The following is a 115,421-nucleotide window of genomic DNA, read 5'->3' as shown; positions in this document are numbered from 1 at the left end:
TTCGTATAAAAAAGAGACATGCTACGTTTGGTATAGCTGTGATTCCGAATCGGATGCGTTTTTTTCCCCGGACAGGGCTTCGTCTGTCAGTATACACGGCAGTGACGGCGTATAGATCGGACCCAAACGCCGCGGTGCAACCCTATTTCTAAAACGGTAAAAGTGAAGAGAGTGTATGATTTATGTACACCTGCCCGTGAAACCTGACGGAAAAACTAAATAAATTCTTTGATTTCGACCAAACAAAGTACCTCCAAAAGGACTTGGACTTGTTATGATACATTTTCCGATGTCGTGTAATACTTCCATCTACTCTAAAACAATGAAATACAACTGTCTCTTGTTATTTAAAACATTGATTTACCTTGAAAAACTACTTACGAAATCAACATAAAAATTGAACACACTAATACGTGTATTTCAGTGTGTTGCAGTACAAGATAGTTGATTAAAAAATAAAACTGCCTTAAAATTTGGCTATCATGGTTTACCGTTTCAGTATACCATTAATTGGTAACAATTTGTACAACCTTAAATTGTTCGATCACAAGAAATAAACTAGATCGCTCCAATTATGAATATTGTACTTGTAGCTTGAAATAATCGCAGAAGTGAAATCAAACAAAGAAACATTGTTTGCTGTCCTTGCCATGTGTATCTGCTTACATATTCTATTGTGGGGGACTATAAGTCTGCATAATATATTACATCAATTTTCCTTCTAATTACCAGATTCGTATATGCATCTACAAATATAATCGTTTAATTTAAATATGGCACTAGGGATGACCGTTTTATATTTGGTATTTCAATTTTCGTTTTTTCAGCCACAGTCGTAAGCATGTATACGATGGTGTTTCTTTCTAATGCCTTTAATATAATATATATATGTTTACGTATCTGTGATGAAATTTGCAATACATTTGAAAATCATGCACAGTGTAGAAGGTGACAGTATCATATTTAACAGTTCACTCCATTCTGCTACAATGTAGAGTCACCGTAGCCCTACACGTGGGAATAAATAAGTTTCTATTCCCTGTTCACAGATATTGGTGGCGGTCCATTTTCCCCGAACATCACGTTTTTTTTTTCAAAATTAAGATTTAAACATTTTGAAACTTATTGAAGTTTCATTTAAACTAAAAAATACAGCTTATCGGCAAATGCCGATTTGGGGGGGGTATTTGTAATTGACATTAACGTTTCTAGTTTTAGTTTATAACATGATAGATACATCTTTCGAACGTAAAATATAAAATAACATTCACATTTTGCATAACTGTGCGTTCTATATTACAACTTCTTTCACAATGCTATGACGCATTGAATAAAAGTTGAGCCAGAGTTACAGCACGTTGGCAATACGCTGTCAAATTTGGATTTGACAAAGCAGATTTGATCAACACAACATATTGTGCATACTCTTCAGTCATATAAAACCTCATCAACGATTTTTTTTTCAAAGATGACTAGTATTATGGTGACAGAATCAAGGGCAATATTCATATTGTATGCCATCTGTTTTTAATAGTCCAACCTGACGGAAAAACTAAATAAATTCTTTGATTACGACCAAACAAAATGGCCGCCAATTCATCAGCAACTATTTTTCATATAGATTTAATATTTGGTGATTGAATTCTTTTTTAGAGGATTATTCTATTTCGATATAGAAGATATAAAATGAAAATTATTGTAATCACTGATTCTGAACTATTGTTTTCGATAATTAATTATCTTGAGATTAATATTTAACACAATACTAAATAATATATATTTGAGTTTTATATTTTTTTCAGACTGTCGTGAAACAACAGTCACGACTGTATTTGTAGGTTTATAGTTGGCGCATTATTTAATACTAGCCTAGAATATTCCCCCTTATATTTCCCCTATATTATAACAATGTATTGGGATGTAAAATGTAAAAAATGTATTTTACATACATGTACTTTTAATGTCCTATTCTATAACAAAGCTGTATACGGTAAAAATGATTTGACCATAATTAGTTTAGGTAAGTGTTGCAGGTATGAGAGATGTATTGCGTAGAAAAGGATAAAGGATATATATATATATATAGGGCTTACTCGGGATTAAAATATAAACTAAAAATAACGCTTGGTGTAATTCGAACAAAGCAGAATATTGGAGCAGCAAAAACAGTAGGGTAAATAAATAAATAAATTAAACATATTTGTGCTTGCCAATGTTCACAAAATATTATTTTATTTTCTGCTGTCAATTATACAAAATAAATACAAGAATCATTCACTGGGAATACAAGTTATGCATGTGTGCATTTTGCGCTTATGAAAATGGACAATTTATCTTGTTCGGTATCATCCAGTTTCACTACCCCCCCCCCCCCCAATGCTTACTCTGTTTCCCCGCCTCACTACTGAAAATAAACTCCAGTACATTTGCTATGCGATTCGTATGTGCTCCGAACGAACAGTTTCAATGAGTAAAGTATTCATGTCAATCAAGTTATTTTGAAATGTGTATTTCTGCTACGCTTTCATAATTGCAATGCAATATATTATCAGCTGTACCGCACACTAAATCCGTTCTCCTCCCGATGAGAAAACATGCTAATAAAGGTGTCAATGAATGATATTTTACTTAAACAACGAAAATACTCTGGTTTTGATGTGTTTATTTTTAATCTACCGACACAACAATTTCAACACACCTACAGTAATTTACATTGACAACAACAACAAATGCCTACATGATTATGCGGCGTTGGATTCACCCACCAGTTGACAAATATGGGCATGTGATTCATTAATTATTCAAGTAGGTGACCTTTGGTGCTGACATCAAAGGGTAAAGATATGTAAATTTATAGTGGGCGGACCAGGAATCGAATAGCAAATATACTGTTTTCGGTAGCCAAGCGGGGAAACAGACGGAGGAAGCTGGGGTATAATATCACTTTGGAGTCGCTGATTTTAGAGGAAGTGTGGAAGTTTTGGTGAGACGATCGACATTTCCAAATATATATGATCTAACAAGCACTCGGTAGTAGGTCGTACTGAAAATAAATTTTTAAAGGTAGGTTTTCAAAATTAAAAAAAAAACAAAAAAACATGGTTCTTTTTTGTTCCACCATGTGTGATTCGTAGAGTATCGAAACCATGGTGAGCCAGACTTTCGTAGATTTTGGTCAAAAATAACAAATAAGTGTTACACGGTCATGATATGTATTTTTTAGTATCCCGTAATTTCACGGTCTCCAATATAGGTGCATATTGTAGAGTGAGACATTAAATGTAACTATATATAACCGCTACTGTTTGTTTTCAACCCAACAGCCACGCACAAATCGTCGAGCCTCTGTGAATAGAAGTGAAAAATCACAATGAATACCACCGACCACCAGCATCGGATAATACTATGGGCTTATCCTCGTTCGATGTCAACTGTTACTGAGCTCTCTATAGCAGCATTAGGCAACCTGGAAATATTCCACGAACCCTATGTATCAGCATATTACAATGGAAAACTACCACTTGATTTGTTTAAAAAATATACATATGCTGATGTGAAGGACATGTTAGAGAAACCCTACCCTGGTAAAGATGCAATCTTCGCCAAAGACCTCGCTTACACAGTGGATGGGGATTACAGTCGGCTTCCACGTGAGTATCAACACACCTTTCTAATCAGAGATCCGAGACAATCAATCCCAAGCTTTCACAAAGCAGCTATTGAAAGCGGATCCACGTTTACAGACAAATGGTTGCCTTTTAGTGGCGGGGTCAAACAACTGTATGATCTGTTCGTGTACGTAACTGAAATACTCGGACAGGAAGCCACCATTATTGATGCATACGATCTGTGCAATAATCCGCGACAAATACTACAAGAATACTGCAAGAGGGTTGGATTACAGTTTCATGAAAAGATGTTGAAATGGGAACCAGGCAACAATGGTCATTGGCAAAAATTCGGCAAGCAATCTGTAATCACAGACGGACTCGCGAGACAAGCTCTTAGGAGTACCGAGTTTTTACCAATTTCGAATACAAGTGTTGATATGGAGAATATTCCTGATTATGCAGTGGAACAAATCAAGTTGGCAGTGCCTTACTATAAACTATTACATGACAAAAGAATCAGACCAACTTAAAGAAAACTTAGAAAACAATTGTGTCTTCATTCTGTTTACTGTTTGCACATTTACTACATGAAAACTTGGCAGTCGTTAGCGACTGGTTTGAATATTCAATCTTAGTCAGTTTTTAGATTATTACCCTAATAGAATAGAACATGCTTTATATTGATACGTTTGTCATATATATTGTTTCAAATAATGTTCAGGATTTGATTTTAAAATCGGTTGTATAACTGGGATTATGTAGTTATATTTGTTAAAATCAAAATACTCTTGGTTTAGTTGGTGGAGAAGGATTCAACAATTGCGTCAATAGTGTATACATTTGATAAAGATGTATTTAATTCATTCATCATATTCGGGGTTTGTATAATAAATACGAGGTTATTCCATAAATTAAATTCAACAGCATTGTTATGCTAGATATACTGTCATATTTTAAGAATCTCACATAATTATAGATGTTTGCACATGATATATAAGCATAGTTTAAAGTTAGTTGATAATCAGCAACTTTTAGGATAAGCATTTTGGACAAAATGTTCCATTCATAGGTTCTGTGAACACATTTTTGTTCATATCATGAATATGCACTAGCAATCCTATTGCATAATTACTTGTGTTTCTGTTTTATCATGTTATATTTGTATTAAATCAAACGTACACGCAGGTACAAGTATTGCCAGAAAAGTGCATTATTGATAATATTTACGCCATAGATGATTATTTTAATCCTTAAGGAAACATTTAATTTAAGTCAATATAAGATATTGGTGGTGGTGTATGTCATATTGCAAAGCGAATAGAAAAAATATCTTGGTATTGTATTTGTATTTTATTCTCATTTTAGTTCAGAATACATTACACGCTCTGTTATTAATATTATAAATAAAGTATAATTAGTTGTCTATTATATAGTACCCCAGACCATTCGTCCCGGTGTTATCGCTATCGCCACACGAGACTCCAGCTTGTCTCCTATACAATTTTCCTTCCGCCCACTTAATTTTAATATTCATATGACCTTTGCACTGACATCGATAGCCAATCGCATTCGACCGCGGACGTCACTCTAAATAAACAACTGAATAAATTAATATACCATATTTGGAAGATAGCGGGTAAATTCAACGTTGTTGGTGTGTTCCTTCGGGTTCCGAAGTCGCACGAAACGAGTTCATGTTCCGTTATCTTTCGCAAGTAAAACAGGTCGATATGTATTAAACATGGCATTTGTTTTCTTGTTTTAACCTCCTTATTACGCAAGCTTCCGTCGAAGTGGTGTTTTTTTCGACGATTTGTGGCATGTTGCAAAACGAACGAAACATTGCGGCATTCTTAGCGGTGGATAAGGGATCGACTATGTCGTCACATTTATGTCTCGTTTGAAAGAGAATAAACAACCGCTCAGAAAAATATGTTGCTAATATTTAAGTGCGGTGCCTTGAAATCGCCTGCCCGACGTCCAAATTTCAAAAGGATGTTCGATTTGCAATGACGACCGTTCATATGTACTAGGCGACGTTACTAATTACTACTAGGGTCGGTGTTTGCATTAAGAATTATAGAACAAAAGATCAGCAAAGCGGTGCTTTTGTCGGCGATTTTGTCAAAGGGAATATTGATAAAATGTTGCAAAACAGAATCGCGAGTTGGGTGAAAAATTGCGCCGGCGGCATTCTCAGCGATGGCGACACCCGAGAAACACCGTGTCACGGTGCATTCGTGCATCAGTACACCGAAGAAATACATACATATTGTTGCGGACGACTATTGTAGACTGTGTTCGTGTAGTCTTCGAGTTTGTGGACAGTTAAAGTCGTGTGTGAATTTATTCAAGCCAGGAAAAGCAGGAGGGATAACTTATGGAAATCGTCTTTCCAATTTGATCCAGTGCGACGTTGGGAAAGGAACGACTCTGTCGTCTCATCTAAGTCTAGTTTGTAAGAGAAAGATTGATAGCGCAGAAAAATCCGCCAATAATGTAAAACAGTGGCGTGAAATTGTCAGTCATTCTAATATCTCCCAACCTGTGAACGAAAGTGTTAAGCGTGCTGCCTTGAAATCGCCTGCCAAAACTAAAATGGCGCGTGTCACGTGACTTTGTTTACTAAAGATAGCGTGGGCGTTTGATTGACACTCAACTCATTAGTATTCCACCAATCACAGCTACATCTACTTTCTGGATGTGCGCAGTCAAATTGTATAGGAGACAAGCTGGAGTCTCGTGTGGCGATAGCGATAACACCGGGACGAATGGTCTGGGGTAATTATATAGAAAATATGTCATCGGCCATTCATGTCCGATGTATATGTTATTATTGGCGTGTAATGCAGTTTAGCCCCACCATAACAAGACAAAAAAGGCTAGATCGGAGTTTGTGTGTCATTCCTATATATCTATCGCTAAATGCATGTGTGTTGCTCCCATCCTGTCAATGGGAATTTATGATTCGTACAGAGAAAGGAAATAATTTAATTAGCAGGCCTGTTTAGAGCTGTTATATATTCGTTTTAAGACTGATGGTTGAGATGACTGACAAGCAATTGTTTCCAGGCAGACACCGTGGGTAATAGGAAAGTACTTGCAATGGTGGTAGCTAGATATACCCCAAAACGTTCTTGGAAAGTGTCAAATAGCACAGTGTCCAGTTTTAGTATTACAATCAGGAAACTGTTATGCAGGCCAGTGAGATAAATTAGGCGTTAAAACGGAGATCCCATATCTCCAGGAGCACCTTTAGAAATGGACAGAAAAAGGATCTTGTGGGGTTGTAAATGGAAAAATCTTGACATGGCTCATTATAAGTCGATCATACATTTACAAAAAAACTCGTTATGAACGTCTTTAGCTAGGACAAGGGGGTTATAGGCCACAGACTGAGCCAGCAGTCAGGCGACCTCTCAGGGATCAATCTAATGCTTATCGAAGATTGGTCAGGTAAGTTTGCATGCGAAGGAAGTCTAGGATACTTTTGTAATCCAAAGCCTGGAAGGCTACCATGATCTCTACAATCGTACAGGTGTTCTCCTCCATAAGACATGTATAAAGCATTATGACCTGGACCTGAGTCTCCTTATCAAAGAGGGCATTTATGGTGGTATCTCCATAGTCTTGAAGCACCATGATAAGGATAAAAACCCTGAAATCATAGACAAGGACTCTTCCAATCCAAACATCTATGTACTCTACCTAGATACCAATAATCTGTATGGATGGTCAATGAGCCATCCACTGCCTGCTGGTGGATTTCACTGGGTGGAATACTGTGAAAAGCTCTTAGAAGTTGTATTCGACCTTCCAGCCAGAGGGCTTGAAGTGGACCTGGAGTACTACCCCATAGCGCCAGAGCATATGCTTGTTAAGAATGAGTGAATGTCCACAAGCAAGTCGATGTTATGCTGATACATGTTGCTCTGTTTATGTATGGTGATCTGGCCACAATCCAATTTTACAAGCAGTGTTTGATACTCATTCGCCCTGTCTATGTCGAGATGAGAATTCTGAAATGTTCAGAGGACTTCCTGTATGACTATTGCTACAACCAAATGAAGAGTAGATATGGGATGCACCTCCAACTACTCTACACGGATTCCTTGCTTCCTGAGATCCTGTGCTCCGTGCGGCAGCCCAACTATGGACGACATCTGATAGGTCTTTCTTTGACTCTAAGCACTGGATTACAAAGAATGGCATGGACACCTTGGTGTGCGACTACAGAGATTAATTAGTACAGCAACGATCGGTTTTAAACGATAGTATCTGCTGCAACAGTAAGTTTTAATAACACCACAGTCTGTTTTATATGTTTCAGAACATACAATAGGAGTTGTTGATGAGTTTTAATGGGTGAATCCCCCCCCCCCGTCTACTAGACTACTTGGTAAGGTTTTAGAAATTATGGAGATTTTGGTTGTATGCTACCTTCTATCAGTGTCCATGAGTGTACTTTCCTTTTTCATCCTGTGGGCCACGCCTAATATAAGAAACACCTTAGTTCGGCTATTTAAATAGTTTCCCCTTTGATAATCTCTAGGTGTACTAGGGGTCATCTAAAAATGTCAGATTTTCAAAGACTAGAAAGACATAAACCTGTCAAACGAGTTCAGAATGGCAAAAATGTTCTGTCATTTTTAATTCCTGTCACTCTAATTAGGCATTTGAATATATAGATGGTCTTTTATCTTTCACACCCATTATCCTATTACATACTGACAAGGGAGAAGATGGGGAATCCACCATGGTGGAAATTATTCGTACCGTAAGTTTACACCGAGGTCTAATTTTTAAGAGAGTGAATTTTGAAAGTGGCGATTAATACTATAATCATAATAGGCCAAAGCAAAGTTACAATAATATGAGTTACATTTCTGAAAAAAAATTAACACAAAGATGTTAGGACAAATGTTGGCCAAGTTAATTGTCCATTTTTCAGGTTGTATCTGAAGTGGAACTAACACAATTCTTGCATGTTGTTTACCTTATCTGCATTCGATATTTAATATTTAAGATATTTAAGAGTATTTAATGAAATCAGTTGGATAACAGTCCAGTTTCTCTACTTCAGAAATTACAGATTCCTACAAATCAGCAAAAAAATACCAATCTTTCGCAGCCATCCGTTGGTGTATTATTATGCCAACCGCTAACAAGATTCGGCCGAATTAATCGTTTTTGTCTTGAAAAATATCTTGCATACAAGCATCTAATTACACGAAGAACATAGAACACTTTCCCGGGTATTTGAAACCGAAATTGTCATCTTACTGTAAGGCCTTCGCTGATTGGTGGCTGAGTTTGAAAAACAATTTTTGGTTTCAAATACCCCGGGAAAGTGTTCTATTTTCTGAAAAACGCATTTCACAACTTTTCTCTTTATTAAGTTTTATGCAGTTTCATTAAATATGACGCCCCCATATAGTAAATATCGCATTCATTTTATTATCACTTGTGCACCAGCTGACTTAGTACCACTGCCACCAACTGGCGAGGAATTTGTAAGACAAGTGATACCAAAAACATTATGGCTTGCTACCCCAGTCATCAACTTTATCAAAGCGGAGAGAGTAATGTGTGGCGGTAAATGGAACCCACATTACAGCGCCGATTCTCCCAAAGGTTCTGACTAATACCGTTTCACTTTGGAATACTGCATATAGGTAGGAACACCATTACTGTATTTACAACACTAAGTCAGGTGGAACAAGCAATTTCGAACCACATGAATCAGTCATTTTTTCAGTGCCATTGATGGATCAAGGTGTTTTCAGCAAAGGAGACTGGTGGTACGTATATTGTTTGATACCCATTGTAGGTTATGGATATGGCTACTGCATTGGAGACCAGTTATTCTGATTTAATCATTGACAACCGAGAGGCTGCGCTTAATATTTTTGCTGAGCGACAGCTACCACTTTTTGCAGAGCCTTCTACGGCTGATATTACCCAGAATGTGTAACCTTACTTTTAGTAAAGTATGATTCTGTTAATAAGACTTGTATTTAGGGATAGAGGCCATGATCATGAGCCTAAGAAACTCAGATCTTGTGGCTGGATGGGACAGAATTTATTTGGACTACCTTGCCAAGGCAGTTTACCACGCTGAGAGCTTCAATGGAGACAGCTGTTACCCACAATGTTTGACAGAATCAGGGGAATCAACACTATTGAAAAAAATCATTAATGAGTGAAATTAAATCCTTCATGAAGCAATGCTTTGTAACCACTCTACTTCAAGGAACATGAAAGATTCTTCCTCGTGGTATTAAGCCTGTTAACTTTCAAATAATAACGTACATACAGCACAGTTGAAAAGGGACAGCATTAATTTGCTCAGAAATAACATGTCAAATATCTGGCTGCTATATGCAAGGCCTGTAGCCCACAAAGTTGACAGAGGGCGCTATAATTACAATCACATCATTCCTGTTCATTTATGACAAGTTTTACATGTAAGAATCATAGAAACAGACTAATAAGTGCAGGCATATTACTGATCAAATGAAAATTATGCTTAATAAGCCCAACTTAAAAATTAGCCTCACTAACAATAAGACCAACATAATTGGTAAAGGATAGTTCAGAATTTGCTAATCACACGATGGCGACACAATCCAGAAATATATCACAACTATGATAAAACACAATATTTTTTTTTTAAATGTTTTTTGTGCCCGGCATTTTGCCACAGAAACCGTATTCATGCCTTGAGACTACGGTACACACAACAGGGCTGCGCGGCTATCTATCAAATTTAATGTGCTATCCTGGCAAGCACTTGCTGACCTTAACCAAGGTTCCCCCTAAGTTGCATTCGTCAGTGAATGAATCTCAACCAGTGGAATTGGCCTTCCCATCGAGTCTGTGGCCCACTCACCCAGGGTAGGGGTCAACCCTTTATGTGTTCAGCCTGAGGTAGGATTTGAACTTGGGTCATGAACTTGGATCACGAGTCTGATGCAACAGCCACGATGCTACCAGTGATTAGTTTACATTCAAACTTGTATTAAGGTAGCGAGAAGGTAAATTTTCACTTTTTTCTTGATTTTTCAAAAATTGATAAAACGGTTACTTTAGACCTTGATACATCACCCCAGGTTTACAAAAGATCGAAAATTGTGAAATAACGTCGCTCAAATTAGTGTTTTAAAACACTAGCAGAAAAGACTGCAACTGGCGTTTCGTGGATATTTGCATAATGTTTATCTTTGGGAGGGATTAAATGATAACATCTTATCTGTATACTCTGTTGTTGACGATTCTGATATAACGGGTGATAAGCTTCCCGTCGCAAACAATGCGTGTTTATCTAACGTCTATTGTCAGCATTATTGTCAGTCGAGACTTCGTCGGAGAAACATGGTCATACAGTACTCATTTCGCCCAACCTTCCGCTTTTACATCGACCGCTTGTCGCTTAATTTCCGACCACGCGGTCTTGTCCGACCTGAAACCGACCGCATTTTAATCGCGTTTTGTTTTCGCTCGCTCGCTCGTTGAAAACATTGACCGCTCGCCCAAACACTGAAAACTGGCATATGGGTGGTCGAAATGGTGGTTTTGATAGTAAAGTGTGAACATACAACTAGTATTAACTATTATTAAATTCTGTACGACACTTCAAATCTAGTAGTTGTATGACACTTGTATCGTGAAAGCAACTGAACTGGGACCTCTTGTTACGTGTTTTGGGTGCTTGTTCTAGATGTAATATTTTTTTTTTATTTTAATGAGACAGTTACATGAAAAAAGCCTAGATAACTCCTTTTTGACAGAGCAGAGAAACGAGGAAATGTTAGTGATTAATTCCAAAAATAACGATATCGAATCCACATCGGTCCACGTCTGGTAAAATCTGACATTAAATTTTTAAAATTAAGTCACGATCATTGAATGAGCTCGGTCTATACCGTGAACGTACCGCAAAAGTGTTCCCACAAAAAATATTTTCGACTAAAAAAGGCCGCATGCCCTGAAAAAATCGAACAGAGCTTGACATGTATGAATAATTTATTGGGCTTAAAAGAAAAACGTGTCAAATTTAGTTATAGCCATAACTATTTGGTGGCCAGTCGATGAACAATTCAAAACTCAGGATTCAAACGGAAGTCCTTCAGGGCTGAAAATCATCGACGCTACTCTGGTTTACTTTATTTCAAAACTTGCAGAGAAAACTGATTCGCGTGAACTCTAATGTATCTTAGCCTAGTATTTTCTTTTTGAACTAAGGTCAAATTCCATCAGTTTGTCAAAATATATGTTTTTCAGCGAATAATTTTGAAGCCTGTCACAGCACAAAAAACTATGTGAATCGACGCCGGTGATTGGATTGTACGACGACCCTTCAATTAGCGTCAAATATGCTTTGTTACAACATCATTGATTGGCTGAGAGTCACCTGATCGGAGCACGACCTGGGTCACAGAACCATATTTGTCCGTATTATCAACAGGACTTTGCAAAATAACCACACCCACATTTTCAATCTTTTTTAGCGCGGAAGTTGCCAACAATGTTAAAAAAATCGTGAATTTCATGGATTCGAATAAAATAAAGAAAGCGATTGATAAGGATGATTATTAATATCCCCGATGCTCTTCGAATTTTTATTTTTTTTTATTTCAAGAAATGGCTAGTTGAAGTTGCATCGTCTTCAATGCGGTTGTTTCACCGCGAACAACTCTAGCTCTGTTTTGGGCATGGTTTAGTTTTGCGATGTAAAATAAAATATATATTAAAATAATAATACTTGATTAATTATTTGGGGTTTCAGCCCACAAATTACGGACATGATCCCCATGAATTACGGTCAATGTTTGTCTTCTCTCGGCTGATTGTCACGGTGTTGGTCGACGCCCTTCCTGAACTCAGTATGGAGAAACCAACGGGGATCGACATTCCAAACAAACAATCGAAATTATCAACGAAAGACGAGATTTTTCTAGATATTTACAAACATACTGTCATGACAAACATATGTAAAATTAACAAATACACAAAGAGGTGTAATATTAGGTTTTATTTTAGGCTTAGAAATATTTTCTTTCACTCAGCTCATGCATGTAACTGCCATTTAGCTTTACGGTCCTTCAGCATCAGGGGAAAACAACAATAATTATACAAAACACATTGCGAAGACTCAACAATCAGGAAAGAAACCCCAGACAACCATGTCGTACTTGTGTTGAAATACATTTTGTATTTCACGTCAGAATATTGTTTAAAATAAAATATTCAGTCCAAGCCAAATTGAGGTCAAAGGGTCAGGTTGCGTGCATATAATTATATATAGTTAAAACAAAAAGTATTTGAACTTTTGTCAGCTGTTCAACATCTATAAAAACCAGAAAGACAATTATAAGACAATGTGAACCTCGGAGATTATTCTGTTAGTCCGAATTTTAAATGCGCGCGAGCGAGCAGGTGGGCGGTGATATTTCGGGGTTTGCGCGGTCGAAAATAAAGCGGAAATTGTCCGGTCGAATTCAACAAGCGGTCGCAAAAGCGAGAGAAAAAGGTGATTAGAAAGCGGAAGCGAGCGGGAGGTTGTGCGAAAGGAGTACTGTAACTTTGCACAACTTTCATTTAAATCGTTTTATTTTCCAAGTCAATATTCTATTTTATTAATACATTTTTTTTCTAACGCTATGGCGAAGAAAAGAAAAAGCGTTGACAGACGAGGCAAAGAAAAATCTGCCACTCAATGTCGCACTCTGACACAGCAATTTTTTTTCAAACATCGGCCATTTTGTTTCACCATGAAAACCGTTTTTAGATGTCGTATCAGAGACACTTGAAGGATTAGCTTGTTTGTAAACTGTCAGCGTGTACAGTGGGACAGTAGTGTTTGTCATAGGATTATCCCTCGTTGTTCGTTTGCATAACAATGGAAAACCCGAACGTTCCTGGAGTACGGACTCAAATGCCAGCAGTTTTCTTCATTTTTCACGCTCGAGCTTGAAATTATTCATTATCTGACACTCTGTACGAGTTCTATGATATCAGTGGTTAATATGTTTGGCCATTTTTAGTGTATATTTATAATAATGCAGCAAATCTACAGTGTTTTATTAACCAAAACTGTTTTTCGTGTTTTTCTCGAGTTGAAGTTTTGATCGAGTACAACTCATTGGGACCACCGCCAAATCAAGTGCGTTCGGACTAGGACATTCAAACTCGCAGTTATCGTTCAATAGATAATGATGGTGCGAAATATGTCTGGGTTTTTAAAGAGAATGCTTTGTCACAGAATATTAGTCTGTTAAAGGTGTCAAGTATGAAATAATTTGGGGACAAAAAAACAAACCTGCATAAAAATCGGAATAGGTCTTTTGATTATCGGAGACGCATTTAAACGGACTTTATTACGGACAATGCATGACGTAAATTTCACTAGGAAATTCCGCAGTGTGCTCTCGCAATCGCGTACTTAGTCATTTTTACAAGGTTCGCCATTTTTGATGTCACGTGATAATTATGTAAACAATGTCTGTCCAGTTTGTGCGAACTTGCACCTCTATACTTAGTCTGTTGACCTATACAACCTAAAATACTGTTCTGAACGAGACAACAGACAGAATGTTTTATTTAAAAAACGTCACAAAACCTTCTTGCTACCTTAAGTACAAAACCTTTGTAAGATGAATATATTTGGGTCATGCTAGATGTTGCTATGCTCCATGGAGAAGTGTCATAGAGTTTTTTGAAAGAAAGCAATAAAGTTAAAATAAATTGCGAGCAAGTAGGACAGAGGAAATAAGCAACTTCTTAAGGGGCTAAGCAGCCGCCCTTACAAGCGAGGCACTTTGAGGCTATGAGTGGATTCATGTCATACAGCTAGGGGTTACCCCTGGACATGGACAACAACCACTCCTACAGCAAGCTCTGCTTAAAAAGGTTGACAATTAAAAAAAAATCTTCCGACATATTCCTTGGCATTAAATCGCCCTTATACATGTTGAGGCCTTCAGCTCATGATCGGAGAGGTAAAGTGGTCATTTCAGCCATGCTGAACAGTTCAACCAAAAGTTAAAGTTTCTCTTTTTTGACAGTGTTCGACAAAGTCATCTGTGAAAGAAAAATGAGACTGATACATGCTTGCATACATGGCATACAAATGATACAAGTATAGTAATAAGTATAATGTAATGTCTTTAATAAATCCATAAACAGAAGATATTTATAATTTACATCAGTAATTAATTAAAGAAACTCGTTCTTAAAGGAATGGAGCCAAGTGGTCACTCAAAATCTATAATCTAGATAGTACCCAGGGGCAATGAAAATAAATTCCTAGTCATCAGAAAGCAAACTTAAAAATAACTTGCACATGTAAAAAAAAAAAATGATACATTGAATTTTAATTCTTTTCATGATCTGTAGTAATATTTAAAACTTTTCTTGAAACTAATAAAAACTAATTTATCTTGACAATTCATTCCAAATTCAGACAGGTTTACAATTTAGAAATAAAATAAATTGTCTTCAATTTTACATAATTTGAATATGTACTTGACAGGATTGAATGTTTTACTTCACACTAAGCAGAATCCATCTTTCAACATAATCGAGTTGAAATTAAGTCCATTGGTGCGACCATAAATGGGAGAGCTCTTCACCAAAGTATCGATGAATGTCTTAGGCTGGATAGCACAGGAAGGAGGAACTCACAGTAGGTATCCAGGAACAGCTCTATGATTTACAACACAGCGGTTAACAGTTTGTTCCTGTGGGACTTTGGGTTGGTAACGATAGCAGCGGTCAGGGAAAGCAGTTTACAAAATCAGTTCTGAAACTAGTCGTCAAATTTCATCTTCTTACCCTCATAGGATTGGATGCCATCCCTTTTACGACCTATGAACAGAATTAAAAAATACAACTTCAATATCCAAGTGTGTTTGCAATTTCCACTTCCATTTAGGACCATGTGCACGAAGGCCCCCCACGGGTTTGCATCTGCTAGCATTGGTGGTACAGTAAAATCTCCAAATTAAAAGCAGCTGCTTCTATTAAAATGGTACAATGCAATAGAGGGGGGGTTGCGGCTTTTATTAGAGCATCTACACGCCTAACGAAATGGTGAATTTGTGGCTCTCAAGTGTTCAAAAAGAATGGGTGAGAATTCCATTAGAGATGAGACTTCTAATACAGATTTTACAGTAATCTTCCTACCTTGTACACACAAGTATCCAATTAAAAAATTTTATAATTCACTTAGACAAACATGGGAAAAAAAAAAAATCATACACTACTTGAAGAATTATTGTCACAATACAGCATTAATATTGACTATTGATAAAGCTAATACTTTGATAAATGCCACATTTGTATATTAATTTATGCAGTTGTGAACGCCTAGACTAACATTGATGTGTCAGTCTGGCTGCCTTAGATACTGCAACGACTTTACATATAGCCCCTTAACTCAAGCAGCAAAAGTCTGAGCGACTATTAAGTCACTGAGGTAAACTAGCATGTTCATAACTCACCAAATCCACCACCGCCACCTCTGCCGCCAAATCCACGACCTCCTCCTCTGCCGCCGCCAAATCCACGACCGCCTCCTCTGCCGCCGCCAAATCCTCGGCCACCACCTCTACCACCGCCAAATCCTCGGCCTGCAAAGTAAAAGTTTTAAAAGTGATTATGAACTAAATATAAAATTAGATATACAGGAAGATAATTTTAATGGATTTCAAAGAACAAAATCTATAAATCAATATTTGATTTGATCTAGAACACTGCACACTACTTAAATCATCTAAATTGAGAAGCATTTCAAATTGACCTACCTCCACCGCCACCAGGACTGAATGAACGCCTATCTTCGGCAAAGTCGAGAATAACACAGCGACCATCAATATCTTCATTTTGATGAGAATTCAAAGCTTTCTGTGCAGCCTCCGTGCTCTCAAAGTCAACATACCCAATTCTGAAATACAAATATTACATTCAACAATTTTTGATTCAAAAGCAAATGCCCAAAAGCTTGAGTGAGATGAAGTTCTCAGACAAATGCCTCGATTGACATCAGGAATATAGTGTTCTAATGGATATGGAGAACACTAATCAGGCTCGTCATCGACTCATCACTGAACATCAATATTATTAATCATGAAATCATACTTCCAGTGTACATGACATTGCAACAGCAACACAATGCTATACAAGTTCACATGCATGCCTTCGTGATGCATCATGGGAAGAGACCATCCTCTTACATGCACAAGGGTGTTCATAAAAAAAAATGCAATTTAGCAAAATCAGTTAGCATGGACTCACCCTTTGGGTCTACCAGACTCCCTATCTGTGGGTATTCTGGCATCTACACCCCCTAGTGTATCCAATAATGTGTCTACAGTAGTGTCATAGTTCAAACCTTTTACAAATATGGTCTTTGATGGTCCTGCAATATGAATACAAAGGATTGTTAAACAAAGAGGCAATGAGTTTGAATCAATGCTCTGCTCGACTACTGTAGAATACTTTATTTTCGCTGAAGGGATGATTCCGTGAAAATAAAATCCAGCGAATATACTTTTTTCCCTATATTTCACATCAAACTCATGAAAAATCTGTGAAAATAAATTCCAAGCAAAACGCCCAAAAAGCCTTTTCAGCGAAAATTAATTCCAACGAAAATAAAGTATTCCACAGTATTTTAAAGCAGAGGATACAGCGGCCCTGCTTTAAGATGCAGCTTCGCAGGTGAAAATATTTGATAAACGCTCAAAACATTAGAAATCTGGCAGACCTTGCAAAACAAATCTGAAGTTAGATGTTGTCTACAACATATTCCACATGTTCTTGTATTCCAGGGAATTTTAGCTTGGCAAGATATTTGCATGCATGCGCAACTCTAAAACACTGCAAACCTGTTTAAATTCATTCAATGTTTGTGGACTGTCCAACTATATTTTTAATGTGCATAATTAACTGATGCGAGATGGAAGTGTGCATTACTTTGGTATTATTTTTAACAATTGGTTGATAATTTTGATAAAGTTTCAGAAGTAGCTATTTTTCTAGGTTTTTTCGTACTTTTTAACACTGGCTTGAAATGATAAATGAATTTTGTATACTGTAAAAATGACTAATTTTCACTGGGTTTAAATTTTGCCGATTTACTATTTCAGGCATATTCAGTGGGTTTTAATTTAGCACATTTTGCAGTCAGCGAAATGAGCGAAATTAAAACCCAATGAATAATTATTCCTTTTATAGTAATTGTAAATCACATACCTGAGCTTCTCCTTCCTCTACCACCATCTCTACCACCACGGCGGTCACCACCACCACCGCCGCCACGGTTTCGCTGGCTTTTCTTTCCAATGAAATCTAAAATCAGTTCCCTTCCCTCAAGTTCCATTCCTTGATTTTCTTTAAGGGCAGCATCAACTGAAGCCTCATCACTGAACTCCACAAAACCAAAACTGTGAAAGGATTTAGTCAAAAAATGAGCAACACAGTTCAACTAAATCTTTTCCACACAACAAGTAAAAATATTTTTTGATATTAGCTAATTTAACCCCTACTTTCAAAACAAATTCCAAGTGAAAAGTATTTACTATACTTTGACCAGTAGAAAATTGGTAATATAATTTAAAAAGGCAAGAAGAAAAGATGAACCTTACAGTGAAGATGTTAAACACAAATAACAATGACACGAAGTTCTCAGACAAATGCCTCGATTGACATCAGGAATATAGTGTTCTAATGGATATGGAGAACGCTAATCAGGCTCGTCATCGACTCATCACCGAACTTCAGAATTGTGAGGTTGAAAAAGTTTACACATTCAGCACATTGCTACAAAAATTTCTAGAAGTTAGCTCCATGCCTCTTCATTGACTCAATATACCATAGTTTAAATGCCATTTTAAATATTGCAAGTAAATTACGAGCATTGCCATGTGCATGCTGGTGTTGCACACATCTTTGAAAATAATTATTTTGGTTGATTTAGTTTTTAAAACTTACCCTCTGGAATTGCCATCAGGATCAGATGCAATTCTAGCAGACGTGCAGCCTTCGAAAGCACCCTCTAGCGTTTCAACTGTGGTTTCATAATTAAGCCCTTTGACGAAAAGAGTTTTAGCATCACGTTGCTCTGAAATAGAAAGCAGCAATTAGGGATTTGCACATAATTGAGCAAGTTTATAGCAGCGCACACTGGTACCTAAATTGTGAGACTTTTAAAACAGCCGAGAACAGACGAGCCTTTCTGGATGTGTAGTTATTGCACCACAGGATGAGGTCTCCAACAACTTTATCACTTGAAGAATGCAAGATGTGCAGGCAATGACACTATCCTTAGACAGCCGTTTGCACTATTGCTAGGACATAGAAATAAATGATCAGTGCTTCCAGACTGGATTTTATCTCAAGTTTTCCCAGGCTAGGACGAAAACTAAGTTGCGCTATTATCTCGCTGAATATAAACTGCTCAATTTCGAGAATTTGGCAGTGTAAATGCTTTCAAAAAATCTTGCAGAACTTGATCTGCAATTTTGTTGCAATTTTCCACGACGGAGGCATTGAAAATATTGACTTGCCTCGTTCAGGATTAACGTTATTATCTCTATCCTTTTTAGATACAGCCTTTTCCAATCTAATTTGACTACCATCCAGGTGGGTCTGGTTGAACTGCATCGCTTTGGTAAACTGGTCTTCATCAGGGAGATCAATGTAACCAAATCTGGGGAAAATTAATCTTAATTAGGTTTGTTGATCAGGGGGATTCTCCCCCAAGATCTACCACATACATCATTATACAGCTTTTTATATTAAATTAACGAGACCGGTTTATCTTCTTTGTATACAAGTACCATAAATGCAATAGATATTATGGATGTTTTTCAGGTACTACCAATCAGATTTAAGCATTTTACAGAGATCAAGTACAAAGCCGTTCATATGAATTGCACACAGCTTTGTATGGGAGGTACATTTACATCAAGTTTGTAAAACAGTGCAATTTGAACGTTGCAGAAAAGTAAATTTGTTTTCACTATAAAATCTTAATTTGATGATCAAAAGGAACTTTTAAAACTGGACAACCTATACCTTCTGTTTGAAACTACTCTGGCACCGGCAATTTCAACTCCTCCCGATCGAAAGTGTTCTGCAAGGTCTTCTTCAGTCGTATCTCGGCTAAGGTTTCCGACAAAGACGCTGATCAATTCTAAAGTAAAGAAAGGATGAAATCAGTGAGACCAAAGTGCTGATGCATTGTGAATTTTAGCTCAGTGCAGTGAATCTCTCCACCTCTGATGGTAGACCTGTTAATTTCCTTCATTCAAGTTTTGTAAGTAGTAGTGCACAATTGCGGTATGCACCTTAAAAAGAGTTGTAGGATACTGTAAAACGCATTGAAATAGCTAAATGCCATTCCAGCAAATTCAACTCAATGCAAGAATTAACAACCTTAATTTAGATTACCATAAGTGCCAACAATCAACATTCTGAAAGTAATTTTAATTAGCAAAATCGAATTACCCACATGTTTTACAGTATCACAATAGCAGAACCATACTGCTAAGAAAAATATCTTGTGTCATGTGCCGTCATCAGCATGGTTTTGCCATTTCAACAATAAAGAATGCAGTAAAGATAAGGGAAGAAAGTTAATTAAAAATATCTGCAGACTGCCGTTACCTAAACCATATCTGAAAGATTAGAGAAATAAAAAGGACAGGGCACATGCTGAACACTACAGTACCAAACCAAATGCAACTTTCTTACCACCAGTGGGTTTAGCCGGTTTTGTGTCTGCTTCGGTTTCTTGTTTCCTCTTCTTGGCTTTTTTCCCTTTCTTACCTGCAAGGCCAATTACTGATAACTGAACACTGAACTAATAGGTGGTTTCACAGCTTTAGTCTCAAATTTTGCAAATCTTTTCAAGCCCTCATGAAGTGTACCAAAAGACTCAATGAGCAAACTGGGAAGCCGATAGGCCAAGGCAACACTAACAATTTAACAGTTAAAGTGGTGGGATCATCACAAAAACAATGAGTGATGAAAACATGCTAAAAAAACACTAAGGTTCAGGGGTAGACATTTGTAATCAACGAGGCATGTGACAACTCCTTTTGCTTTAAAGTTGATTCCCACTTTTCAAATCTGCGAAAACCCGCCTTTCTTTTATACCCAACTTTGTACACGCGATATTTTTTGGAAACATTTGATAAGCAAATAAGGGAATTTGTAGCCCTTAGAATCTGCTTTGATACTGTCAGCACATAACAGAAGTATTGCATCCCAAGGAATCAATTACTTGGAGGGGGGTGATGTTCCTTTGATATCAAAGACTAAAAAAATTGCGCGATTACGTACCATCATCACTTTTTGATTTCTTGGCAGCAACTGGAGCTTCCTCTTGCTGTTTTCGTTTCTTTGATTTCTCTGCAAAGAGAACGTCAAGTGATTATTGCTTGGATACAACCTGAAGCTTCTACCCCAAACATACATGCATATCAGCAACAACATTTAGCTGTGCATGCAACTTTTTAATTCAAAGCTATACTTCGTAAGTATGCTGATTTTAAATTATTATAAGATTATGCCGAGTCTTTCACATACAAGAGAATTTAAAAACCTACTTAATATCCCTTTTAAATCTATGACTAATCAGTATTCTGTATTTGTGCAGTTACTACGTGCAATTTAACGCCTCAAGCGAGTCGCAGATGTAATGAATGCTAACACTGATACAATTTAACTCACTTTTGTCATCCCCAGATGATTCGTCTTCATCGTCTGAATCTGATTCTTCACTTCCAGCAGCATTATTTGTGTTATTTGCAGCAGCTGAACGAATAAAAAAACAAATTACTATTTTAAACAAGCCAATAACATCTGGTAGTAACTAGTCTGATTGAAACCTGAAAGCACTTTTTATTCAACTCTTCAATGAATTTAATCAGATGCCTAGCACATCTTAGTCGCAAAACCACAATAAAATAAAGCTAACAAATTTGCATGTGATAATTGAATCTCATGAAATGCTGTCCACTCATCTCAGGGCTCAGTAATCAATTTAAGATACAAGGAAAGTTCTGTAATGTTACTCCCCTCCCCCCCCCCCCCCCACCACCACCACCACTGAGATATGGATAGTTTGGTTCCATTGCTTAGCAGTGCTATAGTAACATAAAGTAGTAATTCCAATTCTCTTTTGCTGCATTACCAGTGTTTTTAACAGGCATGTATGAACCTGCTTTAATGTTACAGAATGCAATTCAATTTTATACGCACTTGTAATGAAAAAAAGTAATGCGCTTCAATTTCACACCAGTCTCGACATCCAAGTCGAATTACATTTAGAACAAGCACAAGTTCAGGAGTGATTTTAACATGGCAATAGAATTTTGGTAACAAAAGAAATGTATGCAAGACAAACAGACACAATCTACAAAGTTGTTAATTCTAAGCAAGCAAACCAGCAAAGAAAAGAATGAGAAGCAACAAAAGGAAAACCAAGCATTTTTGAACATTCTACCTTTTGCTTTTAAAGGTACTTCCTCCTCAGATTCAGACTCTGAATCAGAATCTGACTCTGAATTCTCCGATGATGAATCTTCTGAATCACTTTCAGCCTTATTGGTAACCTTGACAATTTTACCTTTTGGCTGATCCTCCTCTTCAGAGGAATCGTCATCTTCACTCTCAGATTCTTTTGTGGCACCTTTTTTTGTTTCTTTGGCTTTCTTAACCGCTTTAGGCTGCGTTTTGGGTTTAGGTTTCTCTTCTTCCGACTCGTCTGAGGAATCATCTTCGCTTTCCGACTCCTCTTTCGGAGGAGGGGCAGCTTTCTTCGATTTACTGGCTTTCTTAGCTGGCTTTGATTTCGGTTTCACCTCCTCTTCCGAAGATTCATCACTGTCAGCAACTGGTGCCACATTTGTTTCCATCTCTTCATCACTGCTATCATCACTGTCCTTGGCTACAACCTGCATTGATAGACAAGGACCTCAACAAATTTGCCTTCATCATAAACTCTTGTATTTGCAGAAAATGATATTTCCTAACAAGAACCATGCAGTAACGGGGGAACTCAAATTAATGTACATTTGCATTTGTTTAACTGAACTGTCACTTTGCTGTTAGGAATTAGCTATAAAAATAGGGCAATGATAATAGATCAGACACCTAAGAAGTTAGCAAAGGCACACATCTGTATTACTGCATTTTTAGTATTACCAAGGTAGTAAAATTATTTCTCTCCAACAAACCAAGAAAATCAAAATAGATTATCCATAGAACACAATTAACAATCCGTACCTTAGGAGGTGGTTTCTTCCCCTTTTTACCCTTTGCTTTCTCAGGCCTACAAAGAAAAAAATTCATCAAAATATGCAGATACAAGATACATCACAAAGTTTCTGCATGCTCAAGAAATTAACCACAATCTGCACTCAACACTTCATGTAGTTGCGATCAGCAACCAAACATCGAATAGCACGACAGTTAACGATGGGTGCCAAACTTTATGTAGACTTGTTAAGAGGTACTTGTGTTCTCTTAGAAATTTTTCATAGAGTCGCGGCTAATTTGCATAAATTAACATATTGTTTGCAGGGATCTCGCCAGCCCAACATGAGTGCCGGTCGGTCATGAATATTAATGAGCTAAATGAATATTAATTAGCAATGAATATTAATGAGTTTGGTCGCAGCAAATATTTTTATTATGTTTCACAATTTAGAAGAGTTTGAATTTAAAAAATTAAATGTATTCGAAATGCAAATGCTGCAGACTAAAAAACAAACAAACAAATTATTGTTGCAATATTAATGTTTAGTGTAAAAAGTTAAATAAAACGCATTTGAAACGTTTTAGCGAGGAATATTTTCACAATCTTATTTACTCTAAATACATTCTCCTTCAAAAAAATCGACCACGTAATTATTTGGAGTATTGTTTTAATTTATTATTCGTATCATCAATTTCTAAAACTTATATATTCACAGTAATGAACGAACAAATAAAACTTCCGAACTTTCAACGTTGCGACGTGACACAACTTACTTAGCGATGTTATACACTGATTATACCAACAATTCCTCTTAGTCATGATGCCAAGCAAAAAATGTTACTTCGTTTTTTTGATAAGAAATAAATTTGACTTAATTTTATCGGGAGTGGATATTTTTGATCACTCGATCGCTTCGGTAAAAAACATAGCCCGCCATGATGTTTGTGACGTATTAGTTGATCGGCATGTGTCCTTTGACCCGATGGGTCAATAATTCCATTAACCAATCAGAATGCCGCATGGTGATGCCGGTAGAATCCGAAGTTTTCCGAATGGTAGTGATCGTAAAAATTACATTGTGGAAGTAAAGCGATGTCGCACGACGTGCTGACATCGATTTCAGTTGAAAAAAACTGCACGACGGTGATCGAAAGAGTTGATTAGCAATTTTTAAAAGGTAAAATAGGTCTTGGAAGAGTTTTTATATGAATCGCGATGATAACAGTTCAAATGTATTTTAACAAATCACGCAATAAACACGTTGATTTTTTTTCTTGAGTAGCGTAAACTGTCAGATCGTGAACTCCGCTTTGACCATGTTATATCGGGGTGAAATTGATTTTGAAAGAATTTTACCTTTCAATCTAAAGACTGACACAGTTGGAGACACTATCGCAGAAAGTATTTACTTACAAACAGGTTCTAATTTCACAAAATTGACTAGCCGCTACGTATCGTGCGACTAGGTCTATTGTTTACAAATTATAATCCACGACTGGCAGGATGCGTGTCGGTCGGTACATAATTATAACAATCTGACAATAGTCCTGGTCGGAAGCCATTCCGTGGTGGTCGCTAATTTTAAGTGCCGGTCGGGGCCAACCACCGCCGACCAGCATGGTGAGATCCCTGTGTTTGTCATATGGGGAAATAAAACAAAACCATTTTTTTCTATTTATTTTATGAACAATCTGTATACAATTATTGCACTGCATGTTTAGTATTGCAAATGTCCTGCAGAAATACTGAGTTTTCTGTTTCTTTGCTTGGCCCAGCAATCCGCAACTTTATAAAACCCTGTTCAGTCCCGGTAAATTAAACATTGGGTTGATTATTCTCATTGCTCGTCTTCCGTTTCTGTTGTTTTCCCGGTTAAGTACAACAACTGTTACGAGTCACGATACTTGCTACATGACTACATTTCTAAAAATAATGAAAATACGTTTCGTACACACAAGAAACGTGGCTTTTGACCCCAAGTGTGACTATATCATTTGCATATGAATATACATTTAGCAAAGAGCATTTGACACCGGGGCTTACGGCATTGTCTTTATAGAATGGTTAGATAAGTTTTAAAAAAACAAAACCGATGTGAAACAGGGGATTATCCCGGGAAATTGGCATCAATACAATGCATTTGTAGATTTAACTGGTTAGCCAGGAAAGTTTACAGTCTGCGAGAGACTGAAGAAATCAGATCACGGGATAAATAATAGCATCGCGGAGGAAACGCATAGCGTCGCGGGCAAATCCGATCGCGAGAACACTGGTACTTGGTTGTAACACATGTGCTTCAACAGATATCCAACATCTTGCAGTACGATTCATGGAAATTAGAGAAGGGTGCCTTCTCCAAGACCAGATATGCTAGCTTAAATACAATGCACATACTAAAACACTTTATTTTAGTAGGCATTAATTTTAGCCGATTTTTACCAAGTTGAATGTAAAATGTATGAAAGAAAGCATCTTCGCTTGATTCTATTTTCACTGAATCATTCCATTAGCGAAAATTAATTCCAAGCGAAAATAAAGTATCCTGTTCTTACACAATGTGAATACTTACTTGGTGACTATAACTGGTACTTCTTCATCTGAGCTCTGAAATACATAGATAAATTGGTTAAGTTTAGTAAATTAAGCTAAACTAACATCTCCTGGTGTTTATTAAGGCAATACTAATCAATTACTAAATCAATGTGAAATTAAATCCTAGAAACATTAGATCCAGTTGTGTAAGGAACACAAGTATCTAGGGCGTCTGATACAGCTAGAATGCATGTAGTGAGTCACTATCTGTTTAGGAACTAGTTTACGAAACAAAGCTCACCCAACTTTACGATGTTCAGTTTCAATGTAGTTTTCAAATCAGTTGTAGATTTGACAATAAATCCATGCAAGTACTGAGAAACTACTTGTGAATTATGAATTTCAGAAAATCTAGAATTGTGGTAATATAAATTGTACTAATTTAGTGTACAACTTGATATGATTTAGATTGAAATTATTTACCTCATCAGAATCTTCTTCTGACTCATCCACTGGCTTAGGAGGGGGAGCTTTCTTCACTGGTTTGCCTTTTTTCTAATTAAAATTAAATAAAAAAATGTTCAGACTAATAAAAAGATTGAATTCAATCTGATGTGAACAGTTCACAGATGGATATTTACAGACTAGTAGTACTATGCTAGACACTAACATGCATCCAAGGATTACAATACTGGGACTGAAATTTGGCCAAACTTCACAATTGTCTTCTGGAACAAATTTATATTTTCACAACTTGAATTCATGCAGAAATATTAAAAGCACAAAATGCACCAACATGCATGTATTACTCCACAGGAAAAACAAAAGAACTTCAAAATTTATAATTTTGCTCATTTTTCTGTTTATTAATTAAAATCTACATGTAAAATTTATAAAACATTTCACTGAAAAACTGAATATGCAGAATAATGAATTTGAATACAAATTTGCATACATTGAACACAGGCTGATATCAAACTACTTAATTGATGCCATTTCCATATATGGATAAGAGATGAACCATTTCAAAATCTGAGGGGTTTTTAAAATTCATGGTGAATACAATTTTTTCACTGATCTTCATAGGGAAAAATGTATCAAGCCACAAGAAGCTCTGCATTTATATTCAGTTAAGACTGGACTGGAATCAAAAATCACAACTTTTTCATGCAGACCCACTTCTTCGTTTTAAAATGTTCCACCCTTTAAATTAATGAGACTGCTAACTATCCTGTATACTGAAGACTAATTTATTTTGTTGCAACACACCGACAAGTTGGCAATACTTTACCTGATTTACGATTGTATTTACTCTGTTTGGTTATGATCAGGTGACTGGTGAGTTGATTTCATCTTCAGTCAGTGAACTCCAATACAGTGTGACCTCCATCACAATGTCAAGTCATTCATGTGAGGATGGGAAACCCCACACAAAGCTTACGTACTACAATCGTTTCATTGAAAGGCCACGCTAGACCCTTCATTGCACAACTTTAGCCAGGCCAGGCGAGGCAACGCCAAGCATGCTTCAATACCCACATCGCTACAGAATTAATCGTTTCGTGACTCCGTCAGGCCACGCCAGACCCGACCAACTCTTCAATAAATAATCAAGCCACGCAAGACTTGATAAAATAAGGCTACGCCAAGCCCCGTTTCTAGACCAACATTTTGCCAGGCGAGGCAACACCTAGCAAAGACTAACTGAACGCCTACAGTTTTAAATAATTTTGCGAGATTAATTTCGTGAGACTCGACTGCTGGCCACGCAAGACCAGAAAATGCCACCTCATTGAACGACGAGCCACGCAAGACTCGACTCAACACAATTTCGCAACGACCATGATATTACGAGACCCGAAACTATTCGCACAGCAATTGATAACTCATTATATTGTTGAAAAATCCAATTTCCATGGTAAACTTTCCAGTATAAATACAATCATTACTTTTGGCATATTTCAGACAACACGTCATGCACGTGGACGACCATCCAACACGTGGTGAACTAGACAACGGACACTGCATGGAATTACTAAATCTTTCCCTGAAGAGCTGGTAAAAAATCAAAAAGCAAACACTTTTATAAAAAAAAATATACAAGGATGCTGCGTGGAAATTCACACCCATACATGTAAATGTACAAATTAACTCTTCCAAGAAGCCATGTTGGAATTTAAAAGGCTTGGCGTGATCGCGTCGGTCTGTTCACATTCAACAAAGAAAACGCATAATATTGCGTGTAGTTGCGCTTTATACTCCAAACAGTGAATGGTTACAATTGGTAATTTACCTGTGTCTTTGACTTTGTTTTCCGTGCCATGGTTAAAGTCGTTAGCGGTGGTTTTTTTCTTTGCAGAGAAATGAAACAGATGCACTCAGTTGGGCTGCAAGCTTGATTGTGAAATTAACATGCGGTGCATGCGCACGCATATATATAGACTCATTTGGACGCAGAGGGCGTTAGCTGCCAAAGCGCATGCGCAGTAAAACTAAAGTCCAACTTGTATTTCTTTCTTAAAATATTGGAAATTGTTCGCGTCAGCGCGGGAGACTCGACAAACTCGTTCGGCTAGCTTAGTATTTGCGTATAAATGGATACATGCCACTAATAAGCGTTTGGGTGTATTTCTTCAAAAACAGGTTACAGAAATCAAACTATTGTTTTAATTTGCTGAAACCACGTGTATGTCATAATTCTGGCCAGACAAACTTATGATCACCTGCTCACATTCCTAACAAATGGATTCACATGTAACAAACACACACAGATTTGTCAAGTTTTTTGCTCTACCTTCAATATTCCCAAAACGCAGCCAGTTTTGAAGTGTATAATCGAGAGTTGCTCGGATACGCAGGTTATCGTAGACTGTACAGTCTCTTGTTTGTTAAAAAACAAAATATTATGTAAGATTTGTTTTGCGGTAGCACGGCTTCCGCTATTTATACACTCACATAATATTTTATTGAAAAAAAACTTTAAAATACAAACAGGAGACTGTACTTGCCATAAACTTCACTCACCTCGTCAGCTGGCGTAATTGAAGTACGCCCTCATACATTGCATTTCTGACATTGAAAGAAAACAACATTGTTCACAGGGCCTCACAGCAACAATAAGATTTGGACGACGAACGCCAACTGGCTAATTTTTGAAGATTACAATTATCAAATGTCATAAATATAAGTAAATAAATAAATACAAAAATGCTGAATGAAGTCTCCCATATATTTCAATCGAGAATAGCGTTTTCTGCCTACGAGTAGAAGTTGATTCGCGCTCACGAGGAATGGGCATTTTTTAATTGCAGTATAGACTATGATTGCAGGGAGTGCCAAACGTACTGATTAAAGGGCGGTAGCCGTCGCGCCGCGCATGTGCGGCATTTGTGTTGATAAACATTGATTTTCCCACAATCCAATGCGCTCTTCTAATGGAAATTCCAAGTATGAGGTTTGACCTGGGCGCGACTTGCACTGATTACCGCCGGTGACTCCTTCGATACCTTCCAATCACCTAAAACATACCTAATTAAAGCTTAGTTACTTCTCAGTTTGTATTCGTTAACAGCAAAATTCACCATCTTTGTTTATATGAGACCCATATATCTCGCGCATGCGTGGAGCGACGATTACGCCTTTTAAATATTAAGTTCTGATTCAAGCACTCTAATAAACACTGATATATGCAATGATATATCTGAGCTTTCGTATGATGTGTAATTTATTATAGTAGTATGCTTTGTACCTTAGAGAGTTTCTAAATCACAAATAATTCATTAAGTTAAACTCATTTCCCCGCTTATTGCTACCTTAAAGGGCGGCGGTTGTCCAGCAGCGCGTGTTCGATTTTTATGTAAATAAGCAATGTACATGTATTTTACACGCGTTGAATACGTTGTTATGAGTCCCATATCGGATAGGACGCGGCGTGACGTCCAACGCCCTTTAATTTTATTCTGCAAAATTATGTTCGATCCTGGCAAGATGAAAGCCTTTCGACACGAAGACAAAAGTGGCGCGCGTATGATGTAAAATTCACGAATCAACAAATTACGATTCAAGAAATCCCATACAAAATAGATAATACCTAATTAAGTATAAACATTAATAATAATAATCATATAGTATTGGCGTTAAATAAGTTTGTAACAGTCTCACCATATAGGAACGTAATTTTTAATCACGCAAGACAGAGGTGTAATCAGGCAATACTCGGGTAGAAGCTTACTCATAATATTTTGAAAAAAAATGCCATAAATCGAATGGCAATGCTCAATGCTATTGGTTTATCATGAAGTTATTGTCTCATGGCGTCATGAAATGGAATTCCTTTGACTGTTATTAGTAACTATTTTGAGAAATTTGTCCTAGTATTTTTCAAAAAGCACTATTTTAGAACAATTCCATAGAGCACAGTGTTAAAGAAAAATTACATTATTTGGCACTTTTCAAAACCCAGATTTTTGAAATAACTGAAGACAACAAAAAATAGCCACCAATTCACAATATATAATTTGTTTCAGTCTATGACACCAGACTACAGTTTGAGATATGGCATAATATCTATACTTATGGTAAAAGTGTTATAATAAGTTGAGTCATCATCCTAACCAGTGTTTCACTGATACTCAGAACTGAAGTACACGTACGTGTCACCAACATCCATACACTCTGTCCAAGAAAACACGCTACAGTAACATCCCACGATATGACTGGGTGAATTTTTGTCGAAACAAAATTTTTCAATTTTATAAGTTTGCAAAAGTGAACAACTAATTTAATTTAGTCGAGTAGAAAATATTAAAATATATGGATTTTCTAATAAAATAGGTTTTAAACATACAACTGCTGTTCACAGAATTTTCTTTGAAGAATGTAAACAGTTGTTCTTTGTGAAATGAAATGATACCTACAGTCTGGAATACACTCAAGAATGGTAAGGTTGATCGCGATGTAACTATGTGGTCGGCACGTAATTCTGTGTCGTCACTGATTTACTGTGTTCACGACTTCAGTATAACATAGAAACACGTAGTTGCAGACTGGTGTACGTAAGACTCATCCACAAAATTACAGACCGATTCACAAGTCTATTCAACACCTCACGACCATAAACGGCATCTACATGTAGTTTACAGGCGTTTTAATAATTTTGAGAGAATTTCACAACAGTATGCTCTGCTTTCGTTCTGTAAATCATAGTTATATATGGATTTCTTGTATTATTTATATTCAGTTATGCGAGGCATCAACTTTTGGTGACAATTATGGCCCGAGCCAAATTCGTCAAAAATCCCCTTCTTGAAACTAATTTTCAAGGAATGTCAAAAAGAGACCCCATTTCAGAAGTAGTTTAACCCCTCGCATACATGTCGGGGCGTTTTTACGAGGGACTCCCAGTGCAAATAGAAACCAAATATATAACCATATAAATCAAAAATCACATTTCCTGTATACCGAATCATTGAAATATTACCTATAATGATATTGACTACCGAAACACTCCTGTAATTGACGTAAGTGCGTGAACAGGCGCTTGTCCATTTTTCCCCCATTTGAAGTGCGCCCTCAATGATTCAACTGAGTTCACCTTTCGATCTTTATGTGCGAAAGTTTTATTCAAAAATGTGTAATCATAGAGCTCTAAAACTTATACAGTCTATGATGTAATCAACTGAAATTCAAAATAGCTTAAAATTACGATTGAATCGTGTGGACGATAGTTCATGAAGCAATTCGGAAATAAATGGAGGGAATGACAAGCACAAAGGCAAACTTGGGCAATATGCTATACACTTATTTCTTTTACAAGGGCATTTCCTGCATAGTAAACACAAGGCTTACTGATGCTGCTCTCCCTCATACTTATTTCGGCTGTCTGTGGATTCTTTCATTCGGTTTTGTGTTAACTCTTGTTGGCACCAGTGATTTACTCGGTTCATGGTCTATTAGGCAATGCAGATCATCTTTAAACACATTTAAACATAAAACATCACAAAATATGTTGTATTTGTTCCATTTACCACATCTGCATTTTTCTTTTATGTCCAAGAAGCTTTCAGGGCAATGTGTACAACATACACACATGTACAAGGAAATGACAGGCGTGTCAAAGTTCAAAATAAGTTGTGACTTAATTGTTCATATTAATAGTGTGTTAAATAGCAGCTCATGTCCCTGCATCTGTAGTCATTTTTGTACACATCTATTGCAGATAAGCAATTAACACTTCACCTATTAAACCTCCCAGGTATGCAAACACAGGCAATGCACCACATGAACAAATACAAATCACATTCTGGGAAAACTTATTTCAAAGAAATTTAATCAGTTTCTTTTAGAAAGTAACATTGATACATAAAAAAAATATTGCACCTCAACATTTTACCTGATTTACAAACTTGAAACAAAGTTTATAAACTTCAGAATGACAATTTTAGGTTAAAGTATAAATTCAAATTTTATGCAAATATGACACATGTTGTATACGTCACATGCACATGACGTATCAAACAGGATTCCTGCAGCAATAAGGGCCTATATAAGGCTTTTAAATACAATGAACAACCAATTTAAGACTTGATAACTGCCGATGAGGGCGATTTATTATAATGAGAATACAAGCCAAATAAAGGATAAGAGCTTCATTTGGTCAAGTCGACAGTAGATAGCATCTCCATCCCTAAATTGTCCTCAAATTATTCAAGTACGTTGAGTGAAGTTTGGTGCGATAAAACTATACTTCAACATATATTGCTACAGATATGAACACCTGCCAGCAAGACTGAATACAGAATTCAGAAATGACGCATTTTCAACAAAAATAATTGTGAGTTGGACTGCATGCCTACTGTTTACTAAAAGAAAAATATATTCATAATAATAATATTCATCTTAACCTTTTCACTACCAGTTCCTCTTTTTATCCCAAATTCGCAAAATGGACCAGTTTATATTCTGCACTTTCCTTCAGAAAATTGGGACAAAAACAGCCAATTTTTTTTTTTAAAGGAAAAACAGAAAATTTACTCAAATCTAGTGTTTCCGGAAATATTGAAATATAAAAAAAAAGTGGGCGAGAAAGTCTGGTGGTGAAAGGTTAAGATTCTCAAATGCACAGAGAAAATTTTCAAAAATATCAGGTAAAAAAGCTTTAGTGTAATTAGCACATGATCCCTGACTGGCCAGGTTGTGAAATAAGGATAGGCAGTCGAATAGGGCAGGCAGTATGAAGTCACTACAAACTAACGTCTGAGTTTATTAATAGAAATCAACGAGTCAATAAATACATGAATTTTATAATAAGACATAATTACATCATAAATGCGAATTTAAAGAGATGACTAAAATTTCTCTGACCCCCCCCACCCCCACCCCCGGGGGATATCACAAAATAAGAATTACCTTTCCTATGACAGTTCTAATCCATAAGAAAATAAAATATACAATCAAAAATTACTCTCAGAAATACATCAACATGATTATCGTACAAAGAAAAAGATACTTTGCATATACATTTATTTGGACAGCACAAATCAGAATTGTCATGGTTATTTACATTAGTTTTCATGTTAATATCCTCTCCCCTTTCCATTTTTTTCATCAGTATATTAAGATTTAGTAATGTGATACTGTTATTTAATAATTAAAATGATAAATTTCTGTAATATTCTCAGCAGTTTTTTTATTTCAGGCCGAGATTTTTCTACGAGTGAATAGACTTCATTATGCAGAAAGCTCTGTGCATGAGGGACTGAATCGAGCACTGGGTCTCTGATGGTACCAGTTTGATACCTCTGCCATGGGTACATGTACATGAATGGCCGACAAAGCTACCCTGAAAATGTGGACTAAATCTGAAATTGATGTCCATGTTTAAGAACATAGCTGCTCACAATGTAATAACTTTCATCAAAGAATTGTTTCTTCTTCCTTGTGCAAGCAAGCAAGCAACAATGGATGTTACATATGTACACGTATTATTCCTTTGGGGTAAAAGATAGAACACTTTTTGATGGCTACACTCTGCATTTTAAATTTGAAAGAGTATACGATTTTGTGGAACCTTTCTCCTTCCAACTAAAATTTCAATATTACTGCATATGTATCAGGTAACACCAGAGGGTTAACTAATCAGAATATGCTTTTAAAGGACGCAATGACGATCAATGGATACATCCATCATCAGGGTGCAATCGATTCTTACACTTGTGATTAGTTTGATATCATTATTTTATGAAATGACAAAAATACAAGTTAGAAATCACGAAAATAACAGAAACTATTTTATCCGAATATTGTTGCATGAAGTTAGCTAAAAAAAAAAGGCTAATTTTTTGAGGGTGTTTGAATATGTTAATAACTCCACTCTGATCGCTGCTATCTGCCTACCATCTTTAATCATATCAATCACGTTCACTAGAGTACTGATCAAGAATGTAATTAAGCGAAATGAAATGCACAATCACATCCATGATTGGACAAAAAACAAACGAACTCCAGATGTTACACAGCTTTGTCAGTCCCAAACACTAGAGGGCATAGTTCAAATATTATCTCCAGGCTTTCTTCAACGTTTTCATCGACGCCAGCTTCTGCGTTATAACGGACGCTGCCAGCAGACCAATCACAACAGTGATGATTAAGTAGTAGTCAAAATCATCTTTCAAAACATCAAACATTTTGGAAGGGAATACCCTCGTGTAAAATAAATCTGTTGATAAGTATGAAAGTAAATAATCAAGTTAGATTTTGATTTTCTTATAGTGCTATAGCCGGATTATGCATAAACATACAACGTGTTTTACACGTGTTACATATGTCACTATGGGTTACATATAAAGTACTTTAAATACGGTGATCACGATTTTTTTCCCGAACAATGGTTCACATAACGTATGGTGCATCCTGTCACAAAAACCATATTCAATATGCGATCATTTTCTTTATCATAATCGTAATTTAATGCACTATCACGTTGACAATCAGACCTGGACAAACACCAAGGTTACCCCAAGGTGCATCAAATAGTGAATTCATAGTGAATTTCTGTTTTGGTATGACCATTGAGTTTGTGGTACACCCAGGAAAGGGGTCACCCCGTATTTGGTGTTCAGTCTCAGAATCACTGATCATTAGTTCAGTGCAACAACTACCATTGGTGAAGGTTCAACCACCTCCAGTTGATGCAGGGCATCACCATCATCAATATGTCATTACACGAATGATTTTGTATATTGTAAACAGCTTTAATTCTAATTTAGGTAGTCACAGAAAACTACAACATTTCACCAAAGATGTTTTTTTAGAAAGAAACTGCTTTTGTGAAATTAAACTGCTTTTGTGAAATTCAATACTCCAAAATGAGTTTCATCACAAACCTTTGTAGGAGGACAGATTTGAATGTATACAGTCTATCCTGGCAATGAGGACATCTATATATAGATCAAATATATTTTAAGATTCAAATCACAAACTCAGAAAATATGCAATTATTACATACCCAGGCCATATACAAGTACCAATGAAGTGGATTCCAATCCAGCTGGTGCCGTCTGAACACCTCTCACCCCAAGTACCTGATAAAAGAAGAATAAATGAATATTAAATGTTGCCCTCTATGGGTAATCTGGTTACAACCTGTTGCCGCTGTTCATTTGGTGGTTGCATCCATAGGGGAGAAGCTCAGCAGAGCCACATACCATTCAGGCATACAATCAAATTGGAAACACAGCAATGGCAACTCGCATAGATAGAGAAAAGCTTGTTGCAGAAATAAAGTGGCACTAAACTCAGGAGGTTGGCATAGATCTCTCAGCTCAGTTCAGTTTATACAAGCTGAGCAATCATTAACAAAGTAGCAAAATGGTTGTCGTATCAGACTCATGATCGGTAGATCCAAGTTCAAATACTACCTCAGGCTGAACACCAAAAAGGGTCAACTCCTACTCTGGGTGAGTGTGCCACAGACACAGACACTAACAAATGCGACTTTGGGGGAACCTTGGTTAAGGTGCTTGTGTTGGACCGAGCCTGGTTGATGCCAGGATAGCGCATTAAATTGCCATTTGATAGGGAGATGGTCGCACAGCCCTGTCATGTAGTCCCAAACATGAATATAACTTCCGTTGCAAAAATGCACTGTGCACTATGTGTCAGCACTAGCACTTCAGTCTTGCAATTTGCACTTACAAAAAAGTCAGGAGAGACAACAGTGATATTCAATGATTAGAACTGTCGCCTGGCACAATAACATTTAAAAAACAAAAAAACAACATTTTCCTCAAGGTCTAACTTTTTGTCTCATAAAAATTAAAGAAAACAAAAGTGACAAATTATAAGTGTAGAATTCAAACACAATAAACATTTGAGTACACTGTCTCAACTATAAGGGGAACCATATACTTAATTTCTGTTTCCAGTTCCACATGGATCGGGTAAATGTCTCATACTTTCTAAAGTAAGTACCCACATGAATCTGAAAAATACTATGATCTCTAAAAATCTTCTCATGATCGTTATTTGGTTCAGAAAGAAAAATGTGGTATTAGTCACGGTGGCTGAAACTATTTTGATCTTACCAGAAACCTGTGTAAGCTTGGTAACCCTTTGAATCTTTTGAATGCCTGATATATTTCCAACCAAAAACCTGATATTTTAACAATAAATTTTATCCTCATTTTGGAACATACAGACAGTTTCAGATATTGCCTTTTGTTTTTAATAAAAAGGTCTGTCAATTTTTATCAACATTTCACATGCAAGGAGGAGCGGACTATACAAAATGATATTGTGGATGGTGCCCTAAGTTGACAAAGACAATTCTCATGGTTTATCTAGCAATGACAGGCATTGCAAGTTTTTTGAAGGGTTAGGTGATACTTGCAGTTTTATTGTAGTTGATGTAAGCCTCAGTGGAGATAGGTAATTCTGGTAAGTATGGAATGATGCCTTCTTCTTTGTGTAATGTTGTTGGTACAAGTGGTCTTCTTGGATCTAAGTAAGCTTTAGGAAAATGTACCACTCCACCAGATTGCAAACAAACTATGAAAAATGAAAATGTATGTTATCAAGTGAAATAATACAACATTGTAATCTTTCTAGTGTGTCCATGTGTACAGTCAAACAGTGAATGAGGACCACTGAGGAGTTTGTCTGGTTTACAGAGATGCTTGTTTTATAAAGAGCCTGTATGGAGGAAGTATGTAGATACTAGTTTGCAAAAGGCGAGAACTCCATTAGAAAGAAGAATGCCTGTTGATTAATGCCAATCACTACTTTGAATACAAAACAAGCAGCCTATCGGCTGAGATAGCTCCGCTGTTAGCAATGCACATTTCAATTAAAGAAGTGAAGACATCATTAGAAAATGAACAATATGAATAGTATCAAAGCAATCGGACTTACAGTTTTTAACAAGAAGTCGAAAATATCACTTTTTACCAAAAATTACAAAAATATTCACCAAAATAAATTAATTAGAGAATTGAAGATATCATCACAAAACGAACAAATCTGAGAGAGGTCCACATGTAGTACCTATATATGTAATATCAAAGCAATCGGACTTACAGTTTTCAACAAGAAGTCGAAAATATCACTTTTTACGAAAAATGACAAAAATATTCACCAAAATTAGAGAATTGAAGATATCATCACAAAATCAACAAATCTGAGAGAGGTCCACATGTAGTACCTATATATGTAATATCAAAGCAATGGGACTTGCGGTTTTTAACAAGAAGTCAAAAATATCACTTTTTACCAAAAATGACAAAAATATTCACCAAAATTAGAGAATTAAAGATATCATCACGAAATAAACAAATCTGAGAGAGGTCCACATGTAGTACCTATATATGTAGTATCAAAGCAATTGGACTTGCGGTTTTTAACAAGAAGTCGAAAATATCACTTTTCACCAAAAAATGACAAAAATATTCACCAAAATTAGAGAATTAAAGATATCATTACAAAATGAACAAATCAGAGAGAGGTCCACATGTAGTACCTATATATGTAATATCAAAGCAATGGGACTTGCGGTTTTTAACAAGAAGTCAAAAATATCACTTTTTACCAAAAATGACAAAAATATTCACCAAAATTAGAGAATTAAAGATATCATCACGAAATAAACAAATCTGAGAGAGGTCCACATGTAGTACCTATATATGTAGTATCAAAGCAATTGGACTTGCGGTTTTTAACAAGAAGTCGAAAATATCACTTTCACCAAAAAATGACAAAAATATTCACCAAAATTAGAGAATTAAAGATATCATTACAAAATGAACAAATCTGAGAGAGGTCCACATGTAGTACCTATATATGTAATATCAAAGCAATTGCACTTGCGGTTTTTAACAAAAAGTCGAAAATATCAGTTTTTACCAAATATGACAAAAATATTCACCAAAATTAGAGAATTGAAGATATCATCACGAAATGAACAAATCTGAGAGAGGTCCACATGTAGTACCTATATATGTAGTATCAAACAATTGGACTTGCGGTTTTTAACAAGAAGTCGAAAATATCAGTTTTTACCAAAAATGACAAAAATATTCACCAAAATTAAAGAATTAAAGATATCATTACAAAATTAACAAATCTGAGAGAGGTCCACATGTAGAACCTATAGATGTAATATCAAAGCAATTGCACTTGCGGTTTTTAACAAGAAGTCGAAAATATCAGTTTTTACCAAAAATGACAAAAATATTCATCAAAATTAGAGAATTAAAGATATCAACATGAAATGAACAAACCTAAAAGAGGTCTACCCAAGGTACATATACACCAAGTATCAAAGCATTTAGGCTTGTAGTTTTCAAGAAGAAGTCGAAAAAGTAAAACATTGACACGGACGACGACGACGACGGACAATCACTCATATGATAAGCTCCGCTCGACAAAGTCGACAGCGGAGCTAAAGATGATTCTAACGATCATCAATCAATAGTCAATATTTGGTAGAAGATACTAACTAAAGACTACGAGTTTATTGTATAATTGTATATGTTCATATGGATTTAATTTAGCGAATTACCCGAATTACATCAACGAAAATTACAACACAGTCAATAAGTAATGCTTTACAGTTACAAGAAGTCATCTTTTTCTGACTAAACACGTCGTCTGCTTTCGTAATCTTTTTTCATTCATTTCAACATTTTGTGGAGGCTTTTCAGCGGGGAAAATGAACATTCAATTTCGGCATAACGAGTACTTACATATCAACGCTTTATTTGTGATGCCTTTCTCGGTGGATGTTACACCTATATCCTGCAGTGCGTATGGCAATATGTAAGACTGTCTCATCACGATTGGGGGTTCTGGGGGATCCAATGATGAAAACACAGTACTGAAAACATAAAGACAAGTATATTGAGACCATTTCCGTTAAAAAAAAAAAAAACTGACCAGAAAAAAAATGCTTCAATAGCATGGAATGGATTATAGTGCCTACCTGTTTCTATCTTTAGTTCCTTCATATAATTCTAAAACGGTGACTTCATGGCGTCTATGTCTGCTATTCCAATATTCATACTATAAAGAAGACGTAATACAGTGAAGATAGCAATACATTCTGTAACTCTGATTGCATATTCTACAAATCACAACGGGTGATGTAATTTGTAAGTAAATCAGCAAACCAGGTACTGTGGAATACTTTATTTTCGCTGGATTAAATTTTCGCTGAAAAGGCTTTTTGGGCGTTTTGCTTGGAATTTATTTTCACTGATTTTTGATGAGTTTAATGTGAAATATAGGAAAAAAAGTATATTCGCTGGATTTTATTTTCACGGAATCATCCCTTCAGCGAAAATAACGAAAATAAATTCTAAGCGAAAATAAAGTATTCTACAGTACTTTGTTTTTGTTTTGTTATTGACATACATGTATATAAAAAAAATCTACGGAAAAGTAGGTGGGTAGCACGAACATTTGAGGTCAGATCTCTCACAACTAAAACCCCTTTGTTGGATACAGTGAAGCCACTGGTAGCCTGCATTTGTAACTACCGGTATGTGCCATCTGACATGATGTTATTATTTGAATATTACCCTACCACAATCCAGTTTTCTGACTGCACCATATGAACGGGACCAGTAGATTTCTTGTGATTAGCTGTGAAGACTAAACTTCCCGTAACAGTATCCACTAAATACATATTCAAGAATTCTGTTGACAAATAAAATAAATATCTTACATGAGTAAAGGTAGAAGCCTGTTGCAGGGATTGCAACTGGCAGTTAGAAATCACACTACTATAGACCAATGTGGTAATATCATAGTATCTGTACCTCAGTACATCATTTTTGTTGAAAGAATCAATATGCATTGAAAAAAACAGTTTCTCAGAGTGGTATAATGCCAGGTACTTTTTTCTAATTCATAAATTTGCATAATTTAACAAGAAGAAATAGTTTATTTTTAAAAGCCTATTTTCTCCATGTTTAATACATAGCAGAAAAAAGTACACATCAGGTTTTCCATCATGTAAATACAAGGCACAGCATCGTACATAAAAGTCTTTTAATACTTACGCTTGCCTGCTGTGTCAATGCCTTCAGCAGCAATAGCTACAAGGTTAGGATTTAAATATCGATAAAGTACACTTCTATCACCAAGTACTCTACCTTGTGAGTGGACATGCTCTGAAATAAAATGAATGTTACATATTTACCTATAGACATAGCATGGACAAATCCAGTCACCTTTTGGGTTCGTCCTCACATTTGTGGGGTGTGTTTATGGTAATTATTTTATGGTAAGTATCCTGCTGCCATATTTTCATCTTAAATTAAAGAATTGAAACACTCTTGCATCATGTCATATTCATATAATATTTGATATAAATCGTATTTCATGTGCACAAAGGGATGTAATATACATCTTTTGTGAAATGAAATATGCGTACTACGTGTTGACGGTGGTCTGTCAGGTATACGATGTTGATCCCTAAATCAACCAGCCAATCATTGCTGACTGACGCATTTTTTTTCTCAATTAATTTCGGTTATTTGCAGAGGGTGTCTGCAGGCAATGTGGTAATATCACATTTCCTGTCTTTTTACAGCATATATCCTTCTAGACAATGAAATGAATAAAAATTAAAAACCAACCTGTTGGTCTCTTAGCTGCTATGCTAATGATTCTTTGATCATCAGGAAGTTGTACATTCCAAACCATTTCACTGTGCAAGTGTTCATTGCCAACATCTACCAGGGCATATCCAGCTAGACTCCCATCTGAAGCATTTGCAGTAAACAGAAACAGGGATGACAGTTTTTCTTGTAGAAGAGATTTTGCTTCTGCTGGAATCACATGTATCTATGTAATATACAATATAAATCAAAGAAGTAAGATGTCAGTTTCTCTGAACTAGCACAAATACTATGGATCAGATAATAAGTTACATGAAAAGTGATAAGGGTATGCAAGCACTGAAAATTCCACTAATAGTGAGAAAATTGCCTGAAATTATAGGTAAATGCAAGTACAGTACAATGTACCATTAAAAACCTTATTATTAACCACATCCACACAGTGTTCAGTTAGTAATCAGATTCTGAACAGTTCCAATTCACAAAGAGTAACTGCTGATAGTATTCAAATTTGCTAATTGATGACAAGTATCAGTACATGTATTGATATATTTTTTGACATGTCTGAAAATCTATTGTACAAACAAATCTATTGTAAAATGCTCCCAGTGCAACCAGTGTCAATACAAGCACCTGTAAACCTTAATCAGATTCCCTGAAATTTACATTCATGAAAAAATGAATGAATGAATTTTGGTTTTAACTTCCCAGGGTAGGGGTCAATCCCATTTTTGGTGTTCAACCCCCGGTAGGATTTGAACTCAAGCTAACCAATTGTCAGACCAGCCCAACTTTTGAACAGGGTCAATTTTAACATACAAACACGATCTGACAAATCCATTATACTGGTATATATTGAAAAGTTTTTTGAGAATTACCTTATATTCTGTGTCCATCAGAATCATAATCTTAAGAAATTCCTGGTCCATCAAAGGAAGCAATGTGACTTGTTGTAACTGATAGTTAAGTACTTTTCCCAATGGATTCTTGACATCACTTGGTTTACCAGTAATTGGGTTGAATGAATACATCAATGTCTGGCCAGAAATCTGAGATGAAAACATAGATGGTTATCATGAAGTAGAAACACAGCACTATGAATTACTTTAAGCAATGAGAAATAACACAAAGGATGTATATAGATGTACACATATTACCAATACAACACAAATCCTTTAAACAATTGCTGTGTACCTTGTCTCTGCAAACAATTGTTGTTGTGTCCAAATCAGAGAAGCCTTCTTCTCCTAGAATGCATGCAATTTGCTTATCCCCGACTCCAAATCCTCAAAATTCCTATTTGAATCACTCCACATCCTCATTTATCTTTCCTTGTCGTGTGCTCCTAAAGAGAGTTTTGAATATCTTCTTCAAATTTCTGGGCTCATTTTTTCGTTGACATATTCTTTGACTATATTTGTGTAGCTACATGTAGAAGTTCCCCTGATTGCTACGTACCTTGTCTCTGCCAACAATTGCTGCTTGTGGTGGGTGAGGAAAGTGAGCAGTGGTTCTCTGTATAAACAGTGGCAATGTTTTGCTCCTTTCAAAATACTGCAAATTCGGAATAAACTGCCTCCATATAATCGACCCATCTTCACTGTCCAAACCATATAGCTACAGAAACGTTTAGAAAAATACTAAAAATACAAGCAAGGTGTCACAGTAAAACACAATACACTTGTAGGTATCAAACCAGTAAATGACGGTTTCTATTCCAAAGACATACCTTTCCAGACTCACAGACAGCGATTATCATTTTATGCAAATTAAACTGATCTCTTCTTAGATATTCGTCATCATCATCATCATCATCGTCATTTGCATTGTTAGTTCTATCTGGTTTAGAGTCTTCTGCAGTTAGATGTTCATGGTGATGTCCATGTCGCATTCTTCTTTTCAAGGACATGATGTAGGTCTGCAATAAAATAACGATCAGTCATTAGGAAAACTTCAGCATTTACCCATTTTTTACAATTATTAGTTCATAAAATAAATGTTATCGGGACTCAACATTAGCAGTAGCATAAGGCATACACATAACACCAATTCTGGCCCTTGGACTTCCATTTTTCAAATGCAGTAGTTTCCTCCTTGAAATTTATGACAAATATTTCACTTTTTCATGGAAAAAACTATAAAGTTGAATTTTTATTACAACTTTTAGCAAGGCTTTCATAATGGCAGGTTCACTCTTTATACATCAGCTATTTTATGTATAAGTTGACACAATGAGAATTTAAAACACAATTTAATTTAGGTATGTATCTGTATTACCTGTATCTGAGCAAACTGAGTTGTCAATCTTCTTAAAAACATGCTTATGACATCATCTGGAAACAGATAAAAGGACCTTCAATTATCACCGATCTATTATATTTGGGTTGCATGTTTTGTAAAACTGTACACTGTATGGCTCAATTGGTCATTAATTTTTTCATTCGCACTGCACCACAGTAGGGTTGTGCATTTACTGTAAAATACTTTATATTTGCTTGGAATTTATTTTCACTAAAGCGATTATACTTTAAAAATAAACATCCAGCAAATATACCTTTTTTTCTATGTTTTACATTCAACTCAAAATTAATTCCAAAAAAATCACGAAAAGTCTTTTCAGCGAAAATTAATTCAAGCTACAATAAAGTACTAGTATTTTATAGTATTGCATTTTCGTTGCCTATTGATTTATTCCGGTCATGTGTTTATTGCTTTTCCATCACACATTTTAGCCAATGCAAGGTACATACATGTAGTATCATTGATACAGGCAACTTGTGCTGTCAGACTGTTTTGAGAATATTTAATAAAATGCATAAGGCAGAGAGACGCTAATTGACAAAATTCTCAGTCATTGACAATAATGATGAACTGGTTGATCCCACTAGATATTCCAAAGAATTGTGCCATAACATAAACATATGGTATAGTAACACAGGAATGAACCAAGTTATTATACTGTGTGTGAGATTTAATAGTGCTAGAAAGCGATGCACAACCCAAGTCAAAGTTTCACCATCAACTCAATAGAAGATAGCCCACAGGGTTCACTACTCCAAAATTTGGCTGTTTTTTAAAAAATTCAGAATTTTGGGTTTCTCACACTCTATTACTGTGATACCAATCAACAGTATTGAAATATACTGTAAAATACTTTATTTTAGCAGGAATTAATTTTCGCTGAAAAGACTTTTTGGGTTGAAGTTGAATGTAAAATATCGGAAAAAAGGTATATTTGCTGCATTTTATTTTCACTGAATCATTTCTTCAGTGAAAATAGCAAAAATGTATTGCAAGCAAAAATAAAGTATTTTACAATAGCTCACTGTTTTACAGAATAGTAATATTGCTAGTTGAAATGGAACAGTTTGTAATAGTAAGATGGTATTAATATTACTATTTTGTTAGCAAAACAGTGAACTACACAATACTGCTGATTGGGTTGTTTTTCCATTAACAGTAAAATCCTATATTTCTACATTTTTGGAATTTTTGGAATTTTTATTAATTACCTCCTTGATGACCAAATTCATCTTCAAATTTTGCCTCTGTATCTGTCACTGGAAGGTCAACCATCTCAACTGATAGAATTCTTGATAGAGCTTCTTCTCTGCTCCAAACAATCTTACCTGAGAGTGTTAGTAAGAAATGATGATGCAGTCAGTGGAGAAGAACTGTGGACACTAAAAGCTAATATTTTCAGTGGCAGTGTACATACCATTGTTAAAGTATATTGTAGGGAACTCTGATGGAACTCAGTGGGAACTCTTAGCTACTCGAATTGTTTGTTGTCAGCTTATAGGCAACTACATAGCCCCAATCAGATACACTTGTATATATTAGTGATTTGCAATGGTTATTGTAACCACAATGTTCAAAATCACAGCCACAGAAGTTAGTATGGTTGTTGCTATGGCAATTGCAATTGTTATCAACCTGTCACAAACCATACCAAGTATCAAAGTAATTGAGTCAGTATTGAAGTTGAAAATAGCATTTTTTACTAAAAATAACAAAATCATTTGCTAAAAATAGAGAATAAGATATCATTACAAAATGAATAAATCTGACAGTGGTCCACTCAAGGTACTTGCATACAAAGTATCAAAGCAACTGAGCTGGCAGTTTTCAAGAAGATATCACCATGAAATGAACAAATCTGACATGCAATATGGATTTGTTTCAAAATGGGTGTGACTCACCATAGTTATCACATTTAATCTAAGTTGTCATCAAGATAGATGGGTAATTGCTTACCTGGCTGCTGTATCAATGACAGAGAGTAGTCTTGTGTCTGCAATAGAATTCTATATCCAAACTGAGATTCTTTTTTACTGAACAAAAATTCTTTCATCTAATGGAACAAAAAAAATGATAAAAATAACAAGATGTACTTGACTTGTCTATGATTGCGAGAATACAAATAACAAATTATTAATATGTGCTGTGCTATGGTGTGGTGTGGTGTGGGCAGGCCTTACAAGTGATCACTGAGCACATGTATGTGTACATGTGCCAATTGTTACATACTGTGGAATATTTTTTGGATATTTTGTATGGAATTTATTTTCCCTGATTTTTGAAGTTCAATGTAAAATATAGGTAAAAAGGTATATTCGCTGGATTTAATTTTCACTGAATTATTCCTTCAGCGAAAATTGGGAAAATTAATTTCAAGCAAAAATAAAGTATTTTAGAGTACCGATAGTACAATTTGATTTGGTAATGAATATTCACAAAAATGTAATGTGACGATGTCACCCCAGGGTGTTACCTATCTGATGTATAGAGGTTTGTGCCAACTATGAATATAAACTTAATTTTCAATATATAGTTTAATTTCATTGCTAGGAAATTTCATCATTTGTTTTTATTGCATTTATGAAGAAAACAAAATGCAAAAGTTGGTGACACTCTGTATCACAGGACCCTAAACAATTTACACTACAAAATGTTCACAATTTTCAAAGATGCATGAAATTCGCAAATATTTGTTTTCTCATGAAATTTAAATGGTTTACAGTAGTGATTTAGCAGACTATTCTTCCATATGCATAATAGTCCAGACTATAACAGGGTATAACTGCTGAAGGATTGAACCCTGCTCATGGATATTTCAACCATTTATAAGTTTTAGGAGATTCACAACAGCTGCTTACAATCTTCATATGCATAAAATTATAATTGTGGTTTCCAATAGATCTAATGATAGAGAGTGGTATAATAGAAAATTGCAAATCATTTAATGTTATGTATTGGTATACAACTTTAATTAAATACCTGTGTGGGGGAGCCGTTATGTAGCGGTAAAGCAACCAACTGTTTAGTGTCTTTGATCTTTACTCCAGTTTTAGCATCAAAACAGCTGATTACATACACCTACAATTTGTAAAAAAAAAAACAGATTTTTAGTAAAATATCTGGGAAACAAGATTTCAATTTTGAGAAGCGATGCATTTTTTCAGTTGGCCTAACACTGAGGTTTTTTTTGTTTCAATTGCTGTGGTTCCTCATTTCAGGCAGATTGTTTGATGTCGGTTATTCCCTGTACTGAATGCTGTCTAAGTACTTACCAACTGTGTTTTGGGTTCCAATGTCAGGATAACTTCCTGTGATCCAAATGTAGCAGCTCCAGTTAAAATAACCTACAAAAACATAATATTTACTGTTATATTTTGCATCACTTCACAAACAGTGTTGAGGATAGATACACATCATAGGAAATTTTGGCAAATATTTTTTATTTATTATTGCCTGTTTGATAACAGAAAAAAAAAATCATTTATCCTGTGATTTTGTGTGAAGTCATAGCATACATGTATCTTACAAAGATGCCAGTCACAATGTGCGGTGGTCAGTATTGTAAACAATTTTTTGTGTGAAACCAGAGTGCAGAAAAAAAAAACAAGGCATCAAATAACAGAACAGGACAATTAACAGAATGCATTGCCTTGTTTAAACATCCCATGAAAAAACAAAGTTACTGCTAATTCAAATAATTTTTTCAGGAAAGGGATTGTTGGTTACCTGTCACCCAAATATTAGCAAGTATTCCGTCAATTTGAAGGGTGATGTTCAAAAGCAGTGAACTTTTTTTTCATCGTAGCTCAATGAATCATGGCAGTGAAAATACAGAATGATCACATGTCTGTTAATTCACACAGAATTGTATATTCAACACTACACACCAAGGAAACTTTAAATAATATATTCTGACCAGTTTCTCAGGTAATTCCATGAAAAATATCACCAATTTTGTATTTTAAGTCCTATGCCAAAATAACAAGCATCTAAATATCGGTAACTCACTTTCGGCAAGTCTAGCACCACCTTAATACTGTTACCCTCCTGTCTCATCAAAGCTGTATGAGTTGGTGTGAGATGTAGCGTGAACTCTGCCCGCACTGGGTTAAGTGCTGTTAGTTTCGGAGTTTCAGTTTCAGCTTCTGGTAATCCTAATGCCTGTAAGAATAAGCGCAAGCATCAATGAGCATTTCAATGTTCATAAGTAGAGTGTTATATAGTCAGGGATTGGGGAGAGGGGCATTGATAATAAAAACACAGCAAACGGGAAACGCAAGTCATTCGTAACTGATGATGAATCACATTGTTGTACACTTTCTTACATTCATGTACATTTCATTTCCACTTCATATGTAGAACGTTTTATGTTCCCTGACACTTATGCTTGTTTCTAGCCTGTGTTGTTGTTTTTTTATTTTTTTTGCAATTTTGAAATACACTTTACAATATCAACTTTTACACACACACACCCCAATCGAACAACTTATGATACAGTTTTTATGATCAGTGCCCCCCTCAAATCATTTTTCAGTGGCTGAATTAAAAAACAGATTTTACCATATGCTTAAATTACTGTATTTGGGGTACTCGTATATAACAAATATGGATGATAATATGCAACAGAAAAATGTGGTACTCAATACATTCTGACGAAAAAAAAGAGCTATTTCACAAAGTACTCTGACTGGATGAGTTACCGGTAACATCATGTACAATTAACATACACAAATATGGTTGCCATCTTTCCTTTCATACACCTGCCACCTGATTGACCTCATCACTCGCCATCTATCAAGGAAATTACATATCTATCAAGGAAATTACATATCACGAATATAGTTTAATAATCCATTTTTACGTATTCAACTTACTATGACAGGACTACTGATGAAAGAAGCTCCTTCTTTCAACACAACTGAATGCAGTGAGTTTGTTAAAGACTCCACGCATACTAGATTACTGTTACCAACCACTATACAGGACACACCTGTCACCGATGCCCAGGCAGCTGGCAAGGAACGCTAAAAACAAACAAAGAACATTACACAATTTATATTGTTTTATTATTGACCAATCCGTTTATTTTATGGTTTATTTTCAGCCAATCAAATGGCTTATAGTATTAACACAAAATCATCTTGACTGGCCAAGTCCATTGGGACCTCAGAGACAGACACGCCAATATTCCAGTAAGTAAAGTAAGTCAAGTTTTGTACCTAGAATGGACACTAACAAAATCTTCAATCAATTTTTGTATCTGTATCAAAATTTAAAAAGATGACTTCCCTGCAGTTATGATAGAATCCAATTAGATTCTGCACTTTGACTACTGTATTTCAGCTGGAATTAATTTTCGCTGAAAAGACTTTCTGGGTGTTTTGTATAGAATTTATTTTCACTGATTTTTGATGAGTTGAAGGTAAAATTTAGGAAAAAAGGTATATTCGCTGGATTTTATTTTCACTAAATCAATTCTTCAGCGAAAATAGTGAAAATTAATTCCCAGCGAAAATAAAGTATTCTACAGTATCAAATTTCCTCTATTAAAGTGCATCACCAGTAAACAATACAGCACAATACCAACAAAATTCACATTGCTATCCTTCATGAGTGGTAAATTAACTGTAAACTTCAGGATGAATTTAATAAATTTAAATAAAAATTACATGTATATCGGAACTGTCTGCTATTTCTTGTTTTCTTAGATTAAACAATAATTTTCACACTAAAAGAATTGGCATGATTTTGGTTTCATGATCACTCAACCAACTTTGTGAAAGTGTTATTTTTGTTTTTAATTTTTGGAAACGAATAATACCCCTGACAGAAGCCAGTCTAAGCAGGAAATTTTCTCTAGTAGACAATGTTGAAAATGTTTAGTTAATGGTTTTGTATTACCTGTGGATTCGGCTCCCCATCATTATTGAGCTGATAACTGACAATACTAATGTGAGAGTTCTCCACCAATCCAATAACATAGATGACATCACCACCACAATGTATCCACTGATAATTCACAGATTCACTACAAAGATAAAAGCAAGACACTGTGGGTACACATTTCATGGCGTCTAATATAAATTTGTTAACCAAGAAGGGCAGGATTATCAAGACATTGCTTGTATGTGAAAGTAACTTGGTTGATTTACAAGTGACCTTCAGTTTCTTTCTCTGCTCTTGAATTTGACTGGATGTTCAAGGAAATCTTGCAATATGCAAATGTATTCATTAGAAATTTAGTATACAATCAGTGACATACTATGTAGTCATAATAAGTGTTTAAAGCGAGAGCGTCCTCACCTGCGCACGTGCGGAAATTGAATCCAAAGTGACGATAACAACACACTCTAAAAACACAAAGACTCATGGGTAGACTCTTGTTTGTAAACAATGACACGCTACATGTGCAGGTGACGACTCCCTCGCTTTAACTCTTATCCTGCCAGCACCGTATACTTTCAAACTGACCTGACCAGATGGGAATTAACCCTTTAAATGTTAAAGGGGAACTAAATAGAGCCTATTTTGGTGTTTGTATTTATCAAGTTATGTATATTGATTATAAATTTGAAAAAAAAAAATAAAAAAAATAGTTATCTTCAGAGTTATGATGATTTAAATATGATAAATCATAAACCTGCGAAGGACTTCCGTTTGCGCCATCTTGCCATAAAAAAACGCCCTCATGAGGTATAAACAGGTAAGGTAACAAAGCATGATGATGAAATAGTATCTGATTAAATATAAGCAACTTAGGGAGCCATAGTTGGCTGGACTGGTGAATTGACTTCTAGTCTAGGTTGTTTCGACTTTTACGTTAATGTTATTTACAAGCATATCAACATACAAACATTATGGATGTGCGATTGATCGAGACAGGCATTCTGTTTTATTTTTTGTCTAACTGTCTAATAAATGCTGTTTCCAGTACTGCACTGTGCGGCGTGGAAATTATTCAAAGTATAGATGCTGGAGTGTGCAATCTTGAGTTCGTAGGGTGGTGGTGGAAACATTTTCGTCCATGTATTCACGGGGCTGCACTGGCAAATCATGGGACAAGTGTCACAGGAACACCAAGCAAATTGTTCACAGACTTCCGTGTAATTTGAAATAAAACTTTCATCCGAACAAGGGGCATCGTCGACGATATATTCTCATCACTCACACTGGACTGATCTGAATCGTCACAGTATACCGTACTTCCCTGATTATAAGCCCGGAGGCATGAACACGTAAAGGAAAAGTAAGGGATGAGCTTGTACTCGAGGACCAACTCAGAAAAAATGATTTTGTTTTGGGGTTAAGCACTGTAATCATCTTGCAAACAACGAAAAATTATCCAAAAAAAATATTTGTTCACCACGCCGGGCTCGGGAAAATAATACTTATTTTTGGAAAAAAATGCGTCATTGATTTGAACGATACTTACAATGAAGAAACAAACATGTTCATAAAAAACACACACATTTTATTACAATACGATTTACATACCGTCTGAATTTACGGTGAAATAATGGGTAGGGTCTGTAAGGAAACAGTGGACGAAGGCATTTATCATTATCTTCGTTTTGGTATGTTTTCGATCGTACGCAAACTCTCGACGCAAAACAATTTTCCACCATGAGGTTTTTCAGCACGATTTGACCTGGAACAACTTCCTTTGACATAACAGGTCATCTCTTTCATTAACCAATCAAAAGGATGTGTCGTAATGATGAAATTTTCCGATTATTGACGATGATTTTTTAGTGCAATGCGGAAGTGAATTACCGCAATGTTAAAATGCGATCTGTAGCATTGATTGCAACGAAAAAACGATGATTTTTTTCCCTAAAAACTGGCGATTCGCAATTTCCGAAATATAAACGACGGTTAATAGTAAACTGAGTGTGGAGGAAGAATTTAAACACCTTTCTCGGTCGCCAACATGTCTCATCGTTCAAACCCTAGGTTTTTCATGATAGTCTCAAAGTAAACCATGCCCAATAACCAGGTACACGCCTCGACGATCACATTTTTGGCTTTTCGAAGGCTACTACTCAAAGAAATATGGATTACTCCAGAATTGCAACATCGATGTTCATCCTGAGTAAATGACAGAATAGAAACGATGCGAATCACGTTGTGTACGTTCGCCATGCACTCTGAACTTGAAATTAATGCAAGTTTTCTCATAAAACTAAAAGCATGAACCAAACTAACATGGCAATCACGATTATTATGAAATGAAACACACCTTTTACAGGCATGTTTTAAAGAATATCGTCGATGCCCAGTAAAAACACTCTGGGCTTATAATCGTGAATGCTCTCAACTCGATAAATACCAAGTAAAAACATAGGGATGGGCTTCATACTCGAGAGGGGCTTACGATCGGGGAAGTACGGTACTTTAACGCAATTGGGCTTTCACTCTCAGAATACTGTGGTTCAAACGCACAAGGCTCTAACCCAAGTTTTAAAAAGCACATTGTGCATATAAAAGTTGAGTTTATACTAATAGTACACAATGCTTGGCAGCATGAACGGCTATGTACAATGGCGTATACGAATGCGATCAGATACTAAAACGTCATAGCTTTGAAAAGTACCCGGATGTTAAATATGTTCGTTCGTTAATTATTCCCCTCCATGAATGGCCTCCATGGCAAGCACTTCAAATGCCTATCCAAGCTACAGTTATAATTAAAACAAAATTAAACCACTGCAATATTATTTCGAATACAGTTTAGAATATACACAACTATAAATTAAGGCCGCATTTAGGTTCGCTTTAAAGTAAACTTTTGTCACTATCACTTAAATAAACCCACATAATTTTTCCTTTTTTATTTTAAATAAAATGGCAAAATCATTGGGGTGTGTTAAGTAGGAAAAATGTTTTCGAAACTTTAAACCATTTTGTTGTTTTTTTAAAACCATTTTTGTTGTTTTTTAAACCATTTTTTAAAAACATTTTTGTTGTTTTTAAACCATTTTTGTTGTTTTTTTAAACCATTTTGGTCATACTTTACCTGTTGGGTAGTTCTTTACTCCAAAGAGAAGTGCCATCTTTCAAAGAATGCACATAAACATTACTAGATGTTAAAACAGCCATCATATCTTGACCTGCGAACACTGCTTGAGCATGGCTACAATATGAAGAATAACAATAAGATTATGTAACAAAAGAATTTGACCAGAAAATATTCTTACCCTTTTTCTAGTGAGTACCAGTAATAAATTCAGGAATGTTACTGTCATATTGTTCCGTACAGCAATATTACCAGCTAAGTTGCTGACTGGTTTGTTATGCTCGTCTCAAGATTGTACATGCACCAGACACACCACTGATTGTGTGCTGCCATTTCATACTGTATCAGTACAGGGTCCATTGCACCAAGAACCAAATAATTTCCATGACTTTTCCAGACCTTTTCCCAAACTTTCTTGCATTTTCCCCCAAGACATTTTAACACTTAATTCAGGCCAACATCACCAAAGCTCATCAAAGTTCTGACTGAGGATATTGTAGTTCCCTGGAGAAAACAAGCCTTTCTAAAAATGAATTAATAACTATGAAGAAATTTAACGATTTCCAGACCTTTCAAAGGATTTTCCCAACGCTATGGACCTTGCAGTACATAAATTTTGTTTTGTTAACTTGGCCAATTATTATATATAAATTTCTACAATTGAATATAATAAATTGAAAGTCAATTACATCATGATATTCTATTTATATTCAACATGACCGAGTCCCTCACTATTTGACGTCTCCTTGTTGAAGTTGGTTTGACCCAACTTGTTCTAATCATGGAAGAATCTCTAGGCGCACATAGCAAACCAGTCAGCAACTTTGCTGGCAATGTTGCTGTTTTGAACAATATGGCGGTGACAGTAAGTACATGTTTGTATCAGAAATTATACACCATTGTTATAAATATGAAGAAAAGAAAACTAGCTACTGTGAAGGAATTAATTATTCACTGGGTTTCAATTTTCGCTGAAAGGTGCAACTTTCTAATTTAATATCATATGAACATGTACAATTACAACTCATTGTCTCACTGGAAAATCTATGAATTTATATATAAATAAATATGAATTGCCAGTACAAAAATTAGTACTTTTACAGTATCCATAAAAAGCTGTTATGAGATGGTGCTGAATGAGATGTTCCATTTCAGTTTAGAGTGATTCTAATGTGAATTCACTGAAAATAGATACTGTGATTTTATACAAAAAGGCTGCAGAAATTCATCACAATTTGAACCCACAGTCCATTCTGAACCGTGAAATTTGCAATTTACCTGGGTTTTGATGTAGATTCAGTTACTGCGGCAACCTCTTCCCACACCAGGCTACCAGTACCAGCGTCCCATGAACGTAGAATTTTACCATTTCCAGAAACAGTGATAAGATCTATAATATTTGGAGAAGTAAAGTTACAGAATAAGTTTAAGCTGAATTATAAAATTATATATAATTATATATCATGGACTCAGGATAACAAGAATGAAAGAAAAAATTGCGTGCAAAATGACATGGAAAATTGGCATTTTTAAACTGGTTTTTATAGTGAGATTTCAAAATTTTGCTCGATGACATGGGATGAATAAGTGCAAAATTTATATTTGCTCTAACTTTTCTCATGGGAGTAGTTGCACATACTGTACTCGACCAGCTCAGCACCCATGCTTGGCTAAGCCCCCCCCCCCCCCATTTTTGGAATATTTCTATTTCGGTTCCACGTTCAGTGCAGCACCCATCCCCTTCACTGACTGACTGTCCAATCATAAAACTTAGTCTGTAATTATTGTTCAGCACCAGCTGAGTTTTAATGGATGCTAATTCGGACTAGCACAGTATATAGAGAACAAGCAGCCTATCGGCTGAGATAGCTCCGCTGTTAGCAATGCACATTTCAATTAAAGAACTGAAGACATCATTAGAAAATGAACAATATGAATAGTATCAAAGCAATCGGACTTACAGTTTTTAACAAGAAGTCGAAAATATCACTTTTTACCAAAAATTACAAAAATATTCACCAAAATAAATTAATTAGAGAATTGAAGATATCATCACAAAATTAACAAATCTGAGAGAGTTCCACATGTAGTACCTATATATGTAATATCAAAGCAATCGGACTTACAGTTTTCAACAAGAAGTCGAAAATATCACTTTTTACCAAAAATGGCAAAAATATTCACCAAAATTAGAGAACTGAAGATATCATCACAAAATGAACAAATCTGAGAAAGGTCTACATGTAGTATCTATATATGTAATATCAAAGCAATTGAACTATTGATTTTTAACAAGAAGTCGAAAATATCACTTTTTACCAAAAATTACAAAAATATTCACCAAAATTAGAGAATTAAAGATATCATTACAAAATGAACAAATCTGAGAGAGGTCCACATGTAGTACCTATATATGTAATATCAAAGTAATTGCACTTGCAGTTTTTAACAAAAAGTCGAAAATATCACTTTTTACCAAAAATGACAAAAATATTCACCAAAATTAGGGAATTGAAGATATCAACATGAAATGAACAAACCTAAAAGAGGTCTACCCAAGGTACATATACACCAAGTATCAAAGCATTCAGGCTTGTAGTTTTCAAGAAGAAGTCGAAAAAGTAAAACATTGACACGGACGACGACGGACAATCACTCATATGATAAGCTCCGCTCGACAAAGTCGACAGCGGAGCTAAAAAAGATGAACTTTTAACACCACACAAACATTTAACATAATTACCGGTAGCTATAAATCAGCCATAGTCATTAATTCGTACCATAGCAGGTGGTAGCAGTAGTTGGGCACTTAAATAATTATAATTTCGACTTTTGACAAAAGGTAGACCCATCCCAAGTCTCCATAATTGTTATTTCTTGAAAAATACCTAGAATTCACCTTTAATACTTACAGCTTTCATTGTGCAACATAGCATCAATTTTACCACCAGCACCACTCCTGAATACTTGTCTCCAGGCTATTTCTCCAGTTCTTGCATGCAGCGACGCCAAGACATTTGATTCAGTAGCTACAAGTACACGACGACCAGCTGATGTTTGGTCAAAAGCCATAAACTGTGTTTTGCCTACATACTGCTTTCTCCTATCAAATGAAAAAAAAACTATGTCAGTTTAGTGAAATGAATACCAACCACAACAATTAGTACTGGCATTTGAGGTAAGCCTATGTGTACGTGTGAAATCACCCACCAGGTACAAGTAAAACAATAAGTTGTAAAGCTCCCCCTTTTTTTGAATGCGGAATCGTTATGACAGAAGTGTCCAACAAGGTGGACCTCAATGTGTTTCGCCTCAGTGTTTTTTTGTTTTGTTTTTGTATTTACGTAGCCAAACTCTAGAAAAAAATAAAGAAGCAAGACCTTTTCTATTGAACACCTACAGAAGTCTTAACTTTCTTTTTATCTGTACTGTTGTTTGCTCTATTTCAATATCAGGCTGGCCTAACTTGGGAATTAAAATTAGGGCCTGTCCTCGGCACCCTTCCCAGGCTTGAATATTTAAGTCTGTGATCACACATCAAGATTAGTCAAGCCTAAAATTTGGGTAAGCCTTGGCCTGCTTTATTTTCCAATGTGAAACCACCTAATATAAGATGAGTTGTGTGTGTTTGTCCACTCCTTGGTATCTCAAAGAGTAATTTATTGACCATCATTGTAATGTAACAGTGATGGAGAGGGCGATGGCAGAATTAAATCCAAGAAAAAAAGTCATGGAAGAGATCAAACAGGGGATCAATAACACAACGAAAAACTGAACACTCTCAAGCTGGGGGCGCACATGCGCTCCCCTGAGATGTCATACCGGTATCGTCCACGTTCAAAACAATTGTTATTTATGACCAATACTGGACAAACATCTATGTCTCTTTTGTTTTGTTAGATTGAAATTGATTCAAAACGTCAAGCATCCGTGGATCTGTGGGCGACGATCTACGAAGTTATGAAAGCATTGCCATTTGGATCTCATTCAAAGATTCACAGTCAGTTCGCCCCAATGCACATTCGCCCCAGACCAGTTCGCCCCACAGTCAGTTCGCCCCACAGTCAGTTCGCCCCAAGTTTACTGGTGTTCGTTTTCGCGGTTATGCGTGCAAGGAAATGTGGTTTTGAAATATTTTAAAAATTATACTAAAGTAAAGCCACATCGAAGGACGCTGATCGCCGCGATTCACGATTGTAGCATATCGCCCGAACCCGTGCTGTGCCGTGTGCTATGATCGCAGACTCGTTTGACCTAATAGTCCGTACGACACTCTCCGACCCGATAGATTTTATAATTGGCGTTCACAGGTCAAAGCAGCCAGCAATCTTTCCGTTCAGGCTTCGATGAAAGTACGAGAATACATAACATCGAAGTTCTTAAGTGTACGATAATGTAACGATTATAAAATACATAACATCGAAGTTCTTACAATAACGAACAGGGAGCGACTATAAAATACATAACATCGAAGTTCTTAAAATAACGAACAGGTAACGACTATAAAATACATAACATCGAAGTTCTTTAAATTTACGATAATACATAACATCGAAGTTCTTATTGTAACGATTATAAAATACATAACATCGAAGTTCTTAAAATAACGAACAGGTAACGACTATAAAATACATAACATCGAAGTTCTTAAAATAACGAACAGGTAACGACTTTAAAATAGGGCAAAAAATCGCTATCACAGCGCATGGCAAAAAAGAGGCAAAGTATCGCTATCACGACGCATATGGCACGACACCGGTTCGACTCTTCGGGCGATATGCTACAATCGCGGCGACCAGCCTCCTTCGATGTGGTTTTTACTTAAGTATAATTTTTAAAATATTTCAAAACCACATTTCCTTGCACGCATAACCGCGAAAACGAACACCAGTAAACTTGGGGCGAACCGACTTTGGGGCGAACTGACTTTGGGGCGAACTGGTCTGGGGCGAATGTGCATTGGGGCGAACTGACTGACCACCCATTCAAAATGTACAAATGTACCGGTAGTCTGCGCAGAAACGCTCACATTTCATTGTATCGACAGATCTCATAGAACTGAAAACGTTATTTAAAATCGTAAATATACCTACCAGTCGAATTTTCCAGCCTGATCTGCGAACAGAGCAGTAGTTGGAATAATAAGTAAGAGAACCAGAAAATAAACGACAAACAAAGCTTGAGGCATGGTCGTCGCCATTTTCTACGAGTCTCGCATTTTTAGAACAAAGTTCGATTCAGTCATAAATTTCATTTCAAGTAATATCATCATTACAATTCATTATTATTTATTTTTTGAATATGTAATTCTAATATATATTATAACATCTTCACCACATTTATTCATGCGTAGTGTGCTTAATTACATATATTGTATAATTGTAAATTCATCAACCGTGTTCCTTTCAGACGCCACCAGCGGCAAACAATGTGCATTTTGAGCAGATAAAAACGTGATTCCGAAGGCGTCCTTTGCCAAAAATAAGGCACATTAAAACGTGATTTAGTTAAACTTCCCAACGTTTTATTTGTTTTAATTGCATTTTTCATGTTTTCTTTTCTTTATTTACAAAAAGTGGAGAAATTGTGAGTAACAAAATTCGTTTATAACAACATTTTCTAAACTCGGGTAAAATTGTTATCTACTCCGTCTTACGTCAAACTGTGACCAAGGGGAGTTGGAATAACACTTAATAAATATAATTTGTCGTTGTTTTTCTGAACCCACCTCCACTCATATCACAAAACCCTTTGTTCCCATGAAACATAGGCTCGTTATCAACAGTTTATCTGGTGTAGACTTGCATGTAGTCTCCTGTTTATATATTTATTTATTTTTTTGTATTTTTTTAGACAAACTGAAATATTATTAGAGAGTAGAAATGGCGGAAGTCGGTCCATCGCGAAATAATGCAGCTTTCGCCTTTTGTTCACTCCCATATTACCGGTACCGGTAACACGAGACTGTATGTAAGTCTAGTTAAAAACAAATTAAACTCTTGACTTCCTGCAAATATTAATTCTCGATTACACACAGTGAATGACTATTAAATGACTATTACTATTAAAACGACGGAGAGGATTGAAACGCAGTCAGACAATTTCGTTATATCACTACTTTATCAGAGCATATCACGAATTGAGTGAAATGAGTCTGTATTGCATATATTTGTGATAATAACCTGCACATCGCTGGAAATTCAATTTGGTGGACAAGGAATTTATCAGCTGTCCTGAGTGCTGCTTCATGGAAATTTCGACAGTTGTGTTTCGATTTGGTGTTACATTACATTTCTCAAAACATCTGTAACTATACAACACAATATTGCATTATATATTTATCCTTGCTCGAAATTAACAGCGTGTGTTGCTTTTGGTGCGTTATTTTCAGTTTATGTTAAAAAACAAAACAAAACATGCCCAACTTTCGACTGAACGCGCTGAATGACTCTAGACTCCAAATCCCGCCACCAACGGCAGTAATCAGTCGGGTTTGGGGGATGCGAGGAGAGGCTGGGAAACGGCCAATCCCGAGGGAATTTATATTTGTCAGAGATTCACGGGACCTTCTGAAAAGTAAAATTATAAGCAAATATTCACACGAAAATTGTATGACAATATATTATCTTCTCTCTCTGCTTCCTGAAAACCTTGCTTATCAACTGACAGATAATGTCCTAATCGCTAGTACTCGTCCTTTCCGTCACTGCCACGGGCATTATGCATGACCCCTAAAGGTCACACATCCTGGTACTTTATAGAGGTTTGATGTTCATACTGAAAAGTTTTGAAACGCCCAATGTTTTCATTTTTTTAAAAAAACATAACCGAATTCTCATTTAGAGTGAGTTTATACCCCCCGAAAATACCAGGGTGTGCGACTTTTTTAGGGTCATGGAAATTGCCTATTATGTCTGCCATATTGCACAGAATGAAATCATACAACACGAATCAACGCTATTGTATAAGCCATACTGTACAATTCGAAACTACGGGAAAAAAACCAAAGACCCCATCACACAACATACTTTCCAGAGGGATGAATTACAATAGCTGTACAAATATGTTCATTTTACCTAACGTACTACGCACGGGAATTCTTTACATGGAAGCCTTTTATTGTACTGTAATTAGTCTGGCACGCTATACTTTGAGACTGCTCTTTTCTAAACCATTTCATTCAAAATAATGGTTTGTGTTATTAATATAGGATAATATGTATGCACTTATTATTTTCTTCGACACATATTATTTTAATTTCACGAATGTTCCCAAATTAATCTTAAATTCAGTCACTCATTGATTGTGCCGTTAATTTGAATATAACGATTTTCGCGACAATCACAGGCTAGTCTAGTAACTAGTAAATTTATTTTCGAACTTCAGTAATTGAAAAGTGAATCCAAACTCTCCGAATCTCGCCTCCTTCTGCTTCTTGGACTGGACGTAACGTAGGTTGCGCCTCTACCGATGGTCATCTTGCCAAACACTGTTTTTTGTCGTGGGAGGGCGCAACTCCAACGACATTGTACAAGTACCGCGACGGTTCCGCCACGATCACGTGACCGACCACGTTACAATCATCTTGATCACAAAACAAATCACTTTTTAGTTAAAGATAGCACTAAGACCCCTTTTATCACGGAAATCTATCTCGTCAGGGAAAATGCGAGAAAGTTCCCCGCCATACGCAAAATACTAGATATTTTCGATATGGATAAGTTCCCACCCCTGGGTGAGCCACCAGTACTTCAGCTCTGTCCCTTACATCCGAGAATCCATAGTTGAGTGACAGGCGATAGCATTAAAGAGTGGTACTTTACAAATTCAAGAATAACAAAGAACAATTTCGCAAAATCGTAAGAAGAAACATTTTCAAATATCTAATTGACCCATAGGGGGCGCGTCATAATCCAAAGTGTCCAAAGACAAATTGTACAATAGACCTCGTTCCCGGAAGTAGCGGGACTAGGGTGTAAACATACTCTACTCTGTCAGGGCGGAAAATACAAACATGTCAGTTTACCGATAGTCGTTAATAGGAAATTTTAGTTTTGTGACGTCGATTGCTACACCTAGACACCAATATCACACGTGCAAGTTTACGTTACACCCCAAAACGGTATGCGCGTGCGTGCGAAACGCTGTATCTTCTGGGAAAGTCGTCTATAAACCTCAAGTCTGTGATTGTATCGAGTAAAGTATCTCTAGATCTTATTCTAATCATGGTGTCCATTACTAAAGATACAATATAGACATATATGAAGGTTTTTTTTCAGCAAATTTAAAAAAATGTGATACGCCCATATAGTATTTATTTTTTTTCGAATGTTGTGGTTATTCTTCGTCATCAACATAGGACTCACAGCGACGTATACAAAGCGTGCAAAATATACTGTGTACACAGCACCATCCCTCTAATGCTACAGTGTTGTTGTTTTCAGTATAAAACAGGTGTTTTTGTACTTGCCCGTGTACAGGTAAACCCGTGTTTTCTGCCAAAAAATAAAATAAAAATAAAAAATAAAAAAAGACGTCTATGACGTATCTTTTTTATCAAGATGCAAGGTGTAGGCAGAATATGAAAAGAAGTTCAGAATTCTTGTAATCTCTATTACCTTTTAACCCACTCGAGTTTCTGGATTCAAAAGACTGTTTTTAATTGCATTCCCTCTCCGTCCTGGTTATCATTTTTTTTTTGTCAATTGATGTCCCAAATCTGGTTTCCCTAGCTTCTTTAATATTTATCACTATAATTCAGACCAACATTTTTTAGAGGGTTGTGCGAAAAGCGAGTTGTATTCAGATGGAATTTCAATGTAATGTGTGAATACTTTTGATTTACAATATTGTCGAGTCAACATCGCAGCTCGTCATGGCAAATTTCAGAATTTAATCTCACATTTTCACGTTCATTCTTTCCTCTTAAACCCCCAACCTTCGTAGCTCAGCTTATTAAACGTATTTTTCTCTATCACATAGATCAACCCTATGTACAGTTAGCTTCACAGCAACTAGTCACCCGTATCTGATATTTTTTTCCATATGATTACATCAGTGTTATTTATAGCCCTTGGAATCCCAGCATGCTTAGCGACCCAAGAGTCCTCGGAAATTATCTTCTTGAATTAAGCCCACCATGAATATTTTATTGCACATTATTTTAGGTGTATCATGACTAATCGATGACGTACAAAATTGTTATTTCATTATTGTTATTAATTGCAGGAAAAATAAATGATTGCGTTCGGTCAATTGCATCGTACGTTCTGAGTTTCATTAAATAACTTCAGTTTGCACGTATTCGTCTCAGAAATCCACCGTATCGCCACCGGGAAAAGGAAGGGGGGGTAATGAAGTTGTTGGATGAACATATCTTATAATATTTTGAAAGTTTATTGTAACATGGCGTTGTACCTTGTACTTCAATTCCTAAATAGTTTTCTATTTTTGTAATTTACATTTTTTTTTCAAATAAATTTGACCACAAATCACACTTTTCAAGAAATCTTCAAGTGGTAGAATTTAAATACTAGTAGTGGCCTCTCTCTTCCAACTTGTGTCAGAATGCCATTGAATATAAAGAAATATGGATGCCTTCGATTTTAAATCGAATTTACACTGACAACTTAAACATTTACGGCACACACGGCCCGCATACAACCATACACCTCTTTTCCAGGGTCGAATACAACTAGGAATACAATACACTGTCAAATGAATATTTGTTTTATCCTAACCTCACTTATCGATACACGGTCAAACTAATGTCTCTGTTTATACATGTGTATAACAGATTTGAATTTAAAAGATAAATAAAAAAACGTATGTACACCAAATTCTTGCTACTAAAATGAGGTCCCACTTGCACTGTATATGTCTGTGAACAAATTCCTTCTTAATTAGAAAAAAACACAATTATGTCATTATAATGATTCGTATTGCGTGGGAATTAATGACATCATGCCGTTCCATAATTCAAAATATGGGTATACTGAGACCGATGCATCATGGGAATACCAACGTCTTATACATACACTCGAGACCCAGATATAATTTTTAATTTCGCCATTCAGCCGCGATGCTGCTTCAAATTTACGGCGATACAATTACGTGCCATTACTGTGTTCGCTCAACGATCGACGAGATGATACTGGCCGAATGTAACTTGTTTTAAGAGGTATTTTTAAACGATCGGTCCTCGTGAATAAAATATGGCAAAACTTCTCTCATATTGGTACTTTCATACCCACGGTTTTTAAAACATGCCAAAACGTGCATGCATCGGCATTCATTATGCTTTTGTTGTTGTATTTAATGTACTAGTAGTTTGTATTGATATATTAGCAAATTACATAACTCGGATTTAAAATATATTATTGTTTTTTGTTTTATCGTGATGCCATATAAATGAAAGGAGCAGACAGGGGATATTACACAGCATAATCACGTCGCGGCGCAGTCGTTGACTTAGTGCAGGTTTTCATAGGCACAGTGAACCGTACTCATGGACTCGGAATACGCTAACAAATGTGGAAATCAAGTTTTAAAGCGCGGTGGTCGTCGCGCAGCGCGTGTTTGAATTCCATGTAAATAAACAATGCATTTTACACGCGTTGTATACGTCGCTATGAGTCCCATATCGAACAGGACGCGGCGCAACGACTGCCGCCCTTTAAGGTTGATCAACGTAGTTTCATGAAGGTGTTAATTGCTGGTACATGTATTTTGGAAATAGATTGTTGTGAAAAGGTCATTTATGAAAACAAAAAAATCGAATTTTTGAAATTTGAACATGTTATTACTTTGCGCTGACTGTGAAGTACAAAATACTTTATAGAGAAAGGGGAAGGCACGACCTGTTCAATTGCGAACATATTTACCTTTTTTTGCAATTTGGGAAAATAGATCAATGTGTCAGAAATTAGTTTTAAGAATGACAAAAATCTAGCTCTGGACCTACTTTGTAAATATGTTGCCGTTTCAATAGTTTGTGATTAAACGTGTTTATTACATAAAGATAAAAATACTGAAAAAAATATTTTATTCACAAATGCCTGACGATTTTTTTGTCCACACTTTCTCAATTCGCAGAAACACAGAAACTGTCGAGAATGCATTCTCAGAAACAGATATAATTTAAGGCACTTGGACCGAATTCAAAGTTTACTCAACTGAGCATGTTACTCAGGCTACGCATATATGCAAGTATATTATGTGAGAAAATGTTGTGTATAATAGAAATATATTATCACACTAGAAACCTATTATAATTATTAAATGTCAAATGTTTTAATATATAAAATCGTGACCTTATTTTTTTTCATTTCCGGCGGCATAAACCCATTATTATAAATGAAAGTACAATGTCACAGAATTATCAATACAGCCCGAACTTTCTTAAATGTGTGAAAATTTAGTATAAAATACAATCAATCAATAAATCATAGAAAACGTGCTGTATTTGTAATATTCCTACTCTTCGATCACGAAGACGTGTATTTTACATTGTTTGCATAAATGTTAAAATAATATTCACGTCAACTCAAGTGTTACATAATTTCCCTGAAGGTAAAGTGAAAAGAAAGAACGCAGCTGAAGATCGATAAATTGATTAAACGAATGAATGATTGCATGATAGTTAATTCAAAGTAAACAGTTTCAACAATATTGTAGCGTTTCCTATTCGAAAGTTGGTGGCTGGAGGTATTTGCAAATTATTTTGTCCACAGTAGAAGAGACGATATTTTTGTTTTTACTTTCTATCCCATTCTTATACTATATTATGGACTCGTCGTGTAGTATTTTAGTTTGTTATCTTTCCACCCACAATAACTCCCCCAAGCCCCCTCCCGTTCTCGGATGTATAACCCATTAGGTATTAGCGCGTGCACATTTACTCTTATATGTGAACTAGTCATACACAGACGCTTTTAGTGTCCGTGGTTTCAACACGAGCAGATTACACTGAGATTAGGTCACCATTATCTCCGCATCAATAAACACAAATGGATTACCTCGATCCAGTCTGGCAAAATACTTAGTATCACGTATCACCTCGATTCACTGAACGTAATACGATTACGAACTATCGATACAAGGGTTGATTATTAGCTGTTTTCCAAAAAAAAAAAAAAAGGCAAATTTCTAAACAAAAACGGAAATATTGCTCTTTTCACCAAAAATGTTTTTTTTTCTCGTCTTTTTACAGACCGAAATCTCCGATTGGCTAGGTTACACACCTGGTCAAGTAAAACGAACCAACATTTACAATCTGAATACATCACTAACATGATGTTGCTCTCTGTATTCGATATGATTTATTTCCAACATGATATCCATATGTATTTATTAATTATATTATCATTATATAATCATATTAGTTAGTAGATAGGTTCCTAGTGTAATTATTTAATACTTGAACTACACATGGAAATTATATCTTTTTAAAAAAATATAATTTAATGTTTTTTGTTTTCGCTTACTAAATTATATACCCCCATTGAATGCATGTTTTTGGCATTAAAACGGGATGGAACCAATGGTGACTCCTCTATCGCAAAAAAGCTGATATTAGAACTTACGCATGATTAAAACGAGAAGCCATCATACACGTAATTACTAGACCGAGGCATACGTGTGACATCGTGTCCACTCGGGGTTTTCTCCGGGGATGGGTAAGCCAACACGGGAAATTTTGCCAAAAAGTAGATCTCATCTCGTGGACTCATCATGTTTTCCAGCAACTTTGGGGGACGTATTCGTACAAATTCGGGGTAAAAAAATCCTGATTCAGAATTGCAGTACAGCTTCTGACTCCCGGGAATTTAACCCGCTTGTTAAGGAAAATGTAAAATCCCTATCTTTTACTCCGGCTTGGCGGAACTAGAGACACGGTAATTTACACACAGCAGAAGCAAACATTTCACTCTCCATCGCACACATGCGCAACCCTGTGCTTACGACTAACAAAACTCGTTACCAAAATTTAACTCAAATTTGAAACATAATGAAGTTGTTCTCACACGTTGTGGCGATATCATGTCTACTATTTTATCCGAACCTTACAAATGACGTATACAGGCAGTATGGTCGGTTGCTCAATATGTTAATGTTTCATCAGCTGGATAGAGAAATTGTGACGAACTGTGCTTTTACGTGTAAGAATGTCAAGATCTACCACGTCCCTCGCGCATTTACAGTGACGGTTACTGATGGACAAGAATGTATAATTAAATTTTGTAATAAAAAACTCTTAAACCAATAAATTTAAAAAAAAGATGTGTTACCCATTCAATTTGACTGTCAGAAATCACAGTTAATTGACGACATTCTCCGTAACATCGATTACTTTAATATTGGGGCAGAATAAACCGATTGCAATTTCGCGGGAAAATGATGTCACAGTGTGACTGCTGCCATGGATTTCTTCGCGGGGGGTATGATGCTAGGCAGGTGTGATACGATTTCCAAATCCGCGGGATTATAATACTAATTATCATACTGTGCTGGTGTAAAACGAGGCTAGTCCGCGATTTTTAACACCTTGCGTCATTCAAAAATTTAAATAAATCATATTACTAATATATTATAAAACTAGAAAATAAAATAGGTTTATTTGAGCTATTTAAATCAACTTTGCGTAAGGATATTTGTGACCTCGGAAGAGGGCTATGAGGCTACACTCGGAAAGAGAATCAAGATGGCGGATTCACAGACTTTAGGAAACAGTTTGACAGCAATGGACTGGCTGCCACAACTAAGCGTTGGCGGTGCCATGGCCAACAGTCAACCAGGCAGTAAAGTACACCAACTTTCAAACAATTTGCTTAATCAGAAACGAGGGCTCCTTCCTTCACGGAACCCGCCGGGATCGCCACTCGACCCGACAGCGACGTTGGATCAGAACGAAGCTCAGCAACATAAGGACGGAAAACCACCGTACTCGTATGCGAATTTGATAACATTTGCTATCAACAGCTCTCCAAAAAAGAAAATGACACTCAGCGAGATATATCAGTGGATCTGCGAAAATTTTCCGTTTTACCGAGAAGCTGGCAATGGCTGGAAGGTGAGTAAATGTGAATGTAAATAATACGAGGGAGGCGTTGTGTGCTACTGTACTGCTCTATGTCTAATACAAGCCATTGAAATTCCGATGACCGTGGCAAAACACAAACCAATGTTATTGTACCACTTCCGTGGATTTCCCAGTTTTCTCGCAGTTTATCGCTAATGACAGCGATGTAATTAATATATTTGTTTCATTCCTTTACAGAATTCTATCAGGCACAACTTGTCACTCAACAAGTGTTTTTTGAAAGTCCCGAGATCGAAGGACGACCCCGGCAAGGTAAGAAGACCCGTTTTCGCATGTTCTTTATTTTCTTTCGTTTTCATGTTGACATGCCAAAAATTGAACTCGCGTTTTCTCCACAACTTTACCGTATTTCACAACTGTTGCGCAATACTAAATTCAAAACGTGTTTGCGAAATGTTTCACTAAAAAAAATAATAAAAAAATAAAAAAAAAACACCCCAAAACCAAACGTTTTTGAGTAGGTGTCGTGGAATTCCGGAGATTACCCACAATTACGTATAGTACTTGTGACGTTTTCACATAGGGTATGGCGCACTGCCAATGCAGTGTTTCCGCTAGCAGGTGTGTACGTCAGCAGTCTTAACAATTCACTCACGGTTAATAACAACTCGTGCGAAGCTATTATTGTCATCAGATTTTGGACAGTTCTCGGCAACAGGTAGAAATAATTACCCAAAACATGATATTTTTAGAGATTTGAGCCAAGGTATTGGGTTCATTTACAATACTGGAGTCCTGCTTGCTCTTGATACAAAACCACTTCATTACATGTGGGTTATTGTCGTAGCTCAAACTTTTGTCGTGCTAGATCAGAGAAAAGGAAATTGTTGAGATGCAAATAATGTTGAAAAATTTAAATTTGAAAATTTGCTAAAATTAATCTTCATTTTAACAACCACAGTTGAATTATAGTCTATTGTTGCTTGTGGTATTGTTTACTTCTTTGGTTTATTTTGCTTTTAAAAGGTTTATAATATTTGACCTATAATTTCCAGGCATCGTTAATGTATTATATACGACACTTCCAAGCTTGTAGAATGGAGTCATCAACTTTAGAGCAAGCATCGCTAAAAAAAAAATGATTTTTTTTGCGTCATATACATAAACACATTTCTTATGAGGAGTATCAGATGAAAACAAATTGTATACTGTCTTAACTGAGCTAATACAGAATTAGCCAATTATCAAAGCGTCTGTAAAATTTTTTTTTTCTGCAGCAATCGGACATGTGATCTTTCAATTGCTCTTAAAAAAAAAGTTTGGAGAAACAACTATGACATTTAGTGTAAGAAATGCTTGGCACAAATATATAAAAAAAAAGCAAAAAATTTAAATTTACTATTCATATAATATTGTATCAAAAACTTCATATATTATACTGATTTTGGCTAAGAGGTTTTCAGGGGCTGGCTTACTTTTTGTGCCAGCTTAAAACTTTAAATATACAGATATCAAAACAAAGGACGTTTATTATGGCAATTATAAATTATGCAATATATTCATAATTATCATTCATAGTGAACTTTGTCTGGTCACGATAACACACAAGTTTCTGCATTTTGGCTTTGATAGCTGCATGATAGGAATCTAATTTTCTTTCTATTGCATATAGATTGGATATTTCTGTTCAAATCATTTCCTTTATTTATGCACTACGAGATTCCAAGGCTTAAAAACAGTAGAATTTATTGGCCTTTTAGCAGTCTCAGCTGTTCTGTACATCTGTAAATTTGTATTTTTCGTGAAATGTGCAAAAAATTTGTGCCTTGTTCATTTCAAGGGAATTCAAAAAGGTCAAATTGAGGTCGCCACATTGCATACATATAATATTTCTGATGCTATTTTCTATGGCCGAAGGGTGAATGGATTAATATTCCCCCCTAGTGTCCCCGTCAATTAATTCTGTAATTCACCAATGGATAAAAGAGAAAAATATAACATTCTAAGGTTATTTTCTGGAGGCGCAACGCTCTTGTACATCTGGTTTATGATCGGATACATGGAAGCATGGTTACTATGCTTATTGGTTTCAAGGTTGCTCATTAGTGGCAGTCCTGGCTAGGGGCTAGATTATCATGCAAGAAATGATCAAAATAATTGACTGGATGAATATTAGCAGGCAAAGTTGATAAGTAGTCTCTGCTTGAAAGTATGAGAGACCCATTTTATCTGCCAGCTTGAAATTGGTGACTTATTAAGAATTTTAATTCCAGTAGAAAAGAAGACAAATGCAATGTGCACACAACAGACACAATATAAATTACTTCCTGCTCAAGGTGCCCTGTGAAGGCTATTTACAGTGTATCCATAACTTAATAATATACTGTCTGGTATTGTAACTTCCCATGCATAATTCACTTATTGCACAATGTATTTTCTTCTTCAAGTTGGATTACACGTATTTCTTGTATATTTTTTTGGACGTTCTTGATCTAATTTGTGTGTTGATAGGATATACCCTGAACAGATGGTAGCATTCATGAGAAAGTGACTTTTTTTTTTTTGGCGACTAGAAATGATGATCAGTTTCTGTTGATCCACTTTGTTTTTCTCTAGTTTAGGTTTCATCTCGTTTTCTTTGTCGTTATTGCAGAATTGAAATGCTTTAATTGTTTTGTCAATTTGTATCAAACAGGTGTCAAGGTCTTAATCTCTCTGCCTACCTTTCACTTTTGAATATCACTGTATACATTTCTTTCTATTATTTTTTATGTGCGTGTCAAAAGCAAAATTTGGATCAGCGATGCATGCCAGGACTAATAGCTAGTAAATAAATCTATGTACATTATTAATTTGATTTCTTACAATTATAATTATTTCATGCACGAAATAGCTACACTTGGATAGAGGTTTATTAATAAAAGAAATGTACCAATTACTTTCAATCTAATATTATTAAAATGTGGGCAGCAGTATACGTTACATCTGCAAATTAACAACCTTTATGCAAATTCCAGTTTTCATGATTTGCAAAAATTTAGAGCCTTACAAAAATATTATATTTCATCTTCGTTATGCTTTTGTTATTTAGGGGTGTATGCTGTCAGAATACCCAAAATGAAAAACAAAAATTGGGGTCTCTGGATTCTGAAATGCCATGGAAAATGATAAAAATTTACATTTTTGCAATTGTTTCTATATTAATTTTCATGTCTCAATGGCATTCTTGGTCTCCATGAATTTTGAACTCTGTGTATATTACTGTATGGAAAGTAATTTTGTAATATTTTATTTTATTCATATCATATGAGAAATATGTTACTTCATTTGTAACATTGATCACCGCAAAAGATTGGCCATTCCATCACCGAGGGGATCTTTTGGTGACGAAAAAACAAATAAATCCTGATAAAAAGTGTAGATCGAACTATGAGGAAGCCATTATGTACTGACGCCAGGCGTGGGCATGAAATCAGTTGTAAAATAATGTTGAGAAAAAAAATTGTCAAATCATCACGTTCTGGTGATCTTCTGAAATATCAACACTGATCCAAAATATTGACCAATGCAATGATTAAGATAAACACTGGACCTGATTGAAAACTTGCGTAAATGCATAAATAAACTTTTTTAGCTCCGCTGTCGACTTTGTCCAATTGCTTTGATATTATATATATAGATACTACATATGGACCACTCTCAAATTTGTTCATTTCATGATGATATCTTCAATTCTCTAATTTTGATGAATATTTTTGTCCTTTTTGGTAAAAAGTGATATTTTCTTCTTGTTAAAAACCACAATCATTTATGGTAAAAAATGATATTTTTGAACTCTTGTTGAAAACAGCAAGTCCCATTGCATTGATACTATGCATATTGCTCATTTTCAAATGATATTTTTTGTTCTTTAATTGAAATGTGCATTGCTAACAGCGGAGCTATCTCAGCCGAGAGGCTGCTTGTTTTACAACTTGGAGTTTTATCAAATGATGTACAACTTTCAGCCCATGTTACCAAACCAAATTTCTAGATCTGAAATAATTACACCATGGAAATCAGTGCAAAACAAAATGACTGTATCATTTTCCCTTTTACTCCATGTGAAATGTATTCATAATTATGACTGCAATAAACTCAGACATTTTGACAAGTCACGATTATCAGCTTACTTAATTCGAAAATTATTCCAAACTCTAAAATTTAAAAATTTTGTTTTGTCGCTATTTTACAATTACAGAATCGGAAATAATTTATTAAATGGAAGTATAGTCAAGTATTCAGAACAACATTCTGTTTTAATGCAATCAATTAAATTTTAGTTCCAAAGCCAGCCCTCCGGCTAGTACTACCGATAGTATATCCAGACTTACAGTTCTGTACCACCATGAAGGTCTCAGTAGACTGGACTAAACTTGTTACTGATGTCTATGAAGATTAATTTATAATTATTTGTAATATTTGTATATCACTTGACCACTTGAGGGGGGGAGGGGACTTTTAAGCTTGGCAGTATGACATCATATGCTAAGTAACCATTCATATGTAAATTAGCAACTACGCTGAGGTATGGAATCAATGACTTCATTTTTTGTTAACGATTGAGTGTATTATTTGGATGCATATTAAATGACAAATATTGGAAAATGTGGAAATGAATATTACAGAAAATGGCTGCTTTGTTTGGGAGGTTATACACCAGGTGTAGGAAGTGCAGTAACCTTCAAGGCAATAATAAGAAACACCAACACCCTCTTCCTGTCTATTCTTTTATTTTCATGATAACCTTGTAACTATTCCTAGTATATTTTTTCTCTTAAATGTGTTGTGTCTGTTGATATTCAGTTTGAAGAGCTCAGTATCCTCACTCGGTCTCAAACATACAATAGCTATTGTTCTTTCGACTACTGTTCGTTCTCTGACGTCATACTTGACTGTCTGAATGGATCTGTATGTGTACATATGTAGAAAACTGTAACCCCACTGTAACAATGTGGTTGGTGTAATTGGCGCTTGTAAAAATGTATTGAAGTGGGTTGTATTCATGAACGTCATCGATTTTGCTGTAATAAATTTAGACACGGTCTGAGTCATTCTTTCTTAGTGCGTCAACACCGATCACCAGATACATACAAGGCTTTTATTCTTTTTTTTTGTCTTCATTGATGACGAAATAAAGTTATTTATAGTTTCACTTTAGTGCCTGCTATATGCATGAGACCGCTCTCTGTAACCCGACACTGAAATGTTTTTATAGTCACTGCCTGGCAACGTACAGCGGTAGATTTGAACCCAGACATGGTATACATAGCAAAGAATACGAGCATTAAGTAAAGTACGGCGATTAGAATAACAATAGATCTTATTCAACTTGTTTGGACAATATTTGTGTATGGCTTTATTTATAGGCTATGTTTAAACTTGTGATTTGACCTCTGGTCATACGTACCTTGTACGAGTGAGCATTCTTGTGGAGGCTTGTTCAAACAATGACAATGCTGAATTTTATTGTTAAACGGACTAGTGAAAAATTGAGCAAGTTTTTCTTTTGTAGCTGCAAATTAGTTCCAACGAATTTTGAGTAAATATTTTAAAACATTGTGCATTCATTACTGAATAGGAACTCGTGGCATGACACTGTCTGCTTGCGAGTGTGTATGTGTGCCTGTTGTTTTCAAATCTTGTTATAGATTCTGACTTATTTTACATCTATATTGAACACACAAATGTAGTAGAAGACCCGTGCATAATTTACTACTTGCTAAATTTATGAAATATGGCGTCATGTCGGGATTGCTGGGAAAGCAGAAAGATTATAATTAATGTTAATTAAATTTTTTTATTAATTGAACTAAAAAATGAACCATTTTAATCCAAACTATTATTGATTCTATAACAGTGTGACCTCTATGCTGATATGACGTACACTAGATTAACGCACAAAGATTTGCTGTGATGCAACTTGTGTTAATTCACTGGCCCTTCATTGATGCAAAAAAAAAAATACACATTAAAATATTGATTTGATAAAAAAAAAATCTTACTATAGTTATGGAATTTGTAATTTAAAAATAAGTGAAAAAATTGAGCACCCAAGAAATTTTTGTTTGTTCCTCAAGTCACTTGCACATTCATATAAAAATGTTGGGACGACCTTCTGAGCTCAACTTGTTTTCCGTGGATTCTATTTTGACTCAGAATCCCTACAAAGTCAGTCCTGTTAGTGGGCACACTGTTCCCTCATTCAGTATTCTGTAGACATTTACCTAGGCACGTGCACTCCTAATAAAGCGAATACTGTAAGATTATCTTGAGAATATTACAAAATATGCTTTCGGGCAGTATAATGTGATCGCATCAACTGACGCATAGCGAAGGTCGATGCGATCATCAAACTGGCTTTGTGATACTTTTCCATATTCTCATGGTAATCTCATATTATTATTGTATTGGAGATGTTCTTCTAGCAGAAGAAATATACTACCACTGAGCTTCTAATAAAGCCAAATATGTTACTGCAGAACTACGCATTTCCCCAATATGAATGTGAATATTACCATTACCTTGAAGAGCATCATTGCAGTCAGATGAATAATCCTGGCAATGATGATAACCTTTGTGTCCTCTCTGAATTTTAAGCCCTGTAGTTGTACTGAAAAGTTCTTAGTCCCCGTTAGGACGAAGTCCGAAAACGGGGACTTATAATTCGGTCTCCGTCCGTCCGTGCGTTCGTGTGTCCGTGCGTTCGTCCGGAGTCATATCTCAGAGTCCCTTGGACCGATTCCGTTCATTCTTTGCATGTGCCTAGTACTTTATGTGGGACATATGCACATGCAGTGGTTTAGCGATTCGATTCAAAATGGCCGACTGGCAGCCATCTTGTTTTTTGAAAATGTCGTATTTTGGACATGCTTTGTCAGTTTTCATTCAAATTTAGTACATAGATCATACATGTTAGGATACATGTCCCCGACCGTCCGTGAGTTCCTGAGTCTGTCCGTCCGACCGTCCGTGTGTCCGTCTGTTCGTGCGTCAGTCTATCCAACGTCATATTTCAGAATCCTGTGGACCGATTCCGTTCATTCTTTGCATGTGCCTAGTACCTTATGTGGGACATATGCACATGCAGTAGTTTAGCGATTCGATTCAAAATGGCCGACTGGCAGCCATCTTGTTTTTTGAAAATGTTGTATTTTGGACATGCTTTGTCAGTTGTCATTCAAACTTGGTACATAGATTATACATGTTAGGATACATGTCCATGATGGATCAAAGATGGTCGACTGGCAGGCATCTTGTTTTTGTTTTTTTATGCGGTATCTTGGACGGTGCTCTGTCAGTTTTCATTCAAATTTGGCACATACATGTACTTTATACATGTTAGGATGCATGTCCATGACAATTTGTTTCAAAATCTGGTCAAGGATGGCCGATTGACAGCCATCTGACTTTTTGGCCTTACTACTATATTTCCACAATTTATGTACCATTTTCATTCGTATTTGACACATACATCATACATATCAGTGTGTTTCATAATCAGATCAAAGATGGCTGAATAACGATTGTTTTTATTTTGGCCATATTACTATGACACGAAACACGCGTTTTGATGTAAATAAACAATCTGTTGTATACGCCACTTGGAACTCAAGTTTCAAGGACACGCTCACGACAACCCCTCCGCTTTAATATGACGAGCACAAAGAGAACTTAACAGGGACTGTGTCATTTTCAATGACTTGTTTTACTAAATTTTCTTAAAGTTAATAAAAAAAAACATAGCGAAACTATGATATCCCTGAATGCATGAATGTCCCATTTAATTTGACTATGCTCATTTTGATTGGGAATCAATTTCCCCTTTAATTGATTACCGTACTCGACCGCGTTAGCGCCCAGGGGCCTCAACTCAGAAAATCACGATTTTTTAGGGGTGGGCGCTTACCCGAGCACCCCCTTCAAAAAAGAGTGCAAATGAAAAATTTGATTCATCAAGTGACAGATTACGTCTTTGAGGGGAATCAAATTACGAAATTAGTTGAGTCGTCATTGATTTTCACAACGAAGAAACAGAAATGATCACAAAAAATATGCACATTTTATTACAATATTAATTACGTACCACCAGAATTTACAAAATTAAAAACATTTGAGTCTGTTGAAACACAGTCAAAGTCAAAATTGTCATATTATCTCCACTGACGAAGGTGTTGGATCGTACGCAAACTCTCACTTTCCGCCAATGATGCATTTGCAGATTTCACCTGCTGTGTTGTACTGACGCAATTCTTCGGAAATTCCCGAAGACTTTCCGGTAACGCAATGCGGAAGTGAATTATCGATGTCGAAGTACAATCTGTTGGAATTGATTTCAGCGAATAAACGACATGGTTTTTATCCAAAAAACTAGTAATTAGCCATTTTTGAGAGGTAAACTGAATATGGCATGAAATATTTACCGCATTTCACTTGTATTAACAGGTCATTGTCGCAGCGTAGTTTACGCACGGTTACCGTGTTCTACGCATTCACAACATGTTCACAGCGGTCGATATCCACGCTGTATCATATAAAAACGATTACCAAGATTCGTTCGCAAGACCAAGTTTTAAATTAGTTGCATTTTGAAGGGGTGGGCGCTTTGCCGAATGTGACCCCAAATATAAAAATTGCGCAAAAGTGGGAGGTTGGGCACTTGCCCCGGGCATGGGCACTAACGCGGTCGAGTACGGTAATATGAAAATTAATAAAACTTCAGAATTAATTTTTTCATTTAATTGATTAATACAAAAATTAAAACTCAAGAATCGTTGCCCTGCAATGCATGTGAAATTCCTTGTACATATCAATATGTATATTACATACAAAGCTATTTGATAAATTTATTTTTATGTAGATTGCTCAAATATACATAAATTAGAATGTAGCAATACTGTCAAAATAGATATTCAGGTGCCATAGTGAAATGCAAAGCCTATGTTCTATATTCACTTTTGTGCAAAACACATTGTGACACATAGAAGGTGGGCTGCGTGACGACCCTAGTGTGAAGGGTTATCTTCTTAACAGATTAAATGCATTATACAATTTCTTTTTGGGATATTGACTTGTTTTGTAAAATTCGTTCTTAGTTTCACCCTATTGCGTAGTATATTCTGGGCTCTAAACTTAAATGAACACTGCTTAGTAAGAGCAGTATGAAGGTTTTTATCAAACCTTTGGGTAAAATAAATCACTTTCTAAGCTGCTGATGTAATCCTGTACATTTCATTTGACTCCCTTGATCATTGTCTCAGTGCCTGTAAACCTTTCTATTATTCTCCACTTGAATTAAGAGTTAAATTATTGATATTGATGGTAATAATGAATCTGCATAATTTAGCAACGTAATAAAAATGTCCCACACCATAGTATAATTGCTTGTTCCGGCATGGAGGCATGCTGTTACCACAGTGTAATTGCTTGTCAGCATTAAGGCATGCATTGTCTCTTCAAACCTTTCTTCATGTGTGAAAGCAACTTATTACGCAGTCTAGTTTTATTGTGTGCTACCTGTGCATGTGGCTGTGTCCTTAGTATTTTGAGAATAAGCTAGGGGTGCTTTGAAATCTATTGATCCAAGCCCCCTAGTAAAATGAACTTTGCTGACCTGTCTGCTGGCGACGAAATCTATGCATTATGTATGGGATTCACATACTTTGAAAGATAATTTTATCACAAACTAAAATAATTATGAACAGATAATAAAATGTGAGCTAAAATGAAAATATGGATTTGTCTATAACATCTTTAAAGCTATAAATGTACGTGTATTGCACTCCATTTTCTATTTTTGAAAATATTTAAATTTACATAAATGTCATTAAAATTATGATACATTATATTATACTACTACCAAGACTATTGTGTAGATTTTTTTTGTTCGTCATCTCTGGTTATTGTACATTGAATAAATGAAACATGCTTAAATTGCCATGTTTCCAGCTGCCCTGGAGACAGTTGCTTCAATTACAGCATTAGAGGGCTGGTTCACTTGAATGTTTTCAAGACTGCTTACCTCTGATGAAATTCATAACCTGTCCATATTTTACTAATTGCTGACAATTGAGGAAGGCTTTGATGCACCGGGAAAGCTTTCTGTAACTATGCTAACTGATTTTGTAAATCAGGAGCTTTCATCATGATTATTTCACAAAAACGAGCAATGACATTTTGCCTGCAAATCACAAACGTTTCTGTGCTATGAAATTTTGTGGTTTTTCAGATTTGTATTATGAAATCACAGTAATGGATAATTAAAACACTCTTTACTGTCTTCTAGCCTTTATGTATGGCTGATTTAACTATTTGGGAGAAAATTTAAATTACGTCTGTGATGAGGCATGTTTAATAAAAAAGAATTTTAAATTTATTGTTACCTTACGTCTGATCCTCAATTTTGGCATTTTTATTATTAATTGCTTAATTAATTAATCTTGCTTACTCGGTAATAAGTTTTAGTGGGTTGCTGGTATAACCATACATTTTTGTTGAGAACCTTTTATCGTATTTATCCAATACTCTGTATACCCTGGGCAATTATTTGGACTGATCAGATTTTTGGGAGAAAACTAGCATTAAATGTTGTTTAGATTTTTCCAAGAAGAAAAATATGAGATATGATTTCAACAAATTTGAATTTGGCTTTTACCAAACTATATTGTTTGTAATGCCAAATGTTATAATATGCATTTTGCAACTGATGATACAAATGACAATTTATGAGTATAACCACTTTTGATTGGTGGTGGAACTACTGTAAAACCGCAATTCAATGATTTTATGTCATTTCTGAAGAAAAGATTCCACTAAGTGTGCTGCAAAATTTTGCGGAATCCTCAAAATGTTTCTTGCCAAATTAAAGCATTTGTTGTATAAGGTATAGTTACTATTGTATGTCATTTACTCATTAATAATTTACTACATATATCATGATGCTGAAAGCTTTCTTCTTTCTTCAGTACCGCTCATCCAACTGAATTCATGTAGTTGATCTAATCTGTTGTGAAGTGTGAGCAGTTTGCAATATGCATTTTTAATAAGGTTTCATGTCTAAAATGTGATTTACAATATCTTTGATATACAAGTGTGGCTATTTACAATCAGCCTAAATAAATTAATTTTGTATTTTCTGTTAATTTGTGTTATGTACTGTTATAGATTTTTTTTAGAGCACAAGTGTCTACACATAAAAAAAACAACACATTTTGTTTCTGAAGTGCTGCCTATGCCAACAAACTTGCAGCTATACCTTAACTGAATACAAATCATTTACTACAAAGGGAAAGTAAATCTTGTGCAGATTTGGATGAGATGAGCTTGTCAATTTCTTTAAAAATGGGTATGGTAGGGTTAGCGGAAACACAATTTATTTTACTTTGCTGCAAACTGTGTACAAATGTGGCCGTTTACAATCAGCATAATGTTTACAAGTGGTCATTTAAAAATTGATTAAAAAGAAAGATATACTGGAATACTAGTGATTAGTGATCATTTGCCTGCAATGAACATGTGTGTTATGGAAATCAGGATCGCAATAATGAAATCTCAAGAGAATTTTTGATACTAGTATCTGTATAAGATCCATTAATATTCCTCTCTTCTATGCTTTCATCAATAGCATGCATGTTTATTTTCTTTATTTTTGTTTTGTTTTACCAGGGTTCATACTGGGCAATAGATAACAACCCACCAGATGATCCTCTACCATCAAGAAACAAAGCCAAAAAGCCAAGAATTGGTTGCAGTCGTGGAGGAGTGAGTTTTCATTTATTTCTTTTTCCCCCTGAAGACATAGCATTCATATCGCTCCCATTAACGAACACAGGTGCTTGCAAGATGACAGTAACAATGGATGATGGGTGTGACCTCAAGTTGACCTTATTGTGCAAAGGATTATGGGATTCAAGGATCCTTGACCAGGTGTGCCCCTTTCTGCCAGGGCTGTATGTTGAGCACCATAACACTTTTATGTATTTTTGGACCAAATTTATACATTTCATCTTTGGTTACCAATTTTTAAAATTAGTTTGACTATATGTGTTTAAAAAAGGTTGAACTAAAAATGGTATCCTGGATTGATCATTAAAAATACAAAGTGCCGTAGGGTTGAGGCATATACCTTTTGTTGTATCGTATGTATCCACTTTTTACCTCCATTGTCGATCCTTCAACACAATTGACATCTATGCTATATTCCTGTCTGCACTTGAATTACAAGTAATTAATAATTAGCCTGGATTGAAAATTGAGAAAGTCTTTGTTTTGTGTTGATGTGTCTATCTACTGTGAGACGGATATGACAAAATTAAGAGAACATATTGTTTTTTAAGATGGTGGGTTGCAGTGACTTTTGCAAAATGATTTTCTTATAAATTCCTTTATATTCTCAAATCATGAATATTGTTATTATATTATTTACATGTACCATAGTTGGAGAAAAAAATTTTCAGCCATACTTGTTAACATTAGTGCCAGAATCATCACATTCACCAGAATTCCTTAGAAAAATACATTGGGAGGACTTTTTTAACAGACAATTGTTTAGCTGGGGAGGTTTTTTTTTTTTTTTTTTTAAAGAAAACTAGTTTTCAGATATAACAGTGGACCTTGTATGAACTCTTTTCTAAATGTTATTGTGTGAAACCTATTGTTTATTGTTCTTGCCAAATCACATTGCTGTGTGATTTCTTTCAATCATGCAATCTTAATTCAGAATGTAAGAATTAAAATTCTATTTTGGTATGAACCCCTGAGAGTGTGTGTATGCATAGAACGTGCAGAATATTAACAACGAGAAGACTCATCCCTTCTGATTAACTGTAAGCGATAAAGTTTTTGAAATGAGACTTAGATTCGTATTTCCCATCCCCCTGTTGTTACATTTCATATCAATGCCGGTACAACTGGATCTAATTGTATATATTAAAAGTAACCTTCCACCTGCGGTTTCATTACCAATTTTTGTTTCATTCCCATGACAATCTGTCATATGTTACTGCTTAAGGAAAAATAAATGATTTCAGACATTTTTCTCCCAGCTCTCTGAGAGTCTGAAAGCATAGACTGGTAATTACCTATATGTTCATGTATTATGAAATTATGCGTTAACCTGTAATGTTTTGTGCTTCAACTTGGCAAACTTGTTTCTTCCATTGGTTTCTTTGCTGCAAATAATGCATAAAGTAGATTGAAAAATAGGTTATACTGAAAAATTACCAAGGCCTATGATCAACTCTCATCACTTTGTATCAGATGTATTGTCTTGAATGAATGAAGGAATGAAGTGCAATGCATTTACTGCTCCATCACAGTGTTGAAAGTCTCAAAAAAAGAAGCTGATTCTATTATACCTTGGTAATTGGCAGTATTGGAAATGTTGACAAAGCTGACTACCGTACTCACTTTAAATGTATTTATATACTATTTCAAAACCATCAGGTCCAATTCAAAATGGCCAAATACTGTGAAATACTTTATTTTTGCTGAAGGAATATTTCAGTGAAAATAAAATCCAGCCAATATACCTTTTTTCCTATTTTTTACATTCAACTCACCAAAAATCAGTGAAAATAAAGTATTTTACAGTAGCAGCTATTCTAATGTTAAAATTTCATTAAAACCAAGCATTCTGTCGCTTCAGAACATGATCCCTGTTGTACTCAAACACATTTTATTTAAAATTGGTACATACATTAAATACACAACTACTCTATATAATGAATATTTTAGGTGATCCCCCTCAGATGCTTGTACATTCTAATGATCATGTGGTTTCATCCGTGATTACCCCAATTCGCATTACTCACTGGTACAAGGTAAAGTGTGTGTAGTCGTACATGTATTTATGATGATATGGGCAAAGTAACTATATTGAAATTGTGGTGTAAAACCTATTCTATTAGGAGAAAACAGACAGAATCAGGCATAGCACTAAATAATTAAAACTTTGAGGTCAACTTAGCTTTCACTCTGGATTATTAAAATTCCTATCTTTTTTCTTTTTTAATATAATTATTATTGTTTATAATCCCCCCAAAAAATGATGGTACATCTTTGTTGATTTTAGACTTTCAGAAACCCCTCCAACAGCAAAACAAGGCAATAGTGGCTCGTTGATACTCATACAATGTAGTTTTGTTTTTCTGATTTGACTCAAAGTGGCCGACTGGCAGCCATTTTCTTTCAATGCATGCAGTTCTTTATCTGTATCTCTGAGATGTCCTGACATTACATACTTCTTTAACCAAATAACTTGCAGGGACTATGTGATGAAATTACTCGTTATATTATCACCTATATGCCAGCAGACTGTGGTCTAATCGAGCACAGCTTCATTGATGCATGTTTAATACCTGATGGAATTGGTAGCCAGTGGTAGCATGTACTGCTGGCAGCTAGGAACTTATATAGAATGTAACTATCATTAAATTATAGTTTGGATAGGTTCAATATAATTAAGAGACTATTCACATCCTGAGGGGTGTACAGTTTCCCTCTGGTACAAAATAAATTGCTTGTCATAATACGATATAGCTAGTAACTGTTTTGAGTTAAATGTATTAGATGTGCGTGCATTGTTCATCATTAGCAGTCATTTCCCTGTAAAGTTTCTGGAAATGTAGGCTCTTCAAACTTTGAATACCATGGGAAGAGGGAGGGGGGAAGGGGGTGGGGTACATTGAATAAAAATGTTTACACTGGATTAGTTATTTTGTAAATGTGCGAAACAGTTGGAACGAGATAGGTGCAATTGTTTATAGTCATTCTTGAAATAGTAGTCGCATGTACAACTTCTTCATAATGATGTAATATTATGATAAACACCAAGAAAAGAATGCTGTAAAACACATTGAAATAACTACATGTCATTTTAGCGAATATGACTCAATGCTCGAATTAACAATTTGTTAATTTAGCTAAAATGCCAACAATCTCATTAAGGGAATATACTTTATTCTAAATTAGCGACATCTTGAATTAGCGAAATTGAAGATTAGCGAAATCAGCTAAAATGACATACGAGCTAAAACTACGCGTTTTACAGTATTAATCACCCACGCCAACATTACCAAAGCGTTACTATGATTTCTGCTTGAAAATTGCACATAAGTTCATGCTATATAGTAAACTGTGGAGACTGGCTAGTTGCTATGACAACTGATACCACTACAAAGAGTAAACCGTCATGTATTCAGTATATCAGCAGACTAGACTGTGCAGTTGATGTATGGTTTCAACACCATGATACTTACTAAAATATAATTGCTGAAACAGTTTCCAGCAAAATAGAAATATAAGAAATTCCTATGTTATAATCAACTGGGACATGCAGTACATTCTTCTCTTCTTTTGATGATATTATACAGATAGATTACAAAAATAATTTACAATTAATGACAACAGGAGAATACCATCTGGTTTTTGTTTAACCTTTTCGACTCCATCTTTTGTCACCTTTCAAAAAAAAAAAACTGTAAGTGATTCCATATTTCTGATATTTTGATCAGGACCTGTATACAATGAAAAATTATATCAATTTTGTTAAAAATTAACAGTTATAGTTGAATACATAAATCAGAAATATGAAATGTTGCATTAACATTTTTGAGGAAATAATTACATGTGTGATTATTAATGTAAAATTACATTTTGTTGTAGTTTGAAGAAGTATTGAATTTTAAGATGGACACAGCTAACATTTGTGACATAGGAATTTCCTGAAATTATTTTCTGGCTATTTCAAAATCAGGATAAACATTTTTTTTTTTGGATTTCGACAACTTTTGAACTGAAAATGGCTGTCAGAGTGTTATAAGTAAGCCATGGACTGAAATCATTTCAAGTGTACCCGCTTTTCATTAATGCTTCAGTGAAAGTACATGCTTCAAAGATTGGGAATTTTTCCAAGATCAAATAGATTTTTAAATTTAAAATAAAATAAGTTTATAAAAAAAAAAAAAAACTGCAGACCCTACCATGTAGAGTCCTACTACAGTAGTACAGGGTAACTCATGATGTTGAAAATGACAAAGAATAAAGGACAACATTTAATTTTCTGTCTAATTTCATCGCTTACTTTAGGCAATGATAAAGCAATCACCTCTATCAACTGGCGATCAGAATAATTTTCTTCTCTATTTATTTACCTAATTAGAACCGACAAATTTCTCTATTACTATTTAATGACTGAGAATTATCCCTGATTTCATTCCTAATTGCTGAAATAAATGGGTTTATTTATTAAAGTTGACAGATTGCAGGCATATTTCAGTACCTAATTGCTTTTCAAAGCTGCAATACTTGCCTACTCGGTTTGTTCATAGCTGCTGCCTTGTGAAATCCCGTCTTCCCAAAAATGTTTTTAACATTTCTTGAAAGTCTATTCTGCTACCTCTTGCTTTTCATATGTTTTGAAGGTACTTTCACTTTTGGGGCAAGTTTGGATCATCTGTTGCTTTTAAGCATTAACCTTTTCACCCCCAGACTTTCTCGGCCAATTTTTTCTGCACTTTTTTTCCTATATTTTTCAATATTTCTGAAAATGAGCCCTAATTTTGGAGCCAACAGACAAAATTTCAGTAAATTTTCAGGTTTTACTCAAAAAAATTGTCATTTTTTGTCCTAATCTTATGAAAGAAAATGCTGACTATAAATAGGACTATTTTGTGAACTTGTGATGAAAAGAGAGAACTGGTAGTGAAAAGGTTAAAGGTGATTCTCAGTGAACAATCAAATTCAAATCCTACTAAATGTAAAACCTTTCGATCCAGAAAAAAATAAATCCAGTGTGTATATTTTCCTACTATCAATTATGATGTGAATTTTCAATTGGTATGGGGGTGGTGGTTGCTGTACACACATATGTAAGTGCAATGCCTGCTGCAACATGCATTCTTTGTGAATATGTTTTGGAATTTATAGATGTTGACGCCCCTTCTCGTAGCATGGCATACATTTTTTTCGCTGTATAAAGGTGTCTTTTTAATTGACAGAGGTGTGTCGATGGTCAAAATAAGACATGCATGTATTTAGATGCTTCCTTATACAGTAAATGCAGTTTTTAGTTCATGTGTGCTTCTATGGAAATTTGGTAATTACTGTAAAATGACTAATTTTCACTGGGTTTAAATTTCGCTGATTTACCATTTCAGGCATATTCAGTGAATTGTAAATTCATGGTTTTAGCATTTAGATAATGTGTTCTATAATAAATTTTACATATTCACTGGGTTTTAATTTAGCGCATTTTTCAGTCAGCGAAATAAGCAAAATTAAAACCCAGTGAATAATATAACAGTATATGAAATAACCTGTGCTGCCAGTAGTACAACTGTAAAAACTCTATATGCAATGTAGGAGAATTGTGATCAGAAATTAATTGTGATTCTTTGGTAAAAAGTCTGCATACTTGCAGGCATCAAAATTATAGGAGACATATGCCGAGATGCCACTCCTGTATGCCTTTAACCCTTAAGAATATTTTCTTTACAATTTCTCAAGACTTTTTCAAAAATGTTGGCCTTGAAATTAGGTGCCCTGTGAATACCGTTTTATACAATAGTTCAGTTCGCAATGACTCTTGAGGACATTCATTCATATGCAAATTGGTGAAAATATTTGATTTGCAAATACGAGATGGTTAAGTAACTTCTATGTTAAATTCAAAGGGATTCTGTGTGTGTATTTTCCCCCCATTGTAGCATTTATGTACCTCTTAACAAACATTGTACCTCTTCTGTGTGTCCATTCTTGGGCAGTTTGTTGAATCTATTGAATCGTACTTGATTGATCATGTATTACAGCTTGCTTAACTCCACTCTGCCATTGAGTACTGGAGAAACAAGGTTGCGTAAGGTCACGCTAGGCTATTTTTGCATTTCTATATGCGTGTCTGGATTCTTATTATACTAGGGCTTAACCTATATGTATACATGCAACAATGTGAAAGGAGTGTTGCATGTATGTCCATGAACCAACCTGTTCTGCATCCATGAATCAACCTGTTCTGCATTCCTGGGTCTACTACACATACTTCTCCATTCAGTCGCTCCTCTTCATTACCATTTGTCTCTCAGTATGCATGTCATCATTTTCTGTGTACTGCAGTCTGTTGTTACTTATAAAGCTTCTTCTTGAGGCTCCAAATTAAGAGTAGCTTGAGGCACACAGGAAATCAATTTGAGTATTACTGTCCTCGATAATGAGTAGTCCTGCTGGACCACTATAATTTTTTACAAAGAATTACAAATTTCTAACAAACTATGGATTTTCTTGCGTGTATGTGTACCATCCATGTGTAAAGATGCATCTCTAATAGAAACTAAAAATTGCAAAAATACATTGGATTATTAAGATACTTGTATTAACACAGCTCTGTCACTTGTACGTAATGCGCAGAAAATGTTCATGTAAATACATGTATGGTGGGTTCTTTACCTGTAGTAGTACACTGTACAATGCACTTATACCATGCGGTGGCCGTTGCTGAATAATTGCGTTCCAAGCCTCGCTTTAACATTGATTAAACGTACTGGCAGTGAATCGTATGTATCGTAGCGTTGCAGGGAACCCGAAAGCGAGGCTTTGAACACAAATTAGTTAGCAATGTCCACCGCTTTATAAAAGTGAATTGCGAATCATATTTCTATATATTAAATTGGTAATATTGATTTATTCAATACACGAACATTTTGTAGCATTTATTAAATCTAACTGTTATTGTTCACTTCTTTTGAAGATGAAAAATGTCAAGAATATTAATATTATCATAAACCCCCACTCCCATCTTGCAGTAAGTTATGTTGAATGTTAACCCATCCACAATATGAAGGAACGTTAAGGAATATTCACCATATCCCACTCTATACATGTATGGATATGCATAGCGTATTTGCTCTGTTAGAAGTGTATCTTCAATAGAAGTGCATGTAAACCAACAGAGGTATTTATTGCATGCTGGATTAAACTATGGCAATTAAGTAAGTACATGCGCTTCTAGCAGAGTGAATGTGATATTGCGTGCATGCACACAACATTGCTTACTTATGCCCAACAATTTAATCAAACGAAATTAGCTTGTGTAGTCACTGTTTCTAAGATTCTCAAATGAGCATTTAATTTTTTTCTGTAAACATGGCCATCAAGTTGAATCTTTTCAGGCTGACTAGCATCATACACGTGAGCACGAGAAGGGTTCCATCCCTCTAAATTGTTTGAATTAGCTTCACATTGTCATTCTTGGCTGCAAGTAACCATTTCTATCAGTATCCTGCATCTTTGAAACTAAATGGATCCAGACATCAATCCTCGGTAAGAACCAACAACATCAAAGCCCTATTCTGACATCAATCCTCGGTAAGAACTCCCAACATCGAAGCCCTATTCTGACGAGTTGGAAGTACATACTGCGGTGATTAATATAAACCTGTCAGCAAGCATACAATAACTTGAGGGGGTCATTTAGATTTAGTGATCAATGATGTTCAAACCAGACGTGTCAGTCTTCTGTAATGTCCGTAATAACCAACTTCGATGGAATATATGATGAAAGAGACAAGCAATTTATTTTCGCATCCACTCCCCAAATGGGGGTCACTGGCAACCATTGAGTGTGAGGCTCTAGCGAGATAATTGCGAAGTGGCAAGACTGAATGATGAAACTTCAAAAATAGGGGTCAGATTTTGGATGGCAAGTCTGCTCTCTCCCCGATTTAGTTGATGGAGAAAGATCATGTTTGGGTCAGAGATAAATGTGGTTTGCCATAATATGCTTGTCAGAGGAGTTGCATAAGAACCAAAATAGTCTCTCCAGCGTCTTTTGATAATTTGAATTGGCCCCCAGTCTTTGATGAGCGGACATGGTTTACTATTCCCTATATGGAATATTTTGTTCATGCTAAGCATAGTTGTTGTCTGTAGGAATGCCCCGGGTATGTATTCCTGAAAGGAAAATACAAATCTTTAGTGGATGGTGTTTTGAATCCTAAGAGCGTGGCGGTATACTCGTGCTATCTTCCATGCAGTTAATACACAGCGAAATATTATACCGCGGTCGCTTTATCTTTGGGAATGCACCAGTGCATCATGGGAAATGTCATTTGAATGGGCCTTGCCCATGGTTTACCAGCAACATGTACATGTATGTATACTAACATGTTGGATGTATTAATTCTGTGTGCTAACTTCTCACATTAAATCTTGCTAAACTAGTTTACTAACATTAAAATAGTGTTCTACAGATATTTATTATTGTATATGTATATGACAAAAAAATATTCTGATTATTGAAGAGAACACTTTTGTTGAACACTGACGAGATGCATCGCCGTCAGGCTGATTTGCATACTGAAAAAGTATTCTTATCCTGTTAAAAATTTCCTAACATAGATGTGCCAGATTTCTGACATCGGAAGCCATTATCAAAATGCAAAAAGACATTTGTAAGCTAACATTACCACATTACAATATAGTCTGAGCGTAGCTATATTTTCAAAGGGAACCTCAGTCCAAACAACATAATGACCTCTAAAGAAAAAGCTCCACAAATGTAGGAGAATGCAATTTACAGTTTTGTTGTATCACTTTTCATTCTCTAGATATTCCACTTTTCATCAGTATTACGTAGTCAGCCATCTTGATTTTCAAGCAAAGGATTATGGGTAAAGTATGACATAGAAATTGAGAAAATGATTTCATCTATAACTTCAAAAGTTGAACATTAAATTGGCTGAAAGTTTAGAAATTGGTAATATACATGTACTGGTGCCATGCATGCTTATAAAATAGTTGTCATGGAAACAGAACTGAAAATATTTATTTTTATGTTTTTCTACCAAATGCTAAAATGTCCTTATACTGTATACAATTTACCAACGTGAGTAGGTTATATAGGTTATATATCACATGTTGAGCACAGAAAGGGGACAAAAAAGTGACATTCTATATTTCACAACTAAAATATTGATTTTTATTTTTTTAACGTTTTTAACAATATCTTCACTTTATGTGTATTTGTGAAATTCCAATTTCCATTACTATAATTATATACATGAGTAATATGCACAACGAAAATTTGAACTAATTCGCATCAGTATTTCTCATGTTATAGATAAAATAATTTTCACCTATATAACCTACTCACGTTGGTAAATTGTATGCTCACAATTAAAAAAAAAAAAATTAAAAGTTATTTGTCTGGTTTTAATATTAAAAAGTGAACACCATCATCACAGGAGTTGAAAATATCAATTAGGCACATTCAACTACCTTGGTCACGGGAATATTAGAAAAATTTACCCAGCTGAGTATTCATATTTATTGTGTCAGTCTCCCATTTTGGTTTTTGCGAAAGTTTTCAAACACATTTTTAAGGCTAAAACTATTATAAGGTATTAATTTAAAATGCATGTACAAGCATATCTTCCTGTGGAGTATTTTTTTTCTTTCAAACTAGAGGTTGTGACATTTATGGGTATGTGTGTGTATTTCTATATTTTGATACATGTAAATCCTATTGTGAAACAGAAATGGGATTATAATATTGGATGTCAGATATGTACATGTAGGTCATATTACATGTATAACTGAGAAGTGAGACGCGTTGGGATTTACTGTAAAATGACTAATTTTCACTGGGTTTAAATTTCACTGATTTACCATTTCGGGCATATTCAGTGGGTTTTAAATTCACGGTTTCGTCATTTAGATAATGTGTTCTATGCTAAATTTTACATATTCACTGTGTTTTAATTTAGCGCATTTTTCCAGTCAGCGAAATAAGCTAAATTAAAACCCAGTGAATAATTACCCCCTTTACAGTACCATTTCTGTACTGATAGAGTTGTCTATACTATTACAGAGAAAAGATAACTACCTGCAGTTATGTAGAAATTGGCTGTTACTGTTAGCTGGTCAAAATGGTAACCTCTTTGTTTTTTTTTGCTTTCCAGTTTTTTGGGGATCTCCAGCATTTCCATATTTTCTCTTACTGCGTAACTGTACCCAATTGACAAACCAATCTTCGTGGAATTAATTTTTAGCTGGTAAAGCAATTTATGTAGTAATTTGAAATATGATAACCCACAAATATTAACATTTCCACAACGTCCTCTGAAGTTACCGAACTGTAAATGATTACTTTCTGGTAAATCATATTCTCTGGTAAATTGAATCCCTGTCACGTCTATTCTGACTGCAATTTTTGTTTTACTCTCGGAATGTTATCACTGTGGAGCAATATTTATGTATTTTTCTGACAGTTATCCCCACGGTAGCTGGTTTTGATTCAAAATTGTTGAAAAAATATCTAACATATTATGTTCATTAATTTTGTTTAATGTGAAAAAGTTGAATTTCAATGAATTAAAGGGACTTCAGTTCAAGATGCCATGTTTTCAAGGTTTTGATGTGTATTGATGGGTTTTACATTTAAACGTTCAGGCAACAGACACTGTCATTTCAAGTTGAAAATTGTTGAAAAAAAATTATCAAAAAATAAATAAAAATAAAACATATGTTGTACCAAAATGTTGACAGGAATAAAATTATAATGTCCACATGAAGGTGGATTTATTGTTTATGTACACAGTGAGCTTTACTCAAGATCACAATACAGTAAAGTTTGATGTGACAAAGCCTTTTTTAAATGCTCTACTCTGAGATAGTAATCTATACTGTCAGGATGTTAAGAATTTGAGATTTACGTTTTCTCAATTTCAACATCACGTCTTAATGTATGTTTCAATAATTATGTCTACGCCCAACTTTTATTTTACAAAGATTATTTGATTCAAGACAACATCGAATTTCAAAATACACATGTATTTTACTCTGTGCATGTACATGCAACTTACTATACTATCTTCTGAAAGGTCAGTAAAGATCCGTGGAAGAAGCGAGAGGTTTCATCTTCAAAAAGTCTTAGCCCTCCCCAGAGAAGTTTAAATCCACCCACATCCCTATTGTTAACTGTACCCCCAAGTTGAGGGTTTCCACAAACCACAAATGTCTAACTAATATTACAAACTGCAGCTAGAATTCACAACAATTTATCAGTGAATCTATTCAATAGAAACCGTGTCAATCAGTGCATCACTGTGTTTCCATAAGAACACGCGTTATTTAGTTGATTATAACAAGTGTTTTTTATTTCGGTCCATTCAGTAAAGTGTTAACATCGAACAAGTGCTAAAATCTTCTATTCATGCTTTCAGCATAACCAGTTGACCGTTTTATGGTATTGGTAATTAATCAAATATAATTATTTTTATCTTATCTTGTCCAAATAAAACATGAAAGAAAGTGTTACGACATTAGCTAATGTCGTCAGCCAATGTTGGCTTTGAAATGAGTACCCTAGGGAGTCCATTAATGCTCCAGGTCATAAAGATGCACCTCAGCTTGAGGCAAATATTGCAAAAATGACTCCCTACATTGAATGGACATATCAAAGAGAAAGATAATTCCAAGATGAGTTGGTAGTGATTTTCTCAAATTTGTGTTACTTACACTGGAACTGGGAGAACATACAATTGTAACTAGAGGTTTTATAGAGAGGATAGTTTTATAACTTCTGTTTTTATTTTTTTTAAAGTTAGATTGACATCACTCCTAATAACATTCCCTGCTAATACAAAACTCTGTTCACTTTTAATGACAAATTTCATATCAGAATTTTATTATTAAAATTATGATTGCTGCCGTAATAAGCTGACTCTAGAATTTCCGATTGAAGTAATTTCAATTTTCCTAATTACATCAAATTACCTCTCATATTGCATATCAATGTAATTCCAAGTTTGGTTGATATACTTCCATTCAATGAAATTAGGATGAAAATCACACTATTTTTAACTGAAAGCTGAAAGTATTTTGTAAAAATGGTAAAATCACAAGGTTTTGTGACCATTTTCTTAATAATAAAAATGAGAAATAATAAAAATTCACTCAACAATTTTTAGCTCCGCTGTCGACTTTGTCAAGCAGAGCTTTATCATACGAGTGATTGTCAGTTGTCGTCCGTGTCATCTTTTTACTTATTTGACTTCTTCTTGAAAACTACAATTCTCTTTGCATTGACACTTGGTGTCAATAGAAAGACTTCTCCTAGATTTGTTCATTTCGTGATGGTAGATCTCTCTCAGATTTGTTCATTTTGTGATATCTTCAATTCTCTAAATTTGATGAATATTTTTGTCATTTTTGGAAAAAGTGATATTTTCGACTTCTTGTTGAAAACCAAGTCTGATTGCTTTTATATTGTACATATAGGTACTCCAGATCCCTCTCTGAGATTTGTTTATTTTGTGATGATATCTTCAAATATCTAATTTTAATTGAATTAATTTAATTGAAATGTGCATTGCTAACAGCGAAAGTATCTCATCCGAGAGGCTGCTTGTTCCAATATTTTTATACCCCAGTCCATAATGTCATAGGAAAACAACAACTTTTAAATTTTGCTAGGGCATACATGTAGATTGATTTTGATATATATCCATCTTAATATTGTTAAAAATGATTGAGAAAATTGACATTTAATTTTATATTAATTTCCCTGTGTGCTGTTTTCCCATTGTTTTCCATTGTTGAAATTATCTCCCATAATGCATTGCACATACATGAATATTCTAAGTAACTTTCTCAGTAGTGTAAAATTTGACAGAATCACTTTTGGGAAATTTCGTTCTATAGTCAAAGTCTGAAAAAGGAAGTCTGATATTTTTTAATGACAGCTGACTACTTCAAATATGAACTTGACACATCTATACATCTTGTAAAAAAAGGGGATAAGCAGCCTTGATTTCAAATTCATAGTTTTAGTAAGTTTTTCATTAAAATGGCTGCTATTTTTGAGCAAGCATGAGAAAAAAATTGTTGAAACATGTTAGACTCCCCTCTTTGCTTCCTGAATTGAAACCCACAGTTAAAACCCACAGTATTTCTTTTTAAAAATCTGCTCGAAGGCAATGATGAACAAAACTGTTACCGGTAGTTTACATATCACAGGCTGTACTGGTAGCTAATTGGAAGAAAAAAAAGTCTTTTCACTTGAGCTATAATTATGAACTCATTCCATGCGACTAATCGATTGTAAAAATTTTGTGAATATATCAAAAAAAAATGTTCCCCACTTGGTGATCGCTGTGAATCAAATTCCTACTGCGAGGCACTCACTTTTGATTGGATTTCTAATTCCCATGCGGCAAACAATAACCAGATACAGTATCCTGAAATTACGCCGTGGTATCAAAAAGGTCGGAATCATATGAACATTTCTTGATTGTTGGGAAATTGAGCACCGTAATTTAATTACGCTTCCAAGTGATTCCCTTAAAGTGCTGGATTTAACAGTACGGTACCTGGTCTTCAGTAACGAGGTGTGTTGCAAGCATGCTGTATTCTCCTGATAAAGAAATTAACTTGACACTGTCTGGAAATATTCCAATATGAATTGAGTGAATTTTTGATGAGAAATTCATGCTAAATTAGAAGGCTTAAGCTCATAGTAATGAGAATTAATAGTTAATTTGGGTTGGGGATGGCTGCTTGTATTCCTAACTTGCAACTTAGTCTCCCTCGGGTGCTCTAAAACAGTATCAAGATTCTATGTTCTTCACTAAGTGGTTAACGTCACAGCGTACAAGAAGCTTCTTTATTACCAGACATGCCCCAAGGTGTAGCTCAAGATATTGGTGGGCTTGCTAGCAAATCATGTGCGTCTTTTAGGTTTGTGAATACATACATGTACTCTATTTCATCAGCTTTGATATTCAGCATGTATGCAAGCAGACTGCAGCTGTAGTCTGGCATCAAAGTAATTTGACGTAATTTTGTTACTTCACAGATGTTTTTTTTTTTTTTTTCAAAACTGCACTGTAGCAATGAAAAAAGATAAAAATAAGAGTTGGAGATCTGCATCTGTAAAGGAATGTTGAGTTAAACTGAACAGTAGCTGATACTACTGAGTGGAACTGAACAGTGGCTGACATAGTTTCACTGCATGTATACGAATGCATTACGTTAGACTGACATTGACGATTCACTCATATATTTCTTAGTTGTAAAGCTTTTATGTAAGGAAATGTTTATGCAATTATAATTGCATCATTTTTGTAGTTACTGTCTAGGTAAGAAATTGACAACTAATAATGAAGTCAATTTGTCAGCATGCATTTATATGGGACAAGGAATACAACATGTGAATGCAAAATTAAACTGTACTGAAGTGGCCTCATGGGGGCAGTATTTCTTATCAAATTTTGATTCCTGTTATCATCTTGTTATATCTTCTGTAGTTGTAAATTAGAAAAGCTGTCAATAAAAGCGAGTGTTGAGGGGGATATTCAGCACTTTAATAATTAAGATCTATGAAATTCCACCTTGCGAGGTCAGGGTTGCGATGACACCAAAGTTTAAATGCAAAATTCTGAATCCGTAGAGAGCTTCTTGAGTTCTGATGATATAAATATCATTTTTTTCTGTCAAATTCCATGTAGAAAAGCGTTTTCAGGGTTTTATTACCGCAATTGTTTCTAGTGTTAAAATTACTGCATACATGTGAATGGATCCACAAAATATTTCTTTATTACACTTTTTTTTTCCTGTGCTTCAAAATATTATGATGCACAAAGGGAATAAAGGGAGTTAGTCTATTCACAAGTTTATTAATAATAAATGCATAAAGTATCTAGGAATGTGCAATCATCAGAAACAACATAAAATAAAAACTTTGGAATAATTTCTTAACAGTTACTTTTCTTATGTGGGCATAATTATTAGCTGTGTTTTAATTTTGCTGATAATAGTCAAATTGATTTAATTTTTTGTTTTCTTCACAAAGCATTGAATTTAATACCCTGTAATATCAATTTGTTTAAATTAAACCAAGTGACTTTTGAATGATGTAACCTTTCCTGCCAAAATGTTGATAACTTATTAATATTTTACCCAATTCACATAATTTTCTATTGCCTACAGAGCTTGGGCAATAATCTGAAAAAAAATTATATTTGTGTGTGAATGTTTCATTACCCTTTGGTGTTAAAAAGGTTAAGTTTAGCATAACTAGAAATAAGAAAGACAACAACGAACATTCTTGTGAAGTGTGCAGATTCTATACAAGTCTGATGGCTTGCGAAGTGAACAGATTCTATACAAGTCTGATGGCTTGCGAAGTGAACAGATTCTATACAAGTCTGATGGCTTGCGAAGTGTGCAGATTCTATACAAGTCTGATGGCTTGTGAAGTGTGCAGATTCTATACAAGTCTGATGGCTTGCGAAGTGAACAGATTCTATACAAGTCTGATGGCTTGTGAAGTGTGCAGATTCTATACAAGTCTGATGGATTGTGAAGTGTGCAGATTCTATACAAGTCTGATGGCTTGTGAAGTCAAAAGTCACTATACCACAGTTCACTGTGTACGAGAACCTGAACTTTGATATTCTGATGTTCTTCAAGCTAACCCATGTAAAAAATGGCAAATGTAGCTGTTTGTAATGGCATTGAAATGACTCTTAATTGAGGCAGCAAAGTCAATGTACTTCAAACTGAATTTTGAGCTATGTTATACATGATTTTATGTCATTGCTTCTACTACATTTCTGCTGTCTATAAAATTATAAACCTGTTTGTATAAAAAAACAAAACAAAAAACTTTTCTCTGAAATATTAATTTATTATATTATTTGCCATTGTTGAGCATTTAAGTTTTTGTCTTTGTGATTTGCTGCATTACCCCCTCCCTCCTCCATTACTTGACTCTTTAGACTGGTTGAAATTATCCCATTGTCCCTTGACTCCCTAGACAGGTTGAAATTAAGTCTGTATAACTTTGACTTCTTAGATTCGTTAAAATTATCCCAGTATTTGCCCTTCTTTATTTGCTGCCATGCATTCATCGGGTTCTTTACAGACATGATTGATTGCTCCCTCTACTCAGTATACCCATGACATTGTTTAATGGTCCACACGAGGGAGCTGCTAAAATTAAGGCTTCTTCCTCGTGGGCTCGTCGTTAACTACAAAGTGATATAGGCACAATCATTTTTCACACTTTATCTGTTTGGCAATTTCTTGTAAACTGCTTCGGGAAATTGATGAGAAGAAAAAACGATAAAGTTTAATCATGAGTTGCTACTGTGTCAGGTGCTGTACATGTATGTGTTGTGTAAGGGACTATTAAATCAGTGTACATCCGGTACCATGTGTGCTTCTTGCCACACCCCTAACAGTGCTTTTCCATGATTTGTAAGGATATATTAGCACAAATCAGTGAAGTACCATGTGTGCTTCTTGCCACACCCCTAACAGTGCTTTTCCATGATTTGTAAGGGTATATTAGCACAAGTCAGTGAAGTACCATGTGTGCTTCTTGCCACACCCCTAACAGTTCTTTTCCATGATTTGTAAGGGTATATTAGCACGAGTCAGTGAAGTACCATGTGTCCCTTCCACCACACCCAAAATGCAGTTCTCTTTTATGTAAGAGATTACATGTACATGTATTAACACAAATCAGTGCAGTACACTACACCATTTGTGTTTTTATAATGGAATATTAACACAAATTATTATTATCAATTGCATGTAATGCCTTTACACCTTGCCATATAATCTCAACTATAATACATCTCTCAAGGTTATTGTATGCACTACCAAATTGATAATGGTAGTTTATACCATACGTTCATGTGTTTTTCCCTTAAGAAAATTTGACACCAAAATATTGGGATTTCACTTTCAAATTACTCCACGAGTTTCATGAATACACAAAATACATGAAATTAAAAAGAATGCTTCCTAGATTGTCCAATTACTCTGTAACACTTGAGCTTCTCACTGAGGAAATTTCCAGAAATTTAAAATAAGCGGAACAGATACATATTCAAAAAATAACTCTAATTCATGCAGGGAGAAACTACCTTTATTTAGGAATATTTATTCCAATGTTTTTATCGGCAAATGTGGAAATGATTTTAATTTTATTACAACAAGTCTGAGCAGATTTGACCACCGCAAACAATATTACTTACTTTACAGTCATGTAAAACCTTTTAAACCTATTTAAAATACTGTTTTTAGATATTTACTAGCATTTGTCAAAATGAAGTGTGGTATTCAAATTGCAGGTCATCTGCTTTAGTGGTTGATGAATTAGTGAGCAAGTCTATTACCTTGCTGCTTCAATACTTGCTGTAAATATTTATGAACTAAAGGAATACATACATGTGGAGAAGTGTATCAATTCATGTCTACATGTAGCTATTAGGAGTAGATCTATGTTCACCAGTCATATGTGTTATCTCTGTAGACAGAATATTCATGTGATATATGTATAAGTATAGTCCCGCGATATACACTCTAGGTTTGATATGTAATCCTGGTGGAAATCACTTGACGTCAAAATTCTGGTAATGGAAAATATCATGGGATTTTATATAAAAAATATGGCCTTATATTAATTGAGTGTACATCAATTGTAAATTCATATCTTTGCTTTTTTACAGTCTTCACCATACAGTCCAGAAGGTAGTTTGCATGAAAGCCAAAACAGTGTCGCCAGTTTAGGTGGTCCTGCACCAACGTTAGCACAGATAAATTTAGTAAGTACAGTGCACTATACTTATATCCCATTTGCACATTTACACAGTTCTTGTCCGCAATTCCACTATTTTCAAAAATTGGTAGATTAAGTCTGGTTCTGGTTATTGATACAATGATGTCCAAAATTATGCATGCAATACAGACTAGTACAACAAGAACTGTCATGTCTATTATTCAAGTACTCCAAGCTGATTGGAAGACAGGTTACATGAAATGGAATAAGCTAAGATGTAGCTAGCTACTAAAGCAATGTCTTCATGTTTGTTTTTATTTGAAACTTACTGGGTTTTTTTTGGTCTAACTATCTTTTATTCCATACAATAGAAATTCTTTACAGCACAATGTCAACATACAACAAATGTCACAGCTAGTATAACCCATACAAAATAGACACTGAATACCCATTAACAATTGAAGTCTCCCCACTTGTCCAGGAATATTTGGACATTTGAAACTTACTTTACACTTGTTATTACTAACAAAATTAAATAAAGACAATGCACTTTACGTTAAAATTAAAATCACATGGAAATTCTGAATTTTTTTTTGTTTTTTTAAATCAAGGCCTTTCATTCTTGTCTGACGCCAAAATTACTGTGACATTCAAATTAGAATACTTACGGTGCATATTAAACCCTTGATTATTTGAGTACCATCATTGCTTAACTTTTTGCCTGTTTTTATGTATTTTTTAAATTTTTGAACCAATTTAAGGGAAAAAAAAATTGTTTTACTTTGTGAAAGATGAAAAAGTTGACTTGGCTTAGAGTAAAGCCTTTTAGTTAGCCTTTGATTTTGCCAACTTTCATAAAATAAATATTTTTTTACAATGTATGAAATATAATTTTGATCAACACCTATATGCAATGAGAAATGATGTCATTTGCATATCATCATTGTTGTCATGGGAATGGTTTGCTGACATGAACGTCGTTTATCCTGTATCAGTGGGAAAAATCCCCTGTGGTATTGTTTCAAAAATCTACTGAATGTTCTTGACTTGGATTAAGGGTAAAGTGACTTTTCCTAATTTTGTCTCTAGAGTACACTGCCTACTCTTAATATGGACTCGGGAGAGTTTACTGTCAATTCCTAATTTGGACTGAAAAATGGCTCTCTGTCCACTCTTAATTTACACTCAAAATGACAGTCTAGGGGTTTCCTCTAAAATGTTTAGTAGAAAGGTTCAACTGCAAAAAGTAGGAGGTCAAGTAGTATGGTATACTGTAAAATACTTTATATTTTATCCAGGATTGCTTTTGCTGAATTAATTTTGAATGTTTTGTATGGTGTTTAATTTAACTGATTTTCGATGAGATAAATTTTGAATATACAATGTAGCAGAAAATGTCTGCACACTACATTTTATTTTCATTGATTCATTCCTTCAGTGAATACAGTAAAAAATACTCAAGTGAAAAATAAAGTACACATTGTTGAGTAGGTAGTCATGTAGTATGAACGGCAGGCTAAATTAAACACCTGCCTCTTAATAAAATAAACTGTTTGTCTTTTTCATATCACTTATCACATTTAATGAATTTAATTTGCATTAATTACAGCATTCACATCCTGGACATTTGGATCCAATTGCAACACGATTATTTGAATCTAACCCTAACTTTGATGATTTGAGTGCCTCGTTCCGAAGTCTTTACAAGCAAGTGTTTGAATCATCACAGGGTAAGTGTATGCAGTTAGTGATTCCACTCATCTATATTTTAGACAATGTCTCTATAAGAAGTGTCTCAGTGAAAGTTGGCAGCCTAAAAATTGTTTATTTTTATTTCTTGTATTTTGTATTCAAACACACCTGATAAAAGTTTTTTTAAAAATAAAATTGCATCCTTTCTCGTAGTCGTATTTGCTTAGTTGGTAACCCCAGTTGGCCTTCTTTATGGTCTAGTTGCAGGGAGACAGGCACAGCGCCCTCATGTGATGGCGTATGTCTTCATGTAATTCTATTGCTACATGCTCCATTACCGGAGTCAGTCGTGTATGCATTTAAACATAGTCTATCCTGATTGTCAATCTTGCTGACTTGATTTGATTAATGAGTAAAAAATGTGCACAAGATTGGCTTTCAATGCATCTGCTTGCAGGAAACAATTCACAAATCTTTGTGTTAAACCATTGCGTCTCACTGGCACTCAGGATCGCTGCTTCATCAACGTTGTTTGCCCTGTACGATTAAGGACTAAATTTATTGTTTGGGCTAGTATAATTGTATGTTTCAGGGGCGTGTTGGTACCGTGATTCAAATTTGAGAGCAACTTTACTTTGCACATTACATAAAAAAAATGCCGCCACTAAACATTGGTGAAATAAATGTACATGTCTATATGGGTTGAGTTTAAGAGAATTAGGAATATTAATTCACGAATAAGCGATTTGATATCACAAACACATTTTAACTAAACAAGTTGCAAGAATGTAGGATGAATATATAATTTATTGAATTTATACACTGGTGAGAGAATGATCCATTGATATAAAAATACTTAAAGTGAGCTTTAGTCATTGTAATACTAATATTAAACATCTCCAACCTGGTTTGATTGTTAATTTTGAAATTCTTTCTAGGAGGAGATGTCCCTCATCACACATCCCATCAGTTACCAAGCAATTCATGTAAATCTGCCTATAGCACGGTCACTACTAGCAGCCTCGCTGGTTCTACTAATAGCTTACAGATGAGTAACAACAACAACATGTCAGCGAATCCAGGTAATCATCCCATTCTCGTCTTAGCCAGCTAAGATTCATTAATTCCTCCGTGCCATAATACAGAATTGGCTGTAATCCCACTACAAATCTGTCATCACTAATGCCACGATCTTTTCATATTTTGCATTTTGAGATTTATTTTCTAAGGGGAAATTGAGCCTAAAGTCGCATGATTTTATCAGGTCAAATATGACTTGATGTATTTATATTTGTTTAAATTTGAAATTTATCTGAGTTGTTACTGAAACGTTGATTGATGAATCAGCTTCTTGGTGCACCCTATTAAATCATTCAATTTATCTGAGTTGTACTAAAATTTTCCCCATCATGCACTGGGTCATGAAGGTTGGCCATAACTTCATCTAAACCATCCTATCCTATCCTATCCTATCCTATCCTATGCTTTGCTTCCCCCTTTACCATCACTATCATAGCTCCATTAGCCAGTTAAACACCATAATTTTCCCACTAAAATTTTAGTGCTACATTTTGCTCGTATTTCTGTATTTTTCTGCCCCCCCCTAATTCTGGACCAAATGGACATAATTTTCTATTGACTACAGATTGTAATAAAAATTTTGAAAAAATATGAAAGATTTTATTTTGTGGTTTGATATGTTTCAAGGTATAAAGCTACTCAAAAGTAATTATATTTTGGTTTTTTCACTTTGTATATGGGCTGGAGGCCTTGTAACACAATAAAATGGGTTATTATTATTACTAGAATATGCACATATTCAGGTATTATTGTACCTTAAAATAAAATTTGTCTAATTAAATCCACGTAAACATATATAATCACATTTAGAAGTCATCTTTCGACTATATCATTCATGAATCAAAATAGTGTTATTTAAATACCAATGAAAATTTCATAATGCATTTTGGGAGGTGAGTTACAATCAAACAAGCAAACAGTTTTTGACCCAGGAAGCTACCATGTCCTCCGAGAAGCTTTGCGGAGCTCCACCGATTTCACTAATTAGTGTTTAATGAGGTCACCCAAAAACTGCCTTTATTCTGTCTGAATACGAACAGCTTCAACTAGTCAACTAGAAAAATAGCTGCCTGGCGTTTGAAATAAAAATTTTGAAAATTAAATACCAATGAAAATTCGATAATGCATTTAGGGAGGTGAGTTACAATCAAACAAGCAAGCAGTTTCCGGTCCAGGAAGCTACCATGTCCTCCGAGAAGCTTTGCGGAGCTCCACCGATTTCACTAATTAGCATTTAATGAGGTCACCCAAAAACTGCCTTTATTCTGTCTGAATACGAACAGCTTCAACTAGTCAACTAGAAAAAATAGCTGCCTGGCGTTTGAAATTAAAATTGTGAAAATTAAATACCAATGAAAATTCGATAATGCATTTAGGGAGGTGAGTTACAATCAAACAAGCGGTTTCCGGCCCAGGAAGCTACCATGTCCTCTGAGAAGCTTTGCGGAGCTCCAACGATTTAACTAATTAGCGTTTAATGAAGTCACCTGAAAACTGCCTTTCTTCTGTCTGAATACGAACAGCTTCAACTAGTCAACTAGAAAAAGTAGCTTCCTGGTGTTTGAAAAATTAATAGAAATTTACTCAAAGTTCAGGGAGCCAAAATTCCTTTTAGTGCATCTAAGTCAACGAAAGTGTCTTAATTGTATTCACAAAGTTTGATCTTGATGGTTTGTCATGATGGCATTATATAATTCCATTGTTTACTATGGTTATAGCTGTTAATATTTGTAGAATTCGGATGTGATGGTATTTTACTTTAGAAATTGTACTGCCGATCTAGTGTTTTATTAAATTTGCATAGTCACGATGTTATTAATTACAGCGTATGATTTATTCTTTCAGTTCGTTTTTAATAGAAATAATTGTTGTTCAAATCAGAACAAGAAATTATAACGCAAGGCATCCAATGTTTTACGTCAACAATGCAATGTGACACTGCAAATATTTACGGCCTGTAATTTTGTTAAATCTATGTAAATGTGCTTATGGAGACAGTATTATTACGTGAAAGTTGGGGAAAGTTGCCGACTCTTATTCAAACTTCAGGGTGCAAAGTTCCGCAAAGCACAAGTTTTTATTTCAGTGCGATCCACTATAATTCTTTTTTATTGGAAAATAATTGTTTATATTAAAATCAGTGCTCACTATAACGCAAGTCGTCCTATGTAAATATTTATGACCAGCATTTTTGTGAAATCAACGCTTTGATAGATAAGCAAACACACTATTTACACAATGCTATTAATGGGCAGCAATTAGCTCAAAACGGCTGGTTTGATTTTGATCACACCCTCACCCCCTATGTCACTAGAGGGCACTGTTCAAGGTATTTCCCTAATACAACACTAGAGGGTGCTTCAACATTTTGATTTGATAATTTTATTTCAATACCCACATTTTTAAGGTAACAATATCGTCTTCACTATACTCTTATACCATTGAATAAATTCCATTACACTTCATTCAATCAATAATGATGGATGAGCCAGAGATGCGGCAGCTTTAGACTCCACTAAAGAAAGGGGAAGTGAAAATATCTGATTACAGACCAAGGTTTTTGGATACAAGCAGTCTAGATTCCAGTGAATCCTCAATGTATCCGTCCTTTGCAGTTTCGGATTTCCATCTACCATGACGTTTAAAACATCTTTCATTGACATTGGCATTAGCCGCAGCTGTCGCTCCCCCGCACCGTAATGAGTGTAACCCAATATTAAGTTTATCGTCGGCAACCTCTTTCAATCTTGCGACAAGGGTTTCCCGCGCCCTGGTATAACTTAAAGGTTTGTTTTTTGAAATACATTTTACAGAATCCTTTGTAAAAACTAAAGGCTGAACCAAGTAGAAATCACTCTCCAAATCAATTTTACATACATTAACATATCTTTGAAGATTAAAATACGGGCATGAAATTGATGTCAATTTTGCTAAAACTATTTCATTTCCTTTCCGATACTGATCAGTTTTACAAGACTCAATACTGAGCGTCATATGCTCCCCATGGAAATGCACGTTGTTACATTTTATTCTACTCAACTCATCAAAACGTAGAAATGCTGAAAAAGATAACGTAATCATGGCAATATCTCAAGTTACTGCAACGTCACCAGTGTCTTTTTACAGTGGCCCCTCGCTAAGTCGCGGGTGTCGGGATCCAAGCAAGAACTGTGACTTATCGAGGGCCGCGACTTACCGAGGGACGTCGTGAAAGAGGGAGGTCGTGCATTGAAAAACATATAAAAAGCACATATAAACCCTCAGTTTAGTTAATTGATGTATCATCACATGTGTCAGGCAGTATTCGAATAAAATCATGACTATGTTTGCTGTAAACATTGCATTGTTTATTTTGTTTGTGTCCGATATAATGTGGGTTGTTTGCTGTTGCTTGCGACTTTGACGGTAACAGCTTCCAAAATAAACCAGTTTCATCGCAATTATAAACTTGTTCATCAAAATAACCACCTTCATAGATAGTTTCTATCAGTTTTTCGGGAAAAGTTCTGACAGCGTCCATGTTCACAGATCGAGCTTCGCCTTGGATTGAGACTGCGTTTATTGATAGCGTGTCTTCTTTGCCATCGCAAGAACCACCCTGAACTGACCTCAAATTCAAAGTCGTCATATCATGGTCATGTCTGAGTTGTATGTGCTTTGCATTGGGTGATGGGACCAGAGAGTGGAGTTCCGTCAGACCGTTCTTGAAGAAACGTAAACAGCTTTATAGATGTCACCATTTTCGGACAATTTCGCCCGTTTTTCTGTTCAGTCCCGCGTCTTGGTCAACTTTGAAAACAAATTTACTTTTTATTTTTTACCTACCCACAAATAGTGGGCTCAACCACTGCTAGATCACGTGCAACCCTTAACTTGGTTTCACCTCTTTTTGACACGGTCGATCACTGCGAGTTTATGGCGTACGAACAGGCTGGATAGCTTTCACTTTGACATGCTGCTCAATCGAGAAATAGAGATAAAATAATGAATTCAACTCATTGTAGCAAGTTTTTTTTTATAGGTATACCAAAATTGGACCGGCCGAGAAGTACGTACCGTCACTACTCGACACCCCAGTTGACACCTTGAGTAAGGCCCTCGTCACCCATTGCATCTCAGCAATTGACGGACAATAGGTGTTAAGTTGTCTCTTTAACGTTTAGTTAAAAACACTATGCCACGAAACATTAGTCTTTGTACTTCAAAACTGCTGTCAAAACACAATAGAAATTTTGGGAGCCATCCAAGGCGCGACTTAGCTAGGGGTCACTGTACTTCGAACACAACTCTACCAACATTTCTGGTGTCACCGGGTCTTTCCGCTGCACTGGTCTTCCGCAACATCTTTTAGCCGATTCTAGTAAATTCCTAATAAATGGGTGAGATGTAGGGCTTTCAAAACCAGAAATTTCGTGAGCCCACTTAATACCATACACTACGCTATTAATAACACTAACACTATGCTTTTCTTCAATCAGCTTTGTAATATATAATGCTACAAAAATAGGATTTGCTGGCAACACCTCTACATTTTTTGCTGTTGCCCAAACCTTCCATTTTCTAAACGCACTAAAGTACTTAGTATTTGTATGCGAACTTCTAGCATCTAACAGTCTACTGGTCATCTGACTTGCTATGTTGATAATCTCCTCATCAATCGTCTCGCCTTCCAACTCACTTTGCACTCTTTCTTGCAAATTTAGACCTGCAACATAATAATATTACATTAAGTACTCGTATAATCAATACGCAGTGCTAGCATATGAAATGCCATATACTGACCACTAAATATGCCATTTCTTCCCATTCCTTTTTGTATTATTTCTGTCGACGGCAAATATCGCCAATTTACGATATTCTGTACAAATTTCCCTTCTTTGGGACATAAATATGACCAAAACGGCGAAGATCGCCATTGTGGTACAATTAGTGTTCCCCTCGCCCTGTCTGTTGCCAATTTACGCAACGTTGCTGGTACTATTGTAGGTGGAGGCACAAGCCAGTTGTTTTCCCCTGATCAGTTTTGACAAATTGCATCAATGCCCCGGTCTCTGGACACCAACATTTTGAATTGAAACATGCACACTGACTATTGTAGTGTGTAGCAAATCTGTCGACCGTATGTGGTCCCCAAAGAACTTTTAATATATTATACACCTTCACATTTATCGACCAATCATCAGTATCTACACATCGACTGAAATAATCAGCTTTCTCATTTACGGTACGAGGTACCCATTGCATTTGCAACTGAATATTCATGATCTCACAAAAATCATATATACGTAATGCAACAATATGCAAATTGGGCTTTCTACTGCCCCTTTCAATTATACGTACAACATTCTGATTATCAGTACGCCATTGTACTACTTGACCTGGTAAAATATTTGTTGAGCTACTTTCATATCTTCGCATCGAAATTTGAATTTGTGAAGAAACCAATTAATAGCTCTACAGTCGAGCACAAGTCGACACTTACCTTGCCGATTAACTGCCACACACACAGGGTTTATAACATGTGGTTTAATCTCAGCATATGAAATGCATTCTTTGTTCAGTATCTTGCGTATTTCAGATGTCACAAAATCATTGTTTCAACGCTGATACGTTATTTCTCAATTCTTGGTTAGATGGCAATTCTTTTAGTGGGAGTTTGTATCCCTGATCAATTACTTCAAGTACAAAGCCGTTAACACCAGCTGTTTTCCACATATCACGAGCAGCTTTCAATCTGCCTCGTGGACTCAACACTGTCACACTTGTCATAGCCAAAGTGTAGTTTGCATTCACTCATTGGGTGGGATTTCGATCCACAACATTCAATCTCTTGCCATGCCTGACTCATCATATCAAAACAAACATCATCACTTTCTAATGTGTTTTCCTTACTGCACACACCATGGGAGATGATATCTCTGTTATCACATTCCACCACACCCACTTTACTGGGTATCGTCACATCCAACTGATTTTCCCTCGTTAAGACATGGTGACTAGAACAAGCACTCTCATCACATACGTGAAAACACACAACTTTGTCATTCAAATATGAATTAAATGAACTTATCTTTGGCTGCATTGAACTTGCACCAAATGCGTGACTATCTTTACATTCTGATCGCCAATGGCCTGGTTTACCACAACCGTAGCAAATGCCAACTCTTAGATATGCCGCTTTTCTCACTGTATGCAACCTGTAGCACTTTCCCGCTATCTCGGTAGTCTTTTACCGCCTTTGTACTTATACGTCTCCGCTTTTTTAGCTTTTGTGATGCTCGATATTCTGCCTATTGTATTCTCTTGTCGTCTTCATCATCAGATGCTAAATCTTGAGCAGTATATTCTTCAACAGTAGCCCATCCGCTTTTTGACATGTCCGCCAACTTGATCAGTTTTTGACGCCTTTTAACCATGGCAATACTGTCTATTATCTTCTCCTTTGCCTTCCCTGTCTTTTCCTCGTTGATAGAAGAAACAGCCTCTTCCATGTGCTCCAATACACGTTCATTATGCTTGTATTGTAGTTAGTTTCCTTTCTTTCGAAAGGTAGGTTTTTCAGACCATCTCATAGACTTCATTGTTTGTATTTGAGCCGATGAAGTAGCACTCTGTGCCTCTTGCAGCTGATTAGTCATCGTTGTAACCCGTGATGTAACAAGTTGGTCCAGATCTTTCAATAACTGGCTGGAAATCTGTTTCACAGAATCAGCTATTTTCTTGTTAATCTGTTCTTCTGGCATAGCGATTATAGTAGTAGTAGCTGATGTTTTCCCAGCGGTGGCACTAGACCCTGCCGGTCTACTTGCAGTTTGCTTATGCGACTCCATGGAGAATTATGAAAACGAAGTGAACTTTTAAATATTTGATGTAATTGAACTTGAACGTCTGTTAGCTGCCGAGTTGCTGACTAGACTGACTAACTTCCTACTGCTTCCCGCTATTCCCTATCTGATTGCCCCGCCCATCTCAATTACTGTCACCATAACATTGAAGACAGTATTTTCCCTCTATACTATCGAATCGAGGGAAAAGATATTAATGCTGGCTTCAGTTTAACATCTACATTGCATCTACATTTCATATACAGCCGTATACATGACATCTATACTCTCACAAATAAAAAGAAATTTTGTTGATAACATTTCTAGCTATTGTGCAAGACTTAATTTAGCTATCACCCACTATTCCAAATTCATATTTTAGCAAAAAAGATATTGTTACTATGCTTTGTTTAAAGCTCATCGGTACATTTGTTTTACCTTTTCCATATGGCTGTATTTCACACAGTTGCTCAAAAAAAAGGGTGGGGGGTGGGGGGTCATTTTGATGAATATTTTTACATATTGAACTCCACGTTTTTTTTTTTTTAAAGAATATTTTATACTATATATAAAAAAAACTAAATTTGATCATTAGTGTACGAATAAACTCATTTTGTGACAATTCTGAAACAACAGAATGTGACTTATTTCACTCTTACAAACTGTAATTTGTTGAATGCCTGCAAAAGACTTCTATTCCACTTACTAGACAGTGTTACCTAAATCTACTATAATCTTTCAACACAGCAACCCTTTTTTTCAATCAATACTTGCCATTCATTTGTGAGATACTAGCTGGAAATACTGTAACTTGACATTTAGCTAGCTTTTAAGCTGGATTGATAACTTGCTCTCAAAACCATTTTGCCTTTTTTATGTATCTATAATTTATTTTCTAATTTTGAACAAAAGAGACGTACCTAATTTCATATTGGATACAAGTGTTGCTCAAAAATTTGGTAAAAATATGAAAAAAAAATTATTTGGGTTCTATTTTGTGATTTGTGACAAAAGTTGACCTTTGTACTCATTGCCAGCTTTGTAATGTATGCTGTTCTAAAGAGTTAACAAATTTGGGCTTCCATGCAAACTACATTAAATTGGCAAATTACATTATAAAGACCTTTAGTATTGCAAGAAACAGATACAAGAGCCTATAAATCATCAAAATCGAGAAAATTCCTTGTGATTTTTTACAGTGGTCAATGTATTTCATTTGCAGGTAGCAGCTGTATGAACTTGGGCACTTCAACAGACTGGCTACAGCAGTTAGATCAGTTGAAAGAAGGTGTGCGAGTCGCAGGAAGTTGTAATTTTTCAGATATTGATATGTCGCAGTTTCAAGGTAATCCTGGTACAGTTGAAATTTTTGTTGTCTTTGCTCAATATTTTTATAAAAGAATTAACATTGAAAGTATATTTCATGTACCCCTTTCCCATGGCTTACAGTCATTGTAGAGAAAATAATCTAGTTTTATTTTCTAGTGAAGACATGTTGTATGAAAGGGATTTATGAAACATATCTATCAAAATATTGCTGCAATATTTAATAATTTACTTGTTAACCAGCATGTACTGCTGACTACTGTCATGCCTGTTTGGTGGTTTGCGAATCATTGAAACACCACGTCTCTGAGTACTGGCTTCATGCTTGTTTTGATTGTTGACTTGGAGGTGAAACTTTAGTACACCGCATTTGCTCTATCACTAACATATACACCTACATAAATGACTGACTTGTCTATGGTCAAAATTAGTTGTATTTGATCCAGTGTATTTAATAAATGCAATTTCTGAGTTGAAAGTACCTTTTATAGTCCAAATGCAATATACAAATTAGCTAGCTGCATGAAAAAAGTTAATTGATTTTCGGTCATCAATATACTGGTCCAGTACCAATATGTGTACATTATATACAAAGTTTACCTTTTTTAGTAGAACACATGTTAGAGCATAAATGATAGAGGTCAAAATAAGCCATTTTCACGATCCAGTATTCAATAATAAAATGCAATTTGTTGTTCATGTGCATTTCTGTTAGTGATGTGCTTCCAAATACATACAGTGAATATCATAGTCATTACCCTTTCTAATCTACAGCCTATTCCTTGGCAGGTCTTATGGAAAGCATGAAACAAGCAGATCTGAAAAACTGGTCTCTGGACCCAGAACAGTTCGCAGACCTTGCAAATTCACTCAATCAGTTCTTCACACAAGCAGGCATACTAGGGCAAAGTACAACAGACCCAATGAAGTCAAGTCCTACATCAGCAGGTACTTCGTCAGGTAGAGTATGATTGTGTTTGACGGTATGCATGTTACGTTTAGTTGCACCTTATTGTCAAGTTCAATGTACGATTCTGTTTAATGGTATACATGTTATGTTTAGTTGCACCTTATTGTCAAGTTCAATGTACGATTCTGTTTAATGGTATACATGTTATGTTTAGTTGCTCCTTATTGTCAAGTTCAATGTACGATTCTGTTTAATGGTATACATGTTATGTTTAGTTGCTCCTTATTGTCAAGTTTGATGTATGATTTCATTTAATTTGTGGTTTTGTTCATTGTAATGTTTTCTTGTCACTTTGTTCTGATGATACATAGTATGTACTTATTTGATGTAGAAATAGAAAAAAATCTCCGTTGATCAGCTTTTATAGTCACCTTCAGTGATTGGGTCAACTTTCATTTTCAGTTAATTAGTAATACATGTAATACAGGTTTGTCATTAGCATTCACCATCTAATCCTTGGCAAACAAGAACCTGGTATTGATGCGAGAATATTTTACTTATGTGCTTTTGTTTTTATTAAATTTTATTTTTTTTATTTGTAGCTGGTAGTATATACAGTAGTAGTCTTCAGAGTAGTGGTGTGACGCATTCATTGATGGGAGCGTCAGGCAATCTTGGGTTCAGCACAGGTTCACAGATAAGTCCACAACAAACCATGCAGTTACCACAACAAAGAACACACACAACCACAAACTCACTCCAAGGGAGTTATGATGAAGAAGAAGATACCTTTGATTGGGATAGAATTCTTTAAATTTTATTATAGCTAATATATGTAGAAATGTTTTCACATGGGATTGTTTTTTTTTTATATGATATCCATTGCTGCTTTCTCTTGATATATTGTGTATCCAGAATATTTGGATAACATCTCAATTATCATCTACACTGTACAAGTTTACTCATAATTTGTGTTTACTTTTGAGAGTTAGCATCATTGGTTAAAAACGCATTCCATGTTTTATTAATGAGACATAATGTCTTGGAAATGTAAACAAATTCCTGCCCAAAGTATTTAAAAAAAAATATTCAATAAAATTGAATGTACAAGTCTTTAATGGTAAAATACATTTTTTTTCTAAAAATGTGTAATACGTGTGGAGTGAAACTTTTAAAGGTATTTTTTATCTTTTTCTTTTTTAGATAGTTTATAAAGTACAGAAATCATGTTATTGATATTGAACTTCAAAGATATTTTGTTTTCAATAATTACTATGTAAAATTTAAAGTATATTCAAATTTATAGGTGGAAAAGCAAAAAAACAAACAAAAATGCCTTGAAAATGTATCGATGAAAGCAGTTTATTATGGTTCACAGAATGCTCTTTTTACAAAAGATTACTCTTGTATGCACTCCCTTCCCTGCTTATGGCTGTGTGACCTCAAAATACACAGTACTTTTCTTTACTGTGCTTGAGAGTTCTTGTCCTATTTGTTGGCTTTCCATCTCATATTTGTTCCCCAAATAAATTGGTGGTTATATAGCATTGCACACCACACCAGGGCAGTACTATATATATCTTTTTATATATGGTCTAAATATTAGGTGATTACATTTGATATCAATGTATGAAAAACTATTCCAATTATAGTAACATGCTTTGGGCTATTTGTATTTCTGAAATCAAATTCTTATAGAAACATTGTTAAACAAATTCATTTCCTGGGTTGATGTTTTTTTCTTTCAGAAAAAAAAACTGCTTCTAATGAGCATACATTTATTTTATTATTTGACCATTTGCTTTCAATTGCTCAATCTAAATGTATAAATGCACAAACTTTCATCGCCATGGAGATATTTTAGATGAAGGGTTATAACTCTGGACAACCAAAGGGTTTTGAGTTTGGGTCCTTGCTCATGGTACTTTCTACACAGCAGTAAATGCTTGGTACTTAGTCCATGGTTTCCCCAGGTTCATAGCTCCTCAAAGTGCTGAGTTGGTGTGTTTCTGTATATATCCAGTTAGCATGGATAATATTGTGCAGCTTAAACTACCTAGGATTTGGCCGCTACATAGGAGAGACATTATTAGTAATTTTCATGATTAAAATGAGTGATGGCATTCGCAAAGATTAAATTTCACTAAACCCTCTGTGATAAACTTCTATACTTGTCAATTTTATTGCCTCACTCCAAATTGCTGACATGTGTCTATTGTGAAATTACAGCTCTTTACTGAAGCGCCTTTCTTATACACTAATGACTTGAACGTGCATAAATTTCATTCATTGTATATCATGTATGTTGTCATGTAAGCTCAATTTAGTGGGTTGCTTTAAAACAATGTCACCCTAGCTCAACCTAAAAGGGAGAGTTGTATTACAAGCCGACCCAGCATGTTTCATTTTTCCAGTGTGCAAGGTTTAAATCCTGATTTTCTATATAAATACTTGACTGAACTGATTTCAGAAAGTAGACCAGCCCATTATGCAGGAGAGGGGGGTACCTACTGTGTAGTATGTAAATACTTTTGAAAATTGTTATAAATGTTTGTAGTTCACTGCCTGGTTTCTGTATTTAAATTGTAAATAGCATACAGGATTTAATTACTTCAGTTGGTACTTGGTAGAAAACAATATTTCACTTGTTTATAAGTTGCTGAATGTATATGCAATGTTTTAGTGCTAGAATCTTTATTTGTCACATGCTCCTCGATTGGTTGGATATTTGAGATAGCACCCACGTCAATGAAAGGTTTGGCCAATCAGGAGTAGTGTTACACCAAATATTTAGCAAAGCTTGCTGTGACTTAATAAATTTTACATATTTGACTGATAATATCTATCCGGATTCAGAATTTATGTAAAAGTCATCTTGGACATTCATATATTTATTCTGTTTGTATTATGTAACACTTTGTTTGCATTGATTGTTGAAATAACAGTGCTATTCAGTTAATTTACGCATTCCAGATGCTACATGGAAAATTACTTATAAGCAAATGTACAATTTAGTTTGACTCAAAGACATGTGTTGACTTTGTCTTTCAGTGGATTGAGTATTACCCAGAAACTAGTGTGTGTTGCAGTTAGTTTAGAAATGTACAAAAAAAAAAAATAGAATTTTATCCGTCCAACCTTTTTATGAGTAATCATTCCTATATAATTTTTCAGGCATTTAATTTTTCTGGTTTCTTAAGAATGGCAATAGTAGTATTTTTTCTTTATACCATGTACTTAATATTGTGGCATTTACAATTTTATCTAATTGCGATTTGTACCAACTATTGGTGGTAATGGTAAAATGCCGTCGCCATCTCCTGCTCCTGTGGCAGTAATGGAAGTGTACTAGGTCATGTGATAGTGGCAGTAGTGGGATTTCAGACCATGTAAGTTGGTTGGCTGTATAGTAGTTGTTTCACATTGCTGGCAGCAGTTGGTTTTCAGGAATGTCACATTGATTACAGCAATAAGATTCCAGGTCATGTCCAATTGGTGGAACCAGTAGGGAATCAGTGCAATTCTAGATTTGGGTTGCATTTGTTGGATTTCAGCTGTTGCAATTTTATTATAGTACATCAGAGAATCGAATCGAATCAAAATTACAGTGCAGCTTCCTAAACATTTTTATTAACTAACTGCAACATGCATTTTTTTAGCATTGCCATATACACTCATGTACAATATGTATGCATGAAAAGTGAAGTGTTTGTACGTCTTTTTTTTTTATATAATATAAATATGTTAAATCAACTAATTTAAATTCACAAAGGTACAGACATTACTCTATTTTCCCCTTCTAGACTAAAATTTAGTAAATATACTTTCCGAACTACAGTTACTTTAGGGTTTTGTGTAAGATGTTATGCATCTCCATGTATGTCATTTATTTATGTTATCTTGGGTGAGAATCAATGCATTTTCAAAGTCTTCTTGATGTTTAGTCTGTTTATATTGTGAATTCAAAATGCACTGCAAAAAAGATTTGACAGCAATGAACTATTGCAGTTGAACTGTTTCCATTCATTGATCAGTTTCTGTGAAGGACATTCAAATGAATTATTCCTATTTTCCAATTGCACATAGTGTTGTCACTTTAAATTAATAATTTTTTTAATTGACAACATTTGTGGCTGCACAGATGTGGCACAATCTTTGATCACAGATGTTTGGGAATCTCCGAAACTGCATTGATTCTAGTGTATTACCAGAGTTCCCCCAACTTGTTGGCTGCCCTGCACATGAATTTGTTTAATGTTATCTGCAATGAGTACTACCACACTTCCTATACCTGCATTCCTTAGTCTTAAAATAACCATGATGGGATCTTTGTAATATTCCCTTACATGCCCTTTAATAATGTTGCTCTGTCTCATTTTAAAACACAATTGCTTCATCTATTTTATTAAATCAATTATGTTGACATAAATGTTATTTGATTGTCATTCCAAGGAGAATTCCTGCAAGAATTCATGGAGGTGGGGGGGGGGGGGGTATGTAATTATATAAAAAGTACACTTATATTGGCCCACAGAGAGAATTTGGAAGCTTAACTAATTTGGTCTTGATTTAGGTCTCAAATAACATTTTCGCAATCCTGTAAAATAGTTTCTTGACCATATTTCACTGTGGTGGCCTTGTTTCCAACAGAGATATCCAGAATTTGATTAACCCGTTCCTTTATTTATTCCAGATATTTCACTACATTTAAACTGAAAATGTATCTTATTGTTAACTGTTGAGGAATCATGAAATTCCTTTGAGAAAGTGTTTTTATTTTGCACATTCTGGATTTGACTGTTCCAAACAGTTTTCAAGACATCAATATTAAACTGTTGGACTTGAATTAGTTTCAAACACTGTCAATATTTCAATATATAAAGACACATGTGACAATATATATGTACACTTCACATTCATTTTAATATATTGATTATACAGACATTGTTATTGTAAAAAATATTATATACTTGAAACTATTTAGAGTGCTTAAAATGTCCCCACAAAACATTTTTCATATCTTCCTGATCTACAACTAGGCTACTACTTTTTTTTCCCTCTCCCACCAATATTCTACCTGACATACCTATTATTAATGGAATCTGCTATATTCTATTTTGTTTTAGGTACAGTGGGGTATGTTGTAATGTTTCTGTATAGATGTAATTCTAATGTATCAAGTCTATCAAGCACTTAATTATTGTAAATAAAAAGCAGAAACTGTTTTCTATCTTGAAATTTCAGTTTTGTTCATTTTTGTGCATTTTTTGACAATAAAATTCCAGGAAATAAACAGTTTTCCTGATCGGATTTAAAGTGGACAACTGGTGGCCTATTTGTTTGAATGATGGAATGCTGTTTCAGAACCATATCACTGACAGACCTTGGCCTAACTTAACACTTTACACACATCTTACATACATAGGCACATACATTTATTTCCAGCAATCAAACCAACATAGCTGAATAGTAGGCATTTGTGAACCAGATCTTGGTTGTGAATGGAAATACTCCTGGAAATAAATGTATGTGGCTATGTATGATGCGTGTAATGTTTGAATATGATGGGCCAAGATCTGTCAGTGATGTGGTTCTGAAACAGCATTCCATCATTAAAACAAAATAGGCCACCAGTTGTTCACTTTCGATCAAGAATTGTATTGTGTCTTCAACATTAGAAAGTTGAAGATATATTCACGAAATAAGCAAATCTAAGAGGGTTCCACAACGGGTACCTGTATACTAAATATCATAGCAATCAAACTTCGAAAATAACTCTAAAATATTCGTCAAAATTAGAGAATTAAAGTTATCAAATGAACAAAGGTCCAACTGAGGCACATATATCGGAAGTGCGCACCTCGTATAATAGTGGATTGAACCAGGGTTATTAATGTCCCATATAATTGTTAGTATAATTGTGGCAATTATCAGTGTACATAGGACTTGGTACTAATACAATTGTAAGGCCCTGACTGGATAATTAGGCCGCTTAGTGAATTAGTGAACCCTGTTTGCAGGTGCAGTGGAAGCACTGTTACTAAAGTAACCGTGGTTAGAGGCATAATAAGAGAACAATTGAAAATAAACCAGGGAATTACCATTCGAAAAAATACCAAGTTGTTTGATGCTCTGTTAGTCAGTGTATATAGATTAACATGCTACAGTTTTTTTATAGACTGGATGACGTAATATAAGATCGGCTATACACTATCAGACTGTCTCGGTTTGTCTGCCTATTCCCATTCCCACGAACCAAACCAAAAAATGAAAGTTGTTCTTACAAACGCCTAAGACTTCCACTTGCCAGACATAAAATACTCAAAATTAGCAGAAACTGCTGTAGTGTAGCGATCAAAATAAAGCAAAGGATTGGCTCTCAGATCTTTCACTTTTTCCAGGACTTCTTGTACGTCTTCTTCTGGAACATGACTCAGCATATTATTTTCTGGGATGAAAAAGTTCGGAATATTTCGCTTTGTTAAACCAGCAATGATGTCATCTACGAGTTCCAGGAATCTTTCTCCTATGGTGTCCTCCGTCCAGATTTCGGGAGGACATTTCTCGCATCGCCAAAATAAAGTAGTCTTTAGATGATACGACGATAACACCTTGGGTTTCTGGTCAGTGGAAAATAATAAACAATAAATAAGTTGAATTTGCTATGTATATGGGATATTCCGTACGACTACAATAGCAACATATTTGGGAAGTTGAAATTGGTTCATGACATCATTGGCTTACACAAAATGACAGCTGTTAAATCTCAGAACTTTAGGTGACTTTATATCAAACACTCGTCTGCTAAGTTCAGTGTTACAGATGTATATTTGAATAGCTAAAAGGCAGTGATAATCAGGCAGCGCGTGTTCGATTTTCGTGTTAAAACAATATTATCATGTACGAAGACACTTTATCGCATGCATTGCGTGCGTGCCCCCATATTGTGACGTAATACAGGACAGATCTAAAATGCATGTATTACATACATATTTTCAAGTCCGAAAACACTGATATGACGGGGTTAACAGCGACTAAAGACTTTCCGATTTCGACATTGTGAAATTTGTTACTGTACTTACAGTATACTGTATTTTTACAGTGAAGTAAAATCATATTTATTAAAGTTATTGTTCATACATGAATTGTTGAACACACTTCCTAGTTTGTAATTTCATTCAGCTTCTTTCAGTCATATTCTGTAATATTCTTGTGTAATTGGTATTTTGAACATTATTTATGGGTGCATGAGAAATACATTTCGTTATGAATTATTCTTAATATAAATTTCTGAATTATCTTGACAAAATCAGTTTCTTTCAGGGTTTGTTCACCCAAAAAACAAAAGAACTTCACAATGTCGAAAACGGAGTCCTAATCGTAGTTGACATAACACATAAAACGTATATAAATCACAGCGCGTAACTGGTGTGATAATCTCGTTTACACAAGAGAATTCTGGCGCGCAAGTGCCGTGTATGTATTGTGTAGCGATTGAACTTGTGATACTGTTTCCATTTCGTATAGAACTTTTCAAACGCATTATTGAATAATCCTATTCGCCATATTTCGTATTTATCGGACCACACAGGAACTCGGAACTCCGGGATAACCTTCAGATGGAACGTACAATGAAAATTTATTATGATACGTCGAAATATATGATTTGCATTTTCGGTCTGCACATTATGCGATACTGTGGATATAGGCTTCATGTGCACGTGATAATGCCACATGACATGTGAACAACATTCTGAAACAAAACAACAACGACATCAAATTGTTTGCAAGGAAATATCGTCACCTTCAGGAATCTGCGCCAGAGTGTCTTCAGTACAATATAACACTTCCTCTGAAATGTATTCACCTTATTTGCCAATACCTTTTCTGCTTCTGAGAAAGACAGTCTCCAGTCTAGATCAACATCTCCGCCTTCACCTTAGAAAGAACAATGTCAATGATTGGCGAGTAATTATGCTATTGACATAGGAATTGTCATGCTCTGTGGCTGGCTAGCTGATACCGATAGGTTATCCAAACCATTTTTTGCATTATTATTATTATCAGTTCATCAAATTTTATATATTTGTTTTTAGTTGA

The 115,421-nt window shown here is 35.3% G+C and overlaps 4 protein-coding genes across 9 annotated transcripts; 2 read left to right on the top strand and 2 right to left on the bottom strand.

Moving 5' to 3' along the window:
• Window positions 1–2,918: 2,918 nt before the first annotated feature.
• LOC102806879 (uncharacterized) lies at window positions 2,919–4,288 on the top strand. The gene is made up of 2 exons (XM_085508359.1): window positions 2,919–3,063; window positions 3,324–4,288. Exon 2 carries the CDS (start codon window positions 3,371–3,373, stop codon window positions 4,139–4,141), a length of 771 nt encoding a protein of 256 aa, XP_085364485.1. The 5' UTR covers window positions 2,919–3,063; window positions 3,324–3,370; the 3' UTR covers window positions 4,142–4,288.
• A 10,472-nt stretch (window positions 4,289–14,760) lies between these two features.
• LOC100377306 (nucleolin-like) lies at window positions 14,761–27,826 on the bottom strand. 5 transcript variants are annotated; one of them, XM_085490580.1, is made up of 16 exons: window positions 27,707–27,826; window positions 25,897–25,968; window positions 25,451–25,485; window positions 22,908–22,953; window positions 22,126–22,576; window positions 21,351–21,434; window positions 20,961–21,029; window positions 20,370–20,444; window positions 19,692–19,809; window positions 19,181–19,323; window positions 18,606–18,735; window positions 17,868–18,058; window positions 16,908–17,031; window positions 16,418–16,557; window positions 16,115–16,243; window positions 14,761–15,479 (listed from the first exon to the last, which is right to left on the bottom strand). In XM_085490580.1, exons 1-16 carry the CDS (start codon window positions 27,734–27,736, stop codon window positions 15,421–15,423), a joined length of 1,896 nt encoding a protein of 631 aa, XP_085346706.1. In that variant the 5' UTR covers window positions 27,737–27,826; the 3' UTR covers window positions 14,761–15,420. The 5 variants fall into 5 exon arrangements, with proteins under 5 accessions (XP_085346706.1, XP_006812253.1, XP_085346710.1 ...); XM_006812190.3 differs by having other exon boundaries at window positions 22,249–22,576; XM_085490584.1 differs by lacking the exon at window positions 27,707–27,826 and adding an exon at window positions 26,705–26,825.
• Window positions 27,827–31,712: 3,886 nt separating this feature from the next.
• On the bottom strand, window positions 31,713–57,056 carry LOC100367155 (ER membrane protein complex subunit 1-like). Its single transcript, XM_085490579.1, has 23 exons — window positions 56,940–57,056; window positions 54,759–54,949; window positions 53,125–53,236; window positions 51,847–51,963; window positions 48,732–48,858; window positions 47,705–47,854; window positions 46,839–46,991; window positions 46,103–46,174; window positions 45,810–45,908; window positions 44,787–44,883; window positions 44,042–44,158; window positions 42,807–42,862; window positions 42,259–42,447; window positions 41,988–42,146; window positions 41,408–41,578; window positions 40,548–40,755; window positions 39,969–40,079; window positions 39,491–39,603; window positions 38,888–38,967; window positions 38,652–38,782; window positions 36,302–36,459; window positions 34,919–34,994; window positions 31,713–34,129 (listed from the first exon to the last, which is right to left on the bottom strand). Exons 1-23 carry the CDS (start codon window positions 57,044–57,046, stop codon window positions 33,969–33,971), a joined length of 2,955 nt encoding a protein of 984 aa, XP_085346705.1. The 5' UTR covers window positions 57,047–57,056; the 3' UTR covers window positions 31,713–33,968.
• An 8,465-nt stretch (window positions 57,057–65,521) lies between these two features.
• Window positions 65,522–112,559, top strand: LOC100328987 (fork-head box J2/3 transcription factor). 2 transcript variants are annotated; one of them, XM_085490578.1, is made up of 9 exons: window positions 65,522–65,917; window positions 66,125–66,199; window positions 77,591–77,686; window positions 95,440–95,535; window positions 97,099–97,219; window positions 98,120–98,263; window positions 106,308–106,430; window positions 107,201–107,359; window positions 107,924–112,559. In XM_085490578.1, the coding sequence occupies exons 1-9, from the start codon at window positions 65,549–65,551 to the stop codon at window positions 108,133–108,135; spliced, it is 1,395 nt and encodes a 464-aa protein (XP_085346704.1). In that variant the 5' UTR covers window positions 65,522–65,548; the 3' UTR covers window positions 108,136–112,559. The 2 variants fall into 2 exon arrangements, with proteins under 2 accessions (XP_085346704.1, XP_085346703.1); XM_085490577.1 differs by having other exon boundaries at window positions 107,201–107,371.
• The last annotated feature ends 2,862 nt before the right edge of the window (window positions 112,560–115,421 follow it).

The sequence above is a fragment of the Saccoglossus kowalevskii genome, chromosome 15 (assembly GCF_978046115.1).
Source record: "Saccoglossus kowalevskii chromosome 15, keSacKowa6.1, whole genome shotgun sequence".
Taxonomy (NCBI): Eukaryota; Metazoa; Hemichordata; class Enteropneusta; family Harrimaniidae; genus Saccoglossus; species Saccoglossus kowalevskii.
The sequence above is the reverse complement of the archived record's forward strand: the minus strand, read 5'-3'. Positions and strand labels throughout refer to the sequence as shown.

Bases quoted from the DNA above. Each gene is read 5' to 3' on its own strand.
- LOC102806879 (XM_085508359.1), top strand. From the start codon at position 3,371: ATGAATACCACCGACCACCAGCATCGGATAATACTATGGGCTTATCCT.
- LOC100377306 (XM_085490580.1), bottom strand. From the start codon at position 27,736: ATGGCACGGAAAACAAAGTCAAAGACACAG. The intron at 17,032-17,867 runs GTATGTGATTTA...TTCATATTGCAG, and splicing joins TAGAGGAAGGAGAAGCTCAG to GACCATCAAAGACCATATTT. The intron at 15,480-16,114 runs GTGAGTTATGAA...TTCTGTTCATAG, and splicing joins AGGTGGCGGTGGTGGATTTG to GTCGTAAAAGGGATGGCATC.
- LOC100367155 (XM_085490579.1), bottom strand. From the start codon at position 57,046: ATGGCGACGACCATGCCTCAAGCTTTGTTTGTCGTTTATTTTCTGGTT. The intron at 48,859-51,846 runs GTAAAGTATGAC...TTATCTTTGTAG, and splicing joins AGTAAAGAACTACCCAACAG to TGAATCTGTGAATTATCAGT. The intron at 40,080-40,547 runs GTTGGTTTTTAA...ATTTTATTTCAG, and splicing joins AGCAGCTAAGAGACCAACAG to AGCATGTCCACTCACAAGGT.
- LOC100328987 (XM_085490577.1), top strand. From the start codon at position 65,549: ATGGCGGATTCACAGACTTTAGGAAACAGTTTGACAGCAATGGACTGG. The intron at 95,536-97,098 runs GTAAGTACAGTG...CATTAATTACAG, and splicing joins CGTTAGCACAGATAAATTTA to CATTCACATCCTGGACATTT. The intron at 107,372-107,923 runs GTAGAGTATGAT...TTTTATTTGTAG, and splicing joins ATCAGCAGGTACTTCGTCAG to CTGGTAGTATATACAGTAGT.